The 133,020-nt window shown below is 39.1% G+C and overlaps 3 protein-coding genes and 1 long non-coding RNA gene across 7 annotated transcripts; 2 read left to right on the forward strand and 2 right to left on the reverse strand.

Moving 5' to 3' along the window:
- Positions 1–1,614: 1,614 nt before the first annotated feature.
- CCT8 (chaperonin containing TCP1 subunit 8) lies at positions 1,615–14,543 on the reverse strand. 2 transcript variants are annotated; one of them, XM_060770461.2, is made up of 16 exons: positions 14,366–14,543; positions 11,269–11,359; positions 10,931–11,010; positions 10,361–10,510; positions 9,645–9,825; positions 9,213–9,274; positions 8,446–8,583; positions 8,001–8,179; positions 7,114–7,180; positions 6,948–7,035; positions 6,721–6,836; positions 4,819–4,890; positions 3,910–4,074; positions 3,226–3,345; positions 2,743–2,842; positions 1,727–1,816 (listed from the first exon to the last, which is right to left on the reverse strand). In XM_060770461.2, exons 1-15 carry the CDS (start codon positions 14,423–14,425, stop codon positions 2,756–2,758), a joined length of 1,656 nt encoding a protein of 551 aa, XP_060626444.1. In that variant the 5' UTR covers positions 14,426–14,543; the 3' UTR covers positions 1,727–1,816; positions 2,743–2,755. The 2 variants fall into 2 exon arrangements, with proteins under 2 accessions (XP_060626445.1, XP_060626444.1); XM_060770462.2 differs by lacking the exon at positions 2,743–2,842 and having other exon boundaries at positions 1,615–1,816; positions 14,366–14,542.
- Positions 14,544–45,128: 30,585 nt separating this feature from the next.
- MAP3K7CL (MAP3K7 C-terminal like) lies at positions 45,129–74,176 on the forward strand. Of its 2 annotated transcripts, XM_067466699.1 has the most exons (6): positions 45,129–45,583; positions 46,987–47,127; positions 49,653–49,761; positions 57,457–57,518; positions 67,197–67,312; positions 71,883–74,176. In XM_067466699.1, the coding sequence occupies exons 3-6, from the start codon at positions 49,692–49,694 to the stop codon at positions 72,061–72,063; spliced, it is 429 nt and encodes a 142-aa protein (XP_067322800.1). In that variant the 5' UTR covers positions 45,129–45,583; positions 46,987–47,127; positions 49,653–49,691; the 3' UTR covers positions 72,064–74,176. The 2 variants fall into 2 exon arrangements, with proteins under 2 accessions (XP_067322800.1, XP_067322799.1); XM_067466698.1 differs by lacking the exon at positions 46,987–47,127 and having other exon boundaries at positions 45,131–45,583.
- Positions 74,177–82,128: 7,952 nt separating this feature from the next.
- LOC132771906 (uncharacterized) lies at positions 82,129–91,276 on the reverse strand. 2 transcript variants are annotated; one of them, XR_010909649.1, is made up of 4 exons: positions 91,055–91,255; positions 88,648–88,753; positions 84,477–84,671; positions 82,129–82,203 (listed from the first exon to the last, which is right to left on the reverse strand). It is a non-coding gene; the product is annotated as an uncharacterized lncRNA (long non-coding RNA). The 2 variants fall into 2 exon arrangements; XR_010909648.1 differs by lacking the exons at positions 82,129–82,203; positions 91,055–91,255 and adding an exon at positions 91,262–91,276 and having other exon boundaries at positions 84,326–84,671.
- Positions 91,277–91,413: 137 nt separating this feature from the next.
- BACH1 (BTB domain and CNC homolog 1) lies at positions 91,414–122,788 on the forward strand. The gene is made up of 5 exons (XM_060770452.2): positions 91,414–91,562; positions 105,013–105,310; positions 111,253–112,620; positions 116,866–117,072; positions 119,537–122,788. Exons 2-5 carry the CDS (start codon positions 105,071–105,073, stop codon positions 119,996–119,998), a joined length of 2,277 nt encoding a protein of 758 aa, XP_060626435.2. The 5' UTR covers positions 91,414–91,562; positions 105,013–105,070; the 3' UTR covers positions 119,999–122,788.
- Positions 122,789–133,020: the final 10,232 nt, after the last annotated feature.

A 133,020-nucleotide genomic window follows, 5' to 3' on the forward strand; every position in this document is an offset into this window, starting at 1 on the left:
ACATGACCTTGGCAGCGTCTACAGACAGCTCTTCAACTTAAAAATGGAGACAAGCACCACTCCCTGAAGTTGGACACGACTAGTCTTTGTCATTTATGTTTCCTTCTTTTAAAAACCCTTCTAGTTTTAGGTAATTAGTCGAAAGCATGTGAGAGCCCATGGTATATAGTGGATAAAAGGTTGAACTAACACTTCTGGATCCTAGGTTCAAATTGCACCTGAGCTTTAGAAACTCACTGGATGACCCAAATTGGAATGGACTTAAAAGGTATGTAACAAGAAAGCCTATATTAAAGGCTTAGGGTACCCTACAGTACCATGAGTCAAAATACTTTTATAAATTCTGCTAGGTCCTAGTTTTAAATTGCAAGAAACTCACGCCTTTTAGGGATTAGATGGCTGCATCTAATCCCTGACACTGTACAAGGTTGTATTCTGGAATGACCATCACACTAAAGCCTCACTAACATAAACTCACCTATCAACAAAATCCTCTTCCTCTGACAACAGGAAGGTGAAAGAGCAAACACGCCCAACTGCTTTTTAATGGCATAGTGGGGCAAATTCTTCGACATCCTCAGAGTCAAAGGAGGAAACTGCTAGTAGTTTTCTGAATATCTTGCTCCAAAAAGAGGGAAACCAGTAATTCAAGAAGCAGCAAAAAATATCTGCTGTTGACAGCAGACGGTGTGCTTGCTGGCAGGAGAAGTTGATCTTTCCACATGTCAGTCCAGAAATTATTTCTGCAAATATGGATACAGACTGTCTGGAACAATATATAAAGAGATCTTGGAGATGGGCCCTACAGCTGAAGAGACACGATCTGGGAAGTGGCGGGTGTAGATTTGCATACTCTCCATCCTCATACACAATACAATGAACAAACTAAACATAAAGCTGGAGATCGGGGAATATAAGGTAAGATGATATTTGGGGTGGGAGGAATACGCTACTGTATATGTACCCACCACCATTTTAAAGGCAGAAGCCAAATTTCAGGTTGTGTAGTATTATAGATTTTGGAATTTTGAATTAGGGATACCCCATCTCTACTTTGGGTAGCTAACACGAATTAGCTGGATGCAGCCATGTTGGCCACATGTCCTCGGAGGTGTCTGTGGACAACGCCAGCTCTTCGGCTTAGAAATGGAGATGAGCACACACACAAACACACCCGAGTCGGACACAACTAGACTTAATGTCAAGGGGAAACCTTTACCTTTTTACTAATCTCTACTTTGAAATCAAAATGAATGCATGCAGTTTTTACTATTTTCATGGGGGTGCTCAAACTGCATCAAGTATGTCTTCTGTTTCCATGAGAATTCCTTATTTTGTTTACACTGGCAATTAACTATTTTCCATTTTAAGGAGATCATAACAGGGAGGGAACATCACCTGCTGGAAGCATAATCTACCAACCTAAGGTTCATAAATGTGCATGCAGAGTATAAATAATAAAAATGAATATTATGATAGCTCAGAATTGTGAATTTATATGCTCTAGTAATGTCAAATGGGTTTTATATACAGCAGGTTACTTTTAATATCTATGTAATATTTTGAAACCCTTTAAATAACTAAAATATGTCTAGTAGAACAGGTGGAAACAACTTTTACTGAAACTGCTTTATTGAAATGGTAGAAGACAAGCATCTAGTAGAGATTAGTCTCATAATTTAAAGGTAAGTAACACACATGACAAGATACACAGCTCTCAGAAGTACACTGAATTGTTTCAATCACTTTGGTCACCATCCAAGTCCTTCTTTCCTGTTGGCGGTTTAGGGCCACCAGCTGGTTTTGCCATGATGATCTACAAAAAGAAGTCATTATTAGATTTATTACCTCCATGTTACATAGAAAGCAGTTCAAGTTTGGCAAAATTAGATTTTATTCTTTATTTGGTATGTGCCTTTATCATTCCATGCACTTGCTATTAGTGAATACTAGAAACAACTACAGGAATTTATGTTGTATCTTTTATGGCATGGTACAGCTAATACTTTGTTTTATAAAATGGAAAACCTGCTTATTAAAAACCACAATTGCAAAACAGAAATGGGAGCACTACTGCTTCAAAACAGGCAAGTAATTGCATGTTTTATGTTAAGAACCTGAAATCAAATTGTGTTTCAGGACATACCTCCTTAGAAGAAAAATGAATGTCTTCTAAAAGGAAAATTATTTTGGGTTTTTTTTAAAAAAAAAACATGCAATGTGAAATAGTCTCATTCAGAATACCTTCTTATTCAATTCACAAGTGTCCCGTGACATATTTGCCGATCAACCTAAAGAGGAATCCTTGGTCTTTGGGGTAAGGCCATTACTTTTCTGCCACAACAACTATATCATTTAACTCCCTACAAATGTATTAGCATGAATGTGAGAAAGGTGGGGTACAAATGAAGCAAATAATGTCCTCAGAATACACTTGATGTTTTGGATGTTAACAACTGACAGCCAACTAGGCCAAAAAGGTTTTTAAAAAGGTTAGTTTAGTATTCTTGTGACACTCTAAGCTGGATCATGCACATTAAGATCCTGAACAACATTTTTGCTGTTTTAATGAAGATCTAATACCATATGTTTCACTCTTAGTGTCTCAGGCAGATTGTTAGATGGTGATGTAGCCAACACGTGTGATTATTTGGAAGTAAGAACTCATCCAATCCAGGCAAAGTGTAAAGAACTCATGCAGTCATTGTTTTTGTCAACAGAAGACATGATGCCAAATCTTACTAAATGCTACTGTTCAGGGGCCTTCGTGCCAGTCATCTTTGTCCCAGTTTTCTGGTGCTTTAGGGGCTTTTGGACCACCTGCTGCCTTTGCCATAATAATCTACAGAAATTGCATATTGAAATACAAAATTCTAAAAGTTTCATCTTTAAAAAAGTCCATACCAGCCTAATTTAGAATATTGTTTGTATATAGCTCATAACAATACATAGAGATTGTTACTAGTAAATTCTAGTAAAGTTCTACACTGATGGTAAGAGATATGTGGCCCTCCAAATGTAGAAGTGCACTCTCATCATCCTTCATCACTGGCTCTAGAGCTGATATCTGGAAAGGCACATATTCCCCACCCATTCTCTACAATAACTGAGTATTACTTAACCATAAATTAGAGCTTAAACAATAGCTAATCTCTGAAAAGCATGTATGATTGCTACAATAGGATTGTAGCAATCCTATTGAAGCCATTACATCCACTTACTTACCTGATCAACTCTTAGCACAGTCACCGCAGCATTTGTTGCCAGCTTGATTGCCCAGTATTTCCCAAGATATGTGTCTAATATACCAGCTTCCAACATATCTTTCACAGCTGCAGCTTCAGCCTGTCAAAACCATGAACACACAAATTTCATGGCTACTATTATTTATTTGCTATATCTGTATACCGCTCTTCTCAGCCCTGGGGCAACTCAGAGCGGTTAAAAATAGCAAAACTCGGTGCTCAAAAACATCATAAAACAGTTTAAAACAATTAAAAACAGTAGCATAATAAACAGTCAATATAAATCAATAAAACCTCATTAGCGTATCATAGTTAAAATCAAGATCCAGTCTCATTGTCCATTTGTTCCATATTCCTATGTTCGTTACGCTGCCTATTCAAATGCCTGCTCAAACAATCAGGTCTTCACTCTCCTCTGAAATGTCAACTTACTACTTTTTAAAGTCATCAGCTGAATAAAGATATAATTTTTTTAAAAATGGGAAAGTGTCAGAATTTATCGTTTTCAATAACTATTTTATTTCTATGGCTTTGCTAAAATATATTTGACTTACTTTTCTATCAGAGGGTTAACAAGGCTTCCTGCCATTTCCTTGCAATGTCTCTCTTCCTGGACAGAGTTCATTCCCAAGGCACGACAATGGAGTATTATACAAAGTCTTACCTCAATATCAAAGCCAACATTTTTGTTGCCTTCTTGATGTACTGCATAGAGCTTAGAAATAAGTTCATTCCCCTTCACTCCAGAATTTTCTGCCAGGGCCCGGGGAATGGCTTCAAATGCCTCAGCAAATTTCTTGATAGCATATTGGTCAAGACCTGGACATGTCTATAGAATAGATGTGAAAAAAACCATTGTTAAGTCACAAAATATTAGCAGTATTAGCACTCATGTCTTTCTTCTGCCCAGCAGGGCTCTTAAACCAATAGCTGTGAGTTGGGCTAGCTATGTATTACTTCCTGTATCAGAAGCAGTATTGCACTGTAGTATTTAGTTGCCAGAAAGTGCGAGACGGAGGATGAAGTTGAATTCATGTCTTGCTTGAAAGCTTCCTATAAATTACTGAAAGTAATATCAAACTTTATTAAATCTGTTATATCATACTACCTGACCCTCTTTTGGAATTCCATAATCAAGGGGTTGTCATGGAACAATACACACCTTATGTAACCACCAAGTTAGTGTCATTTTAAGGAGAAAGACACAACGAGGAGTATCCCAAATTATGGGCAAGGTCATACATAAGGAAGCAACCTTTCACATATGTTGACCACAAGCCATTTATATTTGAATGTGGCAGAGAAACAAACTAGAAATCAGTGCAGTTGATGCAGTACCAGTGATGTGCAATCTCTAAAGCATTTCATAGGCCATAGCTTGATAGTAGTGCAGTTTTTGAACGCTTTTTAAGGGCAATCAACAACACAGAAATTTAGAGTAATCCAATCAAAAGTTAATTAAAACAACTGTTACTATGGCCAGGTCTACCTTCCTTAAGATGGCATGCAGTTGGTGCATCGGTCGAAGTTGAGGAACATCAGTTTACTAAGGGAAATTAAGTTCATAGCTTACTTCTCCATAAGAAGTTATCTGCTTCGCCAGTTCAATTTCTGTTGCACCCCCACCTGGAACAAGTCGTTTATCCTACAAAGAGTGCAAAAGTTACCATTATTTCAAAAGCCATGACAACAAGTGCTAATTGAGGTATAAATGGATACTTATTATATATTGAATTTGCTATATTGTATACAAAAGTAAATGGATACTGTCACAGTTAAGAATATTTTTTTACATAAAAGATTAAGCGACCATGTTTGTTTTGGCTGATATGGGCCACGTGGCAGCCGGTCAAGGCTCCCCCCTCCTATTCAGCAGCACGTGGCACACATTTAGGCTGCCACATGCTCGCACAGGGTTTCCCTGTGAGCCCTGCTTGTTCAGCCAACCAGAATAGAAGAATACCATGACATATCTTATGCAAGCTGTGACTATTTAATGGGGTTAGTGCCTCCATTGCTCTCAGCTGCCTTGTGGCTCTAAAGAGCTGCTTCAGTCAGATTGCCTTGCCACTCGCTCTCAGCTTTATTTTTTGCCTTGGCTTGGCCCCTCTCTATCATTTAATTTTTTAATTCTACTTTATTTTCTTGATTTTTATTTAGTGGGATTGGGAGTTGAGAAAGTGTGGAACAGGTGGGTGGGATGCTCATGCACGCATTCGGGGACTTGGGAGAAAAAAAGAGCATATCTTTGCTCTTGGTGTACTTTGCTTTAAACCTATTTGGTTTCTCTGAGAGCCTTGAGTCACCCTTCAGCTACTTTTTCTCCTCCCCTCATTCAGAAAATACTTCTAAAGAATAATCCCAGCAAACAAATAGAAAAGCTTCATTCTCAGAACACTACTACCTAGTTACCTACCTACCTATACTTTCATTAGTTTTCAAATAAATTCTCTTTTTATATTTCTCTCTGTGCTCTTTGCCTTCTGAAAGTCAATAATATTAGTTCGAATTAGTAATAATCCTTTAGCTGTTGTCAGTAGTGGGGCACTGGGCTGTGTGATGTGGCAACTTTGACAACCCTGCTGCTGCTCTTGGAGAAGTTACAGGATGGGGCCAGCTGGGGATACCTTTCTGGGATTATTTTAAAAGGAGATTTATTTCTAAAAAGAAAAAAAATCAGGGGATGACCCAAACAATATGAAATTTGGTGGGCTAACAGTGTTTGATGTGTCCTCCAAGTGTGGTCATTTTCATCCTGAAAGCCCTAATAATGATGGGAAGAGGAGCCCAGGAAGCCCCCCCCCCCCCTTTGCTCTTGGTGTACTTTGCTTTAAACATATTTGGTTTCTCTGAGAGCCTTGAGTCACCCTTCAGCTACTTTTTCTCCTCCCCTCATTCAGAAAAATACTTCTAAAGAATAATCCCAGCAAACAAATAGAAAAGCTTCATTCTCAGAACACTGGATCTAGCTGCATTTTTGGCTGCAGACCGAAAATGGCTATTTGGCTACCCACCTGCTTTTCGGAGGTGTGCAAAAAATGGATCCAGGGGTCTCCCAAAATTTGGCCAGCAGAAACGGATTGAGGTTCAGCCAAAATGCACAAGTGTAACATATTCACATACATATTATACTATGAGTGTATTCATTTACATTTAAATTACATTCCTTTGTATATCATATACTGATGTGCTATCGTTTCTTCTGCATTGAAGTTGGGCTAGGATTTTGGGAAATCAGGGTTCAAATCCCTGTGCAGACATAAAAACCCACATGACCCTAACCAAACCACTTTCCCTCAATCTAAGAGAAAAACGCCAGCACACCTTCTCTGAATAAAAAATCTGCCAAGGAAATCCTACAACAGGTTTACCATAGTCACGAGTCACTTTAAAGCACAATGAGGTTGCACTTAGGAAGGTATGAAATGAAATAATTTCTCAAAACCAAGTGATCTATGCACAGGGCTTTACTCACCCGAGTAAGGACTTTGAAAGTGTTGACACCATCATCAACTGCTCTTTCTACATCATCCATGAGATTATCTGTTGAGCCACGAATTACTATTGTGGAAATAGCACCATCTTCCTTGTCTGTGGAGAAGGGTGAAAAAATTAAATCATGAAGCAAGATTGAGATATGTGTGTGTGCACGTTTAACAAAAACAATACAATCTAATTTACTAAAATAATACCAAAACATACCATGTTTAAACACAACTACTTGTGTTTCTCCAACTTCTGATAAATATACACTGTCACAGTGTCCCAATTCCTCTAGATTTGGTGGTGTCTGGAAAGTAGAAAAGGAATTATAGCTTAAACAAGAAATGAATCTCCATTAAAAGAAGCTCTGCTGTTATTTACCTACCAGTCTGGGTAGGGCTGTGGCACCAACTGTTTTACACAATCTCCTGAGATCCCACTTCGAGTTCAACCTTTAAGAAAATAGACAAATAGTGTTCAGAATAACATCTATTCTATAACCTAGAAATTCTTGTTAATACATACAATCACAATTATCAGGAATGTTCACTAAAATACTTAACTGAGGCTACTTTAAAACTAGTGTTACAAAGACTATAACTGAATCATAGTTGGAAACTACTACAATACTATATTAATATATTCCAATATGACCTTTCCCCCTATCAAATGCATCTAAAATAACTGACACGCTTTAGATTTTCAGGCATTTGTACACTGGACTTAGTGGCCAAGACCATCCCCAACTAAAACTAACAAACCACATCCTTAAAGTTATGAGCAAAAGCTTCAGCAAACAGTAATGCAAGAGGATTTTCAGCATGAAAAAGCATGGAGAATTAGCACATTATCTCCTCAATGTCAGCATCTAGAACAGGGGTCCTCAAACTTTTTAAAGAGAGGACCAGGTCAAAGTTCCTCAAACTGTTGGAGGGCCGGATTATAATTTGAAAAAAGCATGAATGAATTCCTATGCACACTGCACATATCTTATTAGTGGAAAAAACACTTAAAAACAATACAATTAAAATTAAGATCAATTTTAACAAATACAAACTTATTAGTATTTCAATGGCAAGTGTGGGCCCGCTTTTGGCTGATAATATAAAATTGCTGTTGTTATTGCTGTTTGCTTTCAAGTCATTTCAGCCTAAGGTTGACGCTGAGCAAGGGCCGGGTAAATGACCTTGGGGGCCATATCCAGCCCTCGGGCCATAGCTTGAGGACCCCTGATCTAGATCATTTAATGCATTTTCCTCTTTTTAATCTTACCTGATCACCATAAGTTTGTACTTATTCGCATAATGTAGGGCCATGTCTGCAACTTTCCCGCCTGTAATTACAACATTTGCACCAGCATCAGCAATGGCCTTCACTTGTAACTCCATTAAGTTTTCTTCTCCTTTACTGAAAGTCGTCAGTTCTTCAGCATTCTTGATTAGCACAGTTCCCTGTAGACAGAAAATGTTTTCCCAATTACTCAGAAAAGCTATATACCAAACGTCTGCTTTTGCATCGGTTTTTTGTGTAGAATTACCAAGCTGGAAATGGTCCACACACAACCAAGTTCAACTCAACAGAAAATTAATTAGTTAACACATTGTTAGCCCAATGCCAGGCTTGTTTTAACTTATCTGAAAACACTAGAATTTTTCAAGCTGAAGAACAGGGTATAAACAGCAATTCAAAAGGAAAAATATCATCAAGAAGATTGTACCTTTGTTTCTGTTATCATACCATCAAAAGGACAAGAGTACACAGCTATTTTAGCATTTTTGACAGAAGTAATATCACCTTCAGTTTCTTTTTTAAAAACCATGCCATGCAAAACTGATGATGCGCAAATGCCAGAACCCTGAAGGAAAAAGGTAACAGTTATTATCCTATTCTAGTTAAGAAAAACACATTTTAAAATTTAAGATGACCTTTGCTATTTTATTTCAAAAAAATGTTCCTCCAAACTTTACAATGTATCTCTGATTTTTTGGACTACTTTTTCCCTATCTTCCTGTCTCTGAACACTACTCCAAGTCCAGCCTACTCTCTCCTACTTGTGCAAAAATAATCTGCTCTGTTATCATGATACAACTTTAAAAATCAGAATTCATGTTTTTCTGTGCATTCTACTTAACAATCTCAGCCGTGTTATAGAATCATTTACTATCTAGATTTTCTGGAAAACCTTGGATACAAAGGAAAATTGTGGCAGTGTAGAAATGTTTGCTGCAGCCTTATATGTGGCAGAAGGTATATTTATTAACACTTTGTCATCTATCTTACTCCAACTAAAGTTTACCTGGTAAAAGTATTTTTCTTCTTCTAAGAAGCTATAATGTGAAACTTACCAAAATAATGCTAGCATTTTTAACGGTAGCAACCAATAAGTCTTGATATAGCCCAATTAAAACAGTTTCCTTGTTATGACTATTTTTAAAGTCTACTCATTTAATTTAATAGTGACAATAAATTCCAAGGATTACTTACTAAGATTTTGCACACTCTAATATTGTCAACATTGAAGTGGCCCGAATCAGGAAAAACAGATACTGAAAATGAATTAAAAACCAAAATTACATGACATTTGGAAAGATTATTATATGAAATCATTTTTCCCAAATTCTGATTTCCTGAAGAGTATCTTCAAGATATGAAAACTGACTAAATAAAAATGTTAAAGTATATGTTATACACAAGTTAAGTGTTATTCTCCCTTCACGGGAATTGTAAAATCAACCAAGCAGTACAGGGACAGAAAGCCCGCAATGAAAAACAAAATGCAGTAACAATAATTTAGAGTTAGAGTATGCGATTGAAACTTGTTTCCATTACAAAACCCAAGTTGTATTAATACTCGCATTAAAATGATATATACAATTTCCAGTAACTTCAGATACACCTATGCTAACATTTACTTACCACATGCTTCAGCAATAAGTTTAGTTAGAAAGGCTTCACTGCCACACTGTTTACTCATTATCGAAGTTTGCAACAAAGATGCCACTTCTTCAACATCTCGAAGATTTTTTGCAGAGCAACATACTAGGTCAGGTAGAATTTCTAAGGCTTTCTTGGAAGCTTTTTCATAGCCTTCAATCACCTGTAAATAAATACACCCAAAAACGTATTGTTTTGTTGCCAACGTAAATACGAATAAATGTCTCAAAAATCTGTAAAGAATTCTGTACAGGTTAAAATTGGAGATGTTGAAAATGCACTGACATTTTTCAAAGATAATTTGAAACAAAAAACCCCAGAAAAATTAGAATGAAACTAGTCTTATATTTGCTTACACAACAATATTTGTGTAGGTATGTGCCTTCAACCCACCTGTCAACTTAAGACAAACCCATGAATGTAATTGCGTTTTCTTAGGCAATGAATCTGTCAATTCCTTCCTCAGAAATTAGCCTAAAGAACCTGGTATTTGTTGGTAGTTTCCAATCAAAGTATTAACTAAGATGGATTCTGCTTAGCTTCCAAGATCAGACAGGATCTGGTTCCTTGAATATTTAGAAAAGCCCTAAACAAAAGTACTTCAGCTTAATGGGATTGATTTAAACTTGACTATTCAAGGTCATATTGACCTGGAATACAAATATGAACTGTAATCATTGAAGCAAGAGAAAAATTACCTCTGAAACAGAAAGTCCCATTCTTAGAAGCTCCTCTGCATGTTCCAGGAGAGCTCCAGCAAAAACAAGAACAAAATTTGTCCCATCACCAACTTCTTGCTCTTGCATATGAGAAGCCATGACAATCATTTTTGCAGCAGGATGCTGAACCTATTCAAGATTGTATATCAGAGAAAATATTTTAAGTTCAATTTAAGAATGATTACATAACAGTATACTTTACTGTGTGTTGTCTTATACTACACACCCAAGACATATAGTTTATACGCTGCTCCTAATTTTAAGAGGTAATGCACTGAACACATTTTAAAAGTTAATGTCCTGAAAGTTTTGCTTTTTTTGTAGTTCCCTACAGCAAAATGCCCGAATTATTCATATAGGCCTCTATTCAACTCAGGTGATCATTCAACTGCCTCTATTTCAAATCAAGTTCAACACATAACCCTTTCTGTCTTCCTACTGCAAAAGAATAATTTAGATTCCTGTAACAAATAACACACAAAACACTCTGTGAAATATGTTATGTAAATAACTGTATTTTAAACAGAGTATGAATGAAAGAGAACTTACTTCCAATTCCCTTAAGATTGTAGCTGCATCATTAGTAACAAAAAGTTTTTCCAAATGATTGATAACCATTTTGTTCATCCCTGAAATAAACAAAATGGAATAACTCACACATTAGAAGTCAATTAAATAAGAAGACTGTTAAATAATTCAAATTTATGTTTTTAATATGCGAAGCATGCTTAAAAATGACAAATTCTGACCTCTCATTAATTATCCAAATAAATAATGGATTTCCCAAGTTTACTGGCAAAAATATGACTGTTTATATTTTTAGTTTCCTAATTATATGTTACACAGAAAGGAAATTGAAATATATTTGCACACATTTTTTGACTTACCATTTGGTCCATAGGCAGTGCGAGTTGTTTGGGCAAGTTCCTTGCATGCATTAATGTTTCGATACACAGCTTCCTCCAATCCTGAATAATGCTGCAGGCAAAAAATGCCCTCAGAATTAGACACAGAATAGTAGACGGCATGAATTTTGAAAATTAGAGCAATCTGACATTTTAAATCTGAATTATATTTAAAGGTAGCAAAACCAAATGTACTCTCATCAACACTTTTCACTAAATTATTCTTTTAGAATAGAAAAAAAAAAGCCTCTGTATAAAAGATTATCTTCTTGTCCCATATTATCTAGCAGTGGAGATTCATATGATCCAGTTTAAAGTAGATAAACTAGGACCAGATCCTGGGATATATGGCAGTATAGAAGGAGCCTTGGTCCTCCATTGCAACTCTTATGGTCAACTTCTGGAAGAAGTTGGCTATAGAGCTATTCTGGATGACTGAGAGATTTCTAGAGACAAGTTACTATGGAGATCAATGAATAATGAAACCCGCAAAAGTGAAGAGTTGACGATATAATCTTTAAAGCACTTCTGGGACCAGGTGTTAGAAATGTTCAGCAGTAGAATATCTAGAGGAGAAATGCCTTTAGAACATGGCCATATAGCCCGAAAAAACCCACAAGAACTGAGTGATTCCAGCCATGAAAGCCTTCGACAATACAGTAGAATATTTATTTATGAAATGTGAAATTTATACTCTGCCTTTCCCCAGTCAAGGACCCAAGGCGGCTTACAGCCAGTAGAAACATATATAAATTAATGACAAATTAAAACTATAAGTATTAGCTAATACTGTGGAATACTAATGAAAACCCCAATAAAATATATTTAAAGCCACCATGATAATATGTAACAAAGTCAAAGGGCCTTCCCAACCTTAAGGTATTGCTATTTTCCTCTGAAGACTTCTTCGAAAAGGAAGTTTTTAGGCTCTTCCTAAATGCAGACGAAGAGGGTGCTTATCTATTCTCCCCTGGGAGGGCATTTCAAAGAGAGGGAGCCACTCCCGAGAAGGACCCCTCTAGTGAACTTTAAACGGAAAGTGTCACAGATGTTTGCGGATGCTTGATCTTAATGCTCTCCACGGTATGTACAAAGGAACCTAATATCTCAGGTAATCTGGAATGTGCTGCCTTTTAGTGTTTTGAGTCATTTTCTAGAGGTATGCAGGAGATGACACCAGGCAGGCCTAATGACATCAGGCAGGCCCTACCCGTCCTGGTCTGTAGAAAAAAAGCTTAAAACCTGGCTTTGTTTGCAGGTGTTTAGCGAATAGGACATTACAGAATTAGATTTTAACAGCCTGAATAACGACTGTGGATAAGTATGGGATCAAGACTCTGCACTTTACATGGTTTTAATCTGTTTTATTGTTCATGTGTTTTAATTGCTCATATGTTTTAACTGTTTTTATAATTTGATGGGGTGTGTTTTATTGTTATGTCCATGTGGCATTGAAGCCACCTTGAGTCCCCAACTGGGTGAAGAAGGTGGGGCAAAAATGAAATAAATAATAAATATATAAGATGTATGGGCCCTCCTGTTGGGAATGCTTTATTGTGTGTTCCTGCATGGCAGAATGGGGTTGGATTGGATGGGATGGTCTTTAGGGTCTCTTCTAACTTTTATGATTCTATGAAGCAGGCATGGGCAACCTTGGGCCCTCCACGTGTTTTGAACTTCAACTCCCACAATTCCTACCAGTTTTTAGGAATTGTGGGAGCTGAAATCCAAAACATCTGGAGGGCCCAAGTTTGCCTATGCCTGATTTATAAAGTGACTTCAAAGCTGCTGTCACAACAGGAGGGTGGAACAAGAGGCATACAGGAAACCTCCTTTCCTTGCAACCGTGAGTGGTGGGTACGAGAGAAAGGGCCTTCTCGGTGGTGGCTCCTTGGCTTTGGAAATCCCCCCAAAATGATATCAGATCTGTCCCCTCCCTCCTGGTTTTTTTTTTTTTTTAAACTTGGTTATAGTATGAAAGCTGGGTCCGGAAGCTCTGAGCGTTATGCTGTTTCCGCTTCGCTCCTTTGGGAGCGCTGTTTGTGCAACGCAGAATGGAACACAGATATTATAGAAGGAATGTAAAGAGTTTTTTTAATGGTAAGTCCCTAACCCTTACCCTAAGGCATACCCTTATCCTAACCCAAACCCCAAACCTTACCCTACCCCTAAACCTTATCCTAACCCTCACTTCTTTTTTATCCTTCCACCAAATGCAACTATGAAGTATATTCCCACCCTTAGTGTGCCGCTCTCCCTAACCCTTATTCACAACCACCGTTGCAGAATGTGCGTAATGCTCAGAGTTTCTGGACCCAGCTATCATACTATCACCAAAAACTTAAGACCTGGCTCTGGGGTCAAGCCTTTGAGCAATAGATATAATGATTTGAATGTGAATGACTGCTGTGACCGGGAATGGACTGATTTAGGATCACGATTTTAAACTAGCAATACTTTAGAATTCTTGAATGTTTATAATTGTTTTAATGGCGTTTGTTAATTCAATGTGCTCCATCTAATGGTTGCCTAGTGCAAGCCGCCCTGAGTCCCCCCTCAGAAAGACGGGGTATAAATGCTTCAAATAAATAAATACATTTCCCACTCACCAAGGGGGCGCATGGGTTGTAAAGGCAAGCATGAAGTGGCGCATCCAAACCACCTGGAGGGGACACTCTGCCATTTTTGGACTACTTGTGCTTCAGAATCACAAACTCGCAATAAAAAGCGGGGGGGGGGGTGCTTCTCCTTCTCGGCCCAAGCCTGGCGCGTACCTCTTACGTCAGCACGCGGGACAGTTAGTGCTGGGGCCAACGCCTCTTTGGCGCACGAGCCTCCCGGTCCCTAGGCAACTGTCCCGCAATGAAAGGCGGCAGGAAAAGGGAGGCACCCAAGGACCCCCCTCGGGGCAAGGAAAGGGAAGGAGGCCAGCAGCGCTCTCTCTCGGTGGTCCCTTTGGCTCCGCCCCCCGAGCAGCGCGTGTTCCCTCAGAACTCCATGGGCCAGGCCTCGGCTTCTGGAACCTTCCGTGTTCGCCACCCCCCCCCCCCCACCCCCGCCGAGCGCTCCTCTCTCTCACCTTCGCGCCTTCCTTCAGCATCTGAGCGAAGCCCGGGGCTTTCGGGACGTGCAGCGCCATCTTCTCTCTCTTTCTTTCTTCCTGAAGGCCACGAGCGGAGAAGTACCGAAAAGGGCTGGAGCGGCGTGCGCGAGCGGCGGCCTCCCGTCGTCCCCTTCGCGCGCAGGCGCAGAATAAGAAAAAAGGAGGCGCTACAAAGGGAGGGAGTGGAGGAGCGACCCAAAATGAGGAAGAGTTGCGCATGCGCCGCTGAGAAGATCCTGCGTTTGGCTCGACTTTGTGGCTCAATGTTATGGGATCATGGGAAGTCTAGTTTTTGGACGGTTTCTAGCCTTCCCTGCCTCACTGAACTACAAATCCCAAGATTCTAAGGTTTGATATACTCTAGCTTCGACTAATGTTTCTGAGCAAAGTAGTCTCAGGAAGTCCCATCATCCATAGTCCATCGTCCTTCAGATCCCAACAAGATGTAGACTGGGTCATGGGGGCTCTGCGTGCCAAGTTAGGTCTTGATAAGTCATTAGATGTAAAGAGTTCTTTAATGGTAAGTCCCTAACCCTTAGGCTTAGAGTAAGGGTGGCAGATGTCTCAGGAAGTGTTTGAAGGTACTGCAAGTCCCATCATCCATAGTTCTTCAGATCCCAACAGGATGTAGACTGAGTCATGGGGGCTCTGTGTGCCAAGTTAGGTCTTGATAAGTCATTGGATGAGGGTGGCAGTGGTCTCAGGAAGTGTGTGAAGGTATTGCCAGTCCCATCATCCATACTCCATCGTCCTTCAGATCCCAACAGGATGTAGACTGGGTCATGGGGGTTCTGTACGCCAAGTTAGGTCTTGATAAGTCATTGGATGAGGGTGGCAGTGGTCTCAGGAAGTGAGTGAAGGTACTGCAAGTGCCATCTGTTAGCGTTAGTAGCCCACAGAATGACTTAGCCCTTTTAACTCGTGTGATAAAACTAACTCATAAAAAAACACATGAATCTTTCGCTTTAAGTAGAAATGAAAATGAAGTTCTATTCACTGTATACAAAACAAGACAGAAGAATTGCTTTCACCAAAATATAACAAAAAACAATATCTTTGGTGAGTCCTCTTCATTCAACGGCGATATTATTATTATTATTATTATTATTATTTGCTTTATTTCTATACTGCATTTTTCAGCCCAAACAGGCGACTCAATGCGGTTTACAGGCATGTAACAGAATAATATACAGTCTTTTTTACTTTGTTGTCCGTAGAGTGACCTTGTCTTGCCGTAAACAAACGTTATCTTCAGGACGCTGCAGAACTGCTCCTGGCACCAAACAAAGGCTTTTCAGCTCAAAACGAGTCCTCAAGCAAAGCTTAGAACGCGATGCTCTAAGTTTTCAAACACTTAGTGCCTTACTATATACAGGAACTAATATCACACTTAATTAACCCTTGACAGCTGCAACAGAAAAAAACCATGATCCTTTTTAAGACTTAGAAAAAGTCTGTTGCAAAATCCTAGTAGCAACATCATCATCATCCAACACCAGTCCCATCATCCATTGTGCGTCCTCCCCCAAACCTCACCAGGACGTAAAGGGGGTCATGGGGGCTCTGTGTGCCAAGTTAGGTCTTGATCAGTCATTGGATGAGGGTCGCAGTGGTTTCAGGAAGTGAGTGAAGGTACTGCAAGTCCCATCATCCGCTAGGCTGTTAGGAATTGTGGGAGTTGTAGTCCAAAACACCAGGAGGGCCGAAGTTTGCCCATGCCTCTTCCTTTGCTCAGAAATCATTGGAGGAATATCAAGCCTTACTAGAATAAAACATATTCGTCTATCTGGCCTGTTGTGTTAATAAAGTTGGATGATAACCTATTTGTTGGCTGATGCACATTGTGGCCCTGATCAGAATGCTTTGGTGCCCTCTATGGTGCACTGCTAGTGAGTGGCCTGATATAATAGATTGAGATGGAATCTGTATCAAAACAGGTGGCAATCTAAAAATGAGAAAATTTGAAAAATTAAGTCAGGATTAGCTGAACATGGAATATTGAGATTCATGTAGAAAAGCACAAGTTTGTCCTCTGTATACAATCTGCATACAGAATTAATAGAGCAAGAACCTAACAAACATGGAAAGCCAAATCGGTAGTGTGCCATCTGAAATTAAATGAATGTACACACAGTGCAATTCTATCCAGACAATATGACTGGAGTTTGGTTTTGTTTCACCTTTGTAGTATCCATCGTCATTTCAGATATATTTTATTTCAACTCAATTGTAAGCAATCTCGAGTTCCATATTGGGAGAAAGATAGGCTGTAAATGAAATAAAATAAAAATGTAGCTAAGCCTATTCAAAAGTAATTTTTGTTACTCCCAGGCTGTTTCTACACTGCCATATAATGCAATTTTGAGGCCCTTCCACGCAGGTCCTATATCCCAGGATCTGATTCCAGATTTTCTGCTTTAAACTGAATTACGTGAGTCCATACTGCCAGATAGTCTGGGATAAAAGAAAACCTAGGATCAGTTCCTGGGATATAGGGCCTGTCTGGAAGGCCCTCAGAATGCCGCTTAACTGTATTGAACTGGGTTATATGGCAGTGCAGACTCATATGTCCAGTTCAATGCAGCTAAATTGCATTCTGAAACTGCGTTATATGGCAGTGTAGATCCAACCTCAGATAAAAGACATGATTGGCACCCTTCATAATCTTATTACATAACATCCCATTCCCACAACTAAATATGCTTTATAACCTGGGGGCCCTTCCACACAGCCATATAACCCAAAATATCAAGGCAGAAAATCCCACAATATCTGCTTTGAACTGGGTTGAGTCCACACTACCATATATTCTAGTGCAAAGCAGAAATGCACACGATTTAAGATATACAAATATGCAAACATTAAAACAGAATTAAATATAAACTATATTAAAAAATCACAGTTAAAACCCATTACAACATATTCAAAATTTATTCAAAGTTAAAAGTTAGTTACATGTTTAAACTAACATTTTCTTAATGTGATTCCTACATATATTGGCCATTTAATAATGGGTTATTGTATATTTACTCATAGAATCAAAGAGTTGGAAGAGACCTCATGGGCCATCCAGTCCAACCCCCTGCCAAGAAGCAGGAATATTGCATTCAAATCACCCCTGACAAATGGCCATCCAGCCTCTGCTTAAAAGCTTCCAAAGAAGGAGCCTCCACCACACTCCGGGGCAGAGAGTTCCACTGCTGAATGGCTCTCACAGTCAGGAAGTTCTTCCTAATGTTCAGATGGAATCTCCTCTCTTGTAGTTTGAAGCCATTGTTCCGCGTCCTAGTCTCCAAGGAAGCAGAAAACAAGCTTGCTCCCTCCTCCCTGTGGCTTCCTCTCACATATTTATACATGGCTATCATATCTCCTCTCAGCCTTCTCTTCTTCAGGCTAAACATGCCCAGATCCCTAAGCCACTCCTCATAGGGCTTGTTCTCCAGACCCTTGATCATTTTAGTCGCCCTCCTCTGGACACATTCCAGCTTGTCAATATCTCTCTTGAATTGTGGTGCCCAGAATTGGACACAATATTCCAAATGTGGTCTAACCAAAGCAGAATAGAGGGGTAGCATTACTTCCTTAGATCTAGACACTATGCTCCTATTGATGCAGGCCAAAATCCCATTGGCTTTTTTTGCCGCCACATCACATTGTTGGCTCATGTTTAACTTGTTGCCCACGAGGACTCCAAGATCTTTTTCACACGTACTGCTCTCGAGCGAGGCCTCCCCCATTCTGTATCTTTGCATTTCATTTTTTCTGCCAAAGTGGAGTATCTTGCATTTGTCCCCGTTGAACTTCATTTTGTTAGTTTTGGCCCATCTCTCTAATCTGTCAAGATCGTTTTGAATTCTGCTCCTGTCCTCTGGACTATTGGCTATCCCTCCCAATTTGGTGTCATCTGCAAACTTGATGATCATGCCTTCTAGCCCTTCATCTAAGTCATTAATAAAGATGTTGAACAGGACCGGGCCCAGGACGGAACCCTGCGGCACTCCGCTCGTCACTTCTTTCCAAGATGAAGAGGAAGCATTAGTGAGCACTCTCTGTGTTCGTCCACTTAACCAATTACAGATCCACCTCACCGTAGTTTTGCCTAGCCCACATTGGACTAGTTTCCTTGCCAGAAGGTCATGGGGGACCTTGTCGAAGGCCTTACTGAGATCCAGGTACGCTACATCCACGGCATTCCCCGCATCTACCCAGCTTGTAGCTCTATCGAAGAAAGAGATCAGATTAGTCTGGCATGACTTGTTTTTGATAAATCCATGTTGACTATTAGCGATGACTGCATTTGTTTCTAAGTGTTTGCAGACCGCTTCCTTAACAATCTTTTCCAGAATCTTGCCCGGTATCGACGTGAGACTGACCGGACGGTAGTTGTTTGGGTCATCCTTTTTTCCCTTCTTGAAGATTGGGACCACATTGGCCCTCCTCCAATCTGCTGAAACTTCTCCCGTTCTCCAAGAACTCTCAAAGATGGTTGCCAATGGTTCGAAATGACTTCCGCTAGTTCCTTCAATACTCTGGGGTGTAGTTGATCTGGCCCTGGGGACTTGAACTCATTAAGAGTGGCCAGGTATTCCTGGACGACTTCTTTCCCAATTTGGGGTTGGATGTCCTCAAATCCCTCATCCACTCCATCTTGCTGAGGTTGAAGACTCTCTTTTTGTGAGAAGACCGAGGCAAAGAAGGCATTAAGTAGTTCTGCCTTTTCCCTATCCCCTGTCAGCATTGCCCCATCTTCTCCTCGAAGAGGTCCTATCGCCTCCTTGTTTTTCCTTTTTCTACTGACATAAGAATAGAAGCCCTTTTTATTGTTTTTAATGTCCCTGGCAAGTCTGAGCTCGTTTTTTGCTTTAGCCTTGCGGACCTTTTCCCTACAGGTGTTGGCTATTTGTTTGAATTCTTCTTTGGTGATTTCTCCCTTTTTCCACTTCTTGTGCATGTCTCTTTTGTGTCTTAGCACAGTTAGAAGTTCTTTGGACATCCATTCTGGCTTCTTTGCACTTGTCCTATTTTTTTCTCTTTGTTGGCACGGTTTGCAATTGCGCCTTGAGTATTTCACTCTTGAGAAATTCCCATCCATCCGTAACTCCCTTGTCTTTTAGTATCTGTGTCCACGGAATGCTGCTCAGCGTTTCCTTCATTTTTTGGAAATCAGCTCTCCTAAAGTCCAAAATGCGGGTTTGACTTGTCTTAGTTTCGGCCTTCCTTTGTACCTCAAATTGCAGGAGCACATGGTCACTTGCCCCTAAGGATCCTACCACTTCGACCGCATCGATCAGGTCCTCCGCATTTGTTAGGATGAGATCAAGAGTAGCCAATCCCCTTGTTGCCTCTTCTACCTTCTGGACCATGAAATTGTCTGCAAGGCAAGCGAGGAATTTGTTGGACCTTGTACTCTTGGCCGAGTTTGTTTTCCAGCAAATATCGGGATAGTTGAAATCTCCCATGACTACTACATCTCTTTTCTGTGCCTGTTTGGTCAACTGTTGGCAGAAGACTTCATCAAGTTCTTCCTCCTGGCTTGGGGGTCTGTAGTAGACGCCTACAACGACATCTTTTTGAGTCCCAGTTCCCTTGATTCTTATCCAGATGTTTTCAAGCTGGTTTCCCAGATTGCTGTCTTGAATCTCTTCTGCAGCATAAGAGTTTTTGACATATAAGGCTACTCCGCCTCCTCTCCCCTTTGTTCGGTTTCTGTGAAAGAGGTTATACCCCTCGATATCTACATTCCAGCGATAGGAGTCATCCCACCAGGTTTCAGTGATCCCTATGATATCATATTTGTGGTGTTGTGCTAAAAGTTGGAGTTCATCTTGTTTATTTCCCATGCTCTGTGCATTAGTGTAAAGACATGTGAGCCCCTGAGATCTTCCCTTGAGCTGTTTAATTGGGATTGTTGTGCTTTTGGTACTTGGTCCTTGTTGTGTTTGTGCAGCCCTCCGTTTAGCCTTCTGGCGATTCCCAGACATTATGGGTAAAGTAGTGTTCGCAAGGCTGTTGTCCCCCTTCTCAGTCTTGTTGTAATAAAGAATAAAGGCATTTCTGCTACCCTGTGAAGAATTTTATTTTTAACACTGTAGTACTTCATACCCTGTTTCCCTGAAAATAAGACATCCCCTGAAAATAAGAGCCAGTAGAGGTTTTGCTGAATTACTAAATATAAGGCCTCCCAGGTGTGTTCTTGGCCACTACTGTAATACTGAATACAAAATACTCAAGTGGCCACAAGAGGGCAAAGTTTTACCTACTTTATTTCTTCATTGTTGAGTGCCAGAGCAGCTACACACATCCTTCAATTTGCAGTGTTGGAATGACATTTTCCATTTAGTTCATTCCTGCAGGCAAGAACAAAGGTTTTCTCTTTGCAGGGTGAGCTTATGAGGGAAATTTTTTTAGCAATAAAAATGAATTTTCATATCTCAGGATTGCATTTTAAGCTGCTCAAAAGCATTGTTTATGAAGGGAAGTACCCCAATGTACCCTGACTATTCTACTTTGATATTATCAGTTCATGGCCTGTGCCACAATCTGGATAACCTTTTAACCTGCTTCCTACTCCATGTTCAGTCACTCTCCTACTTCATTTCTGACTCCTAAGTGAAATAATTATCTTTTATTTTGTCTGTTTCCTACTTTTGCATTCCAGTCACTTGTCATTATCAACATATCCTGTTTCTCCGCAATATGCATTTTCTATTGGACTCCAGCACCAAATCTTTTAGTTACTTTCTCTTTCTTTTATGTAGCTGGAGAAAAACTCTGATTATGGTTATATTGATAGAATTTTCCTGAAATCTTACTGATGCTATCCACTTTAATTTATCCACTAAAATAATTTCAATGCTTATATATTCCAATTTTTGTTTTACAATTTCTAACTTCCCTTGATTTATTATTTTCATATTATATGCTCTTATTTACATCCTTTCACCTCTGTGTATATCGGCAGCTGACTGTCCTATTGGATTGAGTCCAGTTGTGTCATTTGCCATAGCTCTACTTTATTTGTCCTCTTCTCTTCCTCTGTAGCCGGTTGAGTTTTTTCCAACTTGGGAGTCTCGTATTCAAGCATCCAGTTTCATTTTGGATCATATAATCACAGTAAAATACATTTAGAAGTGGTTTTCCAGTGCATCCTTCTACACAGTACTAACAAGATTTAACTAAAGGGCCCCTGCTGTTGTCTCTAAGAAATCCTCCACCAGCCACATAGTCCCTTAGCAGGATATTGCAAGCCCACCACCAGAGAAAGGCAATACCATGGTGTGGATAAATTTAGCATACTGATTTTGGGATTGACATGCATCTTAAAAAATAAAAGTTCCTGGATTGTTCTTATATCTAAAACACATCCAGCGATGGCAGCTTCCAGCAAATATACACAAGGTTAGTGATGAGAAAGACGGGACAAATGTAAAGCCTTAGAACAAAAGTAATACAATTGCACGAAGAAGCCTGATGGCCAAAGCATCATTTAAATTACTTCATGGAACATTCTTGGAGGAAGAGGGACACTTTTCAGTCACTCCATCCTGGATGAAATGGCTCTTTTATTCAAGGAGAAAGCAATTGGAAATGTCAACAACCATTTAAGGAAATAAATAAATGAGATATTCCTAAGCTTTAGCTTACTGCTTCTATTTTTTTTGTACCAAATGAACATTTTGAATATTCTAAGAGTTCTCCTCTGTCAGAAATTATTCCATTGTAGTGCAGGTCAGCTATGCTGGACAGGTGTGCTAGGTTTCCAATGTCTTATTCAAATATTAAGGTGTCTTCTTAAAATATCTTTCTAATAACATTCGACTAAAATAACTGAAAAGCATATGTTCCCACAAACTTGGAATGTGTCTTGAATACTTATTTGGGGCGCATTGCCTGGTCATGACTTTGAGTTGGCCTTGATCTTTATTTAGCATCACAGTTTATATTCTGCTGGGTGGTTGGCCTTGAGAGAAGACCATCCAAAGGTCACAGACTTGGCTGTTGGCAGTTGTCCTCCTTTTACCAGCCAGAATCTATTACTGTCCAGATGGAAATCCCCAGCTTATCTTCACACACGGTTGGACAACTTTCATGAGTGTTTGCTAATATTTCAACAAAAATTTGCAAAATTTCAGGAATGATAAAATGCTGCAAATTCCTCACATCAGTGCTGCTCAGAGTGACAATCCCTGGAGCAATGCCAATCCCTGGCAAGTTTCCAGGAATGAAAGAAACAGTTGTACCCAACAAACACACATACAGTACCAGTTCTGGCACATTGAAATAATAATAATTGCTGGTCTCCTTGCATCAGATAGCCAGGGAAGCCCTCGCATCACAGTGATCTGCACAGTTTACACAATTTGAAGCACCTGTTAATTGGAAAATGTCAAAAGATTTATGAGAAAATATAAAAAACCTCAGATGAGCTTTAGACTAACCAGATATACAATCTGAAAGAAAAAGAAGAGGAAGTGATATGTTGTTTGAAAAATAAGAAATTGAAGCATAAGATGTTATATAATTAAAGGATTAGTACTGTAAAATGTGCCATTAATTGCATGTAATAATGTCTTATATAGGTTGAGTATCCCTTACTCAAAATGCTTGGGATTAGAAGTTGTTTGGATTTCAGATTTTTTAAAATTGTAGAATATTTGAATATGTGTACATCATGAGATATCTTGGAGATGGGACTGAATGTTGGTGAAAATGAGCTGTTAGGCTCAAAAATAACCCTCAGTTGGGGCAATTACACCAAAATATAGCAGAGTACCAGGAGTAAACTCCATAACCAGCAGAAACTTATGTGTGGGGAGCAGGAATATCCTTTAAGCTTTAGAATGGCTAAGGATTGCAGAATCAATCTTTAGTTTCAGGATATTTATTAAAGTAAAAAAGAAATACATTCTTGATAGAAAAGTCTTGGGAGCTAACTAACTTATTAAATCTCATATTCTAAGAGAGGAAGAGGGGGGGAAGTCCATGCAGATACATTTTGCCTTCAGAGTGGTAAAATGCATCCTCACAGGGCCCCCTTCCACACAGCTGAATAAAATTCCATGTTTTCTGCTTTGAACTGGAATATATGACAGTGTGGACTCTGATAACCCAGTTCAAAGAAGATATTATGGGATTTTCTGCCTGATGTTCTGGGCTCCATGGCTGTGTGGAAGGGATCAGGGAGAGAAAAAACAGAAGAACTAATATAGTGGAGACTGCATTGCCTTCTCAGGGCAATTCAAACTTAAAAGGAAGTTCCCTCACAGAATTACATTACTACATCATCTAAGGGGGAGGAGACTTATGCACTGCAGCCCAGGGATGAAACCCAAGACTTAATTTCAAACATATTTTTTTTGTTTTAACAACAACTTAAGCGCCTAGCCAGAAGATAATTTTATACAACCTTTTCAATATTTTATATGTATGACTCATAAGTTATATACACGGAACAACCACAAAGCAAAGATATCAGTAACTCAATCAACCATGTAGACAACTTTGTGTCTTAGAGTTTTTGGACTTTGGAATTCCAGATTAGGAATGCTCAATCTAAATCTCGACATGTAATGAAATAATTAAAGTTTCTTTTAAAAAAATAAGGCATTACATTATGTTCTGCTACAATGCACTCAGTGTTGATGTCATGAACCCCATACAGGCAACAGCTTGAATTGTAGGCCCATCTACACTGACCAAATGAATCAAGCATCCACATGACACATGCGGTCCATTTGCCATAACACCTGCCAAGGCCTCTTAACACGGCCTTGTTCTGCATTTAATAAAAATCACAGAATGCTCTGAAGCTTCCCCACACTTTGTGGTGGTGTGAACAGTTGGACCACTTCCTATTCAGAAATGGCCACAGCTGTTTATATGGCCATCTCGCTTTCTCTGGGCTCGGCAGCCCAAGGACAGAGGATACCCCCCCCCCCCCCACCATCATCTTTGGTTTAGTAGTGATCACTAGATGTAAAACTGCTACTGGTTGTCACATGTCATATCTATTGAGGTTGGCCAGAGCAACAGAGCAATCAGAAAAGGTGAGGCAAAAAGAAGGAGTGATTTCTCCTTTCCATTTCCCCTCTTTCACGGTGCTCCATCATGCAGTATAGACACTCCCTCAGTCACCAATCTGGCTCGGCAGCTGGCCATGACAACTCCCATGGCACTGATCCAGACTACCCCACTCCACATAATCATCAATATATGTGGTCCATGTAGATGTGCTTCAGATATGAATCGGAAGACCTACTGCAATCCAAAGACCACTGAAGAGCTAGATGTAGACACAGATCTTGGTAGTCTTGATCTAAAGGGTCAAGCAAAAGAATCTTCAGTGGCTCATTAAGCTAAGGTGTCCAGGAAACTGATTGCCTCAGTAAAGAGTATGTGTGTATATATACATACATACATGCATACATACATGCATACATACATACACACACACACACACAAATGGCAATCTTTCAAGAAGATGGAAGGTTCAGAGACAGTTTTCACTGCACAAAATAAAAAGCTTTAGTGAGACTAAGCATTTGGATCAATATGCAAAGTGAGACTAAGACCTTTGAGACCAACTTGGGATTATATTAATGGGTTATTTTATGTTTTAACTATGGTTGTAAACTGCCTTGAGTACTTGGAGAAAGGCGATGTAGAAATGTCCCAAATAAATAAATACATAAATGTTTTCTGGCAGGTCATTCCACAGACTAGGGGCAGCCAAAGAAAATGTCTTCTGGGTAGCTGTCAGTCTAGTGTTGACTTAGAGATATAGCAGTATTCCATGTGGCCTCAGTATACAGGGCAGATGTAGAGCTTTAAAGGAAATAATCAACATGTTGTACTTTTCCCAGACACTAACTGACAGCCACTGGAGGGATTTTAATATTGGTGTAATGTGCTCACTCTTAAATGTACGAAAGTAACCAATCTGGCTGCCATAGGTGAACCAATTAAAGTTTCTAAACCTGGTGCAGAGGTAGCCCAATATGTAGTGCATTGCAGAAGTCCAGCCTTGAGGTTACCAACATATACACTACCATCTTTTGGTTCTCCAATTCTAGGAAGGGGTGCAACTTTTGTAACTGCTGAAGCTCATAATAAGCACTCCTAACCATCACATCTATGTTGTTTGACAGTAGGGGAGATGATTCACAAATCTCCAGACCCAGGCTAGGACCCTTGACAGTAAGTACTTCTATCTAGTTTGGATTCAGTTTCAGTTTGTTTTTCCTCAGCTGGCCCATTATCTCTTCAGGCATTCCTCCACAGAACATGCATTATCCTTAATTGCTTTTAATAAAGGTATGGAGAAACGTATTGAATGTCATTAGCATACTGACAGCATCCTGCCCAGTAGCTCCAGATAATCTCTCCCAGTGGTTTCATGTAGATGTTAAACAATATTGAGGATAGAATAGCACCTTTAGACAATCTATTCAAGTAATTAATTAAAGTGTATTTGTTGTGAATAAAAACAAGATTCTGATTAATTGGGTGATTGATTTTTAATGGTTATATTTAATTCAAGAATTATTTTTTTAAAAAAAAAATCTGAGATGGCAGGTATTAGTTGAGAATAAGCATTCCTGACCCACTCAAGTGAAAATGTCTTTTTTTTTTTGTAGAGGCCTAAATAACAAGCCATGAAATCTAATTATTGAATAGCTCTAATGTGCACTACACTGAATCAAGTGAGTTTTCAGCACACATGCATGAGAGAAGGCACAGTAGTAGGAAAGATAATAGAATCTCACAAGACACAGCCTAATTGCTGAGATCATTAACATAAATGCAGTAGGTGATTTAAGCCAATCATTTCCTGCCTTTTAACTTCGGAACATTTTCTATATGAATTTTCTAAAATGAACTCCTATATTTCTTCCACAAAATGTCAGTACATTGTAGCGAGATCAAGGTCATGCTGAGCCTAACTAAGCACATCTAACAATATGATGCAAGAATGTGTTTCTGGTATTCTGGAAACTATCAGGAAGGTTTTCGCCATGTTTACTAGTCATTTCACAGATGGCTGTCCAAGAAGACTAAAGACTGTAGATGTTTAGCCTGCTCATATAGATACAAAAGTAGCAGGGAACATGTGCCTACGCAAAAGCCTCCTTTCCCTCTTAGATTTTCTTGCATTGAGCAGATAAACCTAAAGAGAGCTTTTAGTTGCTTGAATGCACTGTTAGACCCTAAGAGCCAAGTTCCCCTAAGAAATAGCCTCCCGTGTTTTCTCGGAAGTGTCCTAAGATGCTTTCAAGACAGTGGGAGGATGGAGCCCCGCCGGAAATAGCCCTGTGACATGTGATGGGCTCCATCTGGCTCCATCGTTATCAGAACCTCAAAATCGAACTGCAAAGGCTCTGGCAGAAACCAGTACAGGTGGTCCCAGTGGTCATTGGCACACTGGGTGCCGTGCTAAAAGATCTCAGCTGGCATTTGGAAACAATAAACATTGACAAAATCACAATCTGTCAATTGGAAAAGGCCACCTTACTTGGATCTGCGTGCATCATTCAAAAATACATCACACAGTCCTAGATGCTTGGGAAGTGTTCAACTTGTGATTTTGCGATACGAAATCCAGCATATATATCTCGTTTTCTGTGACATACTGTGTTTTTGTGTTTGCCATCATGTTGGTCCCACAATCCTTGCCATTGATCATGGTACCAATGGGTCCTGGAAGCTGATGTCTAAAATCTCTAGACCACCAAAGTTTCCCATCCCTGGAGTAGAGCAACTAAAATAAAAAGATGCAAGTACATCATAACTGACTTATACTTCAACAATTTAAATAGATCCGCTCTAATGAACAAGTCTGAATCCATTTATTAATATTTATCTTCATCAAGTGGTAGTGACAGACATTATCCTTTTTTAAGGTAGCAAAAACCGGTTCTTTTATTCAGAATTGAGTGAGCACATGTCTTTTTCTGTAATGTACTTGAACCAGTTCATTCTTCACCATAGAGAGACGTATTTAAGTATAAGAATGCAAAATAAATTACAGCAGGGTATAAATTAGAATCTGAACCAGTTATGAGACCGTGAAACATGGACCATATGTCTTAAGAGTATAGCATATGGTTTTGTGGAGAAAATGTTATACACACTATAATTGGTATGATTTGTTCAACTGTTTTTCATCTATGTCAACTGAACAAAGAAATACACTCAAGATTCTGCTAGAGTGAATCTGCCATAGTTAATCAATGGCTATAAGAAAGGAATGGAGTCTATAAACAGATTAATATTGAGTACATTTTCTTTCCTGTATGCTGTAGGGCTGATTTCTTTTTATTTGGCTTTTTGCGCCCTCTTGCCCCCTCTTTGGAGAAGGGAAGAATCTTGTGAAATGTCAGAGACTGTCAGAACAAAACTAATGCTGGATAATGGTTAATCTTTCCATTTATTTTGGGACATCTGCTAAGGAAAGTTAACCCTGAATGATGAGGTAGAGTATGACCAAGCATGGACAAAAATAAGGGACTTTATCCAGATTTACATGGCAAATCCTCTTCTGTGCATATTTGTGAGTTCTCCCATTGGAGTCCTAGTTGGGTGCTTGGGCAGATCAAACACCACTGCATTGCAAGGCCAAAAAGAGCTGTCCTTGGGGTCAAAGTTAACCCTGCTCTTGAAACCAGGGGCAGGAGAAGGCTCTTGGCACTCTTGCCTATGCTCAAACTTTAGCCTCAGTGGAATCCTGATGTGTACCATCTCTTCTATCACTCAGAAATGAAGATAGGATAAGGGATAAGCAATGAGCAATGCTGGGGGGGGGGGTGTTGCAAGGAAGGGAGAAATCTATAGGCATTCTTTTGCCCAGTGCAAGAAGCACACATGTACATGGCAGCAGCCCCAGCAGCATAAGGGTCCCAGATGTGAAAGGCCCTGGGGCATTTGCTCCAATGCTCCATTGAGTGTACAGCCTTGGAAGTATTACAGGATGCCTAGAGTATATTTGGGGAATGCAAGAAATGGAAAGTGTGGGAAGTCTTGTGAACCAATGAAAATTCATTTGTTAGATGAATCTTATTAATTGGTAAATAATACTGGTCAATATTTAAAACCAAATGCACAACTCTTTTCAAAACTCCAAAAACAACAGTAAATCTTTAAGCAATGTACCAACTTGTCTATTATCAAAAGGTATGTCATAAATTTTGTGAAAAGAATTTTTCAAATGTATTCTCTTGGTGGCAGTATTGGAGAGCAGATGCAATACAAACTTTTCCTCTGTGTGGCATCTTTACTCTGATGGTGCTAAAAAGACTACTATATTATCTGAGTAAATATAAAAGGGACCTTTTGGGAGATTTTATCATGCTTTGGAACTTATAAAATGGAGGTATTTCTGCTCTGGAGAATCAACATCCAACATATATAGAAAAGGAGTGTACTGTTCTTGGTCAATTTGTTATCTTCCAACTTTCCCCATTTACCAAGGACAATGTCGGTTAGTCCTCCACCCCCACTTTTCCAGCTTGTTTTAAAATGTCCCATTTTTTCTCCTCCTGTCACTTCCCTCCTTTGTTCTTGGCTTACTTCAGTTTCTACAACTGGAATTCAAACTACAGAAATAATTCATACTCAATTACCTCAGCAGGAAGAAGAGGAAAAAGTAGAATATTGCCTTTCTCAATAGACTGATGACCTCATTACATGACAATTTTTAGCATCCTAGGATGCTGCTGTCCCAGTAGAGTGATGGAACTCCACACTGCCCATCACATGGTGTAGTCTCACTTCCAGCGGTGCTCCGTTGCTCAACTGGGGAGGTAGCATGCTAGGACCCTGCACCGCCAAGACAGCAGCCTCCCTGTGTTCCATTTGGCACAACAGGGCTAATGCAGGGGCAAGCCACATAGCGACACTTCCCCTGTGTGATAGGGAAGTGTTGCTGCTGGCTGGCTGGGCAGGTTGCTGGGATTGCCCCGCTGCCTCGCTGATTTGCCATGGAGGTCCTCATGACATGTGATGAAGTCCTCGGTCAAAAACAAATGGCTATAGCTTTTCCTAGCTTGTGTTTTCTAACCCCTTAGTAAATTTTTCCATTTTGACCAAACTGTGATGTAGCCTAGCATGTTTTGGTTTTCATATTTGAAGTACCAATGTCCCCTTGAAAATCATTTATGGGAGTAGCTTTATTTGCTTGCCTACTACCAGATGATGAAGACATATTGCCATTGAGCAGTGCTTGTGATTTCAGCTTCTGGTAGGATGACCTGAAAATGAAATAACAGCACACTTTGACTTGAGCTTCTGGTCCAACCTTCATGTGACTCCAACAGTCATAATTCTGACACCTTTTTTCCTAGTAAAGCTCAGCACTTTATATCTAGTATTATACATGCTTACTATAGAATTTTATTTAAAATGTATTTTAATGAATTCATAAATGTAGTTTCAATTGTCACTTGAGGGGAAATATATTTGCTTAAACTATAGCAGTAAAGATTGAAATGAAGACTTGATTTCTCTGCCTGGAAGAACAAGACCTAAATTAGTAGAAGTATAGAAACAGAGTTGGAAGAGACCACAGAGTTATCTTGTCCAGCACTTTGCCATGCAGGAGCACGCAATGAAAGCAGTAGCATATTTCTATGCAACACTGCCTTCACTATGCAACACGCATTTTGTTCCTGGGTTATAAATGTCATTTCCTAATTGGTTCCATTATAAATACATGGAAAACGTTTATTGAACTGCACAAAAACCCCTTTGGTTTTGCGGGACATTCTGCAGCACTTTTTTTTTTTGGTAGTTTTTCAATGAATATCTTATTAAGTCTCAACCAATTCAACATAGTTTGTGGCAGCCAAAAACAGATGTTTCTGGAGTATAACTACTTTCAAAGTAAGTACCACATAATTAAACAGGAATAACACTTTCAAATCAGGAACAGACATTATCAAATTTTGTTACATGGTACAGGGTGACAAAGACTAGCAGACTGAGTGTAATTGATCTTGTGGGTATTCACAGAGAAGGGATGGGCAAAAGTTGTCGATTCAGCGTCCAATCTTTTGTCCCTGTACAGACTGATAGAACTGGTGAAAATGTAGCAAGGTGAGGGACTAAAAATGTCCAGACGTTCACTTTTGGTTTTGAAAATAATGGGTTTTTATTATGTTAATGTTAGAGTACTCTTCAACTATCTAACCTGTTACTACTGCACACAGTGAGGCATTCTTCACTCTTCAGTGCTAAGCACTGTTGCATTTCTAGCAATTAAACACTGCAGAGAAGTCTTGCATTGAATTTCAAAGGTAAATTGCCACTCCCAGATTCTTTCAAGAGGTATACTTCACTAATTTTGCCAGAAAAAAATAGCTCTCTTGGGAGCCAGGGTTACAGAAGTTGTCTTGGATGCTTCATGGAGACACTTTGCTTCTCTCCAAATTACAGCAAGGATAACAAGACTAGAATAAAACAGTTTACATTTTAAAAACACTGCTTCTTAAACTGTGGGTTCCGACCTCATATGGGGTCCCCTTAGCTCGTATTGGGCTCCTGAAAAATTTGGCAACAGTAAACGTTTTCTGAACGTCAACTAGTGGCTGTTTGACATTTACAGGAATCTGTTGTGCAGTGTTTACAATGGACTCTGCAGAAGATACTTCAGGAAAATCAGTCTGTTTATCAAGCCTAGCAAATGCTGATTTGTTATCATTAATTGTTTGATTTTTATATACCTATATACCCAGAGTCACATAAACATTTCTCAAACCAAAAGGGATTTTGAGTGGTAAAGTTTAAGATGCCCTGATTTAAAAGATGTGTTTATGATTGATTTTTTTACACTACCTTTCACCCTGAGCAGAGGAATGCTTATTCTGTCATTGCCTACTTGCTTACAAAATTTCACTGGAAAGATGGGAGTCCTGTTTTCATTGTGTTTCGTTTTTAATCGTCCTATGATTTCTTGTTCTTTCCCATCAAATGAGCTTCAATTGATGGTGGCTTTATGAATAAGAGACCTCCAGAAAATATTAATGTTAGTACTAATCCTCCTGCTCAAGTCACAAAATTATGTTTCCTGCCCAAAAACATCCCCATGCAAATGTTGTGCATACTGAGTTCCAAATTGCAGATAAGCTTTGAAAAGTGCACAGGTTTTGAAAACTTTCTCACAGCAGGAAGAAAATGGGTAAAATTACTCATTGCTTCCTTCAGGAAGAAATTTAATGAAGAATTATATCCCTAGTGTAAACTCACCTGCCTGCCATTGAAGAAACCTGAACAACTTCAGTTGCTGCTAAAGGGACTGAAAATTGCCCATTTACCTAACCCAAAGGGGCAACATATTTATGCACTGATTTATTAGAGACAGGGAAAGAAGAGAGTTCTCACATTTTTCTTCCAATGAGTTTAGTACAATGTACATGATTCTCATCCTCCACACTATTACCTGAGACTCCTAAGGAACCACCAACAGAATGAAAAACTGCTGGTGACTTTCTACCACTGTGCTATAGAGAGTGCCCTAACATACTGCATCTGTGCATGGTTTGGTGGCTGCACAGGGGCAGATAGGAGGGCACTCCAAAAGGTCACCACTTTTGCAGAGCGAATCATTGGTTGCCCTCTCCCCTCTTTGGAAGAACTTTATCATTCCCACTGCATTACAACAATAACAACATCAACAATAACAAGTACAACAACAACAACAAAACTTTATTTGTATTCCGCCCTATCTCCCTGAGGGGATTCAAGGCGGATTCCAACATAACAATGGCAAACATTCAACACCTTTGTAAAACACACAAATACTAACATAAAATCCCAGAGAAACGCTGCATATGAAAATAACATTAAAACCTGTCATCAAGGTAAAGTCTAACATCAGTAAATTAAACCTAACATCATTAAATTAAACTACACGTGGTCAAACAAAATTATATAATAGCATAAAATCTAAACTAACATCCACATTAAGAAAGCTCAAAGCATTCTTGGGGATCCATCTCACCCAGCATATTCTTTTTTAAAATTATTGCCATCTGACAGACAGTACAGCATGACAAAGACAAGGACAACCAGATTGAGGGACAGCTTTTGTCCTAGAACTGTGGCTATGTTGAACTCTGTGATTTTGCAATGATGTGGCATTGGGGGATGTGTGGTGGGGGGTGGGGTGGAGGGATGGGTGTGTTGTTTTGTGGTGCTTGCAGGGGAAGGCATGTAATTTCATTGTGCAATAGCACAATGACAAATAAAGTTATTTTATTCTAGTCTGTTCTTGCAACAAGCTTCTTGGCTGAGGGAGAGTGACTTGTCAAGGCCAGCGTTCCAAGTTTGATGAGATGTAAACTCTGATTGTCCAATCCAATCAACTGTAACTACTATGTTTTAGTGTTGGATTTATTCTTTTTAGATTTGGTATGGGTCCTTAGTGAACTTTTAAATTTTAATATATGCATTTTTATATCACTGTGGGATATCTAGTTTGTATGACTTTAGAGTGTGAGTTGCAATAATTGTTCAATTAATTTGAAAATCTTGTTTTCATTTTGTAACTTCCCTAATAGTGCTGTAAGCCACTTTGAATGTGATTATACCACAGAGAAGCACAACACAAACAGACATGGCAACAATGAAATATGGCTGTATGACCTATGCAGAACAGATACAATTTGCTTTGTGTGTGCTTTTATGTGGCACTTATTTTCAAATATATCATGCTACTGTGTTTAAGCCACATGTAACTTGGGGCATTTACACTACAGAATTTGTGCCATCTGGCACCACCTAAACTGCCATGGCTCAGTGCTATGGAATCATGGGAGTTGTTGTTTTACAAGGTCTTTAGCTTTCTCTGCCAAAGGGCGCTGGTGCCTCACCAAACTACATGTCTCTTGATTGATTAGCATTGAGCTATGGCAGTTGATTTGGTGTCAAATTGCAAATATAGTGAAGATACACTATTTGTGTGTGAATTTGTCTGTTCAACTGCAATCTAAAATACAACAATACATTGTGAGGATCTCATTGTATGAAGATTATTCTTTTACATATAAATTGGATTCTTTAGACTCACCTTCACCTTCAGCATTTGGAATACTAAGAAAGTATGTGCAGAGGATGAGTTCAATAGCCCCACTCCCTCATACAGACTTCCCATGTGCAGAAAATAGTGCTTGACTTAAGACTGAAGAATGTTGGTGCACACTACAGAGAGAGAGAGAGAGAGAGAGAGAGAGAGAGACATGTGCCTCATGTGCCACCAGTCATATGTTAAGGATCTTCAACAAAGATGTCAGCATTATTTCCTTATAACAGTCTGAATTACCATTCCTGCCAATGAATTATAGATTTCTGACACCAGCCCAACAATTTTGCTGTTTGAGGCAGACCAATAAATGGCACTTTCCAGTCACCTAGTCAGGATGCATAGTACCCCAAAACAAGGCAGAAAATCCCAAAAGCACTTTTCTCCTTGTCTGGCAGTAAATGTGTAATAGCAACAAAGGAAGTAACTAAGATTTTTTGCCTATCCATGAAATGCGGAGTTTGTTGCCTAAGAGTTCACCTATCCTTAGAATTAATCCAATTTGACACCACTTCAAATGGCATGGCGCAGTGCTATGGAATCATGGTATTTGTAGGTAGTTTGGTGAGGTGCCAGCACTATTTGTCAGAGGAGGCAAAAGACCTTGTAAAACTATGGCTGCCTTGATTCCATAACATTGAGCCATGGCAGTTTTAAAAAGTGCCAAACCACATTAAATCTATAGTGTAGATGCACCCTAAGGAGTCCCCGGTGGTACAGTGGGTTAAACCCTTGTGCCGGCAGGACTGAAGACCGACAGGTTGCAGGTTAGAATCTGAGGAGAGCACGGATGAACTCGCTCTGTCAGCTCCAGCCTCCTCATGCGGGGACATGAGAGAAGCCTCCCACAAAGATGGTAAAACATTTTTTTAAAACCATCAAGGCGTCCCCTGGGCAACGTCCTTGCAGACTACCAATTCTCTCACACCAGAAGTGACTTGCAGTATCTCAAGTTGCTCCTGACACGGAAAAAAACCCTTCTAAGATAGCTGTCTTACTTCCTAATTAGTAGGACAGGCCCTGTCCATTTCTGTAGCATGTGTGAAATGATGTTCCACATGAGGATATACCCCTTAGCCCTTTCCATTGTTTTATATGCATACAGAATTTACATATGTTGTGAATGGTGCTTATAGGAGGCATTTCCACATAGGCATCTATCAGACTCTTGACTACATACTTTTTAAATGTGTATGACTATGAATAATACAATCTGTTAAACCTTTTTATAAAATAAAGGATATTTATTTTAAAATTGTAATGCACTCACAATACACATATGTATACACATATATAGACAACCCACCACCCAGATACAATTACCCCTCAGCCCACCCCCTGTGCAACCCACCACCTTGACTGCCGATACTGATTTAAGCAGAGTTTATGCATAGTTTATTTAATCCTCTGTACTTCTAGATCAATAAATTCCTCTTGTTTCGGAAAAACTAAATTTGAGAATGGATCCCAAAATTCTCCGGCTAGTAAGCCACACTGGCCTGAAGGGTTCTAGAGGTTGCAGTCCAAGAAGTAATTTCTCCAGGCTCTGGGAGAGTGTTTTCTCCTGTTTCCTTGGAACGCTATCATCCATGTGTCAGACTGCTTCTAAAAAGTTATTTTTATAGGTTGACTAAAACCCTCAGACACCATTTCAGCTTCAGTGAAGTCATGCACTACCCAAACGATACTCCTGCTAAGAGACTCTAATGAGGTGAAAGTAATGCAGTGAAAAAAATAGAAGGGGACAGGTGTTTTATTAGTGAGAAGATTCTAGCCTTTATGTGCATATGCAAGACACCAAATCCTTCAGGCTAAATTAATAAATGAATAAAATTACAAGCTTGCTTAAATCCCAGTGTCAATACGTTGTAATGTTTCTAATTTTGGAGATGATAACTTTAGAATGGATTATGACCAAAACATGATAGGTTGTATGTCATCCTTGAAGACGAGCTTACATTTCATAATATGATCCCTGACTTTAAAAAAATTGCTTGGGTACCAAGCGTTGGATGACTGGATCATTTTGGCAGGAAACAGGACACAGTACCGGTGCCCTTATTTCTAAAGGCAAAACAAAGGCAATTATCAGCATTCTGCCCTTCTCATAGTACTAAGGAGTGACCCTAATGGAAAGCTGTTTATAAGGAAGTATGTAGCTCATGTTAAAAATCCAGATGAGGAACTGCAGAGAACATCATGTGCTTTTCTATTTAAATGTTTGCAATACTGATGGATGAAAACAGTCCACCCCACAGCTGTGACTACATTAAAATACATTAAGGGATGCTGCTAGAACATGGCCATACAGCTCAGAAACCACACAACACTCCAGTGATTCTGGCCCTGAAAGGCTTTGACAATACATTCAAAGATTCTGCCTAAACTGAAAAGAGAACTCAAAAACATTGCTCTCCTTCTAATGCAACTCTCACAATCTCCAATTCATGCTGGCTGGGGATTTGGGGAGGAGTAGTCCCCCAAAGTATTGTTTCAAAGCTTTGATCACAAAGTACTATTAATGAATAATATAGTCAGAGTGAAAATGCAAAAACTATCTCAGGCTGTATCCACACTACAGAATGGTAGCAATTTGACACTACATTAATTGCCATGCTCAATGCTATTCAATTCTGGGATTTGTAGTTTTATGACATACTAGCCGTCCCCTGCCACGCATTGCTGTGGCCCAGTCTGTGTATATGTGTTTTGTGTGTGTATGTATGTGTATATGTATGTGTATATCCCCCTCGATGGACTGTCACCTTGTCGTGGTGAGGGGGCTTGCGTGTTCCGATGAACCTGTGGGCACAACAACTGGAGTCCTGCACTCCCAGGAGTGGCCGCGGGGGAGGTCCCAGACCAAGCACAGTCCGAAGACCCAAAGACCTCAACGGCGGAGCAGGCGGAGGATAACATGGCACATGTTACAACGGCTGCGAAGGCGGATGAAGGCTGCAACAGACTGAGAAGCCACGGTCATTGTGTTAAACTACATCACCAGTGGAACCTCATCTGTGAAGACTGTGTGTTGTTCAGTTGTGCACTGACCTCCACACATTAAAAAAACCCACGCACAGGCGTCTTCCAAAGAAAATAAAAACAAACCAACCAAAGTCCCATGGCGATCAGCGAGTGGCGACAGGGGCAGGACTGTGAAATCTGGAAGCCCCTAGTCACAGACTGGCACATGGGCGGTGGGTACGGACTCAGTCGTTCTACCTCAAGGTCTGAGGCAGTTGAGTAGTTCGGCAGCTGTATCCACGACTGAGCAGCCCTATTGAGGACCCACTCTGCTCACCCCACACGGGGAGGGGGCTAGAAAAGGTGCCCTAAACATAGTCTGCCTCTCTCATCCCTGACTGGACTGCCGCATCCAGTGGGGTCACCATCCTGCGGCCAAAAAAGAAAAATGAACTTCGGTACGTGGAACGTACGGACACTGATGGACAACAGTGACAGTGAACGCCCCGAACGCAGAACTGCCATCATCGCAAGGGAGCTGGGACGCTTTAACATCGACATAGCAGCCCTTCAGGAGACCCGGAGAGCAGGAGAGGGACAGCTGAAAGAAGAAAAAGGAGGCTACACCTTCTTCTGGAAAGGACTGCCCGAAGAAGACCAAAGAATGCACGGAGTTGGCTTCGCTATAAGAAATGATCTGATGAAACATCTGCCCGAAGCACCCACTGGCATCAACGAGCGACTCTCCACCCTCCGAATTGATCTTGCCAAAAACCAACGGGCAACCATCATAAGTGCCTATGCACCAACACTAGATGCTGATGAAGACATCAAGGAGAAATTCTACTATCAGCTGGACACTGTCCTATCGGGGATACCTAAGGAGGACAAAATCATTCTCCTGGGGGACTTCAATGCAAGAGTCGGGCGAGACTTCGACCTGTGGCCAGGCACCATAGGAAAAGACGGGGTTGGAAACAGCAACTCGAATGGCATCCTGCTTCTCACCAAATGTGCGGAGCACAACCTTGTCATCACCAACACGCTCTTCCGCCAGAAAAACAAGTTCAAGACATCATGGAAGCACCCCCGGTCAAAGCATTGGCACCTCTTAGACTATGTAATCACACGTGCCAGAGACCGCCGTGAGGTGCTCCTCACAAGAGCCATGACAGGTGCTGATGACTGCTGGACCGACCACAGGCTAATCCGATCCACGATGGCTATCAAGATCGCCCGCAAGCGCAGACTCCAAGGAAGAAAGACAAGGTGCAAAATGAACACCCAAGCCCTTCAGGAGCCCTCCAGGCGAGCCCATCTCCAAACAGCACTCAAGGACCATCTACCCACAGTACACCCCGAAAATGTTGAGGAACATTGGAACAAACTGAAGACCTCCATCATCCTAGCCTGCGAAGAAACTATTGGATACCAAGCCAAGAAACATCAAGACTGGTTTGACGAAAATGACATCGAGATCCAACAGCTAATCGACAAGAAAAGGAAAGCCTTCCAAGCATGGCAGAGAGACATCAACTGTGCTGCTAAGAAAAAGATCTACGCCAGTGCAAAAGCTGAGGTCCAAAGAAGGACAAGAGAACTCAAGAACATCTGGTGGACAAAGAAGGCTGAAGAAATCCAACACCTGGCAGATACCCATAATGCTCAAGGATTTTTCAAAGCCACAAAGGTCATCTATGGGCCAAGAAACCATGGCATACAGCCTCTACGCTCATCAGATGGAACCAAACTCCTGAAGGACCAAAAGTCAATTGCACTACGTTGGAAAGAACACTACCAAAGCCTCCTAAACCGCAGCTCCAGTGTGGCCGAAGAGGTCCTCTCACAAATCCCGCAACAACAAACCAGGGATGAGCTTGCAGCACTGCCTAGTTTGGAAGAAGTCAGCAATGCCATCAGCCAACAAAAGAACAACAAAGCCAGCGGACCGGATGGGATCCCTGCTGAAATCTTTAAAGAGGGAGGACCTGAGCTGACACACCAACTCCACCAGCTCATAGAAAAAGTGTGGGTGACCGAGAAAATCCCAGCAGACTTCAAGGATGCCACCATCATCACCCTCTTCAAGAAAGGGGAAAGAACAGACTGCGGAAACTATCGAGGTATCTCCCTTCTAACCTCTGCTGGAAAAATCCTCGCAAGAATCCTTGCAAACCGCCTTCTGCCCCTCTCAGAAGACACCCTCCCAGAATCCCAGAACGGCTTCCGCCCCTCCAGAGGAACTGTGGACATGATCTTCACTGCACGACAGCTCCAAGAAAAATGCAGAGAACAAAATCAACCTCTGTACATGGCATTCATCGACCTTGCAAAGGCATTCGACACAGTGAATCGCAGCGCTCTCTGGACCATCCTCCACAAAATCGGGTGCCCAAGCAAATTTGTGAACATCCTGCGGCTCCTCCACGATGACATGATGGCAACAGTCTTGGACAGCAATGGCTCCCAAAGTGACCCATTTAAGGTGGAATCGGGTGTCAAACAGGGATGTGTTATTGCTCCAACTTTATTCTCCATCTTCATCGCCATGATACTTCACCTTGTTGATGGGAAGCTTCCCACCGGAGTGGAAATCATCTATCGGACAGACGGCAAGCTATTTAACCTCAGCAGACTGAAAGCCAAAACCAAGGTCACAACAACATCTGTTATAGAACTCCAGTATGCTGATGACAATGTCGTCTGTGCACATACAGAAGAAGATCTACAAGCCACTCTCAACACCTTTGCAGAAGCATACACAAAGCTTGGCCTGTCACTGAACATCGAGAAAACCAAAGTGCTGTTCCAGCAGTCACCAGCCGTCCCCTCTCCAATGCCAGAGATACAGCTTAATGGTGTAACATTAGAAAATGTCGACCATTTCCGCTACCTTGGCAGCCACCTCTCCACCAAAGTCAACATCGACGCCGAAATACAACACCGCCTGAGCTCTGCAAGTGCAGCATTTTCCCGAATGAAGCAGAGAGTGTTTGAGGACCGGGACATCCGTAGGGATACTAAGGTGCTTGTCTATAAAGCTATTGTCCTCCCAACCCTGCTATATGCCTGTGAGACGTGGACTGTCTACAGACGTCACATGCAGCTCCTGGAACGACTCCATCAGCGCTGCCTCCGGAAAATCCTGCAAATCTCCTGGGAAGACAAGCGGACAAACATCAGCGTGCTGGAGGAAGCAAAGACCACCAGCATTGAAGCGATGGTCCTCCAACATCAACTCCGCTGGACCGGCCACGTTGTCCGGATGCCTGACCACCGTCTCCCAAAGCAGTTGCTCTACTCCGAACTCAAGAACGGAAAACGGAATGTTGGTGGGCAGGAAAAGAGATTTAAAGATGGGCTCAAAGCCAACCTTAAAAACTCTGGCATAGACACTGAGAACTGGGAGGCCCTGGCCCTTGAGCGCTCCAGCTGGAGGTCAGCTGTGACCAGCAGTGCTGCAGAATTCGAGGAGGCACGAATGGAGGGTGAAAGAGAGAAACGTGCCAGGAGGAAGGTGCGTCAAGCCAACCCCGACCGGGACCGCCTTCCACCTGGAAACCAATGCCCTCACTGCGGAAGAAGATGCAGAGCAAGAATAGGGCTCCACAGCCACATGCGGACCCACAAGGAAACCCATGATGGAAGACCATCTTACTCGTCCAACGAGGGATCGCCTAAGTAAGTAAGTAAGTAATGTGTATATGTGTATATATGTGGTTTTGGGCATGCGTTGTAATGCATTTTTAATTTTTTTGGCTTTTCAAGTCTCTTCTGCTGTGTTTTTCAGTGTTTTTATGAGTGATGGTCACTCGTTGGCCTGACAGGTGTATTGTGTCTAAATTTGGTGTCAATTTGTCCAGTGGTTTTTGAGTTATGTCAATCCCAGAAACTAACATTACATTTTTATTTATATTGATTTATTTACCCTCCTCTGACAGATATATCAAATTCCACAACAAACTACAAATGCTAGGATTCGATAGGATGGAGACATGGCAGTTAAAGTCATGTCAAACTATTATAATTCTGCACTATGGATGAGTTGTCAGGCAATAGATAATAGGGGGTAAAAACAGAAATATGATGACGGAGGACAGGGCTGTATGTGCCATGTTACCAGCCTACTACCATCAAACAGAGCTTGGAAGTTATTCTTTAAAAATAGCTAATTTCTTAATCCTTTTCTGGGTTGTTGTAGGTTTTTTTCGGGCTATATGGCCATGTTCTAGAGGCATTCTCTCCTGACATTTCACCTGCATCTATGGCAAACATCCTCAGAGGTAGTGAGGTCTGTTGGAACTAGGAAAATGGGTTTATATATCTGTGGAAAGACCAGGGTGGGACAAAGAACTCTGACAACCTTGTCTGCTGGAGCTAGGTGTGAATGTTTCAACTGACAACCTTGATTAACACTTGATGGTCTGGCAGTGCCTGGAGCAATCTTTTGTTGAGAGGTGATTAGATGTCCTTGATTGTTTTCCCTCCGATGGTTTGCTGTTTTAATTTTAGAGTTTTTAAATATTGGTAGACAGATTTTGTTCATTTTCATGGTTTCCTCCTTTCTGTTGAAATTGTCCACATGCTTGTGGATTTCAATGGCTTCTCTGACATGGTGGTTGTTAGTGGTCCAGCATTTCTGTGTTCTCAAATAATATGCTGTGTCCAGGTTGGTTCATCAGGTGCTCTGCTATGGCTGACTTCTTTGGTTGAAGTAGTCTGCAGTGCCTTTCATGTTCCTTGATTCGTGTTTGGGCACTGCATTTGGTGGTCCCTATGTAGACTTGTCCACAGCTGCATGGTATACGGTAGACTCCTGCAGAAGCGAGAGGATCCCTCTTGTTCTTTGCTGAACGTAGCATTTGTTGGATTTTTCTTGGTGGGTCTGTAGATAGTTTGTATGTTGTGTTTCCTCATCAGCTTCCCTATGCGGTCAGTGGTTCCCTTGATGTATGGCAAGAACACTTTTCCTCTGGGTGGATATTCATCTTTACTCTCGTGGCTTGTTCTCGGTCTTGCAGCTCTTCTGATGTCTGAGGTGGAGTATCCATTGGCCTGGAGAGCCCAGTTGAGGTGGTTCAGTTCATCTTGGAGGAGGTAGGGTTCGCATATTCTTTTTGCACAGTCTGCCAAGGCTTTCATGGTGCTTCTTTTTTTTTTACTTTGGTGATGGTTACATTGTTTCTGTTTCTGCTTCTCCTGCTGTCCTCATAGGAGTGTGTAACCCCATGTCATTCTGGTGGCTGTAGCTTTGAAAATTGCAGTAGACAATAAGGAATAGGGTGGAAGAGCAAGGAAAGGAAACTGACCAACTGCCTTTTGAGAAACACTTTTGTTCCTTGATGGGAAAAGTGTAAGCTGTGGCCCAAAATAGTACTGATCAGTGCACATTGTAAAGTTCATACACACCCACTGTTGTATATTTGACAATTCCAAACGGAAGCAGGTGGAATTCCAGAACTGATACACTTAATCAGTGGCATGAGGTTCCATCACCTGTTTCGACAATAGTGGATGGCATCATGACCCACTACTCCTTGGGCAGGATTGATGAACTTCAATGCCTAGTGGTACTTGACCACTCAGAGGTCATTGGGCTGAATATATCCCCTACACATCCTGCAGTAGGAGGACAGCAAGTTCATGGGCTATTTGCTGCCCACTGCGCCTTCTGGAAAACCAATTAAACATGCTGAAAAATAAACATAACCCATACAAGGTCCGTTTTCTATACAAGATGAATCCATGAAAAGTTGTGCCTCTTTGGGAGAATGAGAACCTTCTTCTGGCACTTTGTCCACACCCTTGCTTCAAAATAGATTGGTTGTAAATAAATTAGGATGACTAGATGAATAAGGTCAGATTTTAAAAAAAAAAATCAAAGGAGGACTTCAGATGATTGATCAGACCAGAGTGAGTGTGGATGTATGTAATTCAGCACCCTCTTTCTTCTCAAGAGCCACCCAACCAGATGAGTTAAAACAGCTTCTCACCAAAGCTTATGCATACTAGGCACTAAATCATAGTGCTTTGATACGCTGCATACTGTATACATTGTTCAAAAGCATTTACAATAGTTTTATACTTATTTTAGTTCTTTAAAACATTGAATTCTTTTCAATATATTTGATATGGGCATATAAATCCATTCATTCATAAATATAGTAGATCTGTGCAGGCATTCCCTAGGCTGGCTAGAGCTGGTGGGAGTTGATGTCGAACAATATTTAGAAAATCACACTTCGCCCACTTCTGCTTTAGATCAGCTTGAGCTGCCCATGGTGATAAATGCGGCAACACGGATAATAGGGCATGACATACTCAGCATTGCCGTGTGCTTTTCACCTTCCCATGTAGTATATAGCTCACTGATCTGATACACTCATCCTGCTCCTATGTTGACTGTCACCCATATCATAAACAAAGTGGTATTTCCGGATGACCATTTATTGTGTAAAGTCCTGGACCTTACATTTAAATCTGTTCCAAGTCCTCTAGGTATGTGTTGTCTCTGTGGCCAAGTGGGTGCTTCGCTATCCTCAGCAGTTAATAATCTCTGAAAATAGATTTAAGTTGTCATGGGGAGGAGTTCAGTTAGAACTGTTAAAGCTGCCTTTTGGATAAGTTAAAAAACCTTGTGTAATGCTATCAGACATAGAGTGAAGGGAAAATATATAAGCCACATAAAATGCAGCTATATTTTGACCATGAAAATATGTATCCCCCATTTACACAGTAACTTGGCAGCTGTGCTCTGCCAATCAATTGCTTGGAAAATTACTAAACCCAGCCATTATTTCAGCTGAATTGTGATGTACAAGATTTCTCCTTGTATAGATTTTTGGACAATGATAAGACCTGAATGTTGTATACAGGTCTTAAATGAGATGACAAAGGAATTATAAAGGAAATCACATGTCAGATAAGAATGGGCTTTGAGGTGGGAGGAAGTGAAGTTATACCTGAGAATATTTGTCTATTCACATGAAATCAGTAGATCCTACAAAGAAGTTCACATGAATCAATAGATCATGCAAAGAAGTAAAACTCCAGAGGACCCTTGAAATTAGCATTTCCCACCTCTCCTGCCTGCTGTAGTCACACATTTCCACATGCAACTATAGCTGCATTTTTCAATTTCCAACAACCTCCACCATAATTCTTCAGTTTCATCACCTCCAATGGAAAATGAGCTTATTAATCATCTCCCAGGCTCCCAAGTAGTGAAGCAGGTTAAACCGCTGAGCTGCTGAACTTGCTGATGAAAAGGTTGGCAGTTCAAATCTGGGGAGCAGGGTGAGCTCCTGCTGTTAGGCCCAGCTTCTGCCAACCTAGAAGTTCAAAAACATGCAAGTATGAGTAGATCAATAGGTACTGTTTCTGTGGGAAGGTAACGGAGTTCTATGCAGATATGCTGGCAAAATGACTTTGGAGGTGTCTACGAACAACACCGGCTCTTCGACTTAGAAGTTGAGATAAGCACCACCCCCCAGAGTCAGACATGACTAGACTTGATGTCAGGGGAAACCTTTACCTTTACTAATCTTTTCCCAAAGCTTCCTACCATGCCACTCAGGAAAGGGTGGATAGTAAAGCAGCCCTTATTCTATCAATAAACATGGAAAGGTTTTGTAAAATAATTATAATAAGAATCTTCTCCATCTTAGTTTGAAATGGTGTAACTTTCAAAAGATGATCCAATGTTTGAGATATGACTGGATCAATTATGAATTGATTTATTATGTTTTGAATATTTGATTACTGTTAAAAGGAATCAAAGCATTATTCAAATATATGTGGCAAACACATTGGCAGAAACATTACATGTCATTCAAAGGTGAGGTTTGGAATAAGTTGTGTTATCTTCTCTGCTGTGATGCATGATTAATAAAAATAGGTACAATATTTTTTTAAATATATGTACCATTACACCAAAGTAAGGGGCCACAGTGGTACAGCGGGTTAAGCCACTAAGCTGCAGAAATTGCTGGCCAAAAGGTTGGTGGTTTGAATCCACCAGACAGGGTGAGCTCCCAATGTTAGCCCCAGCTTCTGCCAACCTATCAGTTCAAAAACATGCAAATGTGAGTAGATAAATAGGTACCAGCATTCCATGCAGTCATGCTGGCCATGATCTAGGAGGTGTCTATGAACAACGCAGGCTCTTCAGCTTGGAAATGGAGATGAGCACCACCCCCCAGAGTTGGACTCAACTAGACTTAATGTTGATGGAAAACCTTTAGATCAAATAATGGAATCATTTTTAAACATTTCATGATGATGCAGCTAATAAGTATGCTTTTATTTACAATAGTTCTAGAAGAAATACAAATAGTTTTGTTTCAAATTTCAACATTTTAAGGAAGTCTATTGCTTCTCTTCTACATGATCCCAGTGTGTATATAAATATACAATCAGGAAAGTTAACATTTGTAGATTTTTTAATATACACAAATTTAAGAATAGTGGTCTCTTTTAAAGCCGCAGAGTTTTCATCTCATTTCTTGGATGGTATAAATTTACCAAGGGCGAAAAAGCAGCAAAGCTAGTTCTTAGCTGTGATAGCAGCAGCAGCAGCAGCTATCATTTCATTTACTTGCAGCCGGTTCGAGTTGGCAATGTCACCCCAAGCTGATTGGAGCCGCAGACATTTTTGCTGACTGGAGTCAGGCTATCTTTTCCAACTCGCTGGAATAGACACAGACACCGATTGGGTCATGCTCGAAACATTCCAGTCCTATGAAGCAAGTCTGTTTGTATTTTAGGTTTGGCAGGACTAATGAATTAAAAATCTTGGACTCTTGTCCGTTTGCTGCTTTAATAATGCCTCTGATGGATGGGTTTTTTGCCCCACGAAGCATGACAATACCATAATCCCTCATTGTTGGACTGGACGGGACGGGACGGGACGGGATGGGGATGGTGGAATTGTGAAGGAAAACGGAAAAGGGTGGTCCTGAGGGACTGAAAAGCCTATGGGAAGTGCAGGTAGCAGCATGTTGCCCCGACAGCTGTTCCAACTTCTCAGACCTTGTCAGCTTGCTGCTATGTAGCAGGTGCAGCCTTTTCTTTTATTGAATCTGTACTCCATAAAGGCAAGAACAAGCCAAGGCAGTGGCTGGCCCTGGATTATACAAGTGCAGACACTACTAAGTGAGGTAAGGCAACAGGTGTGAAAACTGAACTAACTGATTGAGTTGTAACCACACTTAACTTGAGTTCTCTTGCAGATTTTTTTATATATAAGGCAAGAACAGCCCGTTTCGCAGCCAATCTGTTGAAAACGATGTTTGGGGGAAAACATTTTACACATCTTATTAAAGTCCAAGCTACCAGCTTTAATCAAAAGGCAAGGCAAAGCAAGATACTTGGGGGAAATGGTCTCTTTGAACTATAAAGTATACAATATTTTTATATTTGCTTTGTCTGGTGTAGCTTTCTTTTTATGGAAGATTTTTAGGATTCTGTGGACACATATTTGGTGAAAACTAAATCTGTGTTTTGTGTATAAGAAAGGTGGCTATTTCACAGGAAGCTCAAGGAATATTTTAAAGAAAACTTTACATGGATGGAGTCATTGTTTGGAAAATTTTAAAAAAACCTCTCCTAAAGGTGCATTTTGGATGTCTATATTTTTATCATTTAGGATTTTGATCACTTGTTAATACACTTTTTCTGTTTGGTGGAATAGTGAGATTGGAATCAACACAACTGAAATGAAATTGAGTCTGGATTTTGATATTTAAAATGGTGTGCTTTCCCTTATGGCTATATATATTCAAAGGAATAGTGCACCTGCAGCATTTCAAATGCTCGTTTTAAAAAAAAGAGTACAAAGCTGACTTACTGTAATACACAGAGTATATTTATCCCAAGGGCTTTTAAAATCCAAGAAGATTTGAAGAAGTGGGATGTTGTGTGATTTCTGGGCTGTATGGCCATGTTCTAGCAGCATTTTCTCCTGATGCTTTGCCTGAATCTGTGGCTGGCATCTTCAGATGATTTTAAGAAGTTGTGATGGAGGCTCCTTCTTTGGAGGCTTTGAAACAGAGACCATATGTCAGGGGTGCTTTGAATGCAGTTTTCCTGCTTCTTGGCAAGGGGCTGGACCGGATGACCCAGGAGGTCTCTTCCAACTCTATAATTCTAAGTATTTTCTTCTTATATTCAACTTAATAGACTGATAATTAAATTGAAGAGTTTGGATTCAAGGCTGGACAAAAAGTAACGTAACTGAATACCCAAATATTTATATGTTAGCTTAAGCAAGTTGTGGTTCCACCTATAGAAGAATGCAGCAAGGTTCCTTCAAAAACAATATTATTTGATCCTGTATGTGTTCAGCTAGAATTGAGGAATTTCTGTTTTACATTTTCCAAGACAGGAAAGAAATGGGACATTACTGTAAAGTTTTTTTAAAAACAAAGCTTTAATTGCTCAGAATTTGTGCTGGTAGAAGCAGAAAGCTCAATTCACTGATAATTATTCATGGAAAGAATTGCATTTTATATAGTTTGAATGAATTATTTTGAGGTTACTCACAAAATGTTCAATGTGTTAGTTTCCTGGAGCTTGCAGACTGCATTCGTGTACCATCCTGAAATGAATGACAACGCCCCTCGCCAAAGCATGTTTTAATGCATTCACAGCCAGGATCGAGTTTCACAGGAGAGGCTTGTTAGAGAAATGCTGAGAGAACAAGGTACATTAGAATATAAATTTGGAATCCTGTCCAGATTCATACATATTACCACAAGTTAAAATGTTAAATATTGGGGGGGGGGGGGGGGTTATGTATGCTGTAGTGAGGAGCGAGGAGCTTAATGTCACCTAGTTCTCTCAAGCCAGGTCCTTCAAAAGAGATAGATGCACACAGGGTTTCTGTGTCCAGATCTTAAGAAAGCTCTAGTAATTTTTACGGCTGAATAAAAGAAAGGAAACTTTTCCACGTATAGTGTTGCTTGTCACTGTACCACAATTGTATACTTCATTTTGAGAATGATTTTTCTGTCTCGGGTGAATGCTTCGAAATTGTTGTCTCAGTCAAGATCTAGACTTGCCAGACAAACACATTTGCATCCCAATGATTGCACCTTTATTGAGAACTCAGAAAAAATCCATGACATCAAGTATACAACTGCATCTTCCAATTCCATTGAGCAATACTTACAATGCAAGTCTATGGGCACTTCCAAATAGGTGACTTCTAGAGTTGCACTCAAGCTGTACCAAGTGGCTGTTCACCTTTTGCTCCTTAATAAGAGTTCTAGGGAGGAATGGCAGAAGAAGTGGTGAAAAAATGTAGGAGTATTATTGGTAGAATGGATTTGCATCTGGACCCATTGTGAAATTCTGTGAAAACTTGCTAATTGACAATCACATTGGGGAGCACCCGCAATACCATGTGACTGTCTACCAATAGTACTGGCACTAGTACAACCATCTTTTTCCTGTAATTTTACCAATAAATAATGCAGTAATGGAGAACTGGGATTTCAAAGTGATGCACTACTTCCCCCCCCCCCCCCCCTCTCCATTAGCCAATTTCACCTGCTGAGGCTGGAAAAGTGCCTCTACTTTTGCTATGTTATCTCCTATAAAATATGACCTCTCTAGGTGTTTTCTAGGTTCTTGAGCATGTTCTTGGCTGGACGTCCTTCATCTCAATACAGTTTCACTATTATCTCCAGTTTGGGAACTGGAGATAATCCCAGTACTGGGAACATATCCCAGTAGATAACAGGAATTCATATTGTACTTCCCTTCCTGCCCATCTTTGTATATCACACCGCCATATCTCAAACCTTGCTTTACTGTGTCTTGAGACTGTATAACAGTGGTTCCCAACCTGTGGACCTCTGGGTGTTTGGACTTCAATTCCCAAAAATCCCAGCCAGCTTACCAGCTGTTAGGAACTGTGGGAGCTGAAGTCCAAAACACCTGGAGGCCCAAAGGTTGGGAACCACTGCTAAAGAAGCAGTACTGCTTTTTCTTCTCTGCCTGCTTTTGGTGTGATGCTTTACAAAGAACCAGTAAGGCGCTTAGCATTTGAGGGCCACATGACTTCCTGTAAAACAGTGGCAGGTGCTTTTTGTAGCCACAATTGCTTTACACAACACCAGTGAACAGGGAGGGGTAGGGAGGTAAGGTTTGTAGTGGGTTCACAGCAGACAGGGAAGGAGGCAGCCAGCAAGAAAGGCCCTTCTACGGAAAGAAGGATTTACTAATTCTGGACAGCCAACATTTGAGGCAGCTGTCTCACACATGCTGATGAACTGGCTGGCTCTATGTCCAGCCAAATAGCATGCTGCATACAGTGCAGGTCAATGGCAGGACAAGAACCCTGTATCCACAGGACTGGTGCACTTTCATTCATCCGCTTCCAACAAATTATGTACTGCATTTGTGTGCTGCTTTTGTGTGCAGAGATCAGTCAGCCGCAACATGCCAACTTACTGAAAAATATTTTCAAATAAACTGTAATATCTGACTTCAGTATTCTTGTAGTGGGTTTATTTTTATGCCATACTGAGGTGTTGTGCATGGGTGATATGTGCCAGCCAACAAATCAGACCAATGGTGCAGCTACATTGTAGAACTGATCTTGCACAAACAGTACTTTGAGATTCCCATAGCTCCTTAGATGCTTGCCATAGATGCAGGCGAAATGTCAGGAGAAAAATTGCCTCCAGAACATGGCCATATAGCCCGGAAAAACCTACAACAACCCACAGTTCCTTAGATGTTTCAATGTGGACACTGAAAACCAGTATCTATTTAATTTTGCTTTGATTCCCCTCTTATTCAAGCTAAACATAATTAAAACAACCTTATTTTCTTAGCTGTGTCTATTTTATTGAACCAACAGTTTATTTAACAAGACTGCACTTTTATGTATATTTACTGATGAGCAAATCCCACTGAACATCTGGAAATATTAAGTTTCCCCATCTCCATTGGAAGAAAAGCTGAGAACATGTGGTTAAAAGCAAGGGGACCATTGAATTTGGGGAGAGACATTACTGACATGCAGTTTTCAAATGAAAAATGCAGATTAGTTGAGAAAACTTACCTCTGAAAGATTATAGCAAGGAATGCATGTGCAAATGATTATACTCATCGTCTTTCCTGAAAATGGCAGAAAATTATATAAAAACGTAATGTCAAACAACATTTAGTCATATTTCATAAGTTTCTAATAATCTCTAAAATATGTTAATTTTGCAGCTGGAAGACACAAGTAAACGCATAGGCCCAGGTGCCCACATGATCACCACAGCAAGGATAGCTGCTGATAAAGCGATACGAATTGCCTTCAGTCTAAATGACTCTCCAGGTAATACTCATTGTCAACAATTATTTGTCGTGTTTATTCTTCTTTGCCTTGGGATGGTATAGAAGTTTGTTCAGCTCACATTTTAATACTAACCTAAGTACTTTGCATTTCTGAAATCAATATGTGAAATAAACGCAGTCACACTTCAATGTTCACAATTATATGAATTGTGCTGTGGAGTTATCAAGTCAAACAATGCACACGAAAATATGTACATTAGTGGGAATGATGCACAAAATGCTTTATATTTAGTAAATTTTACTTGCATGGCACTTTGGAAATATCTTGGACTTACTCTGATTTGGAGGCTGCAGTTGATACAGGTCCAATGGATGTAACTCGGCCCCTACTTGTCCTGTGTTACTGCATACATTTAAATTTGTGCAACCTAGAGATACTGTCAGGATCACTGGTGAGGTGAGAGCTAACATGTACATACTGGACCCATACCCTTCCTACCTGTAAATAATAATAATAATCACCATCATCTTTATTTATACCCCACCTCCATCTCTCCAAAGAGGACTCAGGGTGGCTAACATGAGGCCAAGCCCAAAAATACAACACAGCAAAATAAAATACAACACAACAAAAGATTACATCACAATAAAATACATAAAGCAACAAGATAAAATAAACAGTGCAAAATAACATAATGAGAAATAGAACACAATGGGTGGGCCAAATGCACAAGATAAAATAATAAAACCCTGGATGAGATAGCAGTGGAAAAGTGTATTTGTGAGGGAGGAGCTCATAAGGGACGAAACAGTGGAGTTAGGCCTTCATTAAGGATGGGGGGAAAGTGCATCACGAGGACGACTCTGTAGGTGTAACAAACAGAAATGGGATATATGGTTACTCTCCAAAGGCACATCGGGAGAGCCAAGTTTTTAGATCTTTCTTAAAGGGTGCTAGGGTGGGGGCTTGCCTAATCTCACCAGGTAGTGAGTTCCAGAGCTGAGGGGCCAAATGAAACTGGTTGATTCAGTAAGGTGATTAGCTTATGCCTCACTACAGCAAGGTAAATTTTCATCTTGCCATATGGCTGAAACCTTTATTGAAAACAAATCTCCTTTGACCCAACCATACTGAAGAACTTATCAGCCAGGCTTCAATATTATAGATTTAGGCAAGTTTCTTAAACTTCTGGTGACCTCCTGGCTACAGATGAGACAGATTATTTAGATCCATTTCAGTCTAGCTTTAGGATATAATATGAGACAGAGCAGAGGTACTTTTGGTCACCTTGAGCTTTACAGATGATCTTCGCACGGAACTAAACCAAGAAGTGTATCCCTGTTGATTCTGCGGGACCTCTAAGCTGGTTGGTTCTGCTGGACCTTTCTGTGTATTTTACCGAGGTATCTTTCTAGGTCATTTCTTTGGATGAGGCTTGGATACCAACCACTTGTATTTCTGGTTGATGGCTGAAGTGCAGAAACATTCATGGCAAGATTACATATGATGCAATGTATGGAAGTATATTTAGAGTTCTCAACTAGAGAGCTCTACCAAACTACAAATCACAGAGATTCCATAAGATGCATCCTTGATAGCTATCTAATATGGATTCCTTTAGACTCCTTTGTGTTAAAGTGCACATACCTAGATGCTTGCCTGAAAAACTAGTGTCAGTAGCTGTCAGTTGAAGCAGATACGATGAATCTAGACCAAGAGTGGGCTACTCTGAAGACGAGGGTGTCACACTAGCCCTCAAGGAGAACTTGGAAGGCCATATTTGCTTCTAATAAATCAATCAATAAATTGTGTATTTGCCCTTCTATTTTATGGGGAATGTTTTGGAGCCTTCCTGGCCCCCTAGAGAACATTTTGGAACATTTCAAGACTTTTTAATTTTTGGAAAAATTCATTTTGACCCCAGGGATGTCCACTGGACTCCACCAACTCCCTGAATATAATTTCTTTGCAATATGAAGCAAAAAGGTATTCTTGATCCCTGAAGGTCCTAATGAGACACGCAGAACTGCCCTTGAAGACAGGCTTTGCCACCCCTCATGTAAATGGATAATCTAACTAGGTAGAAGGCAACTTTCAGATTTTCTTGCAGACCTAGAGAGAGAGATGTCATTTTCATGAAATTTTAAACTAGAATAATTGGAAAAACAAATGACTGGACAACAAAAACAACCAACCCAATAGCTTTCCAAAGAATCTTGTGTCAGGCCTGCTATAAAAATGTACTATGGTATGCTTTAATCATTAGATCACCCCTAGAGTTCTATTTTTAGTGCCATTGACTTGAGATCTTCAAAACGCATTCAGTGAATATCATCTTACAGAAATGGACTTCTATAAGATTAAGTTTTTTGTTTTAAAATATGATTTTAGTCTCTGAGCAAACTGACATAGTTTTTAAAAAGATAAAATATCCCAAAAGCTGTATAGTGCGAGTGTGCATCTTGAATTGTTGCACCACCTGTCTGCAACGCTGACCCATTATCCTTGTCAAATGTTTTACAACTATCCACTCAGATGTTCTTAGAGCAGCTGGGCCACAATGACCCTGATTCATGCTTCTCCTTTTGTTTTTGGTCGTTCACCATGATTTGACTTTCTTTTTTTAGATTAATTATCTTACAAAAAATTGCAAAACAGGCCTATAGCATGATGTGGTTTTTTTTATTTTATTTCCTTTTTAGCATTCAACTATAACAAGTCAATCAATCAATCACACAAAATTAACAATATAATTGTAACTATATGTCATATAGAACCATCCTGAGAAGAAGACGATGAGAAACCTCTTCTTAGTAAATTCTAGAAAGAAAACCCTAGGAGAAGTCAACATAAGTCAGAGTTGACTAAAAAGCACATAACAATATCTGCTTTCAAATCAGCTATAATTTATTTATTTATTTATTGTATTTATATACCGCCCCTCTCAGCCCTCAGGCAACTCGAGGCGGTTTATTCATCTATACATACTAATCCATCTTTTCATACATCAGCATGTAATGTCTATTATTAACTACCCTATTTCTACAGTCTATTAATTTCTTCTGCTATGCCAAAAAATCCAATTGATTAATTGAAGGTCTATCTTCAACATTTTATGCTCAAAAACTCATCAAAATGGGTACTAGCATGCTAGAAAATTGTCATTCTTTTATTTCTACTTTTATACAAAAAGGACCAATTAATTTTTCTGCATCTACAACTGCCCACATTCTGCCAAAATATCTATGAAATGAAAATCCTTGGGCATTTTCTCAAACTGTACTGCATCTGACAATAAAGGTACAGTAGGCAGTACCTGAAGTAGGCAGTACCTGAAGCTAAGTAAGAGTTTCTCGTCTACCATGGTCCTAATAAATAATTGTTCCATCCCAATATTAGATCTGGTGTCCATTGGTACAAAAAGGAGCTTGGATTCATGGTCTTATACCAAATGGGAAGAGAATGTATTCAGGAAACAGATTTGGTAAACCTCCTCCCTACTTCTCATTCTTCTCTGTGTGGATGAGAAAGCAAGTATTTAACAGGAAAAATTAGCATATTGATTGTTTACAGGAAATGAACATCAAGTTTAGTTTGACCCACAGTTTACATGTTTCCACACCCAACCACTTGATTCTTTTCTGCACCCATCCCCATGTCTGTTTAGATTTTTAAAAATTGTGCTATGTCAGTTGTTATGTACATATAAAGAGATAAGGGCACAAGGCAGTTTAAAGGGGTGAAAGCTCTTCACTTCGAACTTAGGCAGATCTGAACCCTGTTCGTGGTTAATTGGCAGTTGGCTTGATGGAACTTAACTTTTTGATCTCGCACCATTTTCCCAAATAGAACTTAGAAACTCCCATTCTGACTGGAGGAATTCTGGAAAATGTAGCCCTTTTAATTTTTATTTTAGGGGAAACACCAGTACCATGCGTACCTTGCATAAAGCGGAATCAGCTCTCAGGGCAATTCATCTAGTCCCACTCTAAAAATCCCTTGCATTTTTCAGATGCCTACTTGATTAGTGTATTCTTGGGGCACAAGAAAAGACATCTGCTGACCATTAAGACTCATTGGCCTAAAAATAGATATATGCTAGGCAAAATTTATCCAGCCATTTTCTTCAAAAACCTCCAATGTAGGCAGGGTGCAAAATTCATTTGTTTATGTATGAAGAACAATCTCTCACCAACTTTGTCTTTTAACAGTTGAAATAATTTGGTCAGACAGAGAAGCAATGGATATAATGTGACTGTGATATAAACAAAGGATTTGATACCATTCCACATATTATCCCTGGCAGATACAGATGGAACCCACAGTCCACTGTTGAATGTACTGAAGCCCTTTCTCGAGGCCAAACAGCCTTGTGCTGCCATCTGGCAACCTGCCAGGGATCCGATGGCCATTCCATTCTGATTCCAGGAGTAAGAGGAGGATGTTGCTGCAACCCAGTTGCTTATTCTTTATTTACTGCTATAGCAGTCTTTGATAGCCCTCTTAGGTGCTTAGGATAGGCTTTTTTGGTTTTCTGACATGATCCTAGACAAAAAATACACGTGATGCATAGTTCTGCATCAACTCTCTGCAAGTATTTTTGGACCCTCATCCTTTTAATATGGTAACTATGAAAGAAGCAGCCTCCCTCTTGCTTGCTTATTGAAGAGTGCAATCATGTTTAAGTTAAAGTAACCCAAAGGCATTGCCCTATTTTCCCCAATAGGAGTTGGAATCATGTGGCCCACCCCATGAAGCCTGTAATTCTCAGCATTGCAGGCTGGTGTAGGGAGTCTACTTACTACTTACTGGGATTGTGGCATAGCTGGCTGAGTGTCAGCTGCATTAAGCTGCAAAAGGTCATGAGTTTGAAGCCAGCCCGGGTTGGAGTGGGAAAAATAGGTACCACCTTAAAGTGTGGGGAGGCTAAATTAACTAATTTATGAGGCGATTAAAAAAAAAAGACTCCAGCAAGCACTCCAGCAAAAAGCATGCGGGGAATGCAGAAGTACTTCATCAGTGTCGCAGATGGACAATGAAAGCGACAGCTCCCCTGGCGGCCAGAAAAAGTGAAATAGCCTCTATCTATGTCTGTATATGTTGTATGTCAAAATTGGCATTGAATGTTTGCCATATATGTGTACACTGTAATCCGCCCTGAGTCCCCTGTGGGGTGAGAAGGGCGGAATATAAAAGCTGTAAATAAATAAATAAAATACTACATCCGTTAGTGGTGGCCTTTCAGTCATTAAGATTCAGTTCCTTATATTATTATTTTTTAAAAAATAAAAGATTTTTGTTCTTGTGAATACCTGTTGCACTAGTGCCCCAAAACACCTTTTCATCACAAACCACCCTCTGTCCAGGTAAATTCAGTAAGTAAACATTTCTTAAAAGATGAGTATATTAAAATAAGCAAATCTAAAATGGAGAAGCAAAGTTCAACCCGTTATTTCCAAGATAGCCAAGATTCCAAAATCCTTTCAAATATAGTCTCAAGAGTCAATCCACAGATATATCCATAAACATGCTAGCATGAATCCAAGGCAGGCAACCTATGCCACACATGAAACTAGAACCAGGAACAAACTTAGAAACTTGAATACCCAAATGTAGGACCAGGAATCGAGAGCTGTTCGCCTGAATACAATGTTGCTCTCACAAAGGATTGTACCAGCAGAAAACTACTTAAAAGGCCTCAAAGCCTTCCATGACATCATTCCTCGCACACCTGCTTTCCCTCTCCTTATTTCTAAGTTGCCGGGAAAAGAGAGTCTGTCTCTGTTGTACGCTCTGCCTCCAAAGTTCCAAGCGCCTTGATCTGGACAAACATTCATCTCCCACATTTCTCTCTGCCTGCACTTCTGGCAGATTCTGATGAGAACTGATATCACTTTCTCCAGTCTCATGGGAACTGCCAGGAGATTCCAAACCAATTCTCTCCAGACACTCCTATCCTCCTTTGGGCCCTCCAAATCTATCCCAGCATTCCCTTCCTCATCTTCTGAGCACTCAGAATTTGACCAGGCTACTAGACCATTATCATAATAAAACACAGCGTGGAATATAGAAACATTACAAAATAGATGATGAAACAAATATAAATGTGAATTTATTTTATTTATATGCTGCCTTTTTTCAAATATGAAAGCCAAAGCAGTTTTTTAAAAACTAAATGTATTTGTGGTACAATAATTTAAAAAGCTTCAAACAGTCAATTAAATTAATTTAAACAATTACAAATTAAAAGCCAACTACACATTGAAAACAAACTTGCATACCTATTGCACATCATTTTATTCTGCTTATTTATTTTTTATTTAATTACAACATTTCTACCCCCCTCCCCCTTTCTCAACCCCCAATGGAGAACTCAGAGTAGCTAACACTGGGAACAATTTGATGCTGCAAATATCACAATAGAAGAACAATATAAAACCATAAATACTCAATAGATTAAAACAAGAACAGTAGTTATAAAATCATATAGCTGTTTCTATTATAACAATCAATGTCCAAAGTGCCGTTATGCCTGCTAGCCAAAGGTCTGGTTCCAAAACCATGATTTCAGTTCTTTCCTAAAGGAAAGGAGGGAGGGAGGATGCCGATCTAATCTCGCTGGGGAGTGAGTTCGACAAGCCGGGGGGGGGGGGAGGTCACCACCGAGAAGGCCCTGTCCCTCGTCCACACCAGACGCGTTTGCGAGGCTGGTGGGACTGAGAGCAGGGCCTCCCCGGTGAATCTTAAACTACGAGGCGGAACGTAGACAGAGCTACGTTCAGACAAGTAAGCTGGGCCAGAGCCATATAGGGCTTTATAGGCCAAGACCAGAACTTTGAATTGTCCTTGGAAATGAACTTAGTTCTTGTTTAAATAAGAATGTTGTTGCCTTCAAGAGGGAAAGAAAACAAAAAGAGGGTCTCCCCTGGGAATATGGATTAAAAGAATATTTTTTTTAAATAGTTGAGAAACACATTTTCGTGTGTTTAGAAACTCTGACAAGATATCTGAGCTGATGGAAATCTTCACAGTTCAGGAATTATTCAGTGCAAAATTAACATGTTGTTTTGTGCAGAAAACAGCATTTTATGTGCAAAAATGCTGTAATTCACTATTTATGCTGAATAAAATTTGCATATGCTTTAGTTGCATTGAAAATAACATTTTCTGTGTATGAAAGAATACTTCTGTTAAACTATGCTGTTTTCTATGCAATAATGTTGTTTTCTATGCAAAAATTTTATTTTCTATACAAAATAACTATGTGCGGATTTTGTACAAAATCAGTCCTAAATTGCAAATAGTCATAAAAAATTGTGTGGTTTTTGAATCCTTACAGCAGGAAGCAAATAACTGAAATTATTCATTGTTACCTTCCATAAGAAACTTAGTGAAGAGTTGGATCCCTACTTGGGATAGAGTTTAACAGTCTGGAAACAGTTGCTAAGTAGACTAGGTCCTCACTAGATGAAACTTTGAGAGTGGTAGGATGGAAAGAAAGATTCCCCTGAAGATTATAAGACCTGACCAAGCTCATAATGGGTAATATGGGCTTTCAGACAATCTGAACCTAAGGCATATAGAGTTTTATAGGTGATACCAGTAATCAGCACTTTGAATTGTGCCTATAAATAAGTGGGATATAAATATATACATTTACTTGGTATTTTACAACAGCTAATTGCATAGAGCAACTTCTAAAAAGGTTTAAACTTTACTTTTTTTCCATTTTAGATGATACACCCCCTGAGAATGCCTTTCCTTTGGCTTTTCCTGATTTAGAACAGCAGCTTCAGGTGACTCTGGTTTTGTTTAATACTTATGTCCATTGCATAATCATATTTCTTTATAGACATCAGTACTGTATGTGCACTGTTGTGGGCATAACTGATTATTGTATAACAATCTACTTGCATGATATTTATATGGAGCAGTGGTTTTGGATAATGGTTGTTGTTATTCGTTCAGTCATTTCCGACTCTTCGTGACCTCATGGATCAGTCCACGCCAGAGCTCCCTGTTGGCTGTCACCATCCCCAGCTCCTTCAAGGTCAATCCAGTCACTTCAAGGATGTGATCCATCCATCTTGCCCTTGGTCGGTCCCTCTTCCTTTTTCCTTCCATTTTCCTCAGCATAATTGTCTTCTCTAAGCTTTCCTTTCTTCTCATGATGTGGCCAAAGTGCTTCATCTTGGTCTCTACTATCCTTCCCTCCAATGAGCAGTCGGGCTTTATTTCCTGAAGTATGGACTGGTTGGATTTTGGACAATACCTAACACATTTTATGGCTTGAAAAAGAGCATGATAGGACATGTTCTTTTTCAAGACAACAAAACCCTTTCTGTTGTAGAAGTCATCTGAGTTTAATTCAAAGGTTTGCAATTTGAGTGTATGTTCATCTTTTCATACTTTGAAGTGATGCTTTTCTTCCTGAGACCATGAGGGTTCTTCAGAGGTCCCAGTGGTTCAGTATTGTCAGATGGAGAAGAATTGCTATAGGGGAGTGTTTGGAGATGCAATCTTATATCCAAGGAAGAGAAGCCTGAAAGGGAGAAGGAGGTTTATCCCTCCTTCTCTTAGCTCTTCGTATCTCTTAGCTCATTCTTGTGAAGTATTCAGAGGGTTATGTGACATCAGAGTAACAGCTGATGAAAGATAAGTCATTAGAAAGGTTTGGTGTTCTTGAGATATTCAGATGACAGAGGAAGAAAGAGGAAATGATGGGGGGAGGAGTTATGAAAAAAGAACTATAGCTAGCCAGGACATGCATAAGAAACATTGCAGCTGAAACCAAATCTCAAGTGGTTATCACTGGGAACTTAAGCATAATTTATTTAACTGGCTGTAGGATCTATGATAACCAAGCAGAGCTTTGTGTGCCTAGGAAACTATCTCAAGTCCTGTGTGTACACATGCCTGTACATGTGTGGTACATATATATACACAGGAACACCATGCTGCATCTAATGTCATTCCATTCCTCTATTGTCTTCTGTCTAGTAACAGTAATAATAACACTTAATAATTGTATATTGTTTTTTCTCAAAGTTCTTCATAACTGAACTGTGGAATGGCTTAGATGATGTTTTTGGACAACGAGATGGACATTGAAGGCATTGGTTTTATATGTTTTAAATGGTTATATTGTATGATTGTAGAAATTTGTTTTAAATGTTTTAAATTATATACTACATATTGTTACGGCATCGAAAGGCTGCCGGGTTGTAAGCTGCCTTGAGTCACTTTTGGATTCAAGGAAGGTGGGATAGAAATAGCACAAATAAATAAATAATGTATTAGGTAGTTATAATCCTTTCAACAACTGAACTTAATGTTTTTATCATCCATATTCCAGATAAGATGCCATTTTCAAAACCCTTTGAGACAGAGACCTACACGCTTATAGCATCAATATATATAGCTGGTACCTGGTAGTATCATAATCAGAGCTTGAAAAAAATATTTTTCAGCCTGCAGCTCTAGCAACTTGCATGACTGAGGCTGGTCAGTGTTATAGTCCAAAAGTAATTTTCAAGCTGTATATATACCAGCTATTGGCATTTTCCCACATAATTAGTTGAACATTATTTAAAGTAAGCAAAATGCCCTGTAACTATGTTCGTGAGATTTAAGATTCAGAAATGCTTCAATTTTCTGTTCTAAATAGATCTTTTTTCAGATTAACATAATATAAAATACTGGAGTTGGAAAATGGATGGTCTCATGAATCCATAGTGGATCTTTACCTCTGCTGTAAAGGAGCTGGTGATAGCAAACACAGCACCTTGGATAGCAATTTATAGTTCGGACAAAAGCCCATCAAATATTCTCTATGCCAATGACATGGAAGCTGTCAGTGTCACAAATGTTGAATGTTTATCATATCCTAAGTAAGGAATTGTTGGATACACTTCTTTTAGACTTTATGCAGTTCTTGCTGCAACTCATAAAGTCATAATGTTATTGCTGCACTACCACTAGGCAATCCTAAAGGATTAGGGAAACTGAAAAAACAAGAAAATTGTCAGGAGACAAGCTGAACTGACTAAACAATATTTGCCTTGAACATTCTAGTCTTTTGTTTTATATAGTGGAGCAGACAATGGCTGTGAGATCCTTCCCTACAAATAACCAAATGTGGAAAATGCATTCTTTCTCTCTCTAGCTGGATGATGTCATTTCTGAGTGTGGTTTCTTATTTCAGCAAGGCACTTGAGAATGCACTTCAAGCCATCATATTCTGCAAAGTGCGTTTCCTTAGTGGGATTTGTTCTTATGGGTATTTATGAATCTCAAATTTAAAATATTTTTAACAAGTTGATCTTTTTGCCTTAACGGGCTCTGAAAGCAGCTGTAAGTGGAGGCTCAAGTAGTTGGCTAGGAAAGGTAGAACCTAGTTGACTTTGTTGGAGTACATAATTTGGGCTCCAGTATGCCAGATGCTAATATTAGATCTATATTTATCTAGCCATTGGGATTATGGCTGTTGATGTTAATGTGTACAATCTATGTAGTGTTTCAGAAATTGACTTGGTTACAGGCACCATGTTAGTAACTGTCATGCCATTCCTTGTTCCCAGAAAAAGGTTCTTTACTAAACTTCTAGTGCAATCAATATAGAAATCCAGTTTTTCAACTTTTGTGCACATCGTGTGAAAGACAAGAAATAGAGGTATGACAGGAATGCCTTCCATCTGGGACAGGAGTGGCCAAGCAAAATTGGAGTGAAGCTGAGATGGCAAAAGTTATTAATGAGGAAAAAGCTGGGCAAGGTTGCAGCAGTTTTATTTTGCCTGAATCTACTGATTTCTACTGTCCTCTTCCCCCAATTGAGTTAACTGAATGCAAATTACAGTTGGCCCTTCACACTTGTGGGCTTGACTTTTGCTGACTTGCTTATTTACAAATGTGATTAAAATATTCCCTTTAGGATTCTTTAGGTCCTCCAGTTTGACTCTAAGACCCAACTTCCCTTCAAAGTTGACCATAGGGTCACACTGGAAGACTCAAAGAGTCATAGAGAAGTATTCTCTCAGATAAACATATAGCAGTTTTTTATTTGTGGAATTTCCACTTTCATGAAAGTGTTCTTCACCTAACCCCAGCAAATGTGAAGGGCTGACTACCTAATTTGAAACAACTAAAATAACAACTCCTAGAAGCCCTAAGAAGCTTGTTCATTTTTCAGGAATTCTGAGAGTTGACAGCCCAAACAGCTGGAGGGCCGCAGTTTGAGGATGCCTGATCTAGGTGCAAATAGTAGGGATGCTTTCACCCTAGGCAATTAAAGTACTATGGTTCCATTTGAAAAGCCATGGTGGCAGCATTCTATGGAAGTGTTGGATTTCTCATGTAATGGTGGCACTACATCTGTAAATGATACCAATTCTGACAAACAATAATTACAGATATTTTGTGGTTTTCAATCATAGTTAACAAGAGTGCCAACAAATTGGATTTCTAGAGTGAAAGTTGGATTTGACCCAATAAAAAATAGACTGTTTTCCAATTTGATTTGCACAGCTTACTAGTTAAGACAGTCATTTGCCACGACTGAGTGGTTCAATATATGTTTAATTTGAGGGACATGTGTTTGAAAGCGTACAGTCTTGTTCATAGGTAACTGTGGGTTGGTACAGCTGCATTTGCTTCTGAGTAAGCAGGGTTGCATGGTGGATGTCTTCTGAGCATGCATTTGTCACAGTTGGGGAGCTGATCTCAAAAGAGTGTTGACACAATTTCTGACTCCATCTCAGGTTTTAGCATGAGCGGATACATTTACATTGCAGTTTGACATCACTTTAATTGCCATGGTCTAATGCTATTGATTTATGGGAGCTGTAGTTTTGCAAGATCTTTACTCTGTTAAATAGTAGTGGTGCCTCACCCAACTGCATTCCTGTGATTCAATGCATTTAGCCATAGCAGTTAAAGTAGTGTCAAACTGCATTAATTCTACAGTGTAGATGCACCCAAAACCAGACTGACAACTCTCAAGACTGAAATGGAATATTGATAGAGGTCAGTATATGCATGTGGTTGACTAAAAATGACATTAGGAAAATGAAAGGCATGGAAAGAAGGAAATGACAGATTTCTTAGACAGATGGCCTGCCTTTCTCTTTTTAGGAAGCCGGGAAGGGGCAGTGGAGGGTATGACAAGGGCATCTTAAGCCAGGAATAAAATGTTTTCTAGTTTTGGAAAGAGGAGTTATGGAGCGGATAACAATAGAAACATTCATAAAAGTCTAAACATATTCTAAGGCAAACTGAGTACTGAGCTCAAATCAGAAGAATGCATTTGATTTCCCTTTAAAATAGCCAAGAGAAAATAGTACCTCATTAAACATGGAGTACAAATAAGATGCCCTGGTTAAAGGTAACACCAAGCAACTTACCTGACCTGCCTTTGTTCTCACTCTTTGTGCTCTGCTAAAGACTGTTATGAATCCCATTTTGAAAATCTTATTCCACCTTACATATTTCTGTGCTACAACCTGTCCTCAGAGCGTATTTTGATTCTCGTTCTTAACTCAGATTCATAGCTTTTCACATTCACAGCACTGCTTCATATTTTCAGTCTCTCTGGGGAATGAGGTATCCACTACTGTATTTACTCAAATCCAATGCACCATTGAGTCTAATGTGCACCTCAATTTTCAAAAGCTTGAAATCGAAAGAAGTATTTGCTGATGAATGTAGTGTGCAGCAGCAAAAAGGCCCCCTTTGTAATATGGCCATTACAGTTGCTGCTTGCTTAGAATTCCTTCTTTAAAAATAAAAGTGTTACATCACAAATGTTTTCAGAAATGGAAAAGAAAAACTTGGAGGCATGGGCAAACTTTTTTTTTGCCTTGGAGCCACACTGCAGGCCTGGCTGAAAGGGCCGGGCCAGGAGGGAGGGGGACTAGGCACATGCTGGTTGGGGCAGTCCCGGGAAGGGGGGGGGGTCTAGGAGAGGGCAGGGCCAGAAGAGGGCAGGGCAGGGTCTGAGTCATCCTCAGGTTCTCCTTCCAGCATCGCCCCATCCTTATTCTTTAATCGGGGAGGAAGCCAGTACATGCAGCAACTGCCCCAATCCTCCTCTCCCGATGCTCAGGGTGACATCTTGGCATTATGCCAGGAGAAAGGCAAGACAGGAGGTGGCTGAGAGTGCTCTGGTGGGCTCTCAGCTGCCATGTGTCTTCCTTGAGCCATCCTTATGCCAGGAGGAGGGAAAGACACATGGTGGCTGAGAGCACTCCAGAGGGCTCTCAACTGCTATGTGCCTTTCTCCCCCTTCTTTTTGGCATAAGGACACAGAGGGTCATCATGTCCTTCTGCCAAGAGGACAGGGAAAATGAGGAGGGCCTGATGTAAGCACCCAGGGGTCTGCATCTAGCCCCTGGGCACTAGTTTGCCCATGCTTGATCAATGTTGTAGAATGAATCCACTTTAACTGCCTAGGTTTAATGCTATGGAGTCCTGGGGACTGTAGTTGTACAAAGCTTTGCGCCTTCTCTGCCAAAGAGTGTGGATACCTCACCAGACTTCAAATCCCAGGATTGCATGAGCTATGACAATTAAATTAGAGATGACATCCCTCAAATAGGAGCTCCAGGTGCTCCTGAAGCATCTTCCCCTACTGATTTGGCTCAGCACTAAGATTACCCTATGGCACGAATCTAAGGGGCACTCTAATTTTGGCAAGGTCATTTAGCCAAAACGGGTGAGCATTAGATTGAAGTAAATACAGTAATAAACACATACAGACTCATTTAAAAGTTCCAGATTTTATTCCTTTCCTATTTTTTACTGGGTTAAAATAAATTGATTTAAGGGGCTGGTGTGATGATATCTGGAGCTGGTGGAAAATATTCTGTAATAAATAATATGCATATGGATCACCAAAATACAATTAGAAAGAACAAGCACAAAATCTGAGACTTTCTGGTATTTTTATTCAGTATGAATGTGTCCTCCTGATCCCATTTCTCTTTTTGCTATCTCTTCAACTCTCTTCACCTCCTCTCTTCATGCTGGGAATGGTGCTTATGGTCAATTTTAAAGTCTGAATTTTAACCTACATTGTATTAGTATTTGTGTTTGTCTTTGTTAAGAGTACTTTAATAAATGCATTTTAATAGTACTATATTTTATCTGCATCTTTTAACCATATTGTACCCAGCCCTGAGTCATGAGGAGAGGCGGGTAATAATTGATAATTATGATTATCTGAATAGCTTAAGTTGCCTTTTTTATCTAGTTTTTTTTTGTCACCATATTGTACCATTTTTAAAAAGGGAACACAAGTGTGAATGTATGCTGACACTCCCTGTACAGTGACTCCAAGCACTTCTTTCCACAAATAGAAGAGTCTAAAAAGAGGGTGCAAGAATAAAAATAACTGCTCTTTTATATCAGAGGAATTTTGGTTACCATTTAACTGAGCAATAGATAAACTAACTTAAGCTCTTTTTTAAAAAAAAGAAAATCTGTACTTTAAAATGTTTGCTTAATTATTTCTGGAATACCTATTTTGAACTGCTGCACACAGTTTATAGTTATGGGCGAAATGTGAGCGCAGGGTTTGGGCTAAATTGGAATAGTGTTCAATCAACAAGACTGAAAACATCCTACCAAAATAACTTCATTAAATCTTGCCATAGATCAAACAGGGAGTGCTGACATACTTTTATTTACTAAACCTAAGCTGTAATCATGTAAAAATTCATTTGGGAGTACAACCTGGAACTTACCTTTGATCATACATGGACAGGATTGCATTGTTAGAGCAGTAGACTGTTGAAGAACATTTCCAATTGGGATATTCCAGACTCATCTGCACGAAACCAATGTGATTCTCCATCCTTACCTCTTGTAGAACACAGAAGGTTTTTAGTCAATCAGTATCATTTTAATCCCCCGAATTTCCACAGTTATAAATAACAAGACAACATCAGTATTTCCCTTAAGAACGTCTTATGCTGTGGACTTTCAGGGAAATTACGACTTCTGTTGCAGTAACAGTTCCTTCCATATATGTCGGTGTCTACCTATGACCATAGATGACTTTAAATGACTATATCCATTATGAGTTGGCATATACAGGATTGCCCTGTTAATCAAATTTTTAAAAATAAATTAATTTTATGTCAAAGGAGGGAAGGCATTTACAGATGTCTTCCCTCCTGCAGATATTCACTGAGTAAGAGTATAATAGGTCCACGGGATAAGGACATTGCCTCCCCCCCAAAATAATTTCTAATCTCCCCATAAAAAATCATTTTTCATTTCAGCATCTTATGACTTTAGCTGAAGATTCAAAAATGCAGTTCAGATATCCAAAGGAGAAAAAGGCAGACCCTAGCAAGCAATTTTTAGTGTTTTTCTCTTTGTAACACTAGAAATGTGGAAACTGAAGGAAATTTTTATTTGTGGAGCAGTCAGAATATTTATTTGGGACACTGTCCTCATTTTGCCACCCCCCCCCCCCCATACAGTAACTAAACCTTTGGGGAACAAGCTCTGTTCCGATGGAACTTGGTGTATGCCTTCTTGAAGGCTGAAAAAAGAGCTAAAGTTGTTGAGAATAACAATGATTCCTCAGAGGAAAATGAGAGGATGAGGTAGTTGAGGACTTCTTCAGTCCTAGGGAAGGAAAACTGGTACTGAATGGTAATGCGAAAGCCTCAAGGTACTTAAGTATAGCAGTCTAAAATGCCATTATCACTGTCTTTCTTTTCACATGCTATGCGGCATCTTCTAAACACAACACAGGGATGCCTCTATTACCACAGCAGAATTATTGTTTAGCATGGCTGGCAATGTCATCATACCTGTGAGAAGACTGCTTAACTGGTGTGTTTTAAACCAGCAGGATCAACTGATCCAGGTCTGAGCTGCATTTTAAGTGTATTTTTTTCTACCTAGAGCAGGGTAGTATTCCTAGTTCCAGGGATATGTTCAGGGATTCTGCTCTGCTATTCTTTATGAATTTCTTTAAAATGTAATTTGCATGTGCATTTATTTTTAACATTATCCTAGACTACTTAGATGGGATATGTAGGCTGTGAAGGAGAATTAATTTTTGATTTGAGGGGGAGATTATTTGTGCTTGATGATAATGGTGATACTGTTGTGTTAATGACAATAATATCATTAACAATAGTAACATGATCATCCTCTCCAGGCACATCTGTTCAGCATTTAATGGAATTTCCAACTTGAAAATGCTGAGTTTCTAATATACATAGTCAACATTTCAAGATGTTATTTGCCGAAAAACTGTTGATGGTGGCTGTAGGCCTCAGTGTTAAAGGAGATATCCAAAAATAAATTCAGCACCCTGGACCATAGCTTGTGGTACATGATCTCAGCAAGATGCTTTATAATATAGTCATCATATGAGAAGGGTACGGCCAGGTATTTAAAGCTGTGACACTGTTCTATTGGGTGGCCATTTAGTTAGAAATGGAAACAGTTTGGGATAATACATATCTGATATTGTTATTATCATGCCTACGGGGATTGTCACTGCTACTGTAATTTGAAAGTGCTAGTTTATAGAATCAGTGTTAATGTTTACATTGGAAAGCATATACTGTAAGGATATTAAAGGATTAAGGTTGTATATTATTTGATGTCATGGCCTGTACAATAAGCAACACATTCATAGTCATCATATGCAAAGGTTGTATATTATTTGATGTCATCCATAATATTTTTCACAGAAGTAACTGTTTTGCATCTACAACTATGACATTACATTTATATACAACTGGTGTTGAAACAAACAGAATCTGAAGACACAGATTCTGAAACATGGAAAAAAAAAGGTCTCAGGGAGGGGTAGAAGCAGATTTATTACTAGAATGTCCTAATGTGTTCAGATATTTTTTCTCATCAACAATGAGAAAATATGTGAATATTCTTTGCATTGCTAACCCTCTACTCCCAACACATATTTCCATCTGATAATTTTCCCTATCTCATAATGTTAATCCCTGCCTAAATTTGTGTTGAAGATCAAAACTTGTGTTATAGTATCATATGTGTATAGTATCATGTGTGACTCTGAATGGAGAAGGAGAATATCTTTTTTTGAGAAAACTGAATGGGTAGAGCACAAAGTTGTCATTGCTATGTTCAACATTTCCACTTTGGTGACAGGCTTTGTTGGATAAGTAAATAGTCTCATTAAAACATAACTTTTTAACAAAAACTCTTTTTTCACAAAAAGCGTTGCCCTCCGAATTATGAAGGACAGTTATGAAGGTTTCTGGAAAGAAGATGATTTCGTGTTACTTTTCTTTGCAAAGATGGGAAATATTTGCCTTTGCTTTTGTAACGGACTATTTTCACTGAAATAATACTCCAGCTATTCCGACAAAAGAACTAATTATGTTAAGATGTTGGTCTTGATTTAAATTCTATTTCTGAGGATTCCTCTTGAATGCAAAAAGCCTTAGATTATTTTTCCTTTGTTCATGAAGCCCCTGCCCCCTTGCCATGACTCAGAGGAATCTATGCAGGTGTTTAAACAGCATTGCCAAATAGCAGAAGAATACTATGAAGTCAAAAAGGAAATTGCACTGCTTGAAGAAAGGAAGTAAGTGAGTTATTTTTTCTGCCTCCCATTTAACCACTGTTTGTCACATACACACAGAAAAGTAATACCTGAACGAAGAACTCATCCCACCAGCCCAGCGAATTAAAAACTAATCCTGCTTTTGAAATAAGCATGTGCATATATTTAATGGATGCCTTCTTTTTTTCTTTGACTAAATGTGTTACTTTCCCATTTGTCTTGAGTCTGCATTGCAGAGCTCTAAAGAGCATTTCTCATTATTTACCATACTTTTGATCTTGGAAGGGCTTTAGAAAACTAGATTAATATTTGGATCTAGGGAAGTAAAGTGCACATTACAAAACTCAGGTTAAACTCAAGAGTTTGAATCTATAAGCAGAAGGAAGGAAACTATAGATGGTATTAAATCAGAAAAAAACTTAGCAAAAACTTGGAAAACTTATTTCCCCTTCTGGCTGGAGGATTCTGGGAGCTGTAGCCTATGAAAGTAAGCTTTTAAGGTTCTGATGGTCCTCTGGAAGGGATTAAGCTGAGGTTATTGATTACTGATGGTTTCTAGTCTTCTCTATTTCCTCGGGTCAGGGATCTTTTCATACAATATAACACACAATTTCACTTTATCTGCTATGACTACATCCTATAGAAGTTTTGAGTTATAATTTGGTGGACACAAGAGTTGTCTCTAACAGAGAATTCTAAGTATATCTCCCTAGCTTTTAAATCCCTGGATTCTAACAGCAAAGTAGAATCATAATACTATAATACCGTAGCATGAACAGGCCCTGGGACCATTGACATAATCCTCAATTGTAGCCACACTATATAATTATCACAGTTTGATACCACTTCCATATTCCATAAAACCTATGGAATACTAGGTTTTGTAGTTTTGTGAAAAACTTTGAATTCTTCACTTAGAAAGCATATTTATCTCCTTCCTTCCAAAATATAAAGCAATTGCTGCTGGAGTTATATTGTAAACAGGAATGACTGGAGTGGTGAATATAATGGTATCATATGGGATAAACAGATTTTTAACAAGAAATAGCCATAAAGAAACTTTAAAAATGTTTGCCATGGGATTGATTAGAAAAAAAATATATAAATGTGCACCAGAATTTCCTTAATACTTTTAAAAACACGTTAAAAGTCAACCAACATATGTATCATGTGATAACTGTTACTATTCTATGATAACTCGGTTGTCTGAAATTGATTTCAGAGTCAAACCCTCATCCACATAGTTAAATACAGCTAGAAAGGTAAAATGTGAAAATTTCAATTATAATCGGCTACCCATCACACTTGATGGGAGGGGAAAAGTCTGGAATAAAATACTTTTATTTCTAAATGATAGTTTAATTTTGGCCACCTAACTGCTATGTGCATGTATAATGATAATGAATTTGCAATGGCCTGAATTTGAAGGAAAATGTAGCAAAATGTATTTTACCTTGTACTGTATATAGCTGGAGAAAATGGTATTTTGTCAATTTGTTTTTGATGATCTTTAGCTACAACGCCACTCTTTATCACATGAGAGAATGAATCCACTTTAAATCCGGTTTTTGCCTCCTGTAGAATTCTGGGGTTTGTAGTTTAGGGAGGAGCTTTTAACAGCCTCACTAAACTACAAATCCCAGAATTCTGTGGGTAGAAGAAACAGTATTTAAAGTGGATTCATTCTCTAGTGTGATGACGTCCCAGAGATTTAGATTTAGGTGATGGAAAATATATTCAACATTGATCATTGTCATTCTGAAGCAGTATGTGTATGCTTGTTTGAACAACCATTTGTCCTGAAGCCTTGAAGTCATGATCAAGTAGGCTAAGGCTTCTGATCTTTCTGTCACATATGTATATGCACAAATACAACCAACATCACATGGATGTATACATAGAAATAGATGTGGCTATTTAACCGAGTAAACCAACTAGATTTTCCTCAGTACTAGTCAGTTTGGGAGCAAGTGGATGTGTATAACGGAACTACCACAGGTTTTTGTGGGGTTTTTTTTTTTTTGCAATTTATTATACTACTATATAGCATAAGAAATCCGGAAACCATTCCAGCCATTTTTTTGGATGAATTTCAGCCCAGAGCTCTCAAGCTGAAAATTTCACACTATATTTACACTATACTGATATGTAAAGATTACCCTAAGGGACAAATCCCATATGGCATATGCCACAATCCCTTCAGAAAGAGCTTAAATGTTGGGGGCATTTAATGAGCCAAAAACAGAAGGACTTCTGCTGATGGCAGTAGAGATAAATGATCACTGAATGTCAAGGGAACTAGGACAAGGAAAAGAGGAACATCTCATTGGATAAAGCTAGTTGCCTGAGGTTTTGACATATCAAGGCAATGCTTTCATTGAGGAATATAATCCACTATACTCACAACAGCACATACTTGAATTCCTCCTGGCTACTGCAATTATATAAAACAAATCACTCTCTCTTTTTTTTTAAAAAAAATGTATACTTTCAGTGAGAATTTGTGCCAAATTTGAGCCAATTTTTTTTTCATTTGTTTGCTCCAAACTGTCTTGTCCCGGAGTTGGGGGGGAATGGGAACTCACATCCCACAATTTATGAAGCACCATTGACAAATTGCACACGAAACAGTTATTATTGTGAAAGATCACAGTGAGGACCTAGATGTTCACTCTGTAACAATTCTTGTTATGATAACTATCTTGATGGCAGTCGGTTATGTCCAGCTGGCTCCGAACACAGCACAGTGTTCTTTAATCAGAGTTCATGTAAGCACAGCCCTAGATATTTAGCTTTGTCTTCCTATATAGATGATGCTTCACCTGTCTATGTTGGTTAAGAACTGCAGATTCATTGGTGAGATTTGTCAAGACCTACTGCTATCTGTCACACTATCAATCTATCACCATAAAATTTATGAGCATTTGGCTTTGGTCTTCTATGACATGGATAAAAATAGACTAGACACAAGAGCTACTCCTTCCTGCCCCACCACAAAGTTTCTGTGACTATTTCCAATAATAGCAAGTGTAGTCTGGCTGAATTATTATGAGTGTGCAGCAGGGCTAAATCAAACTACCAAGTTAAAAAAGAACACCTAGAAAGATAACAGTAAAGTGAATACAAATAACTGATTTATTTATTTTTCTAACCCCACAACCCATCAAAATATATACAATATGCTTTGTGAGATTTGCCTCCTCTCCCTTTGGGAATCAGAATGTTTTTCCATTACAAGCAGTAGCTAAAAACCCCAAATGTGATTCTAGGCTGCATCAGTAGGAGTAAAGTGTTGAGGCAAGTAACAGTGGCACTCTATTTAGCTTTGGCCAGACTTCACTTGGAATGCTGTGTCTAGTTCTGGGCACCACAATTCAAGAGGAATACTGACAAGCAGGGACATGTCCAAAGTAGGACGACCAAAAGGATCAAAAGTTTGGAAACCTACAACAGTGATTCCTAACCTTTGGTCTTCCAGTTGTTTTGTACTTCCAACTCACAGAAATCCCAGCCAGTTTACCAGCTGTTAGGAATTGTGGGAGCTGAAGTCCAAAACACTTGGAGGACTAAAGGCTGGCAACCACTGCCCTATAAGGAATGGCTGAGTGAGCTGTGTGTTTTCAGCTTGGATAAAAAAAGGCTGAGAGGAGCATGACAGCCATGTTTCAATGTTTGAAAGGATGTCGCACTGAGGAGCGGGCAAGCTTGTTTTCTGCAGCTCCAGAGACTAGAATAGGGAGCAATGGATTCACACTAGAGGAAAAGAGATTCCACCTGAATATTAGGAAGAACTTTGTGATAGTAACAGCTGTTTGACAGCATAATATTGTGCTTCCTAGCATGGTAGAATCTCCTCCTTTGAAGGTTTTTAAACAGATGTTGGATGGCCATTTGTTGGAAGTGCTTTGATTGTGTTTTCCCTGCATGGCACGGGCTTAGACTGGATGACCTCTTTCAGCTCTCATGATTCTAAGCATTCTAAAATTTCCTGAACACCACTTTGCATTAATGTTTCCCAGAAATGAGCCTGGAGATGTCTCAGAGATACACCTGCAGGTGGGCGTAATGAAGGAAGTTTTTTTCTCAGTCCTCAAATTTCTAGCATTGCAAAAAGGAAAATACTGAAAATCATTCACACCTAGAACCCTTCTATTTGTTGTGATTCCATTCTCTTTGCCAGCCCCTTTCCTTTGGATGCATAAACGTAAATACTCAATGAACATTTTATGTTATTTCAGTGCACCTTAACAAGGGTGGTAGTAAAGGAATGTTTAATGGGGTGGCAGAATTCTTACTGGGGGATAACTTCCCAAATAGCTACATCCCTAAGATCTGAGAAAGATTTGGCTGAATTTGTTGGGTTGTTTTAAGGACCAACTCATTTTTATTTGTGACCCCCTCCCACAAAACAAACTGCTTTTTCTTCCTTGGCTTTGCTGGAGAGTTGACAGGCTAGCATGAATACATTTTCTCCTTCTGTTCATAGTATTTTAGAGCTAGGCTGAAGTATCCATATGTCATCAACCTGTGATACTACCCTGGAACATTAAATTGTGCCTTTAAACTTTTATTGTTTCTTTTCCTTTTTCAGAAGGGAGCTGATCATTAGGCTAGATCAAGCTGAGAAGGAAAGCATGGTTGCTGCTCGGCTAACAAAGGAGTATTCAGACCTGACAGAAGAGAACCGGACATTGAGCTTAGCCCAGACACAATGTGTTGAACAGCTGGAGAAACTTAGAATACAGTATCAAAAAAGACAGGGATCATCATAACTTTGGATGAAGCTATCTGGGCCAAGATCAATCTAGAGTCTTTTTTATGTTGGGCAAATTTCCTCCTTCCCTCAAAGGTTCCCTGTAAAAGGCTGGGACACTTTAGACATAGAACATGTACACGTCTAAATTTGATTTAATGCCTGCCAGTCCCTAGCTTAATATGGTTATTGTATGGTTATATAATGGATATTTCATTTTCGGTCGCATAATTGGAGGCTCATCTATCCCCTTTGAACATAGAAATGAATCTGATTTCTTTTCTAAAAAATATTCCCAATAGTTTGAAAATGATCCAAGCACACTCAAAAGCAATATGAATAGTGTTGTGATGCATAGGGCAGTATTAAGTCATCCAGCGGGAGCAACATTATTGCAAGAAACATTGGAGTACCCTTCCTTTCCCACATTTGGCTACAGATTTTTTTTTTACTTCACCTATCTGGCATTGTATGCCAAAGGACCATTGTCCACTAAATAACAGTGGGAAACCAGTAAAAGGGCACCTGAATCACTTTCTTTAAATAGCCATTGTATACACATTTTAGAGTGTGTACACCTGGTTGTGCCTGTAGAAGACTGCACCATGAATTGGTAATTCTTTTATATAACTATAATGTGTTAAAAAAAAGTGAGTGACCTTTCCTTGTTCTTAAATTTCCCCTTGAAAAAAAAGTCCCATTGATGTTGAATTACTCTGGAAATTAGTTTGTTTAAAATTATGGACTGGCATTGCAATCTTTTCAAGGTGGGGTTGGTAGAGTTCTGTTTTTATTATAACATCATGATTTCCTTCCTAAAGAAAGAGTGTTTAGAACCATAACCTTAATATGGTAATAGAAGCAAATTAGATTGAAATCCCGGCCTTTCCTGTACAGGGCACCTTTATGTTGACTAGCCAAGTTCATAGATTCTTAACTGTGAATTCATGCAGCGTGAACACTGAAACCACACACAGAAGTCAGCCCAGTCTGATTTTTCACATGGGACCTTGGCTGTAACTTTTTAAGGATTCATACATTCATTCACTTACTTTATACTCCACCTTTCTTCCATTCTGGGAACCCAAGGCCTCTTACAATAATTTAAAATCTTATATTACAAAAGCTAAACAAACAATTAAACAACAGCGCTGTTTAAAGCAGATATTTTAAAACAGTTTAATTTTTTTAAAAAAATATTTAATGAAAAAACATACAAGATTACCCCCACAGCACACCACTTCCAACCACTGTTCTACCATATGATTGAACTAAAGGTCTGCTTAAAAAATAGCACTCAGCCTGCTAGATATGTAGTTGTGCTTGGAACCGATTTTTTCTGAACCACATTTCTACAGCTATAAAACTCGGACACACTGATCCCTCTAGTCTCTCCACTGCAGCACCGCTTCTAGCCTTTCTGAATCCTTGGATGGAAAAATGCTGCAGGAAGCTGGGGTGGTTCTGGTCACACCAAAAGTTTGGCCCCAAAACCTGCCCTTGACTTATAAACGAGGTCAACTTATATGTGAGTATATTTGATAGCACTCCCCAACCCCAAACAAGAATTCTGCATACACTTAATTAAATTAATGAATGAATTCTGCTAATTTTCATTGAGCTTATTCCTAAGAGAAGAGGCTAGGATCAAAAACTGTTAAAATTTGGATGTGGAATTCCTAATATGGATACTATCATGGCCAATGCTTTGGAGTGCATGGTTTCCAGTCCCAAACAAATCTCTTGAAAGTAAAGTCTCATCTACACTGCTATATAATGCAGCTTCAGAATGCAGTTGCACTGAATTGAAGTGAATAATATGGCAGTGTAATCCACTTCAATGCAATTAAAATGCATTCGGAAATTGTATATAGCAGTGAAGATGGGGCCTAAGTAGCTTTCCTTTGGGGTAATGTGTTTAAGTCTATGGTATCAGAATATAATTAGCCTACCTATATCCTTGTTTTGAATTTTCCTTGGAGAAAAAAGCCCTAAAACAAAAATTGCTGTACTTCTTCTTTCGTCTGCTAGTGATAACTGTGTTTTCCTAAATCAGCTGAAAACTCTTTGTTATACTTCCATTTCTATTCACACAGTATTTTTTTTTCATTAAAAGACAATTGAAAAAGTTATTTTGTTCCAGAATTTTATTGATTTGTCTATCATTTTAAACTTCTATCAATAGGCTCTTGATCTGACTTAAAATGTGTAATATGCTTTTATAAGTTATTAAAATTATAAATAATCTGAAATTGTTACGGCTCTTGTAGCCTAATGCACTCCGGTTCAGCTACTGTTAGGTCTTGGCCCCTCTGAGAGCATCAATGGAGAATTAATTATAGTTGACTTTAACCCCACTGATTTCAATGGGACTTTAAAAGCTTCAGACTTCTAGGTGTTTGGGATAGCAATATTCCCAACTCCTTATAATGGCATGCTGAGTGGTGTTGATGAGAATTGTAGCTTTGGATCTCGGTCATGAAAGGTAAGTGGGGACATAAAATGATGATGGTGGTGATAAAAATAATAGTACAAAACATTTGGATACACAAATGCTTTCAGATAGTCTTAGGTGGGGCTTAATTGTGTGACAGCCAGTCTTTTACCCACTATGGTCTTAATCTTGTGGAAAATTAGTGTGAATCAAACTGCCTCCTGACCAATAAAACCTTTCACTCTTGGAAGCTTTTGAGCAAATTGTTGCCATTGCTTTGCTTTCCCCCCCATTCTGGCCACTTTTCAACTCCATCTCTTTCTCATTAGCAGAACTTGTCTTTTTCTTTCCTAAAGTGTTCAGTTTGCCTCATTGCACTCTGCATGCTCATGTATCAAGTTTCTACACTTACCTAATTCATTATCCCAGGACAGCCTTTTCTCAAGCTAATTTTGGCACACTGTTTTGGCATCCAGACTGCTTGAAAAGTTCCAAAGAAAGTACATTTAAGACGTTCTAAAGGCAATCTTTATAATTTCCAGGAAGTTGATGCTGTATGCCTTCAAGTTATTTCTGACTTTATGGTGATCCTATCACAATTTCTTTTTGCATGATTTGCTCAAGGAGGCTCATCACTGCTTTTCTCTTAGGCTGAGAGAGTGCAGCCTGCCCAAGGTTATCTGAAGGGTTTCCATGGCTGACTGAGAATGTGATCTCTCAAAGTCACTCAAACCACAACACCCGGCTGGCTCTATCTATACTGGCCTATTCATGCTACAAACCTACCCGACTGATATGCATTTTGTCATAGTTTCATCTGATACAGACTGGAAACCAACCTTGATTTAGAGTGGCAATGCCAGTTAGGGAGCACCTCTTCTGTATAATTACAAGTACTATTTATAATAGCAGACTTATCTGACAAGTGATAATAGCAATGCAAATAAGAACTGCTGGAAAAGAATACTGTTGTTGTCCTTTCCAGTTAAATTTTGGGATTACTACTAGTATTCATATAAACTTCAAATATTGGTAAAATTGTGTATTTTTCATTAAGGTACATAGTTTTATTATCATTATTATTTCACAGATAAGGCACTTGTGCTGGAAAGTAAATGCTACCAAAATTACGGACTCACCATCCATTTTACTTTTGGCCCACACAACATTTCTCCACAGAAGTGTTGACAATGCATATTGGAGGTTGGCAAACAGTTACAGATGTGCATTTTGAGATGCCAAAGGGTCAAATCTGGGTATGCTCCACACGTAAAGTCATGGTTATTATCCTAGAAAGGTTCACAGAGAAGTTCCCCATCCTCAAATTTCTTCTGTCTTCCTATGCATTATGAGATACAGCTCTTGGGGCAGTTCCAGACAGTCCTTTATCCCAGGATCATTTGCATTTTAAAAACGTGGATGATCCTGGGGGCCTGTCTACACCCACCGCAGAAAGCGCACACTTTCTGGGGTAAGTGTCCAGGACTAGCCTGGCAGAACATCTGGGGACATTCCTCCTCCCCCAAACCCCTCTGAAAAGTAAAGAAAACTTACCCAGCCCCCGTTACAGTCCTGCAGCAGGTCTTTTGGCGCGTAAAAATGATGTGCCAGGAGAGCGGGGGGGGGGGGCGATTTTCCTCCTCTGTGCTCTCCTGGTGTGTCATTACTTCGTGCTGGGAGAGCTGCTCCAAGAATGTAATGGAGGCCGGGTAAGTTTTCTTTACTTTTCAGAGGGGTTTGGGGGCCTTGGGGGAGGGGGGGTGGCATTCCCACAGAATCCGGAAAACTATGGGAATGGTGTCTAGACTGCAGTCCAGACACCGGAAATAGTGGGATTATCCTGCACCTTCCAAAAAGGCATGGAATAAATTAATTTGCTACAAACCAGTGTTTTCCTGGTTTGTACCGAATTAATTCAGGATTGTCCAGGACGTCATCTGGACAGCCTCTTCTTTATTGTGGGAGTTACCACAATAAAGGGGCTACCTGGCTGCGCCCTTGGAGCATAGGACTTTTGCTTTAAGAACTGAACTAGCAACAGAACAATGTGTGCTAAAATGTGCTCTACCCACATCCCCCCATGCTTCATGTTTTAGTTTTCTCTTTCAAAAGAATAAAAAACTCTGTTTGTCTGAACTGTTCCAAATAGTAAGGATGTGACACAGGGCCCTTCCATGCTGCCCCTATATCCCAGGCTCTGATCCCAGATTATCTGTTTATCCCAGACTATCTGGCAGTGGGGATTCAGGACCCTTGCACACAACCAGAATATCAAGGCAGAAAATCTCACATTATCTGCTTTGAACTGGGTTATCTGAGTCCACACTGCCATATATTCCAGTTCAAAGCAGATCATGTGGGATTTTATTCAATGGTGTGTAAGGGGACTCATATAGTTCTGTTTAAAGCAGATAATCTGGGATCAAATCCTGATCCCAGAGCCGTGTGGAAAGGCCCCCAGGCAGTGCTGATTGTGCCAGATACACAAATGACAAACCCATTTGGTATAACTGGAATTTGGGGGAAAGGAAAAGGGCACAATGTTTTGGTAGTTTAGTGGTTGTTCTAGAAATATAATCTAGAAATGTTTGTCAAGATTCACAGTGCAGATTTTTTTCAAGGGAACTGAACATAACTTTAGAAATGGCCATAACAAAAATTGCAGTGTGAAGTGGTGCTATGCAGAATTCTGCCAAGTTCTTTCCTAGGGTTCCAGCCTGTTGCCAGTTTCTACTACCTCCTACACAACTCCCACAGCTCTGAAAATAAAAGCATGGAGGGGGGATTTTGGCAAAAAAAACAAAAACAAAAAAAAACAACAACAACAACAACAACCCAAACAAAACATAAAAGTGAAGTGACATCACTTCCAATTGCTCCAAGCATATCCCAGTGGCTTGCAATCACAGTAGGAAATGCCCCCACTCACTCCGCCAGTTTCCCAAATCAACTTATATAACTAAACCGCAGCCTAGTCACAGCACAATCTAGTGATCTAACCACCGCACAATGGGCTTTGGTCTTTTCTTCCCCTATAATCCTTTACCCCTAAACACACATAAATGTCCTGTTCTACTCCAACTTTATACAGCCCATCATTCATCAATGAAGTGTTATGAAAAACAGATTTGCCATGTAGAGTAATCTATTGGCAAGACAGAAGCAGAACAGATATCTAACCCATGCCTCCAGCAGGAAAAGGAAACAAGCTCAGCCTTCTTTGTAAAGCATACTCAGCAAGACACCTATATTTGTGGGAGATACGGTTCTGGCAAGATCGCAGTTACCAAAACCTGTGGATATGGCTGAATGCCATTAAATTCCCAGCATACCAAAGAATCATCATAATACAATAGAGTCACGCTTGGGAACCTAGAAATTCCTAATGAGGAATTTTTCACAGGTACAGGTAAGTGAAACCATGGATATGAACTCAGCAATCATGAAGATATCCTTGTGCAATACTTGTCCATAAACAAAAACATGGGTTAATGAAGAGAGAAAACAAAATGGTTACAATGCAGACAAACAACAAGCAAACTAGAGGTCAGTGGGCACAGGCATCCAAAGATGGCTGACTCCAACACAAGGCTCTCAACTATTTGAACAAGCCAAAAAGGATAGAACAATGTTACTAGAAGCAGAACTTTCACAAACCAGCAAGAAACCAATGGTCTTCAGGGACATTCAGCTACATTTCTGGAAATTACTATTCCACAACAACAACAGTGCCAACATCAAAATAAAATTCCTTTTTGAAAATGTAGTATTTATCATCATTGTACACATGTTCAAGTAGTATAGTCAAGCTAAGAAGTTTAATTTTAGTTTAATGTTGTGAACAATGGCTATGTTTATCTTGCATATGCTTAGGTTTTGAATGGAGATGTCACAGACCTACATACTTTCATGTCCTTTGAGACTTGTTTTTAGAATTTTTGCATATACAGGGTGAGGCAGCATAACTTCCTTTTTAAAAATGTGTGCCATTCAGTCGGTTGAAGATGTAGCGGAGCGCTAGTGGTCTCGTTCGAGAGGCGGGAGTATAAAGTTTTGTCCTGACACAGTTCAGTCGCCATCATGCGTTGAAACAGTGAGGCCTACAGTGAGGCTTTTGCCGTTGAGGCCTACTTTTCGAGCAGATTTAGAGTGGCCAGCCCGCTCTCCAGATTTGGCCCCTTGTGATTTTTTTTCTATGGGGTTTTTTGAAATCCCGTGTTTATGTGAACTGTCCAAGGATACTACAAGATTTGAAGACCAACATCCAGGAAGAAATTGCCAACATAATGCCTGCTATGCTGGCGAGAGTCATGACAAACGCCAGAAATCGGTTTACTCAGTGTATGGAGAATGAGGGACGTCACCTACCTAATTTGATTTTCAAAACTATGTAAAACAAAACTTCAGGTATGCGCCTACATTATAAAAAAAATAAAAATTTCTGATTCATACAATAGGTTTTATTAAGTTTTGAAAAAAGGAAGTTAAGCTGCCTCACCCTGTATCTATATGTGTCAATGAAATCTGCTGTGTCAGGCTTACACTTCCAGTACCTAGTGAACTGGCCACTACCATAGTCTACAAAAATGTATGCCTGGAGAAAAATTCAGAGTTTGGAAACAATGTGGGGGGAAAACTTACAATTAATGATTTTACCTTCAACATGTTAGTCTTTGAAGGTAAAAAGGGCATCCCAACATTAATTTTGCAAATAAAGTAAAGGCTGCGAGGAGGAGGAGGAGGAGGAGGAGTTATTATTTGTAGACCATTGTATCTCCCCGAAGAGACTCAGGGTGGTTTTCAACAAAATAAACACAATGGCAAACAGTCAATGCCAAAACAAGAAATAATAAATCAAACCAAAGAGTAAAAACAGACTCAATAAATATTATGGAATAACAACTTAAATAAACAGACATGATACATCAGAAACATTTACAACATGACAAGCTTTTAAAACTCTAAAAATACACTAAAAGTATTAACAGCAAGATACAGTGGTTCTCAACCTGTGGGTCTCCAGATGTTTGGCCTTCAACTTTCAGAAATCCTAATAGCTGGTAAACTGGCTGGGATTTCCAGGACTTTTAGACAAAAACACCTGGGGACCCACAGTTTGAGAATCACTGGTATACAACTTCCTACGAGGGCAGGTGGGTGCCCAACAAACAGACAAATTATGTATATGTATGTAGTAATCTTCCTCCTCTCCACACACCAGTGCATAGACGGGTTTTTACCAACTTTCTGAAGGCAAGGAGAGAAGGGTGATTTTTTTTGGGGGGGGGAGGGAGTTCCAGAGGTGGGGAGGGCGACCACGGAGAAGTCCCCCTCTCTCGTTCCCACCAACCATGCTTGAGATGGGGGTGGGACCAAGAGCAGGGCCTCCTCCACAGATCACAATGCTCAAGCTGGTTTGTATACAGAGATGTGGCTCTCCAAATAGTCTGGGCCCAAACTGTTTAGGGCTTTATAGGTAATGACCAGCACTTTGTATTAAGCAGATCAGCATCCAGTGGAGCTACTGCCACATGGGAGCCATCCTCTCTCGATATGGTGTACTGGTTAGAAACCTGGCCACCTATCTCTGAACTAGTTGCAGCTTCCAAACTATCTTCAAAGGCTGCCCCATGTAGAGAGTGTTGCAGTAGTCCAAATGGGAAGTAACCAAGTTATAGGCTTAATTAAAATGGCGATTGTAGTCAAGATCAGACTACTAAGATTCGCAAGGGCAGCTATTTAAGAACTAGATCTGATAGTCAAATGTAAAGGTATCAATGTCAGCACTGGAGTGTCTATCCACTTTATATGCTGTGGCTGCTTCCTGCAGAATTCTGGGGAAGAAGAAAACAAAGAAAAAGAAAGGAAAAGGCTAGAACCTTGTAGAAGATACCAGGAAGCCAAGAAATCTTGACTTTATTCTATCTCTTTACTTACCTCTATTCACTATTCTACATCTTTTCTACCACATCTTCTCCCTTACTCCCTCTTAGTCCCCCTCTCATACCCTTTCCCCGCTCCCATCTTTTTTTTCTTTATTATTTCATATTTGTATCTATCTCAAGCGATATCGTATGCTTTTGATACTGTACTGCAACTCATTTTTTTAGAAAAAAATCTTTTTCAAATAAAGATTTTTTTTTAAAAAAAAGTACTTGTCTTGAGTTTTCAAAACATGAGCCTCTTGGTGATATCTCATCAATAGGATCACCATAAATAACAGTGGCGCAGTGGGTTAAACCCTTGTGCCGGCAGGACTGAAGACCTGAAGACCTGAAGACCAACAGGTCGCAAGTTTGAATCTGGGGAGAGTGCAGATGAGCTCCTTCTATCAGCTCCAGCTCTCCATGCGGGGACATGAGAGAAGCCTCCCACAAGGATGGTAACACAGCAAAACATCTGGGCGTCCTCTGGGCAACGTCCTTGCAGATGGTCAATTCTCTCACACCAGAAGCAACTTGCAGTTTCTCAAGTCGCTCCTGGCATGACAAAAAAAAACCCCATAAATAAAAGCTGACTTGATAGTGCCAAACAAAAATAAGTATTCACAGACATGCAAATATCTGTCGAAACTAAAATCAGTATAACCCTTCCTTTCCAGTTAATTCCCACATTTTAGCTTTCAACAAAGCAGATGATTTCTGCTTACTATAACAATCAGAATGGTATATGTATGAAAAATATTAAATCTCTATCAAGCAAAAAGCTTTTCTATCAACAGCCTAAGTACTGAAATAACTTTTTATAATATTAAGAGCATCTTTATTTTACTGAATTGTGTTAAGGTGCAACATTTGTGGGTAGAGGACATACTTTATAGACAAATGGACTCCGGTATCTCCAACTAGGGCTGAGAAAGACAATATCTAGATTTTGTAACATTGTGGTTTTTTTAAAAAAAGATCAAGAAAATTATAAATAAAACAGATCTCATAAGTTGCTATTATTTCATAATGGAAGGGAAAATATCATTTTAGTTCATTACCAGCACATGTTTTCTAACATTGGAAACCTGGGGTCTTTTCTATTTTAAATGCTATTAGACAGTAAATACAAAGCAGAACTGTTGGTGCAATATAAAAAGTAAACACAGCAAGGGTTAATTGGCATCTCTAGGCAATACACTGGAGAATTAGTTTAACAGGGGAAACTCCTTAATGTAAAATATTTTTATGATTATTGATAGCTTCTCTGGGGCTAAACAATATTGGCAGCAGATTGAGATCCATTACATCTAAAGTTACACTTCCCCGACAATGAAAAGTTATTGGGACATATTATTTACTTGGCTTTGGTTTCCTTCAGAAGGAAGTTGCTGAGGAGTTGTGATGTTTTACAGCACTAAGCATATTTCTTACGCCCGTTATTTCCTGTCCAAACCACACTCAATCTCATTGCCCTCCAGTGATGTCACTAACTAAGGATTTGCATGTCAGTTGAATGTTATAGTTTAATGTAAACTATATAAACAGCACTGTGCATTTTAATGAACATATATGTATAATGATGCTCATGTCACATTTACACATTTATTCCAAAATGTAAAAAGTGAAATTCTGCTATTAAAACCATTATTTCCCTACACATGTTTAGAAGCTTTATTTGTATACATTACATTTTCATCTTATAATTTAACAAATGTATCTTACAGTAATTCCAGTGTGGTTATAGTGGTTTGAGTGCTGGTCTGCAACTCCTGAGGCTATGTTTTGATTCCCCGCTTGGCTGTGGAAACATAAGGAGTGACCTTGGGTTCGTCCACAATTGCAGCCCCCAAAAACTCTGTGGTAGGTTCACTTTAAAGTCTTCATAAGTCAACATCTTACTAATGTTATGTGAATGTTCTGATATAATGCAGATTTGAAAAATATTTTTGAACTATAAATCTTTAAATCTTTCAGCCATCATTGCTACTAGTCACAAGGCTGAGCCTAGGTCTCTAATCTTGATCACATCTTTTGCTCAAAGCTGTTTTAGGATAACTATACATGACATGTTTTGTTTTTGTTTTTTTGCAAAATGACAATCATGTGTTGCTGCACTTTTGCCTGTTGTGTGTAAAATGTAGCAATGAAAATGATTGCTATGTGTTATTTTCAGGCAGGTAGCAAGGTCACAAAGGGCAGTCAGCAGCTGGCAAGAAGGTGCAGTAGTCAGGATAGCACCAACTGGGTGTCTTGCTCCAGCTAGAGGTGTATTGAGGCATCTCATATTGATCACCCTGGACTACTTCCTCAAGATGTCACCTAATGGAAAAATTAATGGATCATTGCTCTGGCCAAGAACCTGGTATGTCATTGCCTCAACAGGTACTCCTGCAAAGCACACACACACTGATATCGTTGAACTCTTGAAGGGTCACAGTCTATCCAGTGCTGGCACGGGTTCAAAATCAAGAGGCTGTTAAAGGCATAGAAGCCTCAAATTCATAGGTGTTTGACCTAGTTTTTGCCATGCTTCCTGACTTCACTGGTTTGGGGGTGTCAAGTCTGGCCAGCTTGGGGATGTCAACCTTGTCTGGATGAAGAAGTAGGGCCTGGGGCTGGCGGGGGACACAAATAGGGAAAGAGTGATTCCATTGGCAGTGAAGTGATGTGTTCATTCTTTAGCTATTCAAAGTTTTAGACCCCATTCTTCCAAATAGACTCAAGCCCAGATAGGCATTGGAGACACCAGCTTCCATTGCCTCTGAGTATATGTCCATGCCATTTCTGGATTCATGAGACATGAAAATATGAGATAAATAGTGATATGGGTTTTCATCATCAGCCAAATGAAAACTATGCTGATTTCATTTGGGTCAAAATCACACTGCTATAGGTTTGTGAAATATAATGTTTGGTTATACGTATTAAAAACTCATAGCTAGAAAAGATAAGCAGTTTTAAGTGGAGTGACTTATAAATGGAGTAGATGAGCAGTGAGCGCAGACATGTGCAGCTGAACAAACAAAATGATTATTTTGGTTTGATCTCTGGAACTTTTTGAGTATCGATGCACTTTCCTATTTTAAGCATTATTATTCAATTACTTACTATTATTCAATTACTTACTACTATTATTCAATTACTTACTTACTTACTTACTTATTATTCAATACCAGTCTAGAATCAAGGAAGTTTTCAAGAACGTTGAAAGTCATACAACGATAATAAAATAATCATATAAGAAAAGGACATTCAATAAATACTTTTTTCTCTCAGAGGCAATGAATAGAGGGAAAATAATAATGGAAAGATCATTGGGATTGTTCTTCTGTGAGGATACTTCCAATTCCAGTTTCAAAATACATTGATGTTACCTTGTGCATCCATCAATGAGTAATCCAAGGAATCCAATCCTAAGTACCTTTACTCAGATACAGGGTCTAATAGGCAATTGAACTTACAATGAGCTAAATATTTATGAAAGAGTTGGAGAATTTATAGTTCTCCATATGTTATTGTACTATAATTCCTATTATCCATGATCTCCGACCATACAAACTGAGGATAATAGGAGCCTCAGTCCAACAATGGAAGGATCAGCATTATACAATTGCAGGCTACCATATATTATTTATTTATTTATTTATTTGGTATGCTTGTATACCGCCAATATCTCAGCCTGTGCGGCGACTCATTGCGGTTTACAACATGTTAAAATATACAATGTTAAAAATACAATTCACTTAAGCATATAAAAATTAAAATTAAGAATACATACAAAAAACATACGCAGTATTGGGCCACCAATACAGATCGGGACATCTCATAGTTAAAATCGTCATCCAATTCGTTGTCTTGATTGCTAATCCATGGTCAGGTAAAACATCACGACGAAGGTCAATTGAAGACTTGCTCAAACATCCAGGTTATGTTTAAGTCAATCTGCTTGAACACATTTCAGAAAACAACATTTCCCTTCCAGAAATGTTACCATTGTAATGTAATTCTTAACAACAAAGGTTCACCAGTTAAGAAAAAGCTGAACTTATGTAAGTTACAAAGATCAATTACTTTCTGTCAAGACATCAGATAAGAGTCTGCTCTGAAATGCATCATCAATGTGAAATCTGACCGGGAGCGGTGGACCGTTAACTGTAGTAATTCTTCAAAGCCAATCTCTCAAAAACAGAAAGAGTCCAGAAAAACATGATGGGAGTTCAGTCAGCAGTTTCTATTTTTGTGCTGCCTCATTTCCTCTACAGTTTGCTGTTACAGAAATGAAGAGAAACACACAGAACTTTGAGACATTTAAAAATATGTTTAAATGGATATTCATTTAAAAAGATAGGAAGTATGCATTTATTGACAAACAACTCTGAAGCATAGATAATATCGGCATGCTAAAAATGCACATATTTTAACATGTCAGTCAATGCCAGAGGTGTTGTAGCCCACCAAGTGGTACTTCACCAGAGGAAAATACCAAATAAAATATAATTTTCATATTTTCTGATTATTTTATGACACCTTAACTGACAATGTATACTGAAGGGCCTTGCTGGCTGCAGGAATTCTGGAAGCTATAATCGTAACAAGTTTTTCCAAGCTCTGGCTACAGGATTCACAATGGTGAAACACTACTGTCACACCAATTCTTCCAACTCAGATATGCCTAAAGAGGTAAAATGTGACAGGTTCTTGGCAGCATAAAAAGGGGGCAGGGAGGAATATAATGATGGCACAACACATCTTCTGGTGGCACAGTGGGTTAAATCCTTGTGCCGGCAGGACTGACCAAAAGGTTGGTGGTTCGAATCTGGGGAGTGGGGTGAGGTCCCATCTGTCAGCTTCAGCTTCTCATGTGAGAGAGAAGCCACCCACAGGCTGGTAAAACATCCAGGTGTCCCTTGGCAATGTCCTTGCAATCGGCCAATTTTCTCATATCCGAAGTGACTTGCAGTTTCTCAAGTCGCTCCTCTCTCTCTCTCTCTCTCTCTCTCACACACACACACACACACACAGTCATATACTGCTCCAGAAATTGACTATTCCCCAAGAATGATGTGATATCATAGCAGGCCTAGTATAAACAATTTTCCTGTCATTATTTTACAGTGAACAGAGTGTGGGATGCAATGGAAGTCAACATCCACTTACAGCACTCCAATGTAAGATGAAGATAAGATCAGATAAAAGCATTTGCAGCATGGACCTCTATTTGTCTGCATCATACACGCTTAGCACTTACAGTGTAAAACTCTGTAGGGACAGGTCACAGCCCAACAACTGCAGGTTTCATGAAAGCAAAAGGAAATACCAGTACGTGTTGTAAAGTTTGACTGCTCTCTTTGCCTCCCATTCTTCTGTCTTTGCCATAGATGAATGCTATCCACTGTGTTCTATGATGGTCTTTCAAAATCCTTTCCAGAGGTCAGACATTGTAATTTAATCTGGTGTGTGTGTGTGCAAATGCTTCAGTGACTTTTTTTGAAGGAAAACTTCATTATCCCTATGCTTTCAAGGATAAAAAGTAATTCTTGCGTGCACCATAACAGCACAGTCATGGTGAAACTGGGGCTTTTTATATGAGCTTTCAGCTACTGATCTTTATCTTTGTTCTGAAAGTTCAGTCCTCAGAATTAAAGCCGTTCTGCTGTCTCATTCAAGAGTCATGTCTTTATTTGTGTTGTGTGCCTTATCAAGGAAAACCACAAAGTATCATAACAACTCATAACAACTCAAAGTAAAAAGAGAAAAAAATGTGGTTTACTTTAAGGAATTGACTGCATTTCTCAATATGAACTTGAACAACAGTGGATTCAAGAGTTATGATTGTATATAAATACTTCACGCAGAACAAAAGCAGAAGATACATAAGATTTATAAGCCATTTTTTAAAAAATCTGGGAGCCATCTCGGAGAAAGGTAGTACACAAATTAAATAAAAATTTTTTCAAGGGAACATAGTAATGTTTCCCTTTAGACTGGACAATGCTTTGAGTAATAATTTTACATATCAGTAGTGAAACCAGAGGCTTTCTTGTTTAATTGGGATTCCTAGCTGAACATACTCATGGATCTTAAAGCATTAAAAATGTTCATGAAAAAGTATACTACTGTAGATAAAATTATGCAAGCACCCGCTTAGCCATGATGTGGAAATGCTTGGAGGAACTGTTTCACTCCTAATTCATGATCCATGAGCATGATCAGGTAGGGACCTGGAATGTATATCCAGGAAAGGTCATGCCAAAATAAAAACCAATTAGTCTTAAAGGTGCTGCCTGATTTCTTTTTCTATCCTCCCACTTTCTTTCTCCTTTTTATGCTGCAAAAAACTACTTCCTTAAATAGGATGGAAAAAACAGGCTTCTAAAACATAATGTAAAAATAATTGTTTGTCTCTAATGCTGGGAACATTAATTTACATATTAATCTTTGGATCTTCATCCCAGTATCTCCTCCTTCATGGTTAGATTTCATAGCACTGCGGGGCTTGAGCTCCCTCCACTGGCAGTTTACCTTTTAATGGGAAACAGAAGTTGGAGCAAATATTTTCCTCCCCACTCCCCCAATGTATTTCATCAGAGTGTTTGTTAATCAAGCTGGCCAATTGCAACATTGACACTTGCCTCAAACAGATAAGAGTTCTTTCTCCCATCCTGGACATTTAACAGATATATAAACCCCACTTGCCAACGCTATGTATAATTTGAGAGAGGATGGGATAGATGGCGGTTGAAGCACGGAAACTAATGGAAATACCTTATTTTTTCCTCTATTCAGTTAGAAAATAAAAATATACAAAACCACTTCCGATATTTAGAAATATAACTGGCATAAACCCAGAGCTAAGTTTTGGATCCAACTGAGAATATTTTGGTTTTTCACGGAAAGGGGTTAGAAATAAATACACTAATTACAGCAGAATCAAATGTCACTCCAAGAAAAACAGCTGAATTATTAATATTGCTCCTAATTAGCTCAAGCATATTTGTTTTCTACCAGTAGCAGCGTATTTCTGTCAAAGCAATATAAACTGATAAATTCTCACTAATGGAAACTGGAAGAAAGCCAGAGAAGCACAAGCTTCGTTTTCTACGCCAAATTTTGTGAATGAAACCAATCCTGGTAATGGAAAGCTTTATGAGAAATTTGGGAAATAATAATAATAATAATAATAATAATAATAATAATTTCTAGACCATCCTCTCTCCTCAAAGGGCAGTTTATATACATATAAAAAGGCAAATATTCAATGCCATAATTTAAAATCACACATCATCAGGAATGCAAAATGGACAGTAATAAACTAATTACCAGAAAATAATTAAGGTTAAAGTAATACGAAATACAGCTACTTAAATAAAACTTAAATAAAACATAATTACACTAATATAATATAATTTCACAAAAACAGAGGTTGAGGTTTCTGTTGGAAACTAGGCAAGTGGAGTGTATATGTCTGTGGAAAGTTCTGGGTGGGAGAAAGAACTCTTGTCGGCTTGAGGCAAGTGTTAATGTTTGGGCTCTGCCTCTCTTCATGATCGCATCTCCACCTATGAACCTGCACGGGCTAGAAGATCTGCCAGGGCCTTCTCAGTGGTGGCCCCCTGACTTTGGAACTCCCTCCCCAAAGAGATTAGGCAAGCTCCCACACTGTCCTCCTTCCATAGGGACCTCAAAACCTGGCTGGTTTTTGAGAATGATTAGTCTGTAGGCTCTGCACTTTATCCACTTCCCTGGCCCATGATACTCTATTGCATTAGCCCTTGCCCAGGCGTTTCATAGTGGGCCATGCCCATGTTGCAATTCTGGCCCAATGGTATTTTGAACTTGTCTGATAGAGTTATAAAGGTTTTTAAATTTTTGTGTTTGTTTTAGCAGAATTTTACGTTTGTTTTATGATGTTTATTTTAATTTGTTTGTATGGTTTTCCTTTCTGGCAAATGAATGTTTTGCCTTATGTTGGAAACCACCCTGAGTCCTCTTGGGGAGATAAGGTGGTATATAAATGAAGCTTTATTATTTTTATTATTTATTTATGACATTTATATATTATTATGTTATTATTATATTATATTTTATTATATTTATTTACTACATTTATAGGCCACCTTTCTCAGCCCTAAGGCGGGTTACAGATTGGCAACCATTCGATGCCATACAGTCATAAAAATACGATTAAAACAATTAGCATAATCATATAAAAACCATTACAATCATTAAATCATATAGTCACCAGTGTTGTCCTGTTAAAATCATTTTCCAATAGCATCTTCTAGCTATTCCATGTTCAGGTGGTTGTATGATAGCTGGGTCCCCCTGCTACAAGCATTACGCTGTTTCTGCAACACAGAATGGAACACGTTACTGAGACCGGGGGGGGGGGGGGGGGCAGTGAGAGACTGAGGTAATGTAAGCCAGGTCAGACACAGATAATAACAGATAATACTTAACTCTAACACTAACCCCTAACCCTAAAATGTAACCCTTACCCTCACCCTAACCCTAATCCCAACCCTTACCCTCCCCTCCTTACTATCCTTCCTTCAAATGCAACTGAAATGGCCACATTTCTGTATACGAACCCACACGATCTCTTCGATCATCTGGAGAGGCCCTGATCACGCTCCCGCCTCTTTCGCAGGAGCGATTGGTGGGGCCGAGGGAAAGGGCCTTCTCGGTGGTGGCCCCCCGACTCTGGAACTCACTTCCCAGAGACATCAGACATGCCCCATCTCTGGCAGTCTTTAGGAGGAGCTTGAAAATGTGGTTGTTCCAGTGTGCCTTCCCAGAATAAGGAAAACCCTCAGCATTATGTCCTCAAAATGCACTTTACTACTGCTTTAGGATTGACTGCATTCCCTCATTCTCTCTAAAAATCCTATTTATTTATTTATTTATTTATTTGATGCACTTATTAACCGCCATTCTCAGCCCTTACGGGCGACTCATGGCGGTGTACAGTACACATAAAAAGACAGTTACAAAGGCCAGTATCAACAACATATAACTATACGACAAATACAAACTACATAAAAATCCGCTTCGTCTCTTAGTAGAATCATAGCCAGTCTCATCTTCCTTATACCATTCCAGTTCTCATTACCGTAATGTTGTTGCTTACCACTTAATTAAATGCCCTCTCGAACAGCCAGGTCTTAAGGCTTTTTCGAAAGGACATGAGGGAGGGCGCCTGTCTGATGTGTGCCGGGAGAGTGTTCCACAGCCGGGGGGCCACCACCGAGAAGGCCCTCTCCCTCGTCCCCGCCAGCCGTGCCTGTGATGCAGGCGGGATCGAGAGAAGGGCCTCCCCAGACGATCTCAAGGTCCTCGTGGGCTCGTAGGCCAAGATGCGGTCAGAAAGGTATTTCTATCCCAATTATATCCTACCTGGTTCACATAAGCACTATTTTTTTAATTTAAATTTATCACATTTGGCCCGGCCTTTGGTTTTAAATGTTTATATGTTACTGTTGATTGCTTATTGTCTATTTTGTTTATGTGATTATGATTTATATTGCATTGATTGTTTATTGATGTTTATTTTATTGATGTTCTGTTTATTGATGTATTGCGGGCTTGGCCTCATGTAAGTCGCACCAAGTCCCTTGGGGAGATGGTAGCGGGGTACAAATAAAGTGTTATTATTATATTATAAAGTATATTCCCGCCCTCAGTGTCTCGCTCTCCCCACTCTCACTCCGGTTCCTCTCTCCACCATGCAATCCCTTCCCTTTGCGGCATCTGTGTAGCGCTCATAGCAGGGGGACCCAGCTATCATACAATCACCCATGTTCATTATTCATAGTTTCATGTTAACTATTCCACTGCATTTCCAAAAGCTTGCTTGAAGAGCCAAGTGTGTGTGTGTATAGATAGATAGATAGATGGATAGATAATGTTCGTTCGTGGGATTAACATAACTCAAAAACCACTGGATGCATTGACACCAAATTTGGGCACAATACACTTATGAGGCCAACGAGTGACCATCACTCATAAAAACACTGGAAAACATAGCGGAAGCAACTTAAAAGCCAAAAAAAGCAAAAATATGCAATAGCACATGCACACAAACGACTCCCCAGCAAACAAAACATATAATAGCATATCCACACCCTCTTCTGGATTACAGCTCCCAGCATCCCCTTGACCAGACCCTTTAGGAGAGGAGGATGATCCAAATGCACTAATTCCAAGGTGCAAGCTTTCTTCTCCTTACATTTCTTCGAGAGCATCCCAATCCCTGCATATCTCCAATTTCCTATTCCTGGACTGCAACTCCCAGCAATCCTCCAGATAGATTACATAGAGATAGGTAGGTGGCTAGATGGATCAGGAGGACTGCTGGGAGTTGCAGTCCAAGAATAGGTAGAGAAGGAAGAAAGGGGAGAAAGAGAAAAGGAAGGAAAAGGTGGGAGGAAGGGAGGGAGGAAGGAGAGAAGGAATGAGAGAAAAAAAGGGGAAAGAAAGAGGGAAGGAAAGAAGAGGAAGAGGGAGGGAAGGTTGGTCACAGCAACGTGTGGCGGGTACAGCTAGTATGTATGTGTATGTATATATATATATATATATATATACAAACATTTATATATTATGTTATTAATATATTATAATTATTATATTATTATGTTGTAATTGGCGACCATGATTAGCATTTGATGACCTTGCAGCTTCAAAGCCTGGCTGATCGTTTTGATGTGTTTGTACAGCCCGACACTGAGGCGCGGGAAACGCCTCATGCTGGGCAAACCTCCCTTTGGGCGCGAGAACCTTGAATCAAGCGCGCGCCACTGGCGAAGGGACGCTCGCGGGGAGACCTTCGGAGCAATGACGACGCGCCGCTCTATTACCTGAGAAAACGTGCGGGGGGGGGGGGGGGTAAGAAGAAGAGAGCGCGAGAGCGACGCATGCGCATCAAAACAGAAGGGGAAGGCGCCGCGTAGGGAGGAAAGAGGGAGAAAGTGGACGTCATCGGAATCCGGCGCCCAATGAGCGCGCAGGGGGCGGAGGCGGTTCTGAGGTGGTCACCTGACTGTGGTGGGTCGGGTGTTCGCGGCGCTGGCAGGATCCGCGGTCGAGCTGGCCCTGAGGGAAGGAGGTTGCATGGCCGGCGTTCCCGGGAAGGGCCGCGCGCTTATGGGCCCGAGGCGGGTGAGTGGGCGGGCGAGCGAAGAGGCCTCTCGCGCCGTGGGAGCCGGGTCTTGAGGGAGCAGGAGCGGGGAGGGAGGAGGGGAGGGGAGGAGAGTCCCATTGCGCATGCGCACATCCCAGGACTGGAGTCCCTGAGCCTGCGCTTGTTGCCTCCTTGCTTTGGGAAGGGAAGTCCCAGTCCAGGACTGGGGTGAAAGGGGGCGTATATTGGGCACGATAATGAGGACGTGTGGGGTGGTTTTCGTTGTGGGATATCCAAGGGTGTATCTACAGTGAAGAATTAATGGCTTCACTGCCATGGCTCATGGAAAATATAGATAGCTTTACCAGGTTTTTAGCCTTCTCTGACCAAGGGCCCCTCCACACAGCCAGAACATCAAGGCAGAATAACCCACAACATCTGCTTTGAACTGGGTTATCTGAGTCCACACTGCCATGTATATATATATATATATATATATAAATATAATATATTGTATATATATGTAATATTTATAATGTAGTACAATGTAATACTAATAATATATGATATTATAATTATATATTTCATATTGCATGTAATATTACTAATAATATTACAATGTAATGGTATAGTACAATATAGTGATATATAATACTGATACTGTACTATGCTAATAATATAATATATTGTGCATATATATATATATATATATATATAAAACTTGTAAGCCGCTCTGAGTCCTCTTTGGGGTTAGAAGAGCAGCATATAAATGTCGTAAATAAATAAATACATAAATTCCAGTTCAAACCAGATATTATGGGTTATTCCGCCTTGATATCCTTGGTTATAGGGCTGTGTGGAAGGGCCCCAAGAGTCCTGCTGCCCCAACAAACTACAGATCCCATAATTCCACAGCCATGGCAGTTAAAAGGATAATTGAACCTCATTAGAGCTACAATAGATACTCCCTACACGCTAAAGTTATCCCTTAAAGCAGGCCTGGGCAAACTTTGGCCCTCGAGGTGTTTGGACTTCAACTCCCATAATTCCTAATAGCCTGAGGCCCTTTCCTTTTCCCTCTCAGCTGCTTAAGAGTCCAAAACACCTGGAGAGCTCAAGTTTGCCCTGGCCTGCCTTAAAGGTTCTGGGGAATGAGTAATAATAATTACTCATTTCACAATCTGCCTTCCTTCCAAAGCCAATGTAAACAGCTGAAAAATCAGTCATTTTTAAAAATAATTACAATTTTAAAAATTGTTAAATTATCACCAGTTTATTATGACTAATAGAGTTTCAGTGCTAGTCCAGTCTGTTGTAGCATCTCGTTGTAGGGCTAGATTGCTATTAAAGAGACTTGTTTGGGGGAATCGACGGCCTTTGAGGTTATAGCAGCAAATGCAGCAAAGATTTTAAGGACTCATAAGATTCTTTTGGTGTATAATTTTGTGCCAGCTGGAAAAGTTTATGCCAAATAACACACACAGTGACATAAGACTCATTGCTGATATTGGTTCTGAAAAGAGTTTTGTGAGAAACAGATGTTGTTGTGGTAAACCTACAGGAAATCCTGTTGCCTGAGTGGTAGTTCAACCTACTTTTTAAAAATGAGATCTTGCTTATGTCGTTTTGCTTATATTACCTTGACATCTATTATAGTATCATTAACAGCATTATTTGCATGAAGTCATGTATGAAACGTGGAGTTTTAAAAGCTTTTTCACAAGTGTTGTCGAAATCTTTCATGGCTGGAATCACTGGGTTGCTGTGAGTTTTCTAGGCAGTATGGCCATGTTCCAAAAGCATTCTCTCCTGATGTTTCACCCACATCACCTCATCACACTAGAGAATGAATTCACTTTAAATCTGGTTGCTGCCTCCTGCAGAATTCTGGGGTTTAGGGAGGAGCCTTTAACAGCTTCACTAAACTACAAACCCCAGAATTCTGTAGGAGGCAGAAACCGGTTTTTATGTGGATTCATTTGCTAGTGTGATGACGTAGTATGACAGGCATCCTCAGAGGTTGTGAAGTTTGTTAGAAACAAGGCAAGTGGGTATATGGCTGTGGAATGCCCTTCCTAGGGATATTAGATCGGCCCCCTCCCTCTTAACATTTCGCAAAAAAGTTTAAACCTGGCTTTTTGAGCAGGCATTTGCAAACTCAATATAACAGGCAACGATAGACCAAGGTTGTAAGTTTATGAGGAAAAATGGCAAAATAACATCCCAAGCAATCCATTGTGCCCCTTTCCCTCATTCTGCCTTCTCTATTTTTCTATCCAGAGTGACAGAAAGTTCTAGCTCTGTCAAAATAGCTAAATAATCAACTGAATTTCTGATCCCTTACTCCCTTGATGTGAACTTTTGCCTCTCTGGATGCTGCCAAATTATACTGCAAGCTAAACATCTCCCATTTCAAGGCAAATGGATAAAATTGGAAATAAAGCTTGAATTTAAAATCTAATGAAAAAAATTTAGGCTTGTCTCAACTTTAGTTTTATGACTACAATGAAAACTTCAAAGGTTTTGTAATAAAGGATACCATTTGATTGCTGTAGTTTTGTTTGCTATAATGGTAACTTTATTGGCATAGTCTGATATATAAAAAGTAAAGTGATGTGTGTAACGCCCAGCTCTTCCTCATTGGGACATGCATTGTGTCTTATAGAGCATACAGTATATCTTAAACCCTGATCTGCTACACCTCCATTGTCTTTCTTCACAAGGCCATTAAATTCATTAGAACATATTCAGCTTGCTACCAGTGAGTAGGTTTTTAATTCTAGCAGAAGATTCTGTTCTGCTGTGAGGTCTGAAAGTTTTGAACATTTTTGAAAGACTCATAAGGATCAAGATGCTTTGGAAGTGCCTCTCAGGTTTAAGAAAAGAAATAGTTATATAGATAGAGATTAGAGTGTACACTTTGGAAGTGCTTAGGCTATTTCTAAAAGTTCTGTGTAGCTTGGTGTTGAACATCAAGGCTAGCCAAAATTCGTGAATCCTTCAACGTAAACAAGCATAGGCTGAACTTTAGGAAGTCAAAAGCTGGATGTAAAAGATGGCTTGAAAGTAAAAGCTGATGTAAGTAAAGGTGAGAGATGTTTGTGTAAGCATACGCAGGATAGGTCTCCAAAGCCTTGGTTGGATAGTTTAAGAAAAGAGGACCACTGAAGTGTTAAAGGGAAAGAATTCTTGAAAATTTGATACCATGAAGTGTTCGAAAGATTCCTCACCACCAGTTATTGACATAAAGTTGTGTACAAATCACAATTTCTTTATTAGTACAGTGTGAGTCAGGGAAAAAAAGAACTACATGGTGATCTGTGGATTTGTTTAAAAGGAAAAGAGAGTTAATATTATCATACTCTGTTTCTGTTCTAATGCCAGTACTGTATTGGAGTAGTATAGTACTTGTGTGTCTTTACTGTTAGAAATGTAAAGCAGCTGCATGTGAGAATCTCCATACTTCAACTTGGCATCAGTTCTAAGTGATGAAGCACTTCATGGAGAAAGTTTTGAATGTGGAGGTGTGGAAAGAAAAAAGTTCAAAAGTTTGAGAACTATGAGGAAAAACTGTATTTCAAATCCTAAGCATATTCAACTGGTCAGAGGCAAAATGAATTATATTCTAGTATGTTCTCTTTTGAACCCTCAAATTATGTTGGGATTTTTGGATGATAAATAATCTGTGATGATTTATTTTCACTGTAGGCTTGGCAGCCATGGCATAGTTGTAGTATTTTAAAATTCATTTTAACTCATAGAAACTTTTCAGTTACTATCCCTGCAGCAAAATTACTACAGTGTTGCCTCACTTATTGAGGGGGGGGGGGGCTCCGTTCCAGGACTACCCGCAATAACTGAAAATCCGCAAAGTAGGAACGCCATATTAATTTTAAGATTTATACATTTTTATATATTATTTTCTTACCCGTGCTTCCTTACCCACCTCCCGGCCCATCCCAATGGCGCCTGCTTGCCTCCCTGGCCTCCGCAGACCTCTGCAGAGCCTCCGGAGCCATGCAGGCAGCATCAGGCCAGGGAGGCAGGCCTTCCCCGCCGCATCTCAGACCACCGCACTTCCAGGGTCTGTGCAGGCAAGGGAGGCAGCCTTTCCCCGCTGTGCCTCAGGCCGCCACACTTCTGGGGTCCCTGGCCTCCCCGGACGTAAATATTTCAATATTTTCAAAAACCCGCAAAACAGTGAGTCCACTAAAAGCGAACCATGAAGTAGCGAGAGAGCAATGTATAATCAAATGCATTCTGTACAATCCAAAAATTAAAATTTCAGTAGGAAAACAGACAGGACAGTTGAAAAATGAGAAGCATTCCCAACCTCCATGCTACAGTCAACCCTTCATATTTGAGAGTTTGACTTTTGCCGATTTCTGACAATTTTTTTAAGAATCTTTTAAGTCATCCAGTGCAATTCTTTCTATCAATTTCCAGTGAAAGTTGACCATAGAGTTCAGTAGGAATTGACAGTAAAGTGGTGCTGGAGAACCAAGAGATTCCTAGGCAGATGCTCTCTCAGAAAAAACAACAACACATTTTTAAAAAGTTGTTCCTCTTTTGCAGGAATTTTGTGCACTTAATGGGGAGGGCTAACTGTAATGCAGTCCCTTCCGTGTTTACTTGAAGGTCCTGCTGAGTTCATTTAGTTAAAATTATAACCTGCCTTTTCCCAGTGAATGCAAATGAAACTGTATTGCATGACTTTTCACCCCATTGTTTTCGGAACAGTCCTGTGAATTAGGTCAGGCTAAGAGAGTAGGATTGTTCTGAAATTAATGAATCGTGGGGCAGGGAGAGCCTGGATCTCCTAGGTCCCAGGCCATTGGTATGAACAGTACAACTTAATTTTACTGAATGATGCATTTCTGCCCATCATTTTAATACAGTAACGTCTGGTTCTTAAAGGCAACCTGAAAGTATGTTACTAGGAACTGCCAAATAATTACATTTAGAACTAGCAGGCTAGATTGCAGTATTGTATTTCAACAAATTTAGTGCACTCAGATATACAAGATTGTAGCCACAGTATATCAGAAGATTGGATTGCAACATCCTTTTTGTGTGAAGTGTCTTGTGATTAATAATTCTTAAGATCTTGGTTCTGCAAGATTTGTGTTGTAATTAAGGCAATCTTTTTGAGCTAAGCAGTTACCAACACTTTGAATGAGGAACACTAGAGTGCTGTTGATATGAAGAGTAATCTTCAAAAGATGAAATTGGTGGTATTAGAGTTATACATATGATCACATTATCACTAAGTACAGTTTGGACTGCCTAACGTAAAAAGATATCTTTTTATGTCTGGGATGAGGCTGTAGTTATTTGATTTAATAGTCTTAATTCACTTTCATAGTTGAAAAGTTCAGTTCCTCATCTTGTTTTTCACGTGTTGGAAATGAATTTGTATATGGTTTCTACTTTTAAAACTGTAGTATAGGAAAGGTTTCTACATGGAAATATATTTTTGAGGTAGCCATAAATAGGTTGTGTCCCAATTAAATAAGATTAGACTGAGGGCATGATTGATCCCAGGTTTCCTGGATATATTTTATTCCTTATATCTATATTCCCCACACCAGTAATTACATATTTACATTGTGACAAATACTGAGGATAACCATTTACATTTGTGGCTGAATGTATGAGTGCGGTTTATCATATTTTTTGCCTATGAGAAAAAAACTGATTCAAGATAAAATATGTTCTTGGATTAAAACTTCCAGCAGTCTGGGAAATGATGATGACTTCTGGGACTTTCATTTCTGGAGGGTTATGCATTTCCTGCCTATGTTACACTGGCTTGACAATACATCAAAATATTCTAGAATTCAGAATATAGAAATTATATTTTCTATTATATAGTTGTTTCCCCCATCAAGATGCATTTGAAGTTACCTTTCACACAAAAGAGGCAAAAGTAGCTCTGAAATATTATTTTCTTCTCAATGGTTTATCATATTAACCAAATGCTTTTGAATTGTCAAAGCTAAAACTGATCTGTAAAGTAATAAGAGGTGACCATTACTAATAGTGACCAACTAGGCAGCTACAAAGATCAAGCATTCTTTCTCAATAAAATGCTGTTTCATGCCATGTCAGCATAACATAATGAATCAGCAGCTCTTATCTACTGCAAGCATTCATCTGCAACATCTCTCTTCCTGCATAAAAGGAAAGGTGGTTAAAGTGGGATTGGTTAGGCAATGGTCATTTAAAAGGCCACTGTAACTTGATAATTTGCACCTCTATGTGTGCGGTTTTCCTTAATAGAAAAACCAATATTGTCCACATTTTGGCCAAAGTACAGAGAGGAAAAATATTTTAGATTGCATAGGCTGGTTAACTGTTCAGCAGATATCATCTGTCAACAGAGGCTGGATAGCAACATTTTCTAGTGTTTCAGAAGAAATTGCAATTTGAGATGATATTCTTCTTCCTGGACAATAATATATTGGTACATACTGTCACATCTAAGCCTCCAGTCGCACTCACAGGCCTTTGACCATATAGAGCAGTGGTTCTCAACCTGGGGTCCCCAGATGTTTATGGCCTTCCACTCCCAGAAATCCTGACAGCTGGTAAGCTGGCTAGGATTTCTGGGAGTTGTAGGCCAAAAACATCTGGGGACCCCAGGTTGAGAACCACTGATATAGAGATATAAAAACCAACATTCTGTATAATCAACTGTCATGATCATTTTGGTTTTCCTGACATAGTTAGATTTACTATTCAGGCCATGGGAAAGGAAATACTATGGAAAATGTCTTAGATGGTGATGGTGATGACGACAACAGCAACAACTTTATTCTTATATCCCGCCTCTATCTCCCCGAAGCGACATTGGGACCAAGCCCAATACAAACAAAAGTTACAAGTAACACAATTAAAAACATATAACAGTAAAATGTATTACAAAATGTGTATTATATGCAAAACAAATGTTGGAAATGTGAAACCCAATAGGGGACATTTTTTCATATGTGGTGAATGTTCTGAGGAATCAGTTTTCAGTTGTTTTCTTTTGTTTGATTTAACTCCATCATTTTCTGTGAAGTCTCTGACACAGCTAGCCAAAGAATCTTCGAAGATTTATGTTCTGAGTCTACATGCTCATTTAAATTTTTTTACATTGCCCCTGTACACCATAGGATGACACTGCATGTTATCAACACTGATTGAAGGGCTGGGAACTAATATGTTATAGATTTTCAAGAAATGGCTGTTAAAGATTTCTGAAAGCTGGCAGTTGAGGGGCTTTATCCATTTAGTATAAAACAAACATTTCTCCTTGAATTGGTATTTTTCTTTAAAAAGCAAAATCAGTAGCTATGCCACGTTGTGTTGGTTTGAGTCTCATTGTAACACTAAGAGCTCAGGTCTTGTCTCTTTAATTACCATCTTCACTATTCATATCAAACTTGCTATTAACATGATAAATAAAACAAGAAAAACTTTTGGTCATTTTGTTTCAATTGTCAAAACGTCTGAGGACACAGAACCAAAAGTTATCTTAAAAGTATCAGTGCTTAAACGTATGCTATGAGACATTGCATGGCTATTTATTTTTATTTGGTTACTTTTGTGTCAGATCTTACATTTTGGTCTCAACAACTCCAGGCATTGAACACTAATTTGATTAATTTTCCTTAGCATTCTGATTGATTTTATGTGTGTGTTTCTGGGTGTATGTACGTACTCAAGCATACCCCTAAGTCATCCGTCAGCGTATGAGGACATGAATTTCATAGGGTTTTCTTGTGCAAGAAGTACAGATGTTTTACCAGGCCTCAATTCCAATTTGTATATGTGAGCTATGTGCCTTCAAGCCACATGCCAGCTTATGGTGACCTAATGAAGTCCATAAGGTTTTATAGGCAAAGCATACTGATAATTGCTGTTCGTCAGCTCCCTCCTCTAAAATACAGCCTACAGCACTTAATATTTGTTGTGTGTGTTTGTATGTGTGTGTGTGCACACAAGCCTTCAGGTCACCTGTTGACTTATGGTGATCTCATGAATTTCATAGAGTTTTCTTAAGCAGCAAATATGCAGGTGGGAGTTCCCTAGTTCTTTCATATGAAATACAGCTTAGAACACCTGATACCCAGTGGTGGTCTCCCATCCAATCATTAATCAGAACTGATATGCTTCGTTTCCAAGGTCAGTCAGGAACAGGATCTATTCATTGAGTATACTCATGTTTTAATCTTCTGTGACATGCAAGGTTTTTTTTATACGTGATGTAAAAAGCATTCTGATGATATAAAGTTCAGGGAAAGCACTTAGGATAAAGGGCATTCCTTGCATAGTAGGCAACCATTATCATGGCAACCAGACAATGTTTTTCTTGAGTGTGCTGCCCGTTGATATGATATCTTAAAGACTTAAAGATTGCCGTTTATGTAAGGCATTGAAAAACGTATTGTGTTGTGAATCACAAATGACAATATTTGTGAAAAACCATAATTTACTATGTAGGGGCATGATCTGACACATTTGATGTGAATTTTGTTCTCATTTGATTAATCTGTTAATACTTTAATACCACTTTAATTGACATGGCTCCTCTTTTGTGAGAATTTTAAAGAACTCTAGTAGTCATCCCTTAATTGCTATATATCTTGCATATAAGTTTAGGAATTTTGGCCAAGAAATTAATAAAAATGGGCTGATTTATATACAGGTCAGAAAGAGAACTGTACCTTAACTCTTTTTTTTTTTAAAAAAAGGAGCCATCCCCTTCTCTGTGTAGAGAAAGGCAAGAGCTTAGTCCTCCAATACAATAATATATATATTTTAAAAGAACACTTGTATATGTTGTGAACTGTTATTTCTCCCTAGTGAGAGTAATACTATTTAGTGGGGTATGAAAATGTCCCATATCCAAAAGAGTGTGTGAAGAATCAATTGTGGGTTGTCAATTTTCATTATTATGGGTGTATTGTTACTATGTTCAGACATTTAATGTTCACCTTTTATGTTTGGAATCTGCCCGGAGTCCCTACGAGGAGATAGGGTGGAATATAAATAAAGATGATGATGATTGATGATGATGATTATTATTATTGTTATTATTATGTTCTAAACATATTCCAGACCAAAAAACACAAGCTGTGATAAAAGTAAAATACAAGCATATTAAATTAAACAAAACGTATACGGTTTGAAGCACTTTGCTAAAACCACAGGTGGCATGGAATCTATATTAAATTAGATGAAGTGATGGCATAAATCAATAAGTATAGTGGGACAACTTTTGTTTATAGTAGGAAAAAATGAACCCAGGGGACTCAAATCTTCTATTCTAGTGCTTGAGAGTCAAACAACATTTGAAATTATTTCCAAAGTTGGCAACAACATGTGTCCAGAACTTGTAATGATGTTTCTCTCTTATTTTTATTGCAACTCTTAATGAATAATGTTAGGGGCCATACATTTGAAAGAGTATTCATTCTGCTGCTTCCTTAACAGAGCTGTTTAAGGTTCAGGTTACATTTCTACAGACCCACTTAGGCAACACAGTTGCACAATTTGTCCTTCAATAGCAAAATTTATTGATCTGGGATGATGCACAAGGAAGAAATGACTCAGCTTGACAGAAAATTTCTCTTTAGCTTCCTCCTGTGCTTGGGCTGCAAATCTAGCATGCAAATTGATTATATGTGATGGGGGGGGGGGTGATAAGAAAAACATGCTTTTAAAAATAATGTTTAAAAGAGCTGAAATTAGGAATATCAAGCATTAGCTGGAGAGACGGAGGAACATATATCTGCCACTGGTGGCTTTTACGTGAACTAGATACTAAAAGTTTGACGCCTAGTTGTGTGCAATGAGATGTGCACACAACTAGGCACATCTCATTGCACAAACTGAGACACCATGTCTCAGTTTGTGGTGTTTCCTTTTCCACACCTATTTTACAGCACACACCCCTTGCAGGTTTTATTAACTATCTCAGAGTTGTACATTCAGTAAGCAGTTTAGCTATTTGTGTGCAGAATTAGATATGTACTGCAATAAGGAAGAATGTAAAAACACTTCATTACTTGACACAATGCTATTGGGAAATCCCATTGGAACTTCCTGAATATAAAGGCAAGTATTGATATTAGACAAGATTATGTAAGGCAGATATAGTATGCATGAGTGAGGGGTTATGAAAATTAATATAACTTTGGTCTAAAGAAACTTGGAATATATATCATGTTCAAAATATTCTACGATTTGAAATGAGCACAGTGGTGCTGTCCTTTTAATTAATTTGTTAACAAAGAGAATATACCTCATGCCTGAATAGAAGACATTGTTGTTTAAAAAGAAAATTAAACAATCATTTTGAATTACTTAATGGCTTTTTTTGTTCTATTTTTTTTTTTTGCTTTTATTTCATTGAAGCAAATTTCCAACTTCAAACAACATTGAATAAATGTCCCAAAAGAGTCATTGCAATTGTTACCATGTCCTTTCAATCATGGACATGCAAGCTGTAAATAATTATTTCATTTTTAGGTATTTATTTTGGACCCATTCCTTGTATGTGTAATAAAATCAGCAAAGTAAGTTAAACGAGGCAAACACTTCCCCATGGCTGCTTAAAGATTAGCTGTTAATTGCAATTCAGAAATACGGTCTTGTAAGTGTTTCAGGGAAAAGAGAGAATTATCCAGTGCCAACCATTTAGGATATCTTGATACTTGCCATTCAGGTTTGCAGCACAAATAGAACAAGCCAAACTGCATTCTTGAAATACTGTAAAATCTGTAAGCACCTGGAGTGGTGATGGGATAGACCTCACACAGTCTAGATGTTGATTCAGCACTTGGGATTATGTCCAAACAGTAAAGAGAAAGCAGTGTAAATGCTGAAGCATGGGTGTCAGTTGTAGTTATTGACCTAGGTTGGTCAGGAAGTAAACGACTATCTGTTGCACCAGTTTAAATCTATGAAAAGTACTCAAAGGTGGCTCACAAAGATAATGTTGCAGTAATGTAGCCCTGTGTTACACAAATATGGAGGGAGGTTAATAGAGAAATGGTGCTTGTCCTCTTTATCTAGTACAGTTGTGGACAGATCCTTTTAGCATCAGCACAGAAGGGCTGCAAATTCTGTTTCTCAGAGTAAGTGACTGGCAAAATAGAAAGTGATACAGAGCTAATTAGAAGCCTTTTTGAAGTTGGATTTATGAAGCTTCTGTCATAGGCAAAAGAAATTCAATATGGAGTTGTAATTTGTATCTTCTGCAGTTTAGCACTTCCTTTTTTCAGTTTCTTTAGTGAATGTCCTGTCTACTATCAATATGAAGAGTTTTGTGTTTGGCTTTTGTGATGCATTTTTTAAAAAGTAAGTATATAACAGGCATCTTTAAGAATTGGAGAAGTACTTGTGTGAACAGGAGATTGCTCCTCTCCTGATTTCATGAACAGAATCAGGTCTATCAGCAAATGTCCGCTTTTGGACCTATGTTACTATGCCTTTTATCTTTCCTTACAGTTCTCTTCTACCTCCTAAACTGATGACTTTCTGATCTTCATTTTCCTGTTTCATTTGAACTAACTGGTGTGTATTTCATAGCTCATACAACCGATTGTCCTGTATGTTCAGGACAATCAGTTGTAGATTACCACAGTAGTCTAGGAGGAAGATACAATTTTAGAGTAATAGGATGCTATTTAACATCTACATGAAACCGCTGGGAGAAGCCATCCTGAGTTTTGGAGTTCGGTGCCATCTCTATGCAGATGACACCCAACTCCACTACTCTTTTGCACCAGAATCCAAGGAATGAGGGTGAACAAGTTGAAGATTAATCCCGACAAGATAGAGGTCCTCCAGTTCAGTCGCATGTCTGCCTGGGGTATAGGGTGGCTACCTGTGCTTGACGGGATTGCACTCCCCCTGAAGACACAGGTCCGCAGCTTGGGGGTCCTCCTGGACTCAGCACTGACGCTTGATGCACAGGTGTCGGCTGTGGCTGGGAGGGCCTTTGCACAATTAAAACTCGTGCGCCAGCTGCAACCTTACCTCATGAAGTCTGACTTGACCATGGTGGTCCACAGCTTAGTTACCTCTAGACTGGACTATTGCAATGCAGTCTACATGGGGCTTCCCTTGAAGATGGCCTGGAAACTCCAATTGGTCCAACGTTCGGCAGCCAGGTCTACCCTCCTGTTTAAGGAGATCCATTGGCTGCTGTTCATTTTCCGGTCCCAATTCAAGGTGCAGATTATCATCTATAAAGCCCTGAACGGTTTGGGACCCGCCTACCTTCGTGACCGCATCTCCTACCATAAACCTGTACAATCTCTTCAATCCTCTGGGGAGGCCCTCTTTTCACCCCTTCCTCCATCACAGGTATGACTTGTGGGAACAAGGGAGAGAGCCCCTCGGCTCTGGAACTCGCTACCTGTTGAGATTAAGCAAGACCCCCAGCCTAGCAGCCTTTATGAAAGACTTAAAACCTTGGCTCTTCCAATGTGCCTTTGGAGAGTGACCATATATCCCATTTCTGTCTGTTCCATCTACAGAGCCGTCCTCATGATGCACCTTCCCCCCATCCTTAATGAAGCCCTAACCCTTAACGACGTTCGTCCCTTTGAGCTCCTCCCTTTGAGCAACAAAAATGGAGTGTGAAGAGATCCAAATGCTCCAACAAACTGGGAGACTGGGAAAGAAGATAGCAAATTAAATTAGAGAGTCAAGTGTAAAATGATACCTGTTGAGAATTTTTTAAAAAATCAATATCTCATATGCACTTATGGCAGTGACTGGTCAAAAAAAGTTACTTTAGGACTGTGGCTAGAGCTCCATAAGGGTGACAGCTCAATGTGCAGTTGCTATCAAAGAAGGCAAATTAATTGTTGACATAATTGGTTTGAGAACGAAAAATAAATATACCATTGCCAATCTGCCCTTTTAAAATCCATGGGACTGCATCTTGAATCTTGTGTATAATTCTGATCACTTCACCACAAAAGTATATCGTAGAGCAGGTTGTAGGGCATGGTTGATCAAAGGACTGAAGCAACTTCTTTATGAAGAAAAGTCGGGGATTTTTAACTAAGGGGCGGAAAATGATGGAGGTGTATAGAGTTATACATAATGTGAAAAAAGCTAGAGAAAAATATCTCCCTTTGGCATAATATACAGCATCCACTGAAGCTGAATGTGTGGGATGCTGAGATACGTAGCTTTGTGATTTATGTAGAATATTTGCATCAATAAATACCACTCAAAGGCTCCATGGGATGATGCTATGGCAAAAGTGGTATTAATGTACGATAACAGCTGCGCCCTTATCCCATTCCCTTGTCCCGGCCACATTTACAGCAGTTACCACCATTGGTTGATGAGCTCAGTTTTATTGAGTTTTGTTGGTGTTTTATGTATGTGTGTAATTTTCCTGTTTTTTAAAGGTACAATAAGACTTTATTTGATTTTATTAAGCATTTTGAAACTTGTTTCTTGCATTTATGTCAGGTGTGAAGACTGAAAGCATGTTTCCCTCTGAGACCTTCATCAACTGTTGTTATACAGAATGCCTTTAAGCGAAAAGAACAGTGTTGTTTTTGCTTTTGAGTCATCAGTGCACAGTTCCAACGTCCTGCTGAGTCTTAACGAACAGAGAAAGCAAGATCTGCTTTGCGATGTTACCATCTTAGTGGAGGATCAACGCTTTCGGGCCCATCGCTCTGTGCTTGCAGCCTGCAGTGTCTATTTTCGTTCAAGAATTGTGGTTCAATCGGAGCCAGTTCTTATCATTACTTTACCTGAAGAAGTAAGTGCTCCTGCAGTTTATCCACAGTTCCAATGTAGACATTCTTATCTGTTGTTGCCTACTTCATGTTAAGTGTTCCTCTCAGTCTTGCTCAGACTAATATACATAGTACTGTTATTGGGCTTCCATGCATTGTGCCCATGTGGGCTACTTTTATTTCTGTTTGCAAGCAAAAAATATAATAAAAGTGCCTTGAAACATATACTGAGTTCCTTTTCACCCAGCTAGTGGTAGCCTAATCCTGTCACAGAGCTAAAGACAAAGGCTAATGGTACAGAACAGAGCTTTCCGAACTGTGTGTTGTGACACATTAGTGTGTTGGCTGCAGTGTCTTGGTGTGTTGCATGAACATAATGAGAAGTTTCTGAGTATATTTAAAATAAGCAATATATATATATATATATATATATATATATATATACACGCACACACACACACGCACACACACACTTTCACAATATATGTTGTGTCCCCATACATTTCATTATTACAATTTATGTCTTTATGTATTTATTTAAAGCATTTATATTCCACCCTTCTAACCCCGAAGGGGACTCAGGGTGGAGCAAAACATAAAAACAGCAAACATTCAATGCTGGGACATAAATAAATCATACACATACTGAATTAAAGTGAGGTAAAATGATGCATGTATAAAATGATGTCACCAACATGAAATGTTGGGAAATCTCTATACCAGATTATGACAATCCTTGTAAGCTTGAATCCCCTGGGATGTCCTTTTTTGAAAATTAAATAACCCCCCCCCCCCCCCAATTTTCTGAACCAGAGTTAATAAAGCTATGGGACACTGTTTTCGTCTTATCTCAAAAAGTCAGCTGTATAGTTGTGAAGGGGAAAGCCTTAGTTTCCAAAGTTTTTTTAATGGAAATGAAAATTTCTTTCCCTCTTGGAAGGAGAATGTGCAATAGAAGTGTGGGTGAGGAATGCAAAATGTGTGAGAGAAGTGTGGTTGAATTTGAAATGAATTTGAAGTTGCCTTTCCCCTTTTTCTAATTTCACAATCAATTTACAGTGTAAACCTTCCTTTTTCTTTGAAAAGCATCTCACTTTGGAAAAGGAAGTGTGCAGAAACTCTCTGATGGGGAGGTACAAAGGAGGAATATATTCCATGGACTATATGGAAACTAGCTATTGAGAAGTTCCAGAATGGTATTGAGGAAGTGAAGCAAAAGGGAATGAATGAGAGAAAGCACCTTTCCACATGAAAAAGCAGAAAATCAGAGAAAAATTAATTCTGTAATATTTTCTGGAATACTGAGGCCAAGAGAAAGCTTTCAGATTCCACCAGGGACTCGACAACAGACTCTCATAAAAAAATCTACTGTATTTTCTGGCATATAAGACTACTTTTTAATCCAGGAAAATCTTCTCAAAGGTCGGAGGTCGTCTTATATGGGCAGATGCTGAAACTTCTGACTGGAGAATCTGCAGTCGCTGCATATGGTGGGTGAGCTCAAAAACAGCTGTGACCACATGCCCGCCGTATGCGGCGACCGTATGAAAGCAAGGGTGGCGCTGTACAAGTATGGTAGAAGAAAACCCATTCACCAGGATTCATGGAAATAAGTGACTTAACGTGGTCCCAATGACGAGGTGAGGGGGCGCCTCACCGGGAAGGTGTAAGTGGAGGGTGGAACAAGCTGCAAACGTCCGGGACACCTAGGGTATGGAAAAAGAGATAGAGCAGCACTGTGCTGAGAAAAAAATATGCCTCTTTCACCCGTCCGACCCTTGTATCTTGTTACCGTACCTCGTCTCTGCCTCTCAGATCTCACTCCTGAGGACTGCAGTGAAGCTGTACAGGTGGGCATGTGCGAGATCTGAGAGACAGAGGAGAAGGTAAGGTAATAGGAAAATCGCCATATTGAAATCTGATGTTTTTTAAATTTAATTTGGGGTACATTGGAAGAGGGGCAGTCTTTTACGGTGAGTATATCCCAAACTCTATATTGTAACTGGAAAAGTTGGAGGTCGTCTTATACGCCAGAAAATATGGTACTTCAGTTTCTTTTCATCTGAATTTAATTGTTATACTGGAGTCTCCCCCTCCCAAAGTATTGCTGCTTCTTGAGAGCAAAGAAATTAGAAATCCTTGCCTCTGGCCTGTTTGCAGAAGGATAAACATTAAAGAAAACACACATTTCTTTACTGAATATGTCGATGTTTCTTTGACAAGTTTCCCTTTCTCGTTTGAGGAAGCTTGTAAAGAAAAGAAAAATGATGAGTTTTTGTCAGAAATCCAGACAATCATTCACTTAATCCTCCCTTGTCAAAGACAGAAAGTGTGAGAGAGACTGGATTACTTGTGATGTGCTTACAATGAGGTGAGAAGCAAGAGCCATATTGAAATCTGTATGATGCCTAAATTGCCATATCATCAATTTTCTGGATTAACCACTTGTATTAATTTTGAAACTGGCAAGAAGAACAGAAACTGGCAAGAAATGATATGTATTCCTGCAGGGACTTCCTCTAACTCCTGGGCTTTGATTTTCCATTTTTGTCACTACTTGGAGTTACTTTCTTACTATAAAAGGAGAAAAATGCCAGTCCTCTTTAGTCTCATTTAATCATATTTAGTGTCATTGCTTCCTGGTGTAGCACCCTGTCTCACTGTGACCCTTTGCTGTCCTCTTACCTAATTAACTAATGACCAATGAACCAACATAATTTTTTTTTTGCTCATGTTGATTCGATATCTAATGCAAAGCAACACAAGTGCATCATCATGCTTACAGTACCCTGCAGCATCATCAGGGGAAGTTTGTATCATCCCACTCTTGTATAAGACCTTGACAGCATTGTGTGACAAATTTGCCTTTAGCAAGAAGAACCTAGATAGCAAATCTTGGAAAAGCTTCCCTGTGTGTATTTATTAGTGTTCTTCCTGGTGGACAGTTTTAATTTCAAATATATTTATGGTAATATCTTGTCAAAGCAGGATTTATTTAGGTCTGAAAAGAGATACATAGTGAAATGAAGCAAGCCTAAGTCTAGGTAATACTGATTGGAAGAACACAAATAACATATTTCTTCTGTTCTAAGACACTGTTGATTGTAAGGTGCACACTAATTTCAGTATCACCAATAGGAAAAAAATGCTTTACATACACACATACAGGCACCTGCCAATCTGAGACTTCCCCTGTTTTTAGAGATGATTATATGTGGTGGAGGAGGGTGCATCTTAGAATTGAAGAAATACAATACTATATATGTCATCTTGCATTCAGCCCAAGAAAGGTAGGATATAAGTGATGCAAGGTCAGTGGAGACTTGGCAACTTGCCAATCCTGGCTATCTTTGATATAAACCAATCTCTCTATAAATATGGAAAAAGGTATTATATTCAGTCAGATAAAAATGGTTAGTCTGTGTATTTATTATCTGTTAGGCAAGCTGTGACTTGTATCTGATCCCTAACCTGCATATTTTAGATGCTTCATTTGTATAAAGATTAAACCATCTAGTGCTGAACTGGATTTTGCTTTATCTTTGAGCTGTGGCATTCAACAGGAATAGTGTGATAGCACTGTTCAAGCCACAGTGTTTCCATTTCGGCAGTTTAAGAAACAGGGCTGTACATAAGCACTGCCACTGTAGAACATTAAGTATATGGTCTTGTTATGTATTATATACTGGTTAGAGAAGGCATAACTGCAAAACAGTTTTCTTCTGTTCAGTCAAGTCTATTTTTGACAACATGTTTTTTCTTAAAATCAGATACTGCAGCTAAAAGGAAATGTAGTGTGTTGTCATCATTTTTGGAATATCTGTCCTTCAGTGATTCTATTTATAATGTAAAGTTTTATAAGGTGAGGCTGCTAGGGAATTTTCCAGTTCTGATTAGGTGAAATTTGTAGTACTGGTTGAGCATTCCTAATCCAGCATTCTAAAAGACATAATGGTCCTAAATCCAAATTCATTCACATTGATGTCTGAAATAATGACATCTTTGCTTTCTGGTGGTTCAATATCCATAAACTTTTTATTCATACACAAAATTATTTAATTTTTTGTATCAAATTACCTTCCGTCTATGTGTATATGGTATATATGAAATATATATATATATATATATATATATATATATGTATGTAAATACAGGTATAGGCTTAATATCCCTTATCTGGAATTCTATAATCTGAAATATTACAAAATACATAATTGTCTACATGGCTGGCTGTGATATTGAGACTTTTACTGTATGGTGCCTCAGCATACACTTTGTTTCATTCACCATCTAATGTTAAAGTTTTTGTGTATAAAATTATATATATATATATATATATGTAAATACAGGTATAGGCTTAATATCCCTTATCTGGAATTCTATAATCTGAAATATTACAAAATACATAATTGTCTACATGGCTGGCTGTGATATGGAGACTTTTACTGTATGGTGCCTCAGCATACACTTTGTTTCATTCACCATCTAATGTTAAAGTTTTTGTGTATAAAATTACTTTCAGGCTATGTGCATGAACTGTATATGATACATAAATAAATTTCATGTTAGACTTGGGTCCCATCTCCAAATGTCCTCATTATGTATGTCCCAGTATTCCAATGTTTTTTGTTGTTATTTTAAAGAAATGCAAAACACTTTTGATAAGGAATACTCAACCTGCATTCTAATTCTAAAGAACCTTTGTTTCTTCCAATGCGTAATGGTATATGTTTGAAATTTAAGGGCACACGGAAACAAAGAACGGGATCATATTCACCTCTATTTTTATTTCTGTTCCCTGAGATATCTCCCAGAATTATCATGTTTGCTTTGTTGTTGTTGTTGTTGTTGTTGTTGTTGTTGCAGCTGTTGCAGCTGCTGTGTGCTTTAATTTCTGTCCTATGATAACCATAAGGCAAACTTATCACAGGGCTTTTTTGGCAACATTTGTCCAGAAGAGGTTTGTTATTGCCTTCCTATATGGCTGAGAGAGTGTGACCTGCCCAAAGTCACTCAGTGAGTTTTATAGAATCATAGCATCAATTCAAAATCTGGTCTCCAGGGTTGCTTAAGAATATATAATTTAGCTTGATGATTTAAAAACAAACAAAGGTATAAGGTATACCTTGGGTGTAGAAATAGATTTGTAGTATAAAATGTGTGCAAATACTTCTGGATCAAAAATACTGATTTGGACAGTAGTAAAAATAAAATTTCACCATATATCTTTTTCTTCAGAAGTCAATAGATTTTTTTTAAAAAATAAAGTTTTTGTTTAACCTGGTAACACAAGAATGTACAGTATACAGAATTTATAATATGGAGATGACTCCAAAGAAAGAGACTCCCCCACAATCCAAGGCAGCAAAGACCACTATTTGAACAATCAGAACAATCAGAAAATTCTTCCTAATGTTTAGGTGGAATCTCTTTTTCTGTGATTTGAATCCTTTGCTCTATATCTTTAGATCCACAGAAAACAAGTTTGACCCCTCAACGTGACATCATTTCAGATATTTAAACATGGTTATCATGCCTCCTCTTTTGCAGGTTAAACGTATCCTGTTCCCTAAGCCACTCCTCATAGAACACAACTTCCAGACCTTTTATAATTTTGGTCACTCTTACCTGGATTGTGGTGCCCAGAACTGGGCATAGCATTCCTGGTGAAATCTGGAAAAACAGAATAGAGTGTTAGTATTACAACTCACAATCTAATCACTATACTACTCTTGATGCAGCCTGGAGGCCAAAAAAGTCTTGATTATTTTCAGGCAGTATTAATCATGGCACACTAATATTGTTGGAGGTCAGTGATTACTTTTGAAGCCATCCCGAGTCCCCATGGAGAGAGGGTGGGTTAAAAATAAAGGTTTTATTATTATTTATTATAAATTGCATATATGTATATTTTCATACAGTCTTTGGGGAGCAGAATCCTAATGTGCATTCTTTTATTCAATAGATCACACTGAAGGGATTTGACCCTTTGCTTCAGTTTGCATATACTTCTAAACTTATTTTGGACAAAGACAATGTGGCTGAAGTATGCAAGTGTGCAGAGTTCTTGGGAATACACGACATTGAAGAATCTTGCTTTCAGTTTCTCAAATTCAAGTTTCTGGACAATAAACCAGACCGACTGGAATACCAAAAAAAGAAATGTTGTAAACAACGTTGTCAGAAGGAGTACTGTAAAATAGATGCAGCAGATGATGGGGATTTAGAAATAGATGATGGAAATACTTCACAAAATGAATGCATTCAAGACCCTCAGTTGAAGGCCTCCAAAACTGAACAAATTGCAGAAGTGCCTCTTCTGCATGATAATGTTAACCAGACATGTGGATCTGTATCAGAAAAGGGACTTCTCTTTGGTTTAGAGACCCAATGTCCCAAATATAGGAAGTTTCAAAAAGCTTTAGGAACTGATAAAATCCCAGTTGTTGAGTCTAGTTCAAGTATTAAAGAAATTCAGGTAACGTCTGCTGTAGGCATTCAACAAACTGATGCAACTGCAAGTGGTGCTATACAAAAACCCCTTGAATGTGTAGCTGTGCATCCAGATTCAAAATGTGCCAATGCTCAGGTAAAAATGGAAGATGATGAGAAAGAAGAGTTATTGAAAGAAACAGTCTCTGTATTCCAAAGCATTGGCTCTGCTTCAGAGAAAATGGATTGTGCTTTTGATCCCCACAATTCTTCCATTGCCACTCATGGAGCATGTCCTGCTTCTTTCTTAAATCCATATGATCAATATTGTATGCAAGGAGGCATGCAGAGCAGTTCAGAGGTAGCAGAAAAAAATGGAATTGTCACCAGCAATTTTGGGGATTGCCAACCTGTTGGTGAAAGCATTGAGGAGAGCTCACCTTTGAAATCTCAATTGTGTGACAGAGAAGACATGAATAGTGCTTCACCTAACAACCGCAGCAGTGTGGAGAGGGAGATAGCTGAACAACTTGCAAAAGGTTTTTGGAGTGATGTTTACAGCACAGATGCAGCCTGCCCAGTAAACCTGTCTCCTGCCTCAGTGAAAGAATTTTCAGAGCAAGGCTGTTCTGAAAAGAAAACTGAGTGTCCTTGGTTATGCATCCAGATTAGTGACAGCCCTGAGCATGGTCCTCCAAGAACTTTTGCAACTTTGAGCTCCGTTACTTGCCCTTTCATCAGTAACCTCAGTAATGAAAACAGTACTGAGTCTGGAGATTGTGTTTCAGAACCACAACCTGAACAATGCTCTTATCCCTGTGTGATAAACCTGGAAGAAGACTCTGAAACTGATACTGAGGGCGATAGTGAATCCTGTTCTGCCAGAGAACAAGAATGTGAGGTGAGATTGTACAAAGCATTCATTTCATGTCTTGTTTGATAACCCTTTTTATTCTCTTCCCAAATTAAAAAAGGAGTATTAAGACTTTCTTCCCTTCACTCTCCTTTAAATGCAGTTAAGTTATTTTGAGTGACAGCTATGTGTCTTAAATAATTTGCAATCTTAAACACATTTGTCTGAAAGTAAATTATCTTGAGATCAGCTTGGCTTTATATTGCTCATTTTAAGATGTTTATACTTATTTATTGTCTTACTGGTTTGGATTTTTTTATATGGATTGTTGTTTTTATGATTTTAATATGTTCTAAGCTGCTTTGGGTCCAGTGAAGGGAGAAAGCAGGATATAATAATAATAATAATAATAATAATAATAATAATTATTATTATTATTATTATTATTATTAATTGGCTTTCTTTGAGTAATTGAGTTTACGCAAGACATGTAGCATCTGAAAATGGAGGGTGAGAGGGGGAAAAAACCCACTATTCTTGGCTGTGTTCTGCATCATAGTCTGTGTTAACTTTAACGTATGTCCCTCTCCTCTACAACTAAGGATACTTCTAAAATAGCCATCTAGATAAAGTTGCCACATGCTGGACCAGGCTGTGGTGCAGCTGGTTAGGAGTCAGCTGCATTAAAATCACTACTGATCGAAAGGTCATGAGTTCGAAGCTAGCCCAGGTCAGAGTAAACTCGCAACCATTTGCGGGGAGGCTAATTTAATTAATTTATGACACCATAAAAGTCTCCAGCAGCGTGCAAAAGAATGAAGAAGTACTCCATCGGTGTCACAAGTGGATGGTGAAGTGATAGGTCCCCTGGTGGAATAAAACCATACCCTCATGAAGCTGGAATGTTAAATAGCCTCTGTATCTGTCTATATATGTTGTGTGTCTATGGCATTGAATGTTTGCCATGTATATGTGCACTGTAATCCACCCTGAGTCCCCTGTGGGGTGAGAAGGGTGAAATATAAATACTCTAAATAGATAGATAGATAGATAGATAGATAGATAGATAAATGATTATAAGATAAACCACCAATTTTGCATTAGGTTTGCCCTTGCTTGAAGCTCTTTTTTTTAAACAATAATTTCCTGAAGCAAAATATAAATTTCTTCTTGGAACCTGTGAACAATAATAACATTTCTGACTATATTCCCAAGTCTGCTGCTTCCTCTTCCCCCTTCCTGGTGGTCTTTTTTCTTTCAAAAATTGGGATATCATTGGATTTAAATAATTGAAAACTAATTTTGGAATATTTATTGGCTACCTTGTCAAGGTGATGCATGCCATTTGCCAGCAAATATGGAAAACACAAGAATGGCCATCAGACTGGAAAAAATCAACTTATATCCCCATACCAAAAAAGGGAAATGCGAAAGACTGCTCAAACTTCCGTACAGTGGCCCTTATTTCTCATGCCAGTAAGGTAATGCTCAAGATCCTGCAAGGAAGACTCCAGCAATACATGGAGAGAGAGTTGCCAGGTGTTCAAGCTGGGTTTAGAAAAGGCAGAGGAACGAGAGACCAAATTGCCAATATCCGCTGGATAATGGAGAAAGGCAGGGAGTTTCAGAAAAACATCTACTTCTGTTTCATTGACTATTCTAAAGCCTTTGACTGTGTGGATCATAATAAATTGTGGCAAGTTCTTAGTGGGATGGGCATCCCAAGCCACCTTGTCTCTCTCCTGAGGAATCTGTACAAGGACCAAGTAGCAACAGTAAGAACTGACCATGGAACAACAGACTGGTTCAAGATTGGGAAAGGCGTACGGCAAGGCTGCATCCTCTCACCCAACCTTTTTAACTTGTATGCAGAACACATCATGCGATGTGCGGGGCTGGATGAATGCAAAGCTGGGGTGAAAATTGCTGGAAGAAACATTAACAACCTCAGATATGCAGATGACACCACTCTGATGGCCGAAAGCGAGGAGGAGCTGAGGAGCCTTCTAATCAAGGTGAAAGAAGAAAGCGCAAAAGCCGGGTTGCAGCTAAACGTCAAAAAAACCAAGATTATGGCAACAAGAATGATTGACAACTGGAAAATAGAGGGAGAAACCGTGGAGGCCGTGACAGACTTTGTATTTCTAGGTGCAAAGATTACTGCAGATGCAGACTGTGGCCAGGAAATCAGAAGACGCTTACTTCTTGGGAGGAGAGCAATGTCCAATCTCGATAAAATAATAAAGAGTAGAGACATCAGACTGGCAACAAAGATCCGCCTAGTCAAAGCCATGGTATTCCCTGTAGTCACCTACGGATGTGAGAGCTGGACCTTAGGGAAGGCTGAGCGAAGGAAGATCGATGCTTTTGAGCTGTGGTGTTGGAGGAAGGTTCTGAGAGTGCCTTGGACTGCGAGAAGATCCAACCAGTCCATCCTCCAGGAAATAAAGCCCGACTGCTCACTGGAGGGAAAGATACTAGAGACAAAGTTGAAGTACTTTGGCCACATCATGAGGAGACAGGAAAGCCTAGAGAAGACAATTATGCTGGGGAAAGTGGAAGGCAAAAGGAAAAGGGGCCGACCAAGGGCAAGATGGATGGATGGCATCCTTGAAGTGACTGGACTGACCTTGAGGGAGCTGGGGGTGGTAACGGCCGACAGGGAGCTCTGGCGTGGGCTGGTCCATGAGGTCACGAAGAGTCGGAGACGACTGAACGAATGAACAACAACAAACCTGTCTTGAGCCTGCTCTGAACCATGTTTCTTTCTGGAAGTATATAGACATAATTTCTCTTCCACACAAACCTCCTGCATACTTGCAGTCTTGAGGGGTGCTTCTGAAATAACTTTGTCCTCTGGTTGCTATTTCTTTTTTTCTCAGATGGCAAGCAGACTTCTCTTAAGCCATCTAAATCTTGAGATTTTGGGCTTTTTTGGTCAAATCAGTACCCATATTTCATACTTAGCTTTAGAGCAGTAGTTCTCAACCTGTGGGTCCCCAGGTGTTTTGGCCTACAACTCCCAGAAATCCCAGCCAGTTTACCAGCTGTTAGGCTTTCTGGGAGTTGAAGGCCAAAACATCTGGGGACCCACAGGTTGAGAACCACTGCTTTAGAGAAAGGAAAGAGGAAGAGAACTCGAAAAACTCAACTGGCTGACAAGGCAGAAAAATGAAAGTGTTGAGGAAGAGAGAAGAGTGAACAGATAAAACAGAATAGAAACCTTGAGTCTTCTGCCTCACCTAGTTGTGGATTGCTCCTCCAGCCATTTTTAGAATGTGCAGATCGTTCTCCTCTGTCATGAAGTAGAGCAACCTGGATCAGAATTTTATTTCTTCCAACCATTTCTCTTCAATGACTGCTGAATTCCCTCTAATTTAGAATGTGTTCAAATCAGCAAGTTGAATAATGATATGTCTAGTTTAATACCCTTACAACTATCCTACCGATTATGGCAGTAAGCTACAGATCTGTATTTTTCTTTTACACTAGATTTTCACTACTTTAATACTTCCAAGCCCTAAGACCTTCAACTTTGGAAATCTCTGCTATTTATAAGTTGCTGTAGCACCTTGAAACTGCTGTAAAATTTCATGTGATGTTTAAAGTACCATATAGTTATTTTTTAAAGTCCTCAAAATGGATGCAATAGAAACGACATACATTCACAGAAATGTCTTGCTATGGTAAGCTTGACAGTCAGAACATCACTTCTCACCCTGTGCTTTGAATGTTAGATCCATAAAGAATCGTGTAATGGTTTTTGTCAGCAGGCATAGATAGTAACACAGAGGAATGAAAAAATTATGCCACAACAGCTATGAAAAAGTGCAGGGATAACATGCTTGAGATTAGCGTATGTTGGGATCCTGAAAAAATTCAACCACCATTTTAGTGTATCACCAAGATTCAGGAAAAGAAGTGTTTTAATTATCATTGCTAACCTGTAGGTGGGTTTTAGAATGCTTGGCAATGTTGTAACTTTAAGAAAAGCTCTATAGTTTATAGAGGTTGGAAAACAAGTCTTGAAGTTTTTTTATTTTATTTTGGATCTTAGGGTTGCTCAGATAAATCATAGACTTGTAACCTAAATTCCTGCTACTTCTGTCAGTCATATCTAGGATAGCTATTTGTGGGGGATTATAGATGTTTTAGTCTAATATCTGAAAAGTTACAAGTTGCTCAGCTCACCATCAGTGACTATATTAGAATATGGGTTCTCTATTTCAAACAGAATAATATATGCAAATATTATGATTCAGAACTGCATCTAAAACTATATTTACTTTCCAGATAAAGCTGCCAATGAATCCACAGAAGATAATTTCACTTTCTAGAAATGACTTTCAGTCATTTCTGAAAATGCACAAATTGACACCAGAAGAGCTGGATTGTATCCATGATATTAGAAGGCGGAGTAAAAATAGAATTGCAGCACAGCGCTGTCGTAAGCGAAAGTTAGATTGCATTCAAAACCTTGAATCTGAAATAGAGAAACTGGTATGTATTGGGAGATTTTTAGATTCAAAATTTGATTTAATCCTGATTTATATCACTTTTGTTATCATTTTAAATTCCTTTGAACATGGTTGTAAGTAAATATATTTGCTGTTCCTTTTCAGCATTCTCAGATTTCCAGCCTCACTTCCTTATAGAGAAATTTTGAGTGAACAATGACTTGCCTGCAAACATTTAAAGGGAGGGCTTCATTGAAAATAGTAGGGCATTTCAAAGATTAGTTGGCAACCTCAATAAGAGCACTTCTCTCCAATTCCATGGAATATCTCTTTGGCCATGAATCTTTTCTGTCTGGCTAGTCAGAGCAGTAGCTTCAGTACAATAATATTCTGTGCTGCTTCTGTGTCAGGAAATTTCTGTAATGTTAACTGTAGTGGTGGCCTAGAAGGCTTTGTCTATAGCCACACTAGTGTCCAAGTTACATTTGCACCATGTGGCATAAATAAATAAATAAATAAATTCATTATCCATTGCTGCTGGAGCCAATTGGTTTATTAGCACTTCTCAAAATTAAAATTGCCACATATTTTCACATGAGTGTTTGAGAGAGATTTGTGGGTAGTTGTTTTGTATCCAAGATAGTGAGTAAATGTAGTTCAGCTATTAGAGTGGAAGAGGAGTGCGGTTTGTAGTTGTAATGCTTTTATTTCATCTCATGTTAACACTCCTGCTGGTGCATGCCCATTTGTACTGTATTCATTTAAAACTCTTTTAGACTACATTTACATCCATTAAGAGCATAACATATATGCATTTAAAATGAAATAAATAATACGTCAACAATAGTCAGGTAAAACAATTAATGCTGGTGATAACAAAAAACACTTATGTTCTCAGACATAGTAAAGCAATTGCAACTAAAAACCTGATCTATCTGGATAGATAATTGCCTTCAGGGGGTTTTGCTGGTAGAGTAAGATAAAGTTTTTCAAGAAGTCTTTTCTCGGGTTTATTATAGGAGATAAAAACCTGGCTGATAAGAACTATCTAAATGGATGAAATATTGAAAAATGTGCACGAAACTATAGTTCTGGTGTATTTTAGCTTCTGAAAGAATGTTGTATCTGGGGTTTATATTTGCCCCTGACTTCTGGAATGTGGTTGCCTGACAACAGAATAAATTGCTTTGTGAGAGAATGATTCATAAGCCTGCCTAGTGCAGCAGTCGCTGAGTCATTTGTAGTAATGATGTAGCAAGCGCTCTTTCCTCTGAGTACATACTTTCCCAGAAGCAGAGATAGACCCTAATCTAGATTGGAAGATCAATGTTTTCTTTGCATTTTTATTTCTATTTCTAAAAAGGTTCAAACAATAAAGATATGGTAGCCCATTTCTTTAGAAATATAACTATAAGTTGGCATGACTCCCTAGAAGAGATTCAGTATACACAATCTGTATGACTGATTGAAAGGAAATAATTATGTTACAAGTGACAGAAATTGTCAGGAACATTAATAGTTAATAGGTTATATCGTTTTCAAATTATGACAGAAAATTGTTCCAGAAATGTGAGTGTTTGTGAGAACACTGTTCACTGACTGGGTCTTCGACATGTAACATTCCTTTCCTAATACCTCAGATTCTCTAAATCCCCAAACTATAGCCCAACAAGGTCATTTATCTGCCCCCCACCACCATTCCTGTACCTCTACCATCCCCTTCCTACCACCCTGTTTCCTTTACGTTGTCCCCACTTAACACATCACCGTGGAAGGGAGGAAAAGGAGAAAAGAGGCAAGAATTGAAGCAAGAAAGGGAATTGGGGAGAAAGACAACAAAGAGGGAAAGGGAAAGAGGAAGAGAGAGACTTTAGCCAAGTCACACTCTCTCAGCCTCAGATGAAGACAAAGGCAAATCCCCTTTGAATAGATCTTGACAGGAAAACTCTGTGATAGAGTGAAACAACTTGGAGGCACACAACAACAATTTTAATTAACTTGACTATCTCATCAGCCCAAAGCAGACCCATTGAAATATTGGTAAAAATTATTCTTCGTTTTAAGTATTGTATCCTTTCAGGGTTTTTTGTACACTACAAATAAGATGTGTTAAGTGTGTATAGTGTGCATTCATGTTTTTTTTTCAAACTATAGTCTGTCCCCCTCAACAGTCAGAGGGACTGAACTGGTCCTTGGTTTAAAGAGTTTGGGGACCCCTGCTCTAATATTGAGAGTTGAATCACATTGCAGCACACTTTTAGAAATGCAACCCATTATATTAAATTACCTGAAAGCTGCTTGGATGTTAAACAGTCACATATATAGTATTCTTAGCATCCTAGCGAACACATTTCCTTGTGTTTACATAATGCCACCTAGTGCCATCTGTTGTCACATTATTCAAAACAGCTGCAGATAAGTTGTGAAATATAACTTTGCTTTTAGAAAAACCTGTCTTTCAGAACATAGGAAAGTATTGAACTTAGTTCTGTTTTGTGTTCCTGCAGCAACATGAAAAAGAGAACTTGCTGAAGGAGAACAAGCACATCTTGTCGACACTGGTGGAAACAAAGCAGAATCTGACAGGACTTTGTAAACAAGTATGCAATGAAGCAGCCCTGAGTCACGAGCAAATACAGGTTCTTGCAAAATATTCTTCCTTGGATTGCCCGCTTTCATTTTTTATTCCAGAGAGGAAACAATCAGAGCCTTCTGATACCATGCCTGCAGTGCCACTGTGTGTTGAATTATCTGCTGGTCTTTCTGTTGCATCTCCTAATGAGCAGAGTTCCAGTTATCAGCATGTAAAAGGAGCATCTGATGCAGGATATGATCAAGTGCAAGAATTGTGTCCAGTTCCAGTAAGGATAGCTGACAAAACCTTGTGTTTAGAGCAGTGTGTGCAAAGTAGTAGTGGTATAACAGATTTTTGTCAACAGATGACTGATAAATGCACTACAGATGAATAATCTTTTTATCCAACTCAGCCTAGCAGGATTGAAGCACTAGTCATTAAGTAGAAAGGTAGACTTTTCCATATAGGCATATGGATTTGTTTTTAATTATGCATCATTCCCTTTCACATATAATTTCTTTTAAGCAGTTATATCAAAATCCATATGGCGGTAATACCTTTATTAGGCGAAAATGCTGTCCTAGTTTCGCAACATGCCTTATCAGAAGCAAAAGGGAATTCCTGAAGTTTAGATACTTTCACTTGCAAGTGCATTGAATAAAAACCTTTCACATATTTAATGCTCCTAGAACTCTTGAGTTCGGTGTGTTAAAAACAAAGAAATATGGTAAAAGCTCACATTTTTGAAATGTGAGGCCATTGCAGTTGTGAAGCTTATTTCCAGAAGGTACCAAATTCATCTGAACAAATTTTAAAGGAATTGAAAAAAATCGTGCTGAGGATATGCATTCTTTTACTGTAAAAAGCAATTTTCCAAACTAAGTACCAAAGTGATTTGATACTTTTTTTATTTGATCTGTACATGATAGCCTACTCCTAACCAGTAGTGTACTGCCACTTATAACTGATTATTCAATTTTTATGGATTTGGTCCATTTTGGAAACAAGCTCCACATTTGAGACCATGCCGATTCTTAACAGATTTATGCCTTTCCATTTCCATAATCATGGAAATGTGTACTTCCTGCTTCAAATTTGATAGGCAGTTGTCATACAGAGAATCATACTGAGCAAGTGTTTTTGAAGGATCTCAGTTTTTACCATTGATAGTGGGACCAGTTCACCTATATTTGAAAACTATTATATCAAATTTATACTTTTATGGGTAAATCTAACTAACTGTTCAAACTCAGTTTTCAATGGCATGTACTTCTGTTTTTCTTATTTTATTTTATTTTATTTTTAGAAATGAGCCACTTTGATTCATCAGCAACTTTAGCTAATAAAATAAGCAAATAGATCATTTTACTATAGGCTGCTCTGCATTGTAGTACTTACAGGAAAATCTATACTAACAACTGCTCTTAACAACAGAAGCTTTATCTACTGAACCTCAAAACACTTATGCTGGTTTACAGACTGTAAAAGCCAATGGAATTCTTCACTTCCTACCTCAGTACAGACATCAGTTTTATATCTCTGTTTGGAATACGATCTTCTTTCTGTAATTGTTTACTTTGCAGAAGTTTAGAATAGTGAATCTCCTATCTCCTCTAAAATGCAAAAATATTGATTTAGTTTAAAATGATTACATTTCTATAAAAATAAACTTACATTTAGAAAATGTAATGTAAACATACATGGTGAACATTTGGTCAAATGCATCATCTGAACAGTACCTTTAATAACCAGCACGTATTACAGAAACCTACACTACCTCATAGAGTGATTTCAAAATCATTCAGAAATTAGCATTAAGAATTTACAGTGTACAGACCTTTGACTTCATTGTGGAAGTTCCTTTCTAAGTTCATTTTGTTTCTTCTACTTATGTTCTTTTTTTGTGATAATTTAGGGACTGATTCTTAACACAGATTTCGGTGACCTTTTTCTTTTTCTTTGTTTGGTGTTGTGTGCATTTAGCAGGGACACATGCCATTTTTTCTAGGAATCAGTACTTTCCTATTTCTCCACCCCGTTCTTTTTGGACAAATCAGTTTGCAGTGCCAAATTTATTCAACAGTATCTGAACAGCCACAGTTTCTCCACTCCCTATCTGTACCCTGAGTTTAATTTTATTTTGAAAGGTTGTAATATTGACATTATTGTTTTTGAAAATCATAGGTATCAACACTGTGCATTCTGAACAATGTCTCTAGAAACTAGATTTTCTGCATATGTCATGGGTGGGAGTCCTATGGTCCTCTAGATGTTATAGAATGCAACTCCCATCCTTCTTCATTGGCTGTTTTCATTAGGGCTGATGGGAGTTGCACTTCAAGAATATCTGGATGGCCATGCATTTGCCACCTCATATCTGTGGACTGACTAGTGCTGAAGTTGAAAGGAACAGTCTTGATTCAAGTTTTTGTTTCACAAAATTAAACAATAAGACACAAGGAAGACTGTATCACTGCCCAGGAAAATAATAAAAGGGAGCCTTGCTTAATAAATATTTTGCATCTGAATTGGAATCCTCATTTCAATTCAAATTCTTATAGGAATTGTTAAATATGCCTAGTTTCTAGATTTGATTGTGGGCAGTGGAGATTAGGGTGGGGGGAATTGAGGTGGCTTAAGACCCATTCAGCTACCTCTTGGGAAGTTTGTACAGTGATATTTCAGGTTGCATGCAGACACTGAAACAATATATTACCCGCTTGCAGATATTAAGAATGGACATCAGTGGAAATTTTAATATACAAGAATCTCAGGTAAAACTTCTGTTTTGCAATTTCAGCTAACAACATTTGGTTTGGACATATACAATATTTGCATCAAGGCATGTAAAATTTTTATGTATTTTGAACAGAACATTAGAAGTCCTAACAATAGATCAGCATAAGGATTGTAAAAAAAAAAAGAAAAAAAGACCCCCTGAATTATTTACAATTGATTTTATATCTTTCATAGTCCAGTGTTTTCTAATGCAATAAAAACCACTATCCTTTCTTAAGAAGGTCTTCATTTTTGTAAAAGTTTGGCAGTGTACAATTGATGCATACTATTTGATTCATTTAGTACTACTAAAGCTGAACTCTGGAAATAACATTATTTATACAGTTTATATAATATATTAAAACAGCAAATATTACTGAATTGGAATAAAACTTCTAAAAGCAAACTTCAAGTGGTGTATGTCTCATTCTTTACCACCAGAAGAAATAAACATCTTTTCTTACTGGAATTTTACAAGATGGTTTAAATGCAAAACAGCATATGAGGCCTCCCATCAGAAGATAGTTAAACTAAAGCAATTTCACTTTGGACACATCGTGAGACAACATGACTCATTGTGAAAGTGAAAAGCTGCAGCAAGATCACATTGGAAAGGGATCAACTCAAGAAGCCACCATCCTGAGATTGAAAGACCTGAGTAGAGTAGAAAATGGAAGTCTCAGTCATAGGGTTGTCATAAGTCAACACTGAATTGGTGGCAAACACCAGAAAACAGAAAAAATGATTACATTTTGGATCATACAAACCTGAGAGAAGACTTGAAGTGTCAGCTTAATCAGTGGAAAATAAGTTTGAATGTAAGTTCTCTAATAACCTTCTTACTTGTCCTATCTAGCTTCTGTAAATGTGGTTGATAAGGGTATGTTCAAACACCTAGTGCAGATGTGACAGGAGGTGCTGGTTTCCTAAGTGGATCAGTCATTTCTGCATTTCCTTCCTCTTGAGTGGTTCAAGGATATTGGGACTTGTTACTTCAGCTTTTTAGTGAATCTCAATCTGACAATGTACCTAAACCTGGGGAAGTGAACTTTGCTTGTTCTTTAACTTGAGAACAAGCCAGTATCTGAAACCATAGTTTGATCCTGACTTATAACAAACTCCTGTTCCTGAAGGCATAAGAGGGAACTGTAATTTGCTTCAAAACAGGTGAAGCTTCTTTGGTGGTTCACAAAGAGATGGAAGTACACCAGCCCAACTTTAATTTAGTTGAGCCATATAATGCAGCAAGTATAATTACATCTGAACTAGAGCAGAAGCTCAAATGTAGCTAGAACTAGATGCCACCTTGCTTAGGAAAAAAAGTATCCATGTCTAAATCTGTGAGTTTATTTAATTATCTGAAATATATTTTTATATAAGCCATGACTCTGACTTTGGAAAACCTGAACAGGGCTCTCATTCTTAGGATCGAAATAAATTGTATTCGTCTTGGTGGCGGTTAACAACAAAATTATACATTACTTTCAAAATTGCCTTATAATGTTTGAAATAAGCTCCCCCTTTCCCCAGATTGAGTCTAAATGTGGAAGGCCATCAGAACAACCAAGATTCTGCCCTGGGTGAATTTCAGATTCATGTGTTTGTGAAATGCTAATTAGCATTTTGTGTGCATAAGATGCAGTGAATGTAGGCCCAGCAAACATGCTGTCCTTACCTTGCAAAATGTAGGAGTCTGTTGAGAGTACCAACCTGGCTTTTTAAACTCTTAATTGAAGTTATAGTTGTGTCAAATATACTAACTGACTCATAGGCATCCACATCTATTCACTTGCCATATAGCAGTGGGATTCATTGGGTCTAATTTCTTTAGGACTAGCAGTTGGCTTTAGGCATTTATGCCTGTTTGTTGCTCCAGTGAGAAATCTGTCTGCTGCCTATTGGGCTACTTGGAGCTTCCAGACAGTCCTCAAAGGCAATCCCACGTAGAGTGCATTGCAGTTATCTATTCGAGATGTAACAAGAGCATTTTAGAAAAACATGCTGTGATCATTAAAAACCAACATGAATTTCTCAAAAACAAGTCATGCCAAACTTACATTTTTTTCAATAGCGTTACAAGCTTGATAGATGGAAGGGAATGATGCGGATGAAGCATACATTGATGTCAGTAAGTCCGGTGACAAGGTCTCCTAATTATTATTATTATTATTATTATTATTATTATTATTATTATTATTACAAAAGAAGCATATAAAATATGGGCTAGACAATGCTACTCTTGATTTCATAATGAGCCAGCTGAACCGAAAGGGTGCTCACCAGTGGTTCTCCTTCATTCTGGAGATAAAGACTAATGTCAAGCTGCATTAATTCTACAGTGTAGATCACTGTAGGGGACATGAGAATTTGGGACTTCTCAATATGGCAAGTATCATATTGTATAATTCTTTTTGTACATGTATTTTTCTATTCCTAAAATTTCCTGCTAATTTATTTATTAAAACATCCTCGCGATACCAATGTAGTTGTACATAAAGGTTGTGCTTTATTTCATACTCTAGTATGCACGTTTCAGTGCATAAGAAGACATACCTTGACTTAACAAAAAACATTCTATGTAAATAATGTTTCGTAATTACTGGTGTATCTGCATTCTCCATTGTCTTTGAACAATAGGTGGCAGCAAACACTTACTAACAGTGCCTGCTGGACAAGCCATGTGCTCCTTTAGCACTGTTAACTAAACCCAGAGAAGAAAATACAGGCTCAAAATGAGAATACATTTAAGATATCAACTATTAAAAAAGCTGTGTGTAAAAGCAGGACCATAATCACATCGAACAGTGAAATATCCAAAATTAGTAGTCCTGTATATATATTTTCTTTTTTGTAAGCTAAATTGAATATATTTTAAATAAGAGTTTGCTGTCCTTAATAGAGCCCAACACAGCAGAAATAGACAAGTGACTCAACAATGATACTCTTCTATATCATCATCATCATCAAAATTATGCCATTTATCTAAGACTGGGCTCTAAGCGATTTCCAGATTAAAATATGCCCAGTATAGTTAAAAACATAAATATTGATTAAAACAATTAAAATTAAACTACTAATAATAAATTATTATGAACTTTAGTAACTTTAGGAGTTTTTTTCTTGTGTGCTTTCAAGCCATTTCTGACTTACAGTGTTTGGTGTAATGGTCTGAGCATTGGACTATGACTGTAGTTTGAATCCTTGCATGCCCATGAAACCCACTGTGGTTACCTTAGGCAAGTTACACACTCTCAGCCTCAGCGGAAGGCAATGGCAAATATCTTCTGAACAAATCTTGCCAAGAAAACCCAATGATAAGATCCCCTTGCTGTTGCCATAGACCAGAAACAACTTGAGGACACACAACCACCAACACACAATAACAAGGTGAAGCTATCACTGGGTTTCCTTGGTAAGATTTGTTCAGATTCCACCTGAAGATTAGGAAGAACAGACTATGAGAGCTGTTCAGCAGTGGAACTTTCTGCCCCCGAGTGTGGTGGAGGCCCCTTCTTTGGAGGCTTTTAAGCAGAGGCTGGATGGCCATCTCTCAGGGGTGCTTTGATTGCGATTTTCCTTCTTCTTGGCAAGGGGTTGGACTGGATGGCTCATGAGGTCTCTTCCAATTCTATGATTCTATATTTTCCAGTGCCTTTCTCTGAAGCTGACTGTGTGACTTTCTCATTTCCAGGCCAAACAGAGATTCCAGCCCTGCTCAAACTAATACAGCCCTTCCTACCTATTTTAACATGTAATAAGAAAATCTCAATAAAGACATTTTTTTAAAAAAACGAATACAGGCACTCCCCAAGTTACATCCAGGAAGTAAGAAAAATCTACCCTTAGCAAGAGAGATTCACTCCTGAAAAGGTTATCATGGGAAAAAGTGTCTTAACAGAAGCTTTATTACCAATCCTTGTTTCCACAAAATGCCATTTTTTTTCTAAATCCGATAATCACAGGAACAGAAAGTGAGGTGAAATCTTCCAAACGGGCACAGACAACAAAACAAACATCACAGGGGTGTTAACCCGTGCCTATGCTATCCAAAGCTAAAATACAGTGTGTGTGTGTCAGAAGTCACTTTTAAAAATGTACCTGTTCCAACTTGCATGCATATTCAACTTACAAACACACCTATAGAACTTATCTTGTTCATAACTTGGGGTCTTCCTGTACACTGTGCTGGCTATCTAAGACTCTTTTACACTGCCATTATTTTTGCTTTCAAAAGGTAGCAGTCCAGTCAGATCACACAGGGTTACAAATAAGTAACAATGGTAAGTTATATATTTAACTTTAAAGCATTAACTTCTTGAAACTGGAGAATTTCAAACGGCAGTGGGAGACATGTGTAACATCTTGGCTCAAATTAAACTCTCAGCATGCTACTAGATGATTATGGAAACTATAGTCAGTCACAACTGTTCTGGTATATATTGTTGCCTGAGATCACGGACAAAATTGCTCCCCATCACTGTGATCCAGGACTAAAAGCTAAAAGTTGAATCTTGTCTTCAGTATTGCTAACACAGTTGGCTAGTAGTTCTCATGCTGGTCGGGCTGTAAATCTGCACTAGGTTTTACCCTAAATTTGAAGGAACCATCAAAGGTGCTAAACACTTGCCTAAAGTTATAATTTCTACTATTGTTTTTCATAACTAAAATCATAACTTTAATTACTGTTAAAGCCATCTGAATGCTACAAGATTTGGGATTATGATACAAAAATGTATTCTGCCCTACAAGAAAGAATGAGAGTGATAGGAGGAGGCGACACGCAGCCCACTATTTGGATGACATTATATTCCTTCACCATTTAATGAATGAAGCAATCATACATATAACTAAAATAGTTAATCACATTACAACAAAGGGGAGATGAAAGTATTCTTCATTAAGTGAGAATAATAGTGTTATACTGCTATACCTTTGTTTTAATATGGAATGGAATCAACCCCCCTGTTCAACCCCTCTGTTTAAGGAGCTCCATTGGCTGCCGTTCATCTTCCGGTCCCAATTCAAGGTGCAAGTCATCACCTATAAAGCCTTGAACGATTTGGGACCCAGCTACCTTTGTGACCGCATAGAATCATAGAATCAAAGAATCAAAGAGTTGGAAGAGACCTCATGGGCCATCCAGTCCAACCCCCTGCCAAGAAGCAGAAATATTGCATTCAAATCACCCCTGACAAATGGCCATCCAGCCTCTGCTTAAAAGCTTCCAAAGAAGGAGCCTCCACCACACTCCGGGGCAGAGAGTTCCACTGCTGAACGGCTCTCACAGTCAGGAAGTTCTTCCTAATGTTCAGATGGAATCTCCTCTCTTGTAGTTTGAAGCCATTGTTCCGCGTCCTAGTCTCCAAGGAAGCAGAAAACAAGCTTGCTCCCTCCTCCCTGTGGCTTCCTCTCACATATTTATACATGGCTATCATATCTCCTCTCAGCCTTCTCTTCTTCAGGCTAAACATGCCCAGTTCCCTAAGCCGCTCCTCATAGGGCTTGTTCTCCAGACCCTTGATCATTTTAGTTGCCCTCCTCTGGACACATTCCAGCTTGTCAATATCTATCTTGAATTGTGGTGCCCAGAACTGGACACAATATTCCAGATGTGGTCTAACCAAAGCAGAATAGAGGGGTAGCATTACTTCCTTAGATCTAGACACTATGCTCCTATTGATGCAGGCCAAAATCCCATTGGCTTTTTTTGCCGCCACATCACATTGTTGGCTCATGTTTAACTTGTTGTCCACGAGGACTCCAAGATCTTTTTCACGCTTACTGCTCTCGAGCCAGGCGTCACCCATTCTGTATCTTTGCATTTCATTTTTTTTGCCAAAGTGGAGTACCTTGCATTTGTCACAGTTGAACTTCATTTTGTTAGTTTTGGCCCATCTCTCTAATCTGTCAAAACCGTTTTGAATTCTGCTCCTGTCCTCTGGACTATTGGCTATCCCTCCCAATTTGGTGTCGTCTGCAAACTTGATGATCATGCCTTCTAGCCCTTCATCTAAGTCATTAATAAAGATGTTGAACAGCATCTCCTACCATAAATCTGCACAATCTCTTCGATCCTCTGGAGAGGCCCTCCTTTTGCCCCTTCCTCTATCACAGGCTCGACTTGTGGGAACAAGGGAGAGAGCCTTCTCCGCTATGGCCCCCGGCTTTGGAACTCGTTACCTGGTGAGATTAGGCAAGCCCCCACCCTAACAGCCTTTAAGAAAGAGCTAATAAACCTGGCTCTTCCTATGTGTTTTTGGAGAGTGACCATTCAACCCATCTGTTTGTCTCCATCTACAGTTGTCCTCAGGATGCACTTTCCCTATCCTTAATAAAGGCTAAACCCCACTTATGATGGCACACTGGGAAGATCTAATGAGAAAACTAAATGTGTCTGGCTATTTTCCCAGTGACTATTGGTATGCCCTAATTTACTTTAATACCTCAAAATAAAACACTAGAGACAAGACTAAATTCAACAATTGTTTACTAAATAATTAAGATGGATCAAACAAGGTATACAGAGGTGTAAATCTGAGGTAACAAATATGATAGAGTTAGAACAGTGAAATATAAACTCTGAGGTAACAAACTATAAACTCTGGGCATGTATAACTATTCTATGAAGCAAATATATTCTAATCTATGAGGTAGGTATAGCTATTCTATGGCTTATTCTATAATCTATAAACTATTCTTTATTACAAATACTATAAACTCTAAGGCAAATATAACTGTTAACTATTACATGTATATGAACTATCTATCTATAATCTCTAAACTTTGGCAAATATAACTATTCTATGAAACATGTGTTATCTCTGAATTCTCTATCTATAAGGCAAATATGTGATAAGGATGGCCTGTTCAAATTGCTAGGCCAGACCAGACACTTTCTGGCAACTATCTATAAACTATGAGCAAAAGGAATGGAATAAAAAGTCTTTCTGCCAAGCTCTGAGCCAGAATGGGCTGAACCAACTGAGCTCAGTCTCTAGGGGAATCCTAAACTCCTACTCTAAACTTGGCAAAATGGAACAGTCCAACAGGCAACAAGGAAATAATACTAGGCCGAGACATCACACCACTGCTCCTCCTTCCTGGGTTCCTCCTTCATAATTACACTTCTTCTATTCCTATGTCACCCAGGGTTTTAACATTCTAACATTTTATCTCATGCATCTGGCCCGCCTTTTGTGTTTGATTTTTATTATGTTATTTTGTACTGTTTATTTTATTTTGTTATCTTATGTATTTTGTCATGATGTAATTTTCTGTTGTTTTGTGTCTAATTATGCTGTATTATTTTTTGGGCTCAGCCTCATGTTAGCTGCCCCGAGTCCCGTTCAGGGAGATGGTGGCGGGTTATAGTATAATAAACTTTATTATTATTATTATTATTATTATTATTATTATGTTTTAATTTTAATCTAATTTAAGTTTTTGGAATTGTATGTGTCTTAAGGCATTGAATTATTGCCTCTATGTAAGGCACCTTGAGTCCCCTTCGGGGTAGAGAAAGGCAGGGTATAAATAGAGTAAATAAATAAATAAATATTAGGAAAGTTCACTTAGTATTTTGAAAATTTGAAAGCAAAACGTTAATTCACGCATTTATTTCATTTTTGGCTTTAGGGCAAGTAATGGGGAAAGCAATGAACATAATTAAACAATACAATGTTTAAAATTATTATCATAATAAAATGAATAAACTTTGTCTATAGAACAGACCCACTAAGAAAATCCAACAAATGTTATGTTCAACAAAGGAGAAAAGGGATCCTCTCACCTCTGCAGGAGTGTACCGTATACCATGTAGCTGTGGATAAGTCTACATACATAAAGACGAACATTCAAGGTTTGGCTCCTTCTTCCTTGGGATAATCCTTTATTGGGAGGTGATTAGCTGTCCCTGATTGTTTCTTGTCTGGAATTCCCTGTTTTTGATGTTGTTCTTTATTTACTGTTATAATTGTATAGGTTTTTTTAAAAAAATACTGGCAGACAGCTTTTGTTCATTTTCATGGTTTTCTCCTTTCTGTTGAAATTGTCTGCATGCTTGTGGATTTCAATGGCTTCTCTGTGTAGTCTGACATGGTGGTTGTTAGAGTGGTCCAGCATTTCTGTGCTCTCAAATAATATTCTGTGTCCAGGTTGGTTCACCAGGTGCTCTGCTATGGCTGACTTCTCTGGTTGAAGTAGTCTGCAGTGCTTTTCATGTTCCTTGATTCACGTTTGGGCAATGCGTTTGATGGTCCGTATGTAGATTTGTCCACAGCGGCATGGTATATGGTAAACTCCTGCAGAGGTGATAGGATTCCTTCTTGTCCTTTGCTGAACACAGCATTTGTTGGATTTTCTTAGTGGGTCTGTAGATAGTTTGTAAACATTCACACCTAGCTCCAGCAGACAAGAGTTCTTTCTCCCACCCTGGACATTCCACAGTTATATAAATCCAATTTTCCTAGTTTCCAACAGACCACACAACCTCTGAGGATGCCTGCCATAGATGCAGATGGAACATCAGGAGAGAATGCTTCTGGAACATGGCCACACAGCCTGAAAAACTCACAACAACCCAGTGATTCCAGCCCTGAAAGCCTTCGACAATACATTTCCCAACACATCACGGATGCAGGACTGACAGTAAGGCCAAGAAGTGCCCATTTGTGCTTGATAAAGTGGCATACCTTGGCCATGAAGTAGGTCAAGGTAAAATGATGGATTTTTATCCAACCATCTCTTTTGTCTCATGCAGGAATCACTGGGAAAAAGTCCACACTTTCTTTGTTTCTTCTTTCTTTACATTCCAGATTCACTTTCTCCCTTTCCAAACCTTGACCCATGTTCAAGAAATATATCAGTTCCAATCTAAACATTGACTGCCTTTCAGCAGATAACAAATGTTTATTACTAGACATAAAACTCTGTAAATAGACATTTATACTGAAAGGCTGATGAATCGAAGCAATGAAACTAGACAGCACATCAATTCCAATGTCTTTTGTACCATCCAAAAATATAAGGTATCATCGTACCTGTCTACATGTCTAAGTGCCATTGCGGTTGATGAACTTATAACTAGGTAAAGACAGAGAATTGCACCCTTCTGCTGGAATATAAGAATCTCCTATATTAAGAATTTCTTTCATCAGAAATGGTAAGCCACTTACACAGAACCTGTGCTGTTGATGAAAATGGAAAGAGAATATGCATTTCAATTCTCACTTCAGTGGACTAATACATCAAGTTACTTTTTGAAAATTACATATTAATACATTTTACCGAAACATTTATGAGGGGTTATCAATGTGTTGATTTCCAACATCTTCAAGTTTAAAGAAAATCAAGTGATATTTTGCTTCATTAACTGTCCTATATATAAATGAATGAATCTGCTAGAAATATTTAGCATGTGCTTCTTATCAATTATATGAGTCATGGTAATTGTGGATGTGGGACTTAACTTTGTTGTTGGTAATTGTGATCAAAACTAAGAACTACAGATTGTAGAGAGCTGGGATTTTGCCACTAGGAAAATTGTTTTTGGAGACCTTTTGGGCAACATGGCCAAATATTGATAGCTGTCCAGTGCAGTGAAAGGGTTTGTTTGTATAAGTTACATTATTGTGTAGTTTCTACATAATAATAATAATAATAATAATAATAATAATAATATAACAACAACAACAACTTTATTCTTATATCCTGCCACCATCTTCCCGAAGGGAATCAGAGTGGCTCACATGGGGACCAAGCCCAGCAAGAAACTGAAATAAGATATAACACAATTAAAATACATTACATTTCCTTTGTAGTTTGAGAAGGGTTAAAGGTAAGCAGGCTGAGAATAGATGGGGGACTTAACTTTGTTGTTAAGCTGCTTGTACAGTTCTTATTGCTATTAGAAAGGATATGGCTCATGCCTGCATACTATGGTTTTCTTTTCTTCTGCACTTTGAGAATCTGTCTTCCGTTTGTTTGAGATTTGTGTGTACCCCAGCTCTGGTGCCCCATATGCCCAGTGATAGAGATTTGACTTGATTGTCTGCTGAAGTGATAACTATGGATAGACAGAATAGAAGGGGGGGGGGGCAATTCTACCATTGGCTATGAGGACCCTTTAGTGAAAGGGCTGGATTGCTTTTCTGCTGTGTACCATCTACTATATCCTGCACTATCAATAAAACTTATAGTATAGAGGTTGTATATGTCAGTGGTCAGCACTGGAAGAATTCTAAGGGACGCCTGGAACCACACCCAGTTTTGGATTACATTAATACTAAAGTTCATACAGAGAATGAGAAAAAATATCCCACAGTTTAATTTATGGAATAGGTTCTCAATACAGCCCACTCCCTAAAACCCCATATGATTTTACAAATTAAGCACCAAAACATCATGTTTTACAACAAATTGACAGAAAAAGCAACTCAATACACGGTAATGTTATGTAATCATTGTAATGTATTGAAACAGCTGTGGATCCAGGCAGGAGGCAGACTGCATTGGATAATAATGTTGGATGAGCGAAAGTTGGATAAGCGAGACTTTAATGTAGTAGGTTCCTATCATAGTCATAGTTTTTTAAAAGTTAACATTGCTTGTTCTGTTTCTCAAAATTAAAAATGGTTGTAG

This window comes from Anolis sagrei, chromosome 3, assembly GCF_037176765.1.
Source record: "Anolis sagrei isolate rAnoSag1 chromosome 3, rAnoSag1.mat, whole genome shotgun sequence".
NCBI classification, from domain to species: domain Eukaryota; kingdom Metazoa; phylum Chordata; class Lepidosauria; order Squamata; family Dactyloidae; genus Anolis; species Anolis sagrei.

Coding starts and splice junctions, on each gene's coding strand:
- CCT8 (XM_060770461.2), bottom strand. CDS start 14,425: ATGGCGCTGCACGTCCCGAAAGCCCCGGGCTTCGCTCAGATGCTGAAG. Junction 11,011..11,268: donor CACTGCCTATGGACCAAATG/GTAAGTCAAAAA, acceptor TGTTTATTTCAG/GGATGAACAAAATGGTTATC. Junction 4,075..4,818: donor AGATAACTTCTTATGGAGAA/GTAAGCTATGAA, acceptor TCTATTCTATAG/ACATGTCCAGGTCTTGACCA.
- MAP3K7CL (XM_067466699.1), top strand. CDS start 49,692: ATGATCACCACAGCAAGGATAGCTGCTGATAAAGCGATACGAATTGCC. Junction 57,519..67,196: donor ATTTAGAACAGCAGCTTCAG/GTGACTCTGGTT, acceptor TTGTTCATGAAG/CCCCTGCCCCCTTGCCATGA. Junction 67,313..71,882: donor GCACTGCTTGAAGAAAGGAA/GTAAGTGAGTTA, acceptor TTCCTTTTTCAG/AAGGGAGCTGATCATTAGGC.
- BACH1 (XM_060770452.2), top strand. CDS start 105,071: ATGCCTTTAAGCGAAAAGAACAGTGTTGTTTTTGCTTTTGAGTCATCA. Junction 112,621..116,865: donor CCAGAGAACAAGAATGTGAG/GTGAGATTGTAC, acceptor TTTACTTTCCAG/ATAAAGCTGCCAATGAATCC. Junction 117,073..119,536: donor AATCTGAAATAGAGAAACTG/GTATGTATTGGG, acceptor GTGTTCCTGCAG/CAACATGAAAAAGAGAACTT.